This window comes from Capricornis sumatraensis, chromosome 7 (assembly GCF_032405125.1).
Source record: "Capricornis sumatraensis isolate serow.1 chromosome 7, serow.2, whole genome shotgun sequence".
Classification (NCBI taxonomy): Eukaryota; Metazoa; Chordata; class Mammalia; order Artiodactyla; family Bovidae; genus Capricornis; species Capricornis sumatraensis.
In genome coordinates, this window is record NC_091075.1 from 86,213,702 (window position 1) to 86,357,880 (window position 144,179).

The 144,179-nt window shown below is 37.1% G+C and overlaps 3 protein-coding genes across 4 annotated transcripts; all 3 read right to left on the reverse strand.

Annotated features, from left to right (window-relative positions):
- Positions 1–3,371: 3,371 nt before the first annotated feature.
- Positions 3,372–19,637, reverse strand: GNRHR (gonadotropin releasing hormone receptor). Of its 2 annotated transcripts, none has more exons than XM_068975608.1 (3): positions 19,116–19,637; positions 7,188–7,407; positions 3,372–3,616 (listed from the first exon to the last, which is right to left on the reverse strand). In XM_068975608.1, the coding sequence occupies exons 1-3, from the start codon at positions 19,635–19,637 to the stop codon at positions 3,372–3,374; spliced, it is 987 nt and encodes a 328-aa protein (XP_068831709.1). The 2 variants fall into 2 exon arrangements, with proteins under 2 accessions (XP_068831709.1, XP_068831710.1); XM_068975609.1 differs by having other exon boundaries at positions 3,481–3,616; positions 7,188–7,279.
- Positions 19,638–23,232: 3,595 nt separating this feature from the next.
- Positions 23,233–87,222, reverse strand: LOC138082302 (transmembrane protease serine 11C-like). Its single transcript, XM_068975595.1, has 10 exons — positions 87,167–87,222; positions 81,622–81,737; positions 72,212–72,330; positions 54,012–54,079; positions 52,430–52,593; positions 37,251–37,289; positions 33,582–33,753; positions 32,125–32,384; positions 30,948–31,090; positions 23,233–23,394 (listed from the first exon to the last, which is right to left on the reverse strand). Exons 1-10 carry the CDS (start codon positions 87,220–87,222, stop codon positions 23,233–23,235), a joined length of 1,299 nt encoding a protein of 432 aa, XP_068831696.1.
- A 13,315-nt stretch (positions 87,223–100,537) lies between these two features.
- LOC138081833 (transmembrane protease serine 11D-like) lies at positions 100,538–138,258 on the reverse strand. The gene is made up of 11 exons (XM_068974953.1): positions 138,248–138,258; positions 137,695–137,816; positions 135,491–135,609; positions 119,780–119,847; positions 113,799–113,945; positions 113,729–113,739; positions 110,345–110,383; positions 107,179–107,356; positions 104,047–104,310; positions 102,754–102,892; positions 100,538–100,699 (listed from the first exon to the last, which is right to left on the reverse strand). The coding sequence occupies exons 1-11, from the start codon at positions 138,256–138,258 to the stop codon at positions 100,538–100,540; spliced, it is 1,260 nt and encodes a 419-aa protein (XP_068831054.1).
- Positions 138,259–144,179: the final 5,921 nt, after the last annotated feature.

Here is a 144,179-nt window from a genome sequence, read left to right on the forward strand (position 1 = left end):
TATTTTACCCTTTTCTCATTACAAAAGCAATATATGTCTATTTTGGAAATTTGGGATATAGGTATTCACAAGAAAGAAATTTTTTTTTAAATGAGAGATAACTATGTCAACACTTTTTGCATATATTCTGTTGTTCCTATGCATGCACTTTGTATATTGTATAATTTAAAAATTAAACTAATTGTTTTATACCTAATTTTTAAACTTAATAACCAAGAGAACTAAAGATTTAAATCAGTTAATCCTAATTAGAGATTAAATTGAATCTTAATTTTATTTGGTTTCCTATGAACACAAATTATAGCAGTCAGACAAGCTTTAGGAACTGGTTTGACATTGAAACTAGGCCAAAGATAAAACATGAAATTCAGATGTATTTTAACAGATGAAATTTAAATGTATTTTAACACAAATATCTTTGAGACTACCAAATAAGTTCTGAGACCAGAGCACTTAAAATTTTTTTCTAGTTCATTTACACTGATTTATTCTCCTGGAAAGATAATGTTTGTGGTACCTCAACACTTTTTGGTTTGCTTATTTTTAGCTATGATACCTGTTTTTCAAACTGAATTTGAATTTGTGCAATCTTTGTTTAATTCACTGTTGTTTGTTCATGTTATGTATAACTAAATTGAATTGCAAGTAGAAATCCATTGTTTAAACCTGCTTTATGAGAGACTTCACTTTCACTTTTCACTTTCATGCATTGGAGAAGGAACTGGCAACCCACTCCAGTGTTCTTGCCTGGAGAATCCCAGGGACGGGGGGCCCTGGTGGGCTGCCATCTATGGGGTTGCACAGAGTCGGACACGACTGAAGCGACTTAGCAGCAGCAGCAGCAGCAGCATATGCTAAATAGAAAAAAGACAGCCAAGATAGACTCTTAATTATCTGATAGATTTGATTACAGAAGATACAAGGAATCCTCATCTTTTATTATGCCTGAAAATAGAGTAAATGACTATAATATCAAATATTAAATACTCTTTGTTGAGTGATGTACTTTTAAAAGTTACATTTACCTTTTGCACTATTAATTTTGGTTTGCATCTGTATTCATAATTTATATACCACAATATTTTATATAATATAGTTACTTCTGCAAAGTTTTTCATACATTTGGAGCCTTAAGAGAGTTTCCAAGGTTAAAATGGTGAGTGATCAAATTGAAATCCAGTTTCAATATTATTATGTATATATAAACACAGTCCATGGGGTCACAACTATGCACAAACAGATGAATATATTCTGATACATTTTTATTATAATAAACTTCTTTATAAATATACAAGATCAGTTGGCAATTCTTAGTTTTTTTTGTGACATTGCTCCTTTGGCAGCCTGATTTGGCCTATAAACTCCTCTCAGGATAATGTTTGTAAGTACATAAAATAATAGAAATAGGAATCAAAGAAAAGTTGTTCCATTGAAACAGTTTTGTGCATAGAGCACAGGTTAAAAACACCTACATAAAGATTTTGAATAGTCCTTTAGTTAATATATTTACAAAAATGCCCAAGAACATATCTAAATAAAACAGTTCCATGAACAAAGCCAAACTGACATAAGTTTTATAAACACATATCTACTAAAGCCCTTAGGTTGTATCTCATATATTTTTGCTTTTAAATACACACATCAGAATTGTTATAAGTTTAGGAGTAAGAATATGCATGATAAAGAGACAAGGGAGAAGCATGGTTTTGTTGTGACTTATCTTTATATTCCTGTGTCATCTAGCAGAACTATATATTCTTGGTATCAATATACACACCTTTAAAGTTAACTTTGAGTATTTTAGCACTTTACAAATTTTGAGTCCAGCCCAATTCAGTTGTGGAGTTGGGTCATTGATTGGCTAATTAAAGGTATGAGTTTAGTAAAAAGGAAATGTGAATGAAAAAAAAGTAGAAAGAAGGAATTCAATTAATAAAGACAGAATTGGAAAATAATATAGAATGTGGGAAAAAACCCACCACACCCTACAAAACTAAAAGACAGTATGAGGAGAGAAAAATAAGGAAAACAAAGATCTGCCATTAGTTTAATTAGCAATTTACTTTTCACAGTTCCACAAGGCCTGGAATATGTGGAAATTACATTTCATCTTCAATGTGGCACTGCATATCACATGTGAATATAGTAATATTTTACCTATTTAAAAAAATAAATAGTGGTTGAGTTTAAGTTCTTATATAGTTTTATTATTTAGTGGATACTAAAGAACCCTTTCATCCTATTCCCCTTTTCATGGAATGTATGGAAACAGGACTGAATTAAAAGAGGTGTTGTGCCAACGTATTTTGGAAACCACAGCATTTAATGCGAATATCAGTGGATGTTAGTTTCACATTTACAGAGAGTTTTTCTTTTCCTTTTTCTAATACTCTTCTGTCTCTTTTGACTTGTAATAGTGAGACTGAGGTTTTCAGAGTTCATTTTACATATCAAATAATATTTTGCTTATGCATTTGCTTGATCTTTTTTTTTTTAGTGATTTGTGGATTATGGATTTAGAAAGATCAGAAGACAGAAAAAATCCATCATCTTAAAAGAGTGGGTATATTTTTTATAAAACATAATCACTATAGATCTTTTCTTGATTGTATATTAAAACAATGTTGTTATTACTGCACTTAATTACCACAAGCTCCATAGACCACATAGCTGACAGGAATGTTCTATCCCCCAGTCCAAATCTGAACCCCTCTGAAACTCTCTTTTATATGGAGGTACTTCACAACCTGTACCAGGTGAAGAATGGGATGAAGGAGAAGTAAAAGTCATGTCAAATTGAAGGAGTGGATAGTGGGTTGGTTGCTGAATACTCCAAACATCAGAATGCTTTTGAAGCCAAGGGAAAAATTAGATTCATTGCATTTTTTCTTAACCCACAGGAGGAAAAACTGATCATATGGGCAGGGGAAATACTATCTGTGCTTTATGTATTTATTATCTTAGCATAAGATTGTAATTGTTGCTAAGCCCCTTTGCAGAAAAAGATCTGTGTTTCTCAGTGTTAATTTTTGGCATTTGTTTGCCTTAGGCCATGGCTATTTTAAATATTTATATATTATTATACAAGAATAAAGTGACTAAAAAACCCATATAATGTGTTATAGGAATTTAGAAAGCAAAGAGATTAATTCAGAAACATGTGATTAAGTGAAAATATTTCATTATTTTTCCTGAAAAAAATCTTTTCCTTGTAATTGAGTTTCTGTGATTTCCAAAGGAAGAAGCGTAATGTTACCTTAAACTCTGCTTTATTTATATGTAAATATGTCACAATATGCTTTGCGTTTCTCATTCCCAAAAGGGGAAATTCATTACTTTGCCTTTCTTTGACTTTCTATGCAATCTAACAATTATAGAGAGAAATATCCATATATAAGTGGATCAAAGCATGGATTTAAAAAAGCAAAGAGAAAGAAGAAGTGATTTACTGGATCTGACACCCTGTTTACCATGTCAGGATCAAACCAATACCAAATTCCAAGGACATAGTAGGGCGTCCAGCAGACAGTAAATGAAGTGGCAAATGCAACCGTCATCTTTAGGGTCCTCAGCCGAGCTCGTGGTATGTTGTTCTTGGACTGATTCAGTTGTAGTTCTTTTAAACAGAGAAAATAGAAGGTGTTTTTAATGACCAGTTTTATTACAAAGCCAAAATAGAAAAAAAGAAACAGAGAATCGTAATTCAACCTGGTGAATATAATGGGGGCAAATTGCTAATATTTTTAATAATGACAATATGCTTGCAAAGCACGTTTATATCTCAAATTTTCCACTCTGCTACATAATAAATAGAAATATTAAAGATAGTAATGCTCTTAAAATTAATTTTCCATCAAACTAATAAGGATTTGAAATACGAGGTTACTCAAATTCTTCAAATGAAATTTTAAGAGAGTGGACTGAGGTTGAACTGAATTTAATTCACTGCCTTTTGGTTGTCATGCCAACATTGCCACATTTATTTTATAAATTTATAACTTTTCACCTTTCCTGACTAACCAAGCAGGAAGCCCTGTTGCCATCATAGGAGGTGATGTAAGCTTGGTGCAGGCAAAAAAACACATGCACTGGATTGGTGTCAGAATCCTAGTTGGCACTAAGGAGATTTAAGAAATAATACATGATGGACGAGTTGAAGGACATTAGCTCACCTCTTCTTATAGAAACACCAAAATCAGAACTAACTGCTGAACAACTGTCAACAACAACAACAAAAAACCCCACTATAACCTAACAAAAAAGATACTCTACATCATGTATGGATGTGAGAGTTGGACTGTGAGGAAGGCTGAGCACTGAAGAATTGATGCTTTTGAACTGGATATTGGAGAAGACTCTTGAGAGTCCCTTGGACTGCAAGGAGATCCAACCAGTCCATTCTAAAGGAAATCAGTCCTGGGTGTTCATTGGAAGGACTGATGCTGAAACTCCAATACTTTGGCCACCTCATGCAAAGAATTGACTCATTGGAAAAGACTCTGATGCTGGGAGGGATTGGGGGCAGGAGGAGAAGGGGACAACAGAGGATGAGAGGGCTGGATGGTATCACCGATTTGATGGACATGAGTTTGAGTGAACTCTGGGAGTTGGTGATGGACAGGGAGGCCTGGCGTGCTGCGATTCATGGGGTTGCAAAGAGTTGGGCACGACTGAGCGACTGAACTGAACTGAATTGAACATCCAAAGATAAAGAAGGAGACACAATGAGATGGTAGGAAGGGTGCGATAGTGATAAAATCAAATTCCATACACACCAGGTGGGTAACCCACAAACTGTAAGATAATTAGACCACAGAAGTTCTCCCACAGGAGTGAAAGTTCTGAGTCCTACATCAAGCTCCCCAGCCTGGGGATCTGGCAATAGGAGGAGCCCCAAGAGAATCTGTCCTTGAAGACCATCAGGGTTTGATCTTAGGAGTTAAACAAGACTGGAGGAAACAGAAACTCCATTATTAGAGAGCACACAGAAGGTCTTGTGAATACTAGGACCCAAGTTAAAACTAGGGACCTCATAACAGACTGAGTTAGATTTACCTGCTAGTATTGGAGGGTCTCCTATGGAGGCAGGGGGTGGTTGTGGCTCATTGTGAGGACAGGGACACTGACAGTGGTAGTTCTGGGGAGTACTCATTGGTGTAGCTCTCTTGAAGGCTGCCATTTTCACACACTAGCACATGAACTAACTTATGTGATTGGACACGTGAAGGCACATTTATATCTTTGAAAGTTCACAACTTGAAGGTTTGTATATAGAGGATTTACTGTATTTAAAGTGATGAAAGAACCCATAACCAAAAATGCTCTGCTCAGCAAGGCTCTCATTCAGATTTGATGGAAAAATCAAAAGCTTCACAGACAAGCAAAAGCTAGGAGAATTCAGCACCACAAGACCAGTTTTGGAGCAAATGCTAAAAGAAGTTCTCCAGGGGGAGAAGAAAAGGTCACAACTAGAAACAAGAAAATTATGAATGGAAATGCTTACTGGTGAAGGCAAACATACAATAAAAGTAGGAAATCCTCTGTAGACAAATACGAAATCGAAACCATTAACTGTGAGGAGAGCATAAATGCAAGATATTGGAAAGGCATTTGAAATTAAAAGACCTGCAACTTAAAACAGTCTTGTTTATATGTAGGCTGCTATATCAAAACCTCATGGTAACCACAAACCAGAAGTATACAATAGATACACACACACATGAAAAAGGAATCCAAACACAATACCAAAGTGAGTCTTAAAGGAAATCAGTCCTAAATATTCATTGGAAGGACTGATGGTGAAACTGAAGCTCCAGTATTTTGGCCACCTGATGTGAAGAATTGACTCATTGGAAAAAACCCCAATGCTAGGAAAGATTGAAGGCAGGAGGAGAAGGGTTGGATGAGATGGGATGAAGATGAGATAAGATGGTGGGATGGCATCACCAACACGATGGACATGAATTTGAGCAAGCTCCAGGAGTTGGTGATGAACAGGGAAGCCTGGTGTGCTGCAGTCCATGGGGTCCCAAAGAGCCAGACATGACTGAGTAACTGAAATGAACTGAACTGAAAGTGAGTCATCAATCACAAGAGAAGAGAACAAAGTAGGAAGGGAAGGAAGAAACTTACAAAAACAAATCCAAAAAAATGAACAAAATGGCAATAACATTCATGTCTATAATTATCTTAAGTGTAAACAGATTAAACAGTCCAACCAAAAGACGGAGACTGGCTGAGTGGATACCAAAACAAGACCTATATATATGCTGTCTACAAGAGACACACTTCAAATCTAGGGATACATACAGACCACAAAAGAGTCAGATAAGACTTAGTAATCACCACCACAGACTGAACGTGAGGGGATAGAAAAAGGTATTCATTCAAAAAGTAGATAACCAACAAGGGACTATTATATAGCACAGGGAACGCTATTCTGTTATTAGGCTATTCTAAAATAACCTAAATGGGAAAATAATTTAAAAATAAATACATGTATATGTATGACTGAATCATTTTGCTGTACATCAGGACTTAATACCATATTGCTAATCAACTATACTACAATATAAAATTTTAAAAATTCATACATTTGTTTTTGAGAATGCAACAGATTCTTGAAGCAAAAAAGGTACAACCATGTGCGTGAAGTGAAAGATCAAATAGTCAATTGCATGTTCCATAATATTTAGCACACTCAACACACACACCGAAATGTGCATAGTGTGTGGATACAGGAGATTTGAATGTGATACAGAACAGCGTAACTTTAACAAGTCTATTGGCAACTATATTATGAGTTGTACTTTGCTATATTCTAGGCATCAGGTGTTTGATAAAGTGTTATGATGAACCAGCAGGAACAATTTGCCCATGCTTCTACTGGGTAAATGAAGTTATTGTCCTTTTAGCATTAATTTCATGCTGTAAATGTATAATATGGGGAGATATTAAATTACCTCATCTCTAAATTGGGGATAATAAAAGTATTTCCTCATGGAGTGATTTTGAATATTGAAAGAGTTAATTTATGTTAGTTGCTCATAATAATATTGCAATACTGTTATAATACAATACTATTATAGATAAAATAGTATATGGCACAGCAAGTGCCATTCTAATTCTCTGGTAGGAGTATTGCCATTAACAACTGTCCATCCACAATTAATCTAAGAAATACATACTGTGGGGATCCTGATGAAGGACCCTTGTTAGGGTGAAGATGATTTTTGCATTGCACATCACCATGATGAGAAGAGGGATGATGAAGAGGCAGCTGAAGGTGAAAAAGTTATAAAAGGCTTGATGCCACCACTGTGGAAAACTGCAGTGTGTTACACATTGAGAGAAACCTTCAGTCTGTCCAGAGTCATCTGCTAAATGGATCATCCCAAAGATGTATAACTGTAGGAGAAAATTTAAACAATTAAAAAGGCATATTGCTTATTTTCAAACAATATTTGCAAGTTTTCTTGAATGTTTTCTCTTCTGTATTGTACTAATCTTCTAACATGTTGTTGCCCAAAGCAACTGCTAAGCTTCTTGACATTTGGCTTTTGGCTTTTCTACAAAAAGTTGTAAGTGGATCTTTACTTAAAATATGTTTGGGTAATGTGAATGGATCTGTAGGATTTTGAACTTCTTCCAAAATTATTTCAGCCTTGCAGAACAATCACCAACCAAAGATTTAAACCTCCTCTGTATTTCAATTTCAGATGCTATTATGATGAGTAAATTTTTGCAAGTGATTTTATTGTTAAATCTGCAGCACACACACAAAAAAACTGTCTGGCATTTAGAATATGCCCTCAAAATAAATATTTAAATTTTATTTTTGAGACATAAGATCTCATTAAAATGGCCAGAAACATGTACAGACAGTTCATTAAAAAAGGGTGTAACAGTGACCCTTAAGTATATAAAAACATAGTTTCAACCTCACTTATGATAAGAGCAGTGTCAATCAATTAAGGCTACACTGATAATGCCATTTCCCACTATCAAGTCTGGAAAAATTAAAAAAAAAGAAAAAACAGTAATAAACTCTCATGTCAAGGCAATAGGGAAACAGAGACTCTCATACATTGCTAATGGGCACGCAAATTGATATAATCATTAAGGAGAGGAATTTGGCAATAATTAGTATATATTTGTACTTAACTTTGACTCAGGAACCTGACATTCAGGAGTTTTCCATGAAGATACACCCCTACTTCCATTATATGAAAATACATATGCACAAGATTATTCACTGATGCATTGTTTATAAGTGAAAAACATTGAAAATAATCTAAATACTAATTCATAGAACAACAGCTGAATAAACTATGGTGGACCACACAATGGAGTCCGGTACAGTAGTAAAAAAAAGAGGGAGGGAAATTTCTACCTGAAGGTCTGTGTGTGTGTACATGTACATACATTTATTCTAGCTCTGTGTGGAGAGAGGCTAAGAACAATGTCATCTAAGTAGCAGTGAGCATACCTCGCTCTCCAGTACCCAAATCTTATTTTTAGTATCATTCTCTAACAAAAGGAATCAGAGCTCATTGGCGAAGTGCGTAGTCCCAAGGCTGGGGCAATCAAAGCACAATAAGTCATTGGAACACCTGCTGTGCCAAAAAGTCTGGAAATGCCCAGGGAATGATGGAGCATGTGAAAACATTTCAGGCACCAGCTTGAAAGAGGTCCCATTGGCCAAATCTGGGATAGTTTAAGCATGAAAACAAACCAACCCTGAAAGAAAAGACTGAGTTTAAATACAGAAAGAAACCATGACTCCATGCTGATGTAAATGACAAAACCAGAATAACAAATACATGGGAAAAGGAAAAAGCTCTTTACAGAAAGTCAGCTAGTAAATGTAAAAGATACAATGGAAGTAGTGATTACCATTTTGTAATTACTATAATAATAATTGATTCAGGCAAGAATCACCAATGAATGGTAAAAATATGGGTGTAGGCTTGTGGAGACTAGTTTATATATGTCATCTCAAAGTATCTACCTGTAGGATACATTGCATTATAAACAGTAAAATAATAACTTTACAGTAGAGAAATAACCAAATAATTAAGCTAACATTGCCAATAATGGGACAGATTGACAGCATCTGCTTCCTTGTAGAAAGCATTGAGAAGAACTCAGAGTCACCTCTTTCATGTTTTTGTTAAAAATCAAATCAGTCAATCCTAAAGGATATCAATCCTGAGTATTCATTGGAAGGACTGATGCTGAAGCTGAAGTTCCAATACTTGGCCACCTGATGGGAAGAACTGACTCATTAGAAAAGACCCTGATGCTGGGAAAGATAGAAAGTGGAAGAAGAAGGGGATGACAGAGGATGAGATGGTTGAATGGCATCACTGACTCAACGGACATGATTTTGAGCAAGCTCTGGGAGGTAGTGAAGGACAGGGAAGCCTGGTGTGCTGCATTCCATGGGGTCACAAAGAGTCGGACACAACTGAGTGGAACAACAACAATGTAGACAAAGAATATTGCCTTCAATATCAGTAAACAAAGGATGTTGTGGCCATCAAGTTATTAGCCACTGCACTTACCCTCAGGAGTGCTCCCTAAGGAGTGGATTCAGGATGGAGAAAAGTAGAAACATGGCCCTAGATCGTTAAGGTGATGTATCAAAGGAATGATCTCAATAAGCCCAAACTCTTGCATCTTTCTGTACTTAGAAAAGCGCTACATTCATTAACCTGAGATATATGGTTTTTCTTTAACTAGCAATAATCTTCTGATGTTCTGACTACCAGGTTTTTGTTGCAAAGAAGCCTCCTATTAAAAAATCCTGGCTCCTCCGTTGCCTCTTATGAATTGGGAGCAATCTGAGAGACTGTCTTCTAGGCTTAAGTTCTCAAAAGTCTACTGAATAAAACATATTTCTCAACTTTTAGGTCGTAGATTTTTTTTTTTCAGTTGACAAGTGCACAACCTGTATCTATCCCCAAGAAAACATCAGACAAACTCAAATTGAGGGGCATTCTACAAAATAACTTGTCTGCACTCTTCAAAAATGTCAGTGTCATGAAATACAAAGAAAGACCAAGGAACTGTTCTAAAGGAGACTAAAGAGACAATGGGGCTTCCCAGGTGGCTCAGTGGTAAAGGATCTGCCCGTCAATGCAGAAGACACAGGTTTGATCCCTGGGTTGGGAAAATCCCCTGGAATAGGAAATGGCTACCCACTCCAGTATTCTTGCCTGGAAAAATCTGTGGATAAAAGAGCCTGACAGGCTACAGTCCATGGGGTCAGAAAGAGTTGGACACGACTGAACACGCAAGCAAAGAGACAAGGCGACAACCTCTCGCATAATCTTGAATTTTCTTTCATTAAAGGGATTATTATTGAGACAGCTGAGATATGAATAGGGCATATAGATTAAATGGTAGTACTGTTCAGTTCAGCCACTCAGTTGTGTCCAACTCTTTGCAACCCCGTGGACTGCAGCACGCCAGGCTTCCCTGTCCATCACCAACTCCTGGAGCTTGATCAAATTCATGTCCATTGAGTTGGTAATGCCATCCAACCATCTCATCCTCTGTTGTCCCCTTCTCCTCCTGCCTTCAGTCTTTTCCAGCATCAGGGTCTTTTCCAAGGAATCAGTTCTTTGCATCAGATGGCCAAAGTATTGGAGCTTCAGCTTCAGCATCATTCCTTCCAATGAATATTCAGGACTGATTTCCTTTAGGATTGACTGGTTTGATCTCCTTACAGTCCAAGGGACCCTCAAGAGTCTTCTCCAACACCACAATTCAAAAGCATCAATTCTTTGGCACTCAGTAGTACTGTGTTAATGTTGATTTCCAGATTTTGATACTTTATACTGCACTTAATGTGCTAGAAAAAATACTGAGGTATTGAGAGAGACATCATGTCTGAACTTTTAAACAATCCATAAAAACATACATACAAGAGAGAGAATAAACAAATAAGCAAATGTAGCAAAATGTTAATATTTGGGGAATCTGAGGGAAAAGTATCCTAGAAATCTTTGTGTGATTCTTGCAACCTTCCCCCAAGTGTGAAATTATATTAAAAAAAGAACTGAGTCAACAATTAAGGAAACAATGCAAGTGGTTTTCACAAACAAGTTCTAGTTGACATTTATTCATTCTTTCCCAATTTGTCAAGCACATTTCTTACCTCATAATTTCCAAAATTTTCTACTGAAAAACTTCATTTTACCACAAAATATCATTAAAATGAAGAGTTAAGAGTGCCCAAGAGCTTTAAAACTGATAAGTTAATTCAAACAAAAATGTTGCAGGTTTTTTTTTCTAAGTTTTAAGCAAATGAGGGACAGTATTCATTTAGTTGTTCACTGAATTAGTAAACTTAAATTCCATTTAGTTAATTTAATATGTTCAGAATTTCTTTCCTTTTGGGGGTGGCAGAGTGGAAATAGTATACCTTAAAAAATACTGTTTTTCCTCTTTGCTCGTAGAGTAAAAAATTTTTAATAAATATAAAATATAATAAACAAAATAAATACAGATATAATAAGATCTAAGTACGTATAACATAAAATACAAGCCTATTTCTTTTATTTGTAATTAAAGTGCTGATTTTCAGTTTTTGATCTTTTCAGCTTCAAGGACAAACAATAATTTTTAAGTTAATCCACTAGAGGGCGCCCATTGATAATATTATCGATCTTAAAGTCAAGAAAAGCAAGTTCAGCTAATTGTTTTATGATCCAGATCAATTTTTTCCATGTTACAAAGTGACCGTTTCAGTTTTCCATACTTCTTTGCAAACTGTCCTTATTTAAAGTTAAGTTTTAAATTTGACCCACCAGGTGTTGTGAATTGAAATCTTGGGAAGGTTTTTTCTCATGACCCTGAGAGTCTTCTAATTCTTAAAAACCCTTTTTTCTTTCCATCTCCCTAGTCAGCCTTGGAACCAGATAATCTGAATTTGATTTTCTGCTCTGCATTGGGTCACATTTTCACTTTAATAGTTTATATTCTTAAGTTATAATGATGAATCTTTCAATGAAAAGGACTTTATAGTACTATGATTTGAATTTGGTTTTCATCTTTATGTAATGAATGCTTGTTTTTAAAGCAACTCCTTGGTCATAAAACTATACTAGGTACACTCTCATGAGAGATGAACTAAATATATCATGCTATCAAGGAATTAAATATTTCTTAGGGGAGATACAGCATGTATGTGACAACTATAATACTCAATAGACTGTGACAAGTTCCAAAGGAGAGTTACAGTGTTATGAAAATTCAGAATTTTACTCATCCACAAACTAATTTGTTTTAGGCTTCATTCAGTTTATTTTCAACTCCAAGACCATGTTCATTTGAATGATTAATATAGGGATATACTTTACTTCCAGTGATTCTTTTATACTTGGATGATATTTTAAAAATTTCTTCATTTCTCCTCTCTCATGCCTGGCCCCAGTTCTCATCAGTGTTTACTTTATTTTGCCCTAAACAACAGCAGTTTGTTCTCCATCTTTGCAGTCACTTGCAGATGCTATTCCTCTTAGCATATAATTTTTAACCTTCGCCTTACCCCATACTAGTAACACCATGACTTAATCTTTCCAAAGGTGATTATCTTTAGATGCTATGCTTTAGGTTTGTCTTGGGATTCCCTGGTGGCTAAGACAGTAAAGAATCTGTCTGCAAAGTAGGAAACCCGGGTTCGATCCCTGGGTTGGGAAGATGCCCTAGAGAAGAAAATGGCTTCCCACTCCAGTATTCTTGCCTGGAGAATTCCATGGACAGAGGAACCTGGTGGGCTAGGGAGATAAAAAGAACTCTAGAGACTGTCATGACAATTAACAAGCAAATACTTGCAAAGCACCTAGAGTAATGCCTGGCCCACAGTTAGCACTATATAAATCCTAGCCATTCTTAAAATTTTGTCTGAGGCACACAACTTATAAATACATATTGCATATGTTTACATATTTATAAATGTATGCCATATTTTTCCTGATATCACTTAACTATTTATTCTCACCTTAAGATTTTCCTGCCTTTTCCTTCTCTAGCCTCTTACAGGAAAAAAGGGACAGTATTGTGCACTGTGATATAATGATACTCATGCATGCTCAGTCGCTCAGTCGTGCCCAACTGTTTGTGACCACGTGGACTATAGCCCACCAGGCTCTTCTGTTCATGTAATTTTCCAAGTGGATTGGAAATCCTGGTGGTTAGGATTCTGGGCTTTCACTGTTGAGGCCCGAGTTCAGTCCTGCTAGGGGAACTGAGATCCTGCTAGTTGGGCAGCATGACCAGAGACAAACAAAAAAAACAAAAAGCAACATAGAAGCATTTAACACAATTCCTGGCACATATTTATGTACTGAATAACTATTATCTATGAAAATCATCATCACCATTATTGTTATTTCTGCTACTAGTATGCTATTACTATCTTTCAGTAACATTTTTGACATATTGTACACAGTAATGAGTATTTATTGAATTTAAGCTGCTTGTGGGGCTTCCCAGGTGACGCTAGTGGTAAAGAACCCTCCTGCCAATGCAGGAGACATAAGAGATGCTGCTTCAATCCCTGGATCGGGAAGATCCCCTGGAGGAGGGCATGGCAACCCAATCCAGTATTCTGGCCTGGGAATTCCATGGACAGAGGAGCCTGGCAGGCTACAGTCCATAGGATTCCAAAGAGTCAGACACGACTGAAGTGGCAGCATGGACAGAGGATGCACAAGCTGCTTGTCAAGTTCAGAAGAGCCTGCTAGCATTGTAAATTTCTGTTTGTAACAGGCAAGCCTCCACATTTATTTAGACCACACATCTTCACACCAAAGAATAAAGTAATACTCATATACAACAGACACTCCAAATCTTTGGGTTCCACATCTGCAGATTCAACTGCAGATGGAAAAATATTCAGAAAAAAATTTTTTAGAAAGTTCCAAAGAGCAAGACTTGAACTTGGAAAGCTCCAGCAACTGTCTATATATTACATTGTATTTACAATTATTTACATAGCATTTACATTGTATTAGGTGTTATAAGTAATCTATAGATTTAAACTATATAAGAGAGTGTACATAGGTTACAGGGAAATACTATACTGTATTTTATAGAAGAGACTTGAGCATCTGGGAAATTTCTTATCTGAGGCCACCATGGTGGGGAAGGAGGATGTCTAGGAACCAGTCCCCTGGGGATATCGAGGGTGACTGCATTTTTTCTACAGACCTGGGTTACCTACAGAATTAAAAAGCTGTCAACATATAATTCTCCCTAGCAGCATAGAGAAACTAGTGATGTGAACTCTATCTGCAAATAATCTGCTGCTCTGGAATTCTTGTGGTCTTAGATGACAGTCATCAGAAACCTTGCATTTTCTAATTGGATATGGACACACCAAATTCAGGAAATGTTTTCTCCTTAACATGCACCTGCTAGCCTAACCACAGTCAGTCTTAAGTCAGATATCCTTTCAAGTCCTGTTGGCTGTTTTGCCTTGCCTTCCTCTCCCTTCCTCTTTTTCTTCCTTTCTTATCCTACTTTTAGGAACAATACCTCCAAGACTTGAATCATTATGCTCTGGCATATAAAGCTTTTAGAGTGAATAAGACAGCTTAGTGACTAGGGAGGACATTGGCCCAATTTACTTATCAGTCAGAATAAATGTCATAATTTTTTGAAGCAATCTTTACATAAGCAATTTTGTTTGCTGTTTCTTAAATAATTATTTTATTTTCATACTCATATTTCCCTAATACTTTTTTCTCCTGACTTCAAAAATCCTATTATGAAGGAAGTAATTAAGGTAGGAAAAGGGGAAGGAATGAATAGTAATGCATTTTTAAGACTTTATACTTAAAGTCTTATATATGATTGTGTATATCTTACTCTTTATAGCACTTTTTACAATGACCCTTTTAAACTTGGTTAAGTAATTTACTGAGATAGCTGGAAAAAGACAGCACTGAGATTTGAAACCAGCTTTGTTTAAATGCCACTGCCTTTCAGACTTGCAGGGATATCTGAGGTCTTCAGAGACCAGGACTGGAGCCAGTGAATGGTCAAACAGAGGACTGGGATTCCCTTATCCCTATTTGACCAGAGCAACTCCACTTATATCTGTTTCATTTATTGAAGCTCCACACAGAATTTCATTTTAAATAAAATTCAATTACAAGCAAAAGTATAAAATTTTGGTCACAGTACCCTGAAAGTTCTGGAAATATATCCCCAAACCATGACAGAACGCTGAGGTGATCAGCAAGGTGGAAAAGCAAGGTGGTCAGTTTGAAAGTTGGTCATTCTGAACTCTAGCAAAATGTCATAAATTCTCAGGTTCCTGGGAACATGACAACTAGCTTGTTAGTTTTTTTTTTTCTTTTTCCAACCTAGCATGAATTAATCAAGTGATAGAATATCCATATATATATATACCAAAGGATAAATACAATCCTAAAGGGAATCAATCCTGAATATTCATTAGAAGGACTGATGCTGAAGCTGAAGCTCCAATACTTTGGCCACCTGATGTGAAGAGCTGACTCATTAGAAAAGACCTTGATGCTGGGAAAGATTGAGGGCAGGAGGAGAAGGGGACGGCAGAGGATGAGATGGTTGGATGGCATCACTCACTGACTCAATGGACATGAGTTTGAGCAAACTCTGGGAGATGGTGAAGGACAGGGAAGTCTGGTGTGCTGCAGTTCATGAGGTCGCAAAGAGTGGAACATGACTGAGCAACTGAACAATAACAAACAAAGGATGAAAATTAAAAGTCATCCTTTCAAACTCCTTTTAAATTAGCCACAACAGGATGTGCTTTTGTCAATGGGCTTTGTGGAGCGTGGTGAAGCATGAGCTGTACTCACTGTCACACAGCCTGGAAATCAAAGGCCTTTCCTATCTCTTGTCTTCCCCATCACGCACACATAACATTAGTCACAGGGTTGAAGCCTCTTTTATCCAGAGAGAAAGAGCAGAGAGCTATAATAAAAAGATAAACTGGACTTAACAAAAAGACAGGAGTTCAACAGGCACTGGGCAAACAATCCTTTTAAGTGAATACTTTTCAAACTGTGGGTTGTACCCATCAGTTGGTTGTAATCAATAATAAAAAATGAAATGGAACAGAATAGAATATTTATTTTATGAAAACTATAGGTCTATGAGAGATAGATTAAGTCTTTATGTAGTATGTATTTCTTTCTTTCCATTACTGTCAAGAAGGTTTGAAGGACATTGATTTCAAAGGTTCTATTTGAATGGTCTTTTTTATGTGAAATGGGGATAATAGCATAGCTTGTACATACCTCACAGAGTCCGTATAAATACCACATAAGATTATGAATGTGAGGTTTTTCAGGAAACATCAGCAAAGTGCTTCATCAATTTAAAGTGCTGCTGAAAGCAAGACTGAGTCATTTGTTTTACAGAATGAAATACTGTCAATACTACCATATGCTGTGACCCATATGTAAATTTTCTTATGTACATCATTTTAATAATGTACAACATGATGGCCACAGTTAACACTGATGTATGATGTTTAGAAAAGTTGTTAGAGTAAATCCTAAGAGAGCTCATCACAAGGAAAGAAAACTTTTTTCTTTTCTTTTCATTGTGTCAATATGAGATGATGTAAGAAGTTAGCTGAAACTGTTGTGTTAATCATTTCACATTATATGTAAATCAAGCTATCATGCTGTACACATTAAACCTACATGGTGATGTACACAGACTGTTTCTCAGAAAAATGAAAATGAAGAAAAACAAAAAAATCATTTAATCCTTGAGTAAGACTCATGAAAATTATGTCTTCCACATTGTTCTCAGAATTTTCCCCAGCTATCTTCTGTTATATACATCCATTCCACCTCCATTTATTGATTGATCTATCCAAACTTTGTTTTCATTTTAGTAAAAGGTGAAAGGTTTATTTGATCTGAAGAGGAACCAGGGTATCCAAACATTTAAAATTTATATTTTGTTGTTGTGAATATGAATTAAGTTGAACACAACAGTTTTCACTGTTGTAGCAGCACATATCATAATGGCAAAGACAAACAAGTACACAATTACAGTGTTTTCTGACGAACAGTGTGCATGAGGTCAAAGGAAAGGCAGCAACCATGAAATCTAATTTCCTGCTACTGGTCAATCTGTCCCTTCAGCCAAACAAATCTCCTTTGAAAATTAACCACTTTACAACTTTTGCTGGAAAATACATTTGATCCTTGGCTTATTTTTTCCATTCAAATACATTCATCTTTAAAAACTCACTTTAGGGCTTCCCTTGTGGTTCAGCTGGTGAAGAATCCGCCTACAGTGTGGGAAACCTGGGTTCGATCCCTGGGTTGGGAAGATCCCCTGGAGGAGGGCATGGCAACCCACTTCAGTATTCTTGCCTGGAGAATCCCCATGGACAGAGGAGCCTGGCAGGCTACAGTCCACGGGGTCACAATGAGTCAGACACGACTGAGCAACTAAGCACAAGACCTATTATATAAGCATTAATAAAATTGTTAGAGACCTTTTTTTAAAAAAAACTCAGTTTATCCTACTTTTACCCTTCCTTCACCATTTTAATAATTCGTCTCTCTCTCTCTTCTTACACTGGTAATAGGCTTGAAAACTTTTTTGTACATAGTTGTATTCATTTTGTATAAGTTTTATTTCTATAACTGAATGACATTTTTTTGTCTCTTTGTTTCATCAGTACCTGGTTCAGTGTTAGGAACCAAACTTGTGTTTATCTTCTCTAAGAAAATTGAACAATACACAAATACACCTCACTCATAGTTCAAAGAAATAAAATGAAAAATTTCAGAGCATAAACCTTTGCTAAGTAACCTCATTTATGTGACATGTTTGCTAAATTAATTCTTATATATGCAGTCACTGTGAGAATAATTTTAATATACTTTTCTCCAGGGAAATCAAAGCATTTTGGTTTTTTTCTGCCATAAAACACACACTGATATACAAAAAATGTTAAGTGAGGAATTGGTGGGAGAATATAGTTATCTAACTTTCTAGTGTCCTGAACTATTTAGTGCATCCTGTGTGGCAGCTTTTGTTTGTTTGCTTGTTTTTTGTTTGTTTTTATGCCAGCTGGCTAGTTTAGAATCTCTAGATAAATGTCTATTTGTAGTGACAAGTTTTTGGAGGATCATGGTAAACTCCGGAGAAGGCAATGGCTCCCCACTCCAGTACTCTTGCCTGGAAAATCCTATGGACGGAGGAGCCTGACTTCCTGACACATTCCTGTACCCTGGATTCTTCACAGGGTACATTCACACACATAGAGACAATTTGGTCATCTTTGCCATTTTCAAGAATTCATTGTCTTCTTCAGAGATTTGACAGTTGAAGAGGCAGATTCTGAAGATCCATCAACCAGAGTGCCTTTGATAAAGACAGTCTGGAGGGCTATCTGCTTTCTGAAGGAGAGGGCCTTGCCTGCACCAATAGTCACAGAGTTTTGCTAACAGCCTGTTACAGTCTCATCTAACTCCAGATAAAGCTCAAGTCAACCTCAGGGAAATGTTCAAATATCCAAACGTCTACGATGCCCCACATTTCCTTTTATTCAATCCCACCCAGCTGCAAACTGCAGAACATACTAATTAAGGATAGTTCTTTCTATGCTGCAATGACAGAAACTCACGAAGTTCCAAATAAAACAAGGTATGCATACTTTCTACCTATGCAAATTTTATTGTTCCTAAAGATTCTCCCAATTTACCATGTCAACCAGAGTAAAAGAAAATGTAGATGGAAGAATCAAATGAGTATGAGTTCAAATTTGAGAATAGCTTCATTTTGAGGGAGCATTTACTGTGTACCAGAGAGTATGATAGAAAACTTAACAAATTATTTGTTTAATCATTACAAAGGTGCATCAGGTAGACATTACCTCCATTTTATCAATGCAAGACCTGAAACCCAGAGCGGTTAAGACATTTGCCAAAGGTAACAGCAGAGTCAGGATTAAATTCCACCCTCTGACTTCCAGAGCCCAAGCTCTCAGAGATAATACAATACTACTTTTGACAAGACCTTCTTCATTCAGATTTAGATAGGAAATCTGTAATCTCCATAAAAAGTTTGCAATATTGGTTTACCTGTGGTCCAGCAAAGATGCTACTGAGGAGCCAGGCCAAGCCAATCATGAACCGTCCGAGCTTGCTGTTGCTTTTCACTGCTAGAGGCCTGGTAATGGCCAGGGAGCGGTCGAGGCTGATCACCACCATCATGAAGGCGGGGGCGTACATGGAGAAAAGCTTCAGATAGCTGAGGACTTTACAAAGGAGCTCTCCAGCATACCATTGAACAGTTATGTTCCACATTCCATCCAGCGGCATAACAATCAGAGTCTCCAGCAGGTTGGCTAAAGTCAAGTGTTTTAAAAGCACCTTCATTTTTGAGAGTTTTTTCCTCTTCTCTTTCCTTTGAGTCCAATTCTGAAGTTTCAACAAGAAAGAAGTGTTGAAAATTGTGGAGAGTAGAAAAAGGAAGAAAGTAACTGTCACTCGGATCTTTCCAGATAGGGTCAGGGTGGGGAGGCTGTCCGGTGCTAGTAGGATGCTGCTGTTGATCGCTGAACAGTGGTTTTCATTCTGTTCAGGAGAGTCACCGTTTCCCATCCTTTATGGCTGATACAGCTTCAAGACTCGTGTTTCTGGCACTTCTGATGTTTTATTGTAATTGCACTTGGAGTCCTGTTTTATTTCAGCTTTCTTTGGCTGGTAACATCACAGGTTTATATTTATGTCAAATTTTGTCCCTGAGATACTTTGTATTTAAAGTGAAAGATCAAGGTGAACTTGTTTTGTGGGCTTGTAATCCAACAGGATGCTAAAGCGAAGCAGACAAACACTTTCTGAGGGCCAAATGTAACTGTAGTATCTCAGCAGATGGCCTGGTTTTCACAACATTTTTCCTAAGTGAATAAGGACGTTTGAAACTTAATTTTGTATTTAAAATTCTCTTAGGATATTATTCAAGTAACTTTAGTGAAGACGTTTTCTAAAAAAAGAATGTTAAGTGTTCTGTTCAATACATGCAAAATGAAAAAGAAGAAAATACTAAAAAAGAACTTGATCCAGTTAAGATTTGTAATTTAAAGAATCACAAATTTGTAATTTCTCAAAAAATTTGTTTTCTTTTCAATCACACAATGCTGAGCATCCAAACACTAGATAAATATATTTATTCAGAACTGTTCTCTATGAAACATCAAACTAATACCTTAACAGTTAGAATTAATTTGATCTAATACTGAGATGCATTCAAATTTATGCAATCAGTCTTAATGTTTAGATAAAATCATTAACTTCATGAACAATTTTTTTGTTATTGCTTTGATTTTATAATTGCCTAATTATTGTACTTGCTGTTTTTGCACGTTATTTCATAGGGTAGCTTGGTATTAGAGAGAATACTGTATAAATGCTTTAACCACATCTATGCATGTTTATATATAATATACATCCGTTTATATTGTAGTTGGATCATTTCACATTAGGGCCACTTAGAAACTTTGTCTGTGTTGTTGCTGTATCTTACATATTGAGTGTTTGATGATGTTTCCTACTACTGGTATGACTTAGATTGGAATTTATTAAATCACCAGATTGATTTGTCTTATCAGCTAGTTTGCTTCTGTAGCAGCCAAAGAAAGAATAATGTTAAAAGTAAGAGTGGTTATTTTAATTTACATGGCCCATTCTTGTAGTTTCATTTGTTTGTTTGTTGTCTTACATTCATTTATTAAAGAAATAATTACTAAATACCTGCTATATATACTCTCTTGGCAGGTGAATGAAACATGAATATAGAATCATCTGTGGTTCCTTGGTGTCTTAGTGGTAAAGAATCCACCTGCCATTGCAGGAGACATTGGTTCAATCCCTGGATTGGGAAGATCCCCTGGAGAAGGAACTGATAACCCACTCCAGTATTCTAGCCTGGGAAATCCTGTGGACAGAGGATCCTTGTGGGCTATAGTCCATGGGGTCACAAGACAGTCAGACATGACTTAGAGACTAACCAACAACAACGACATAGCATCACCGAGGCCCTGAAGGAGTCATTTGGTACTATATAAGGATAGATAAGAGTACTGGACTTACCTTACGTACCTCTTCAGTGTCTTCTGTGCTAGCTCCTGGGTTTTGAGCAGCTTAGACCAGTTGCTTACCTGGGTTCCCTTTTGGTTGTCACCACATGCTCAGAAATACTGGCTTCCTCCCTACTTCTAGACCTGGATGAAATATTATACCATAGGACATGGAATATACTTCCTAAGTGCCTTTCTGAAGGGTCTGGAAATATTTTCTAATGGATTGTTTTGGTTCTGAAATAGACAGCTTTAGAAAAATTAGTGGTGGAAATAGATGAGTTAGAAATCAAGAGGAGTGTGTTTTTTTTAGAAAAATGTAACACATGCATTTTTAAACAAAAATATATCATAAATATACAGTTCACTTTACTTATTTGCTCTAATAAGTCAATATGACAATAATTTGTGGTAGTTATATTCTATAAAGTTGCCATGAACTCTGAATTAGTGAATACTGAACCATTGATTCTAGTGAAAACACACTGTTAGGTTTCTGCAAGCCAAAAATATCACTTGCATCACACAGGTTCATTTGTCAACGTCCTTATAAAAACAAGCCAAAAGTCATCAGTGTTGAACACCAGCTGTTCCCACAAGCCTATACGAATAATTGACCCTTGGCCTAGAACTTCTAATATTTGGGATGCTAGTTAGAATGAAAGACTCAATCTATCATTTAGCTTCGACTTGAGTTGACGAAATGGACGAAACATGGGTTTGTCCAGCACTATAGCCATCAACCCGGAGAAGGCAATGGCACCCCACTCCAGTACTTTTGCCATCAACCAGAGGTGGCAACTGACCATCTGAAGTTTGGCTTAGCTGAACTGAGATGTGCTTTGAGTGTAAAATGCACAATGGATTCTGAAGATGGGATAAGAAAAAGAGAATTTAAACTATTTCGTTAAGATCTTTTAGACAATGTTTGTGTTGTCAGTGTAAATACCTTTTGAAGTTATAACATTTTGCCGATTAAATTAATTTTGACTTGTTTAAAAAAAAATCAGCCCTCATCTCATGAATCCACAACTTTCACCATCGTGCAGCTTTTCTATGGTTTCGTCATATACTATGGGTTTCAGCTTAGCACTCTCTGAAGCAGCCTTATGTACAGATCAGCAAATTTCCTCTTACCTTTTCTGGATGTACAAGGTTTTTGATTCATTAACATTGAACTCATGGACACAACACTATAGCTTATGCCTGACAAGGCCCATCTAACATGTACATTTTCTCCATAAGGCATGTAACAGCCTTCTTGTGCTCAGGAACACTGGACAGGACTTCAGCACTACTTTGGTGGGGTGTAGAAATGTCAATTTTTACACATTTATGTCTCAAGATACAACAGAATATTTTAAGACCAATCAAATAATAAACCTACTGTGTTAAATCATGTAAAAATTTTACGGCAAATATTTCATTTTAGAGTGCTATGCTAGGTAGATACTTAGTAACAACTATATCATATAACAGTATCTTAGGGACATCAGAATTTGTCAAGGGACCTATTGACTTGGGATAGTTTATGGGATTATCATTCTATTGTGTGTCACTCAAGGTAAGGAAGCAATCAATAGGGGATTAGCACTAGTACAAAAACTAGAAAGAAAACAAGTAGACAAATTTTCCTGAAAAAATTTTTATAGGCAGTATTATTGCGGCTCAGTAGCTTACAACCCATCGATATCTGGATCTGGAGAAGTCCATGTGATTCAGGAGGAGATTGTTTATATGCAATAGAAGGGAGTTTATAAATAACATCTAATCTGTGACTTCCCAAGGGACCTGGATCTACAAATCAACAGAGAACATCTCCTTAGTAAACTGCAATCCATATTTACTCAAATAATTCCTTTCAGTCTAGAGAGGGGTGAAAGGAGATTTCTTTTTTTTTTTTTTGAAAGGAGATTTCTATGTCCTACTCCATTGCTATCAGTAAATATTTGTCAAAATCTAATACACAAAAACTTTTCATAATTCTAAAATTATACAAATATGTTTAAATTTGAAACATTAAATGTGCATAAAGAGAGGTGATACTAAGTTAAATATGCTTTGAAATTACAAACATGTTTAACAAGGGTATAATTTTTGAACTTTAATGTACTTCTGCACTAGAGACCAGTTTTGGACATGATCCAATCTCTATAGTGTGTCACGCGAGTGTAGACTCCAGGCTTGTTTGGAAGGGCACACTCATCTCCCCAGCTTACAATACCAGCAAGGAACCAAGTGCCTTTATAATCTGCACCAACCAGAGGTCCACCAGAATCACCCTAGAGAGAAAAGGATATATATGATGACTATTTATAATTTAAGTATGACTATTGCTTATTTTTTTCTCCTGTAGTAAAGACAGGAGAAACAGAAGGAAAAAAGCTAAATATTTCAATATTAAAATGATTCTAGTCAAGAACACTTTTTAGTTTTATAATCATTTATTTAAATCAAAGACATCAATATATGTCTTTGGATACAACAATATAATAATAAGAAATACGTTTGAAAAATCTTAACTCAATTATTACCCAAAAGAGATAGTTAAGATATTGTTGCTTATACCATCATCAGTATGCTGAGTAATTCTCTGGTTATCTCCCCAAATGCTCTCATTTTCACACAGATGTTGAAAAAGAAGTAATTTATATTTACTCACTACCAGCACTGGGCTATTGCTCTTCCAATCTTGGGAAAATACTTGGATCGGCTCCACCTTTGAGATGCTATTACCAGCATTATACTTGCAGTTTTTTCACTTTATTCCTTTTCAGCCTATATCTGCTCTTCAACTTCTTGAGAAAGCTAATTTTTGACTCCTCCCTTTTCTCCTAGTGTATTAACTTACCTCCTGAGGCTGCTGCTTCTGCTAAGTCGCTTCAGTCGTGTCCGACTCTGTGCGACCCCATAGATGACAGCCCACCAGGCTCCCCTGCCCCTGGGATTCTCCAGGCAAGAACACTGGAGTGGGTTGCCATTTCCTTCTCCAATGCATGAAAGTGAAAAGTGAAAGGGAAGTCGCTCAGTCATGTCTGACTCTTCGCGACCCCATGGATTGCAGCCTACCAGGCTCCTCCGTCCATGGGATATTCCAGGCAAGAGTACTGGAGTGGGGTGCCATTGCCTTCTCCAACTTACCTCCTACTTTCTATCCTTCTTTATGTGACTATAGTGCATGATTTATCCATACGATCACTCTGCCAACAAGATTCTTAGCTTTTTACCCTCCACCCACTATAATCTGGGCCAAACATACACTGTGAAAGAAAATCTTGTCACAAATTTACATCCTTAAACCAACATCCCCTCCCCTGTAGTAAGGGGTCCCTAGACATATTTCATTCTCATTGTTAAGAAGAGCCAGTAAAAACTCTTCTCATTTCATAATTTTAAAAAATTATTTTTCAGTTGTATAAAATACACATAAAATTACCATTTTAACCATTTTAAGTATGCAATTCAATGGCATTAAGTACATTCATATTGTGTGATCATCATCACCTCCCATCTCCAGAACCTTTCCATCTTGGACAACTGAAACTCTACACCCAGCATTGAATGATTACTCCTCATTGTCCCCTTTCTCCAGGTCCTGGCAGTCACCGTTCCACTTTCTGTCTCTATGAATCTTACTATTTCAAGTGCCTTGCATGAATGGAGTTGTATAGCATTTGTACTTCTGCGACTAGCTTATTTCAGTTAGCATAATGTCTTAAGTTTCATCCATGTTGTAGAGTGTCTCAGAAGTTTCGTCTTTTTAAGGCTGAATAATATGTAATGTTATGCATATATTACATTTTGTTTATCAATTTTTCCATCAATGGAAAGTTGTGTTGCTTCAGTCTTTTGGCTCTTGTGAATAATGCTGCTATGAATATGGATGTACAAATATCTGTGTTCCTGCTTTTAATTCTTTTGGGTGAATACTGGGAAATGGAAATGCTGGAATGTATGGTTAATATATTTTTATTTGTTTTTGAAAAATTATTACCATGCTGCTTTCCATATAGGGTCACCATTTTACGTTCCCACCAGCAACATATAAGGTTCATTTCAGAATTTTTAAAAATTTGATTTTCTCACTTGGAACCTAGTATCTTACTTAGTTTCAAATTGATGGAATAAGTAGAAAGCAACAGATAGCAATCTCTCTGTTTCCTGTCCTTGTCCCTTTTGATTTCCCAGCTCACCTACATCAGCCCACATCTGTGTTTACTCTCCTTTTCAGGCAAATGGATGTATTTGTTTCTTTTCAGGGTTAATCCCCTCATCTGTTCTTTGAATCAAAACTTTGTTCTATCAGTAATTGTTTTGTGTATTTTTTTCCAATATGTCTTCATTCCCTTCACTGTCTTTTCTCTGTAGGCATATATACTTTTTTGTCTGCCTGTTTTGGTTTGTCTACCTGAAAAAAATCACAATATTTCTGGATATTAAAAGCTCTTTTATTGTCCTAATTATCTTCTTTTCATAAAAAGGACTTGACGTAGTAATAGTGTTAATGGGTCAGTCATGTCTGACTCTTTGCAACCTCATAGACTGTAGTCTACTAGGCTCTGCTCTCCATGGGATTTCCCAGGCAAAAATACTGGAGTGGGTTGCCATTTCCTTCTCCAGGGGATCTTCCTGATCTGGGATTGAACCCAGGTCTCCTGCACTGCAAGCAGATTCTTTACCATCTGAGCCACTGGGAAGCCCAAACTTAATGTAGTAGTCTATACTGAAGTTTCCAGTTTCTCATTCTTTTCTTCACTTCTTTTTTTTTTAAATTGAATTATAATTAACATATAATATCATGTTATTTTCAGGTGTATAACATAGTGATTTGATCTTTTATATTGAATACATTATGAACTGATCACCATGATAAGTCCAGGTACCACTGTCACCATGCAAAGTTGTTACAGTGTTATTGACATATTTCTATGTTCTACTTCATTATTTATTTTATAGTTGGAATTTTGTACCCCTTAATTCTCTTCACGTATTTCATCTGTTCCCCCACTCCTTCCCCTCTGATAGCCACTAGATTCTTTTCTGTTCCTATAAGTCTGTTTCATTTTGTTTTTCAGATTTCACATATAAGTGAAATCATATAGTCACTGTTACTCTGTCTTGCTTGTTTCACTCAGCACAATACCCTTCAGGTCCATCCATGTTGCTGCAAATGGCAAGATTTCATTCTTTTGTATGGTTGAATCATATTCCATTGTGTCTGTGTGTATGTGTGTGTGTGTGTGTGTGTGTGTGTGTATGTATATATATACCACATCTTCTTTATACATTCACCTATCAATGGACAGTTAGGAAGCTTCCATATAATAAACTAGTTATATTTTTATTTTTTTGAGGAACTTCCAACTGTTATCCATAACAGCTGCACCAATTCACATTCCCATCAACAGTGTACAAGGATTCCCTTTTCTTTGCAATCACCAACACTTGTATCTTCTTTTTCATAATTTCCATTTTAACAGGTATGAGGTGATATCTCATTGTAGTTTTGATTTGCATATCTCTGATAATTAATGACATTGAACATCTTTTCATGTGGCAAGAATAGTATGCAATGCGGGAAAGGCACCCTCTTTAATAAATGGTGCTTGGGCTTTCTTGTGGCTCAACTGGTAAAGAATCTGCCTGCAATGTGGATTCTAAATTTGATTCCTTAGTTGGGAAGATCCTTGAGTTGGGAAGATCCCCTAGAGAAGGGAAAGGCTACCCACTCTACTATTCTGGCCTGGAATTTCACAAAGAGTTGGACATGACTGAGTGACTTTCACTTTCACTTTCAGAAAAACTGGACAGTTATGTGCAAAAGAATGAAACTGAACCATTGTCGTATATCACATACAAAAATACACTCAAAGTGAATTAAAGATTTAAATATAAGACCCGAAATCATAAAACTCCTAGAGGAAAATGTAAGCAGTAATCACTTTTACAGTGGTTTTAGCAATAGCTTTTTGGATGTCTTCTCAGGCAAGAGCAACAAAAGAATAAATAAATGAGACTATATTAAACTAATACTCTTTTGCTCAACTTACTTAATCTTTTACTCAATTGGTAGAAAAATTCAAAACGGGTTTTCTACCAATGCAGTTTTCCAACTTTACCAATATACAATTGTTGAATTTGACAGACACTTTCCAGCAGTTAACTTGACTTGATGTTATGTATTATTATTAACCATCCCCCTCTTTTTTTTCCGATCCCTGGATTCTGGTGAGATCAATTTCTTAGGCTTTTCAGTTTTTCTGATCATTCTTATCTCTTACTGTTAGTCCTTTAAAAGCATGATACCTGAGTTCAGTTACTTAGCTGCTTCTTATTTTATATACTGAGTTATTGATCCATGCTCATGAATATAACTACTGTCCAGATGACAATGACTTTTAGGTATGTATCTGTAGCCAGAACTCTTTTCTAACCTCAAGATTCTTATTTACAATGATATATTAAACATATATATCTGGATATTCCATAGGCACCTCATATTTTACAAATCCCAAATGGAACTTTTACCATCCTGAACCTGCCTCTTTATCATGCGCACCATCTCTCCAATAGCGCTCAGCTTTCTTTATAGTGCAACCATACATGACTACTGGAAAAACCGTAGCTTTAACTAGACGGACATATGTTGGCAAAATAATGTCTCTGCTTCTTAATATGCTGTATAGGTTGGTCAGAATTTTTCTTCCAAGGAGCAAGCGTCTTTTAATTTCATGGCTGCAGTTGCCATCTGCAGTGATTTTGGAGCCCCGCAAAATAAAGACTGTCACTGTTTCCATTGTTTCCCCATCTATTTGCCATGAAGTGATGGGACCAGATGCCATGATCTTCGTTTTCTGAATGTTGAGCTTTAAACCAACTTTTTTACTCGCCTCTTTCACTTTCATCAAGAGGCTTTTCAGTTCCTTTTCACTTTCTGCCTTAAGGGTGGTGTCATCTGCGTATCTGAGCTTATTGATATTTCTCCCAGCAATCCTGATTCCAGCTTGTGCTTCCTCCATCCCAGCATTTCTCATGATGTCCTCTGCATAGAAGTTAAATAAGCAGGATGACAATATAAAGCCTTGACGTACTCCTTTTCCTATTTGGAACCAGTGTGTTGTTCCATATCCAGTTTAACTGTTGCTTCCTGACCTGCATAGAGGTTTCTCAAGAGTCAGGTCAGGTGGTCTGGTACTCCTATCCCTTGAAGAATTTTCCACAGTTTGTTGTGATCCACACAGTCAAAGGCTTTGGCATAGTCAATAAAGCAGAAGCAGATGTTTTTATGGAACTCTCTTGCTTTTTTGTTGATCCAGTGGATGTTGGCAATTTGATCTCTGGTTCCTCTGCCTTTTCTAAAACCAGCTTGAACATCTGGACGTTCACAGTTCACATATTGCTGAAGCCTGGCTTGGAGAATTTATAGCATTACTTTGCTAGCATGTGGGATGACTGCACTTTTGTGGTAGTTTGAGCATTCTTTGGTATTGCCTTTCTTTGGGATTGGAATGAAAACTGACCTGTTCCAGTCCTGTGGCCACTGATGAGTTTTCCAAATTTGCTGGCATATTGAGTGCAGCACTTTCACAGCATCATCTTTTAGGATTTGAAATAGCTCAATGGGAATTCCATCCCCTCCACTGGCTTTGTTCATAGTGATGCCTCCTAAGAACCGCTTGACTTCACATTCCAGGATGTCTGGCTCTAGGTGAGTGATCACACCATCATGATTATCTGGGCCATGAAGATACTTTTTGTATAGTTCTTCTGTGTTTTCTTGCCATCTCTTCTTAATATCTTCTGCTTCTGTTAGGTCCATACCATTTCTGTCTTTTATTGAGCCCATCTTTGCATGAAATGTTCCCTTGGTATCTCTAATTTTCTTGAAGAGATCTCTAGTCTTTCCCACTCTATTGTTTTCCTCTATTTCTTTGCATTGATCATTAAGAAAGGCTTTCTTATCTCTCCTTCTATTCTTTGGAACTCTGCATTCAAATGGGTATATATTTCCTTTTCTCCATTGCCTTTCAGTTCTCTTATTTTCACAGCTATTTGTAAGGCCTCCTCAGACAACCATTTTGCCTTTTTGCATTTCTTTTTTGGTGGATGGTCTTGATCCCTGTTTTCTGTACAATGTTATGAACCTTCATCCATAGTTCTTCAGGCACTCTGGCTATCCGATGTAATCCCTTGAATCTATTTGTCACTTCCACTGTGTGGAAGTGTAATTATCAAGGATTTGATTTAGGTCATACCTGAATAGTCTAGTGGTTTTCCCTACTTTCTTCCACTTAAGCCTGAATTTGGCAATAAGGAGTTCATGATCTGAGCCACAGTCAGCTCCCAGTCTTGTTTTTGCTGACTGTATAGAGCTTCTCCATCTTTGGCTGCAAAGAATATAATCAATCTGATACTGGTATTGACCATCTGGCAATGTCCATGTGTAGAGTCTTCTCTTGTGTTGCTGGAAGAGGGTGTTTGCTACGACCAATGTATTCTCTTAGCAAAACTCTATTAGCCTTTGCCCTACTTCATTCTGTACTCTAAGGCCAAATTGCCTGTTACTCCACGTGTTTCTTGACTTCCTACTTTTGCATTCCAGTCCCCTATAATGAAAAGGACATCTTTTTTGGATGTTAGTTCTAAAAGGTCTTGTAGGCAAACCATTACAAGAATGCAAACTACTTCAGTATTCTTGCTTTGAGAACCCCATGAACAGGGGATCATATATAAAAGCAAGTAAGGCAAATAGATTGCCTTGTGTTTGGAGATTAAGATGGGTGTGGGGGAATCAAAAGATGATGAAATCATTGATGGTGCTGTCAATATAGTGGCTGAAATAATAAAACATGGATTCTAGGGTACACAAACTTAGAAGAGAGTCATGGGGTAGAGGGTGATAGACTGGGATAAAGTGAGTGAAACAGAATTTAATTTTGTAATGACTTTGAAGAGTAAGTTTAATGGGACAGTTGGGAAAATGGGAATAAGTAATAAGAAATGATAATTATGTATTACAAGTTCTTGTTTGCATGTCATCTAGCTCCTAGAGTGAAAGAATAATAAGTGAATTGAATGAATAGGATAAGAATCCTTCTGGATTTATCACTGATTCTGCCTGCCTCGATAACTACAATAGTATTTTTGTCGGTTCTAGGACTATTGCTTATAAACAGCATCAGAAGTATTTAAAGTATATTAAGCATATGGAAAGGAAACTTGGTGGAGCATTCAAATTAGAGGCTGTGGAGTCTATTTCCCTAACTTAATCTCAGTTTTATCATTTAATACCTGTGTTAGTTTAGACATTACTTGATCTATTTGTCCCAGTCTCTTCATTTGAGAAGTAGGGTTTATAATAGTATAAGCATACATCACAAGATTGGCATAACCCAACTAAATTATTTTAAAGAGCTTAAAACAGTAGCTAGCTCATGAAGATGCTACATAAATGTTAAATGAATCAAATATTTAAGGTGTTGGAGCCACCCTAAATCAAAAAAGCTCCACAATCCTTAGTCCTGTTGTCAGACCCAGTTGTGTTTCCCAGTGAAAGAGGACCAGTTGAACTAAAGTTACCAATATTCAGTTGCATCTCGTCATTGCTTATTTGAAATTGATTCTCATCCCCTTTCAGTAAGGGTGATTTAGCCCTTTAATACTTTAATGAGACCTAGCATTATATATATGAAATGTAATTTTAATCAGCTACTTTGGCTATAATATGTACTTCAGTCTTTAAAGATTATCAGTCTTTTGAGACCATTGAACAGATTAACTGGAAATTAAAAATCATACAAAAAAATCCATTTGAAAATAGAATAAGCAGATTTACCTGGCAGGCATCGACACTTCCTTCCAGAAACCCAGCGCACAACATCCCAGGTGTGATTGCACCATCATATACCACTTTCCTGTTGCAGGTCTTGTTATCTATAATCTTCACTAATCCCTTTTGGAGTATATTAGGACTTGTTCCTAGGGAAAAAATTATATAACTTTTTCTAAAGTCAATATTAATCTCCCTTGCTAGGTTATTAGTATCTAACTTTGTGTACAATTTCAAAATCAATGTAAAACATATGTTTTATTTAAACTTGTATTTGTGTGCTTTCTTATTGACAAGGAAATAATGTTATGAACACACCCAGCTACTGTTAAAAATAACCATATTTAGAAATACTAAGTGCGTCCATCCATGTTGATGGAATTTTTTTACTTTTGAATTGTTTTGGAGGTTTATGTTTATTACACATATACTTTAGAAAACAAAATGAAAAACTCATACTCCAGAAATATACATTTTATGATTATTTTTAGATTTTCTGTTGTTACTATAATCCTATCTTGGAATTTGGGGTTTATATTTTCTGCTTTTAAATGCATTTATGAATACAAACACAACATGCTTACATTATTAGGGTCATGTAAATGCACATGTTTAAATGGTCTTTGCTCAAGTATTGCTTTGTCACAGGTCATTCATTTTACCCCATCAAAAATGTCCAATCTTCTGTGGTGCTTACTTTTTCTATGGTACTTACCTACAGAAAATGTGCTGTGTAATCCTATTTATTATATCTCATGATTATTGTCTGTCTTCCTTTGCCAAGAATGTGAGCTTTGTAAGGCCAGGAAATATTGGCCTATTTTAGTTACTAATATATCTAAATGACCTAGGACAGTACTTGGAATAAAGGTTGTGATCAAAGTAAATGTTTATTGAATGAGTAAATCAATAAATGAAATGAAGGTGAATGAATTGCTTATTCAAGTAATAAGCAATTCATTCAAATATTACATTTCTATAAAAACTGCCATTGTTAAGGGAAGTGAAGTCACATTAAAAAATGCTACGAAATTGTAGTTTCTATATGAATGTCATTGAAGTTGGTTTTCATCTCCTTTAAAATGACCTAGAGAGAATACTTCTCAGGTTTAGCTGTGATTCTGAGTATCTTTCTAAATTCCTAAAACCCAAACCATATAATGATAGAAGTTTAGGAACTCACCATCAGACTTTAATGTTCCCCATCCAGTGACCACCACATCAGAATTGGATGGGAATGCGTAAGAAGTTTCTGGAAGACATGCTCTTCGGATATTGCTTGTATACAGTACTGGTGAAGACAGACGCACTACAGCGATGTCATTGTCGTGTGAGGGGTAGTGGTAGTTTTCATGAATTATAATATCCTTGACACTTCGCTGTATTTGTGGATCACTTAAAAGGAGCCCAAAACTAACATTCCATTGTTTGGGATCCCTGGCCCTAAAGAAAATAGATTTATTTATTAAAAGTCCTATATATTAGAATTGTAGGAATTAATATCTTATACTTGCAAAAAGAAATAGATAAATTTTGAATTCCATAGTGCATATAAGTACACAAAAGCAAAGCTGTATGTAAGAAAAAAGCTAAAATAATTATAGCATGAATAAATTTTGAATAAGTCAATAAGCTCTATTTTAAAAGGTAACTCATAGAAACTACATTTTATTATTATTATTATTTGTACAGAAAAGACTCAGGAGGATTTAGAAAGATAAATATAACAACACAAGATAAATAAGATTTTATAAATAGTGTGCAAGGATATGAGACAGAGTAAACCTATGGAAATTAAGGATATAGTCAAAATTCTCTTTTATAATCATTAAAAACTATAAATAGAAAGATATTTCTGATTTTTACTATTACTTGTTAATCAGGGTTGTATTCAACACATTAAGCACTGAAAAGTACTGTTGCGGGAACACTTTAAAACTCTCAAGTTTGAGAGGAATTTTTGTTTGTATATAAAACCAGTAAGTGTTATATAAAGTCAACAGAAATTGGTGAAACGAACCATCAAACAAAAGGGTAAAAAACTTTTAGGTATAAAAAAGCAAACTTTTGGTATAATAATATATCCTTTAAAGAAAAAATCATTTCAAAGAGAGAGATATATATATGGAAGGTTGCAGGAGGGACTAAAATACTTATAATTAAGTAAATTAGACCTAATGTAACAGATGAGAAAGAAACAGATCTGCATTCAATTTGGGCTTTACAGTTTCCTTGTGAAATTGAGTTAAGTAGATTCATCTTAGTGACTTTCAATTGAGAGCTATTTTGTCTTCCAAGAGACATTTGCTAATGTCTGGAGAGGTTTTTGGTTGTCAGTCTTGAGGGGATGCTATTGACATTTGATGCTATTGACAGGGATGCTCCTAAACATTCTATAAGGCACGGGATAGCTCCCCACAACAAAGAATTATTTGGTCCAAAATGTGCCATTGTTGATAACATCGCTCAGTCTGAATATATCTTTTTTTAAAAAAACATAATTAATTGAGTAATTTTGAGCTATACCTCACAATACTGGACAGTTGGAAGCATAGTTATACGGCTGTATTCTTGAAAGATACCTATCAGACTTTTAGGTACTTGAGTGAATTTGAGAAATTTATGTGGTCCAGAGCTTACTTTATGAAACAGTGAGCAGCAGTGACAAGCCAGCTGTTACTAATCAGAGTGGCTCCACATCGGTGGACACTTTTCAGTTGAAGACTAGCTTGCCAGGGCCATTCTCCTTCCTCAGCATCCATGCCCCCCGCTATCTTGTTGCCAGAGTGAGTAATTCTGCGATGTCCACAACCTGCTCCAAAATGGAGTCATTAGCACATAACGATATTGATACCATGTATGCATGCATTCTTAAACAATCTACCTTTCTATAAATGTCACTATTAACTTTTAATTGAGAAAAAACACAGTCTTGAAGACGTTAATACTAATTTACTGATGTCTTGAGATTTCCTGAAAATTTATTCAAAATAGATGGACATCTTTCTCCCCCATCCTCATCCCCTTTGTGTGTGTGTGTCCTTGCTATGACCTCCTGAAAGAGGTAGGTGGAATTAAATGCTTAAATTTGGAATAATTGTAAAACAAATTACGAAGTTGCATGGGAAAATGTGTGATTTTAGAATTTGTGAACAGTTGTTTAAAGCAATGATTGCTAGGAAGCATTTTTAAGAAAATGTGAATGAATGTGAATGTGAATGAATTACTGATGAGAGACAGAGTAGACAGAAATGTATTTTACTTGGATAAAAGGAATAATATATGAAAAGAACTAACCCTTTCCCCAAAGTTACATACTTTTCAGTATCAAGACTGTGCTTTAGTGTCAATTCAGATCCAGAGAAACTGCTAGACTCTTTAAAGCAAATCTGCAGTAATAGTATAACTTCACTATTATCCTGCCCATTTGACCCACTCTCTGATTCTCTTATCTTGCCTTACTCCATCTAAAGCACTGAGCTTGTCCCTTAACAATTTATGGTACCTTTTGCTAGAGATTCTCAGTCTCCTTAGTAAATATTTCTAGAGTGTAAGAACCATATCTTTAAAAATTATATATATATATATATATATATAGAACCTAATGGAGAAAACTCATCACATAAAAGAAGCTCAAACAAGTTCACAAATGTTTGTAGAAATAAAGTCTATATAATGTAATTCATGAGACATCTTAAGATAAAAATACTTGACTACAAAACTTTTATGTATAAGGTTCGTTCATAAGAATTTGGAGAGTAAATAAAACTTGCCAAAATCAATGCAGTGGTCATAGATTAAAGTAGTGGTTTCAATTGATGTCAGTTTAACATGCCACCTCCCATCCCCAGAAGTAATTTGGCAATATCTGGAAACATTTTTGGTTGTTATAACTGGAAGGAGGGCAGTGTTTGGCTACTGTTATCTAGTGGGTAGAGGCCAGGAATGCTGCTAAAAATCCTGTAATGCATGGAACTGTCCTTGAAACAAAAGATTTTCTAGCCCAAAATGTTAGTAGTTAAGATTGAAAAACTCTGAATTAGATAAAGGTATTTGTATCAAGAGTGGGAATATTTAAATTTATTGGAAAGGTTAGATGGTCAACTGCTTCATAGAGATGTTATGCATTATATGTGACAAGATGTATCTTGAGATATTCTTTCCTGAGTGTGGAAAGGATTAGAAACACAGAAGAGGGACATAGACTTTTAAAAGGCTAGCCTGTTGAAATCTTCACTAGCCTGTTGAAATCTTTAAGCTTATATATTGCTTCTGATTCTAGATTGTTCTCTTTGATGAGACGCAAACTTCAGGTTGTTAAGGCATGTTCTTTGCAAGCATCACTGAGTTGAAGCAGGGCCTTTGTGGTTGTTATTTTTGAATGAGAGAACCCTCATATTGACTCACTGAGTATGACTCCTTTTTCTTTCCCTCTTTCTTTCCACTCCCTTACCATGGACGCTACTGAGGATAAAGCAAATAATGCAGAACCTAAAACTATAAGGGTTCCTCTGGATCCTCCCTTCTGTTTGAACAACTCCTAAAGGAAGTTGGCTTATACTCAACTTCTTTCAGAGGAATGTAAAAACAAAGATGATCTCTGGGCTAGTAGAACCTCCCCTCAGTGACTCTACTTCCCTGTTTCTGCTCTTACTCAGAATTTTAATCTAATTTACATCCATGCACCAATTTTCATTCCAAGATTTTACTTATTCATGATAATTACTTCTGTTAAGCTTTTGGATGCCACCTCTGCAGTATTACCTTGCTATTATATTTGCAAAATCTTACCTGGCACCTTAGAGCTTTTGTTCTGTCAAAAGAAGTCTTATGGCAAATTTCAAGGATTTAAGGAATACAATAAAGGCTCTCTGGGTGATAGTTTCAGAAACATCAAATAATCTACCAAGCTCTAACAGCCTATCATCACTTTTTACTACACTTTCTTTTTATTGAAGTATAGTTGATTTGCAATGCTGTGTTAATTTTTGCTATACAGCACAGTGACTCAGTTTTGTATATATATATACATATATATATATGTATATATATATTCTTTATCCATTATGGTTGATCACATGATATTGAATATAGTTCCCTGTGCTATACAGTAGGACACTGTTTATCTTATTACTGCACTTTAATATGTCACTTTATGTCACATGCCACTCTATTCTCTTTTCAACCCTGTTTGATTTTTCTTGCTTCTCCCTTCTCCCCTTTTATTTAAAGTAGAGTTAAAATCTCAGATAAACCAAGTCAAATTCGGATATTGATATAGATGGTTGTTTAATGTTCTAGTCTGGGGGTATGCACAAACTGGCTGATCTCTTTCTTGTCACTGCTTTTATTCCTATGTGGATTACTTCTCTCTACCAACCTGACAGATTCCTAATTTTTGATTTTGGTCGTATCACTACTGAAGTTTTTTTATAGGAATAATTTAGCTTAAAATGTCTTATTAGTTGCTAAATGATAGTTTCATCAAAATATATCACAGAGGAAAGCAATCTAATACAGATTTGTGTTAAATATTACCCAGGTTGCTCAGGAATAACCACGCTGTGACTGAAGGATAGCCACTGGGGTTGGTGTCACCTCGCTCTGGAGGGCAAGTCCTCTAATCCAGCTGCTCCAGTCAACCTCAGGTAAGAAGAGTGCTTCTCCCTGACAGTGTGCTCCAGGTTCTAGTAACCCTGGGGATCACATTTCTTAAAGCGTCTAGCAGAAGAGTAGAAGCAGAAGGCTTTGGCCAGCAAGGAGCTGCTTGTATGTAAGGCAGCTGACTTCTCAGCACACTAATGGACTTGGCTTCTAGGATCAGAATTCCACAGAGAGCTCTTAGGCCTGAAGTTTTCATTGGCAGAATAGAAAATGCAAATAGCTGACATCTTTTGAGTGCTCACTAGGAGCGTGTACTCTTTTTAAGTACTTACTTGTACCTCCATTTATCATCACAGTACCTTGGAACTGAAGGTATGAGAAGTTAAGTAACCCGTGTAAATTCATCCAGTTCGTAAATGGCAGACCTGGGGCTCAAAACTAATGTGTAGCTACATTTAGATTCTGAGTTTTTAATTATCACTGCTTAGATCCCTTCTGCCATTATGGCATGAGATAATGTGTTCCTCATTTTAAATCCATGGTATCAGTCAATGTAAGACCATCTACAATCACCTTCACACAATTTTTAAAAGAAGGTTTTCCATTGCCCCTTTGTGCATACCACATTAACTCTCAAGTGAAACCTCTTTTTTTTTTTCCCATCTAGGAAATTTTTTACTAGAAAATAACTATTAATGAACTTACATGTATGGAGAAAATTTTCTGCTATTGGCATTGCAATATCTAAATGTCAAGGGAGAAGAAAATGGACATAGTTAGATTTATGAACACATTTTAAAATTTTAATATTAACTTTTGTTTTGGAGAACACATTCTATAGGCATAATAATTTTAGTCAGTCTTGACTATGTAATTTCTTTCCTTGTTTTTAATTTTAATTTTTACTTTATTTTACTTTACAATACTGTGTTGGTTTTGCCATACATTGACATGAATCCGCCATGGGTGTACCTGAGTTCCCAATCCTGAACCCCCCTCCCACCTCCCACCCCATATCATCTCTCTGGATCATCCCCGTGCACCAGCCCCAAGCATCCTGTATCCTGTATCAAACATAGACTGGCAATTTGTTTCTTACATGATAGTATACATGTTTCAATGCCATTCTCCCAAATCATTCCACCCTCTCCCTCTCCTTCACAGTCCAAATGTCCATTCTATACATCTGTGTTTCTTTTGCTGTCTTGCATACAGGGTTATCATTACCATCTTTCTAAATTCCATATATATGTGTCAGTATACTGAATTGGTGTTTTTCTTTCTGGCTTACTTCACTCTGTATAATCGGCTCCAGTTTCATCCACCTCATTAGAACTGATTCAAATGTATTCTTTTAATGGCTGAGTAATACTCCATTGTGTATATGTACCACAGCTTTCTTATCCATTCATCTGCTGATAGACATCTAGGTTGTTTCCATGTCCTGGCTATTATAAACAGTGCTGCAATGAACATTGGGGTACATGTGTCTCTTTCAATTCTGGTTTCCTCAGTGTGTATGCCCAGTAGTGGGATTGCTGGGTCATAAGGCAGTTCTATTTGTAGTTTTTTAAGGAATCTCCACACTGTTCTCCATAATGGCTGTACTAGTTTACATTCCCAGCAACAGTGTAAGAGTGTTCCCTTTTCTCCACACCCTTTCCAGCATTTATTGCTTGTAGACTTTTGGATCACAGCCATTCTGACTGGTGTGAAATCATACCTCATTGTGGTCTTGATTTGCATTTCTCTGATAATAAGTGATGTTGAGCATCTTTTCATGTGTTTGTTAGCCATCCTGTATGTCTTCTTTGGAGAAATGTCTATTTAGTTCTTTGGCCCATTTTTTGATTGGGTCGTTTATTTTTCTGGACTTGAGCTGCATGAGTTGCTTGTATATTTTTGAGATTAGTTGTTTGTCAGTTGCTTCATTTGCTGACTATGTAATTTCTATGTTCATACGTTAGCATAGAGAGTAACAAAATTTTAGTATTTATTATTGTGTTTCTAAAAAGACTCTCAAGTTCCCCATTACAAGTTATTTGAGAAAGAAGTCTGGGTCCTCAAAAATACTAAAATATATGAAAAATGGTGATCTTTAACCACATCTTGAATACAAATCACTAAATACTAAATGCATTTAACCCCTTTTTTTGGGTGCCACTTTAAATGCTCTTGGCCCAATTATCTTGGCCACAGTATGGTTACCAGTTCCATGCAGATTTGGATCTGCTCATCTCAGGAGTAACAAATGACTTTCTCAAGTCAGTAGCTAGGACTTTTCAGTTTCTGCTAGAAGGAAACCACTGGACATTCCCAGATGGACAATGGGAGATAGGGGCAGTAACTCTGTTAGAGCCAGAATAGGATGAGAGCTGATGCAAAAATGTTTCCCCCGTTAGTCATAGGGGAAATAAAATTCAAAACGTCCAGTGAGATGAAGCCAGGGTTGCTGCTAGTAATGGTCAACTTCCCCTCCCCATTTTACTCTTTCTATCCTTTATTCTTTCTCAAATTGATTACTGCATGCAAGTCTCTGTCTCAGGCTCTGCTTTTTGAGAAAGCAGGCTATGACATTAAAATAACTATATAACAGAAAAAATAATGCTTGTAACCAGGAAAGAGCATTATGTTGTTACATTTAATGAATTTTTTGGTGTTACATGCATTTTGCCATATTTTGCTCATTTAGAAATCAATACATTTTGTATAGTAAGTTTCCATTATTCAGAACATTCAGTTAAGTGTGCCATTCCACTTCTCATTCATTTTGGATAAAAATATATTTTGATAATAATTTCCTACTCATTCCTCGATATCTAGGGAATATTCTAGAGTAAGATTTAATCCAGATAATTTTGCTATGCCTCTCCAATTCCTGCAGAATTGCAAACCTGTTTAATTCATGTGCAAACTGTGAGAGGAGAGGGTGAGTAAATGAATTACAATTATGTCCCAAGTTTCAGATGCAGAGAACTGTAAACCTATGAGGCATTTCTTCTTAGGAGTTGCTCTTCAAAAAAAAAATCACCAGGTGTTCTATGAGTTAAATAGTATACAAGCCAATGTAGGTTCATTTTTTATTGTGCTCTTGATTTCTGTAAACCCAGAGGGAGTATCCAGTTATATATGCCAATGACAATTGCACTCATATTAGGTTGCACAACGAATCAGGGAGACAAAAGAATTCTTTACCAGAAAGTCAACCTGCCTGAACAAAAAGGCAGGAGCAGTTCAGCAGTTAGATGGACTATGAGTAAGTATGAGCCACACCTACTTAAACAGATGGCATATTTCCATCTAATCCTTTATGACTGCTTTCCAGAAACTAATTTTTACTCAACATTATACTTGTGCAGTTTGATTTTGAGCTTTATGTGACTGGTAAAATATATCAAACTGTATTAATATTTTGGGAAATAATTAAACTCCCATAATTCAATTAGAAAAATGTTAATTCCTATATCTTAAGAATTAATTGTTTAGAAATCCTAATTTATTGGCAGACTTTCTTCTTTCTTTGAGGTTTTCTTTATTGATGCATGATTTTCTAAAAAGAAGAAATGTCTTTAAATTAGAACTTACTTGTAAGAGCTGTATTATTTTAGAGCTTAAAATAACAAGTATATTTTAGGTAGGTGGAAGACAGGACGATGAATGGGGAAATGACTGAAGTCATCATTGTTTTTGACTGAGTCACTGCTATGGCTGTTTGTGTTTCTATCCTAACCCTGTGAGCCCCTGGCTCACACTTGAGGGCTGGGACTCCTCTGGATTTACCTCTGAATCAGGGAGTCAGTGCTGTAACCTAAGATAATCTGTTTACAATGTACCACATAAAGGAAGTGACAAAAAACAATGGCATTGCCCTTGCGAAGGAGGAGATTCCACCAAAGAATAATATGAAAAAGCAGTTTTAAAAAGCAGCTCAGCTAATTTTAGCATTGGTCTTCTCCAATGGGCCAGGAATCAAAGGAGAGACATGGACCCTGTCTTTAATGAACTTGGAGCTCTGTGGAAGAGATATACAATTAAATAGATAACATTATGTGATAAGTACTATGTTAGATGTAGGCATAGAAAATTGGATATACCTAGCATAGAGGGATGATGAGGACAATGGGAACAGTTGACAACAACTATTCTTTTGGGGAAGAGTCAAATTATTAATTTTACTGGAGCAAAATAGGCATAATTCACTTACTACTGAAGATTAGATTAGGATCTCCTGGAGAAGGGAATGGCAACCCACTCCAGTATTCTTGCCTGGAGAATTCCATGGACAGAGGAGCCCGGTGAGCTACAGTCCACAAATCACAAAGAGTCGGACATGACTGAGCAACTAACACTTACTTTTTCACTTTCATAAATGCTCTCTAAATGGACTTGTGGATCTGTAGTGTTGCAAATCCATGACTATTATTTCATATTTGGTGTCTTTTTGAGGTTAGGAAGTAAGAAATGCAACTTTGGATACACTGGTAAGAATGAGGACTCTAAAAGTCTGCTATCCAGTGAATATTTTATTTCTTAAGAAAGAAGTCTGAAGCATAATAATAATGAAAACTGAGCTATATGGTTCCAATAAGGAAGAATTTTACAGTAGCAGTGGATACATTTATAATATAAATTTTACATAGACCATGGGATTTAACTCCACTGAGGTGAATTTATTGGGCTTTCCTGGTGGCTCAGATGGTAAAGAATCCGCCTGCAATGCAGGAGACCTGGGTTGGGGAGATCCCCTGGAGGAGGACATGGCAACCCGTCATTCTTGCCTGGGGGAGAATCCCCATGGACAGAGGAGCCTGTGGGCTGCCGTCCATGGGATTGCAAAGAGTCGTACATGACTGAGCGACTAAGCAGGAATGCAGGTAGTTATTACTTTACATGAATCCAATGTTAAATTAATTGATCAACCCTACTTTTCAGATAGTTTTCCTAGGGTTACAGCAGTAAAGCTATAGAGGAGATCAGCTGAATTATCTTACAAAGTTTGTTTTATGAACTATTTTAAAATATTCATGTAATAAATTTCTGAAAACCTTTAAACATGCAGGGACTTACTGAGCAAGATACTGCTACAAATAAAATTGTTTTCTGACACAGAAATGATCATCTCCTTCAGGTAAGTTTATTCACAATATATTCACCAAAAAAGCTACTTTGGAGCATTAATATGACTGATCTACATTGAAAGGCAAGGGAACAGAGCATGGACCTGGATTGTGGTTGAACAAAATCTGAATCCCCCATTTACTCACTGCAGGTTTTGAATAGTCACTTGGCTGCATATTTAGCCTCAATAAATCCTTTTCTTTATGTTTCTAATAGACTGAAAATTATCTCTGTGGTTTGATATTATATATCATTTGTAATACTATCAAAGTGATGTAGATTAATTATTCACAGTACAGATCTTTGATATGTTTGCCATTCTGACTCTGAAGATAAAATTTTAAAATATTTTATTTATATTTAAATAATTATTTATAAATCAATTAAATAACCAGATGTATACACAGGTGATAGCTTGAAAGGTAGGACTATTCACTGAAGGAAATGTGAAAGATAGGAAGCATCTATTTTTATTTGGATATTACAAATGCTTCTCCAATGACTTTGTTGGTTTTGTTTTGGAAGCAGTATAAAAGATTGCTGTAATGAAGAGAGGACAGTACATGTACTGAGAAGTATCTTTAGACAATTATGTTGATGTAGGACTCAGTGGATAATGTTGGACAGGAAGTTAATATTTAAGATTAGCATTTTCAGTTTGGAGAGTTTCTAGACTGGCTCTCCCACATACCTAGACACTTTGTGGAGTTTGCATTTTGATGCTACAGCTCTCATGTTGCATCCCACAGAGAATGACTTTGTGGATTTCTTTCATTTCATGCCCATTTATTTCTATAAGACTCATCTTGAGATGTAGCTTCTCCATGAAGCTTTCCTTCTTGTCTCCCTCTTCTCAAATAATTCCTTAGCTTCCTATTGCCTTGCCAATTTGGATATAGTAGTTTTTGATTCAAAATAACCATCACCTGGTAATATTCACTTGTTCATTCTGAACAAACAAAATTTTTTCTCTGAAACTTATTTCAAGTTTCTTGAAATAAGAATATATCTTTCCCAAAGTAAGGGATTGGGGGCAGGAGGAAAAGGGGATGACAGAGGATGAGATGGCTGGATGGCATCACTGACTCAATGGATGTGAGTCTGAGTGAACTCCAGAAGTTGGTGATGGACAGGGAGGCCTGGCGTGCTGCGATTCATGGGGTCGCAAAGAGTCGAACACGACTGAGCGACTGAACTGAACTGAACTGAACTGAATCACAGTACACTGATAACTCTATGTCTTTCTTTTCAATTTCATATCAAACCACAAACATTTGAATGTTTCGACATAATTTCCATGTCATGGAGTTTGAAAAGCTGCACAATATCCCATTTGATATACCATCATATACTTAACCATTATCCTAATGTTGACAAATATATATAAATAAATATTGGTCATTAAAAAAAAAGAATATATCTTTCCCAAAGTAAAAATTCTTCTGGGAACTGTATATATTTAAAAAAACACAGAGAAATAATATTCAGGCAGTGATTAATAGATTCAATTACAACTATGACAGAATTTATAGACTTATTTTATGCATTACTTATGAGTAAATCCATGACAATTACATGGTTGTTGAAGCTGAACAAGTGAGCTGTCATTATAGACAAACCACAACTATTTTTTTCTTACTCAGAACATGTAGGACTCGTGTGTTTCTTTGGAAAAAATGCAGAGAGTATAGAGATACTTTATTTTAAAAGAATAAAAAATTGGTTTGGGAGAAATTTCTGAAATTTTCAAGTTTCTTTGTGGCCTGAATTGACAGACTTGAGAAAGATTTTTCTTTTTTAAAAAAGAGCTTTTAATATTTTTAATGCCTTATTTTATCCCTTATTGATTTTATCTCACATTATGAGCTTTAATAAAGGCTCTTCAATGCATATTTTATCAGAAACAGAAATCAATTGAAGGGGAAGAAAACATTAAAACTAGCATTTAGTATATGGTACTTTTAGCTATTTAATGCAGGAATTAAAGAATCATATGCAACTTATCAGTAATAAAAAAGAAAAAATCAAACTGGCTTTGCACATAATTTTAGTACCTTCACAATCTTATATAAAGTGTTTATGAATGTCAAAAGGTTTCAGGCTTCTGGAACGGAAGATAAAATATTATTATGTTGTAGTAGGAGTAATCCATTATGCTTGTATGAAAAGATGTCCAAATTTTTCAAAGAAATTAAAAAAATGTCTTTTTTATCAAGACTTTTTATGAATGTCTTTTTATAAAAGACTTCTTATTCATAAGACTTTTTATGTCTTTTTATGAATCAAAACTCATACTATGACTCATTTAAATAATATTTGTTATGCAGCAACTTAGAGATCTAGGAACATGAGAGATAGGAGCCAAATTCATCAGTGCAATTAAAAAACGATCATTTTGTTATAATAGTGCATTCAGGTGCAGATGCAATAAACACCACTTATGTACTCTGGTGCCCAATTTCTACCAAAGGTAATATCTTGCAAAGATGTTGTAAAGGTTAACATCTTCAAAACTATACTACAATATCATAGCCAGGATATTGACATTGATGGTGCTAAATTACAGAACATTTCTATCACCACAAAAATTTATCACATGGCTCTTTTATAGCCACACCTGTTTTCTCCCACTCTATTCCCTTCTTGCTGCTGCTGCTGCTAAGGCGCTTCAGTCGTGTTCGACTCTGTGCAACCCCATAGACGGCAGCCAAGTTCCTGGCAAACACTAATTTGTTTCCCTTTCTGTAATTTTGTCACTTCAAGAGTGTCTTGCTGCTGCTGCTGCTGCGTCGCTTCAGTCGTGTCCGACTCTGTGCGACCCCATAGATGGCAGCCCACCAGGCTCCTCCGTCCCCGGGTTCTCCAGGCAAGAACACTGGAACGGGTTGCCATTTCCTTCTCCACAAGAATGTCATATATTCATATAAATAGACACATACACGATGTAACTTTTTGGACTGGCTTCTTTAAGTATTCAATTTCTTTATTTTTGTTGAGAAGTATTCCATGTCATGATGTACCTGAGTTTATTTAACCATCACTTGTTGAAGGATACCTAGGTTGTTTCAGCTTTTGGCTATTAGGAATAAAGCTCCTATAAACATTCATGCATAAATTTTTGTTTGAACACAACTCACTATTTGTCTGAGATAATGACAAGGAATGCCACTGCTGGGTTATATGGTAGTTGCATGCTTGCTTTTTTTGAGAAATTACCAAAGAGTTTTCCAGAGTGAATGTACCATTGTACATTCCCACAGGCATTGTATGAGTGATTCAGTTTCTCCTCATTCTTGCTAGAATTTGTTAGCCATCTCATAAGTGTGTAGCAATATCTCATTGCAGTTTTAAGTTGTATTTCCTTAATTGCTAATGATATTGAGCATCTGTTCATGTGCTTATTTGCTATCTAGATATTCCTTTTGGTCAAATGTATCTTCACTTTTTTTCTCCATTTTCTGAATGGATTTTTTGTTTTCTCACTGAGTCTTAATAGTTCTTTTTATATTTTAGACTCTAGTCATTTGATGTGTATTTGCAAATATTTTTTCCAAGTGTGTAGTTTGTCTTTTCCTCCTCTTAACACGTTATATTCGGAGAAGGCAATGGCACCCCACTCCAGTACTCTTGCCTGGAAAATCCCATGGACAGAGGAGCCTGGTAGGCTGCAGTCCACGGGGTTGCTAAGAGTCGGACACAACTGAGCGACTTCACTTTCACTTTTCACTTTTATGCATTGGAGAAGGAAATGCCAACCCACTCCAGTGTTCTTGCCTGGAGAATCCCAGGGACAGGGGAGCCTGGTGGGCTGCCGTCTATGGGGTCGCACAGAGTCGGACACAACTGAAGTGACTTAGCAGCAGCAGCAGCAACAGATTATATTACACAGAGAAAAATTTGAACATTGATGATGTCCAATTCATTATTTTTTCTTTTTATGAAACATGCTTTTGGTGTCAAGTCTAAAGAACTCTACCTAGCCCTAGATGCCGAAGGTTTCCTCCCATATTTTTTCCTAAAAAATATGATCCTGTATATCAATTTGGAGACAATTGCTATCTAATTGAGTCTTTCAATATGTAAAGATGATTTCTCCTGTACCCTTGGAAGTTTTGGGACTGCTGGCCTCTTCAGTTCCAATTTCAGGATATATAAAACAAACCTGTGAGTCTCACCATGTTGTTGGGCCCTGAGGTCACTAGCCAGTCTGGGCTCTTCTTATATCTGTTTTATTTGTAACACTTAGGGGTCTAAACTGTATTTAGTGAGAGAAACATGGAAAAGTGTATCCAGTCCATCTTCTTAGAAGGTAACATTATGTATCCCTTATTGAATATTTATAAACCTTTTTTTCTCCTACCTTTTCATCTGTTCTCAATGAAGTTATCATCTCACTGATAACTCAGAGTTAAAACTTGGATGTTGTATTCCATTCCTTTCACTGTTGTGTCTCATATCCAGTCTTGCTGCTGCTGCTGCTAAGTCGCTTCAGTCGTGTCCGACTCTGTGAGACCCCATAGACGGGAGCCCAACAGGCTCCCCTGTCCCTGGGATTCTCCAGGCCAGAACAATGGAGTGGGTTGCCATTTCCTTCTCCAATGCATGAAAGTAAAAAATGAAAGTGAAGTTGCTCAGTCATGTCCAGCTCTTAGCGACCCCATGGACTGCAGCCTAGCAGGCTCCTCCATCCATGGATTTTCCAGGCAAGAGTACTGGAGTGGGGTGCCATTGCCTTCTGCATATCCTGTCTTAAGTTATGCCAATTCTATAAATATAATCTCTTTGACATGTTTATTATTTCTAATATTATTTTCACTATTATATTTCAGGTTTTTAATTCTTCACACTTGGACAGTTGTAGTTCTTTCCTAACTGATCTCTTTGCTTAAACTCTCCCCACTAGTTCATCTTACACAATATTATCAGATAAAAATTTTAGAAAACAGAGCTTTGATTACATGTCTTTCATGATTTAATGGATTTTAATGGACCCTTTACAACTACCAAAGCACAAACTCTTTAACCTAAAACTAATCACTTTTAATATATATTATATTATAAAATACTCAAGCTGAGCATGTGGAATTCTGTGGCTTCAAAGTCTTAAGTTCCTGGGAAATGAAAGGCAGCCAGGACAGACTTGAAAAGAGACAGGAGAGTTGCTCTAGCTATATGCACAGTTGGACTCTTAGGAGTATGTAAGACAAGTGGGATTTCCAAAAGCCCATAACAAGTCTGAGCTTATTTGGGCTTGATGGTAGCTTACAGTGCTCTCTGGCAGTCTGTATTAGTCAGAGTTCTCTAGAGAAACATATATATTATGAGGAATTGGCTCATAGGCAATTATGGAGGCTGAGAAATCCCACAATATGCCATTTGCTAGCTGGAGACCAAGAGAGTGCTGTCATTCTAGTCAAAGGCCTGAGAAATGCACTTCCAGTGAGTGTGAGGGCAGGAGAAAACCAATGCTTCAGTTCATCAGCCATGCAAAGAGAGAGAATTCACTCTTCCTTTATCCTTTTGGTCTGTTTAGGCCCTCACTGGATTGGATTATGCTCACCCATATTGGAGAGGGCAATGAGTCAGTCCACCAATTCAAATGCTCAGTCCATCAATTCAAATACTGATGTCTTCTGAAAACATCCTCACAGAATCCAGGAATAATGTTTAAACAGATATCTGGGCATGTGGAATGGCACAGTCAGGTTGGCACAAAATTTACCATCATATAACCTCAGATGAATAACGCCAGACTTTAGTCAGGACAGTAGTGTCTGGTTTGCAGGTGTTGAAAGCCATGGGTACAAGGATTGTGTGCTCAGTTGTGCCTGACTCTTTGTGACCCCATGGACAATAGCTTGCCAGGTCGCTCTGTCCATGAAACTTTCCAGGCAAGAATATTGGAGTGGGTTGCCATTTCCTTGTCCAGGGGTTCTGTACAATAGAGATCTGTACAGAATAGAGAAGCGGATTGGGAATTCAGTCACAAGAAGTATCAAGGGAAAGATACGATGCAGAAAGCATAGGGCAGAAATTCAGGATTCATCTCAGGTATACTGGATCTAAATTGGCAAGATGAATTTAGAACTTCACTAAAAAAATATGTGGAGTCTGGTTAGCTATTAGGATGCCTCTTTTGATGTAGAGTGTCAGTCATTCTAGTTAATCTAACAGGTAGTTCAGGCAAGTAATTGAATTGGCTCACTAGAGGCAGTGTTTTAGCATTAATCATTTAAACTTAGTGTTAACTATCAAAAATAATTATTGTAAATTATGTTTTTTCCTTTTTAGAGATTAGAAAATAAGGATGATTCATTTGGAAGATCATTCTTAGTTCATGGATAATTTTGTGTCAGGGTCTCTTGTGGGCCCTATTGATAGTGTCTTTTAATGAAATGACTATTAACAAGTTTTAAATTCTTTTAAATATCTGGACAATGTCTAATAGCTGTATCATTCAACAACATATATTTCAAACTTGCATTTGAAAAGTAACTTAAATATTACTTGAAACAAATTCCTGGCTTTATTGAAAGACATTTTGAATTGCCAACAGCAATAGTGCTCCATATCTCTTGGTAAACATGAAAACATATTCTCTGCAATAAAGTCAACAATCAGGAAACAAGGGTATCTGAGAAGTCAAAAGCTATATCAAAAGATATATCAAAAATATCAGCTCACTAAAGCTTATATAACTAAATAAGGAAGCTCAACACACCTTAATTGAAAGGCTATTTCATTTTTCCAATTTTAATATAGAAATTACTATAAAACATTTTAAGATATTCTTAAATTTTAAAATTTAACATTTTAAGATGAATTTGAAGAAGGTAGGAGGAAGAACAGAGAAAATAAAAGTGACAGCAAGAATTGAAGTATGAAAATGAACAAATATGAGAGCTCAAAACTCCTATATTGGGGTTTATTTGGTGAAGGCATTAATATCTCTTCATTCCCTAAATGCTTTGAGGGCACTACAATATCTACTCTAAATTAATGGATGTCCATAGTTACGTCAAAGAGGAGGTGGTAGGTTTGAGAAAGATTTTTGTAAAAATATAATTTTAAAGAGAATTTTCTGTTGTGTTAAAAAGATGAAATATAAACTATTCAGGATCCCAGGGATGGGGGAGCCTGGTGGGCTGCCGTCTATGGGGTCTCACAGAGTCGGACACGACTGAAGCAACTTAGCAGCAGCAGCAGCAGGAAATTTGCCTATTTAGAAAGACTTATTTCAAGGAATTGTCTATGGTCAAGGTCTTATACTACTGAGACTATTTTAAGAGATACTTTGCAGATAAAACATGTTTGTGGAGCTAAAGATTGCTTCTTGGTTGAGAAAGGACACCGTGGAAGGCAACATACTTTGAAAAAATGTCTTCTAGAGTTTATCTAAGAATTATTGGATAAAGTTGCTTAAAATGTGTTACAAATGAACCTATGCAGCATCTCAGGATCAAGCCACATGAAAAAGGTGTGTTCTATTAACATGATTTATATCTCAGCATTAGCCAGTTACTCACAAATGAGTGCAAGACCAGAGTTTATTCTTCTTGTAAAACCCTTAATAGTGGGTCAGGATGGCCATCCTTGTGTATGAATTTCTATTAGTTCTACATAATTTGAGTTTTCACTTTAACCAACTGTGATTTAGCATAAGTATTTAAAATATTTTTCATGCTTAATCAGTAGATGGTTAAGTGTAGCAGTATGTACAAGGCATTTTTCTGCAGGAAATAATAATTACTTTTTAAAACAAGTTACAGTCATATCCTTAAGTATGCCCATTAACGTCATGAACATTCAACTTTATAAGGCATTTTATTAAAAACCTCACTTCAGCCTATGAGGCTATTTTTTTTTGTTTTTACAAAAAATGATTTTGATTTTTCCTTCCAGAGCTTCCAGGAGAGAAACACAATATGGTCATCCTTGCAGTTGTGTAGTTGGTACATCTAGCATTACGTTTTCTTCTTAGCTCTTGGCTTAATAGTTTACGGCAGGGATAGTCAAGTGCATCATATCGTGAGCTCGACTTGTTGGGTGATATATCACTTGCAATGCTTTACCTGTTTTTTCTTTCTTTGCATTAAAATTTAAATTACATGAACATAAGTATCATATGTAGGTTCTGTTTTGATTCTTAAGCTGTGAAACAACAAGATCATGTAAACATGACCTTATAATTTACAAAGGACATTATAAAAGAAAAATTGTGTTAACTAATTATAACTATTGAGGTTATCATCTTTATTTTTAAAATAATGTAATATTGTTTAAGCATAAAGCATAAGTGAATATAAATTTAGGGGTTTGGGAATGCATAAAATCTGTTACCACTGAAGCCACCTGAGAGTTTTTTCAGAAAACTCTTCTATCATGGGCGGGGGAAAACTATATGTTTTTTCTAGGTTTTACACACATTGGTCAATTTGAAAACCCTCTGATCTAATAAGTTTATAATTCATGGAGAAAATGTTGATCTCTCACTGAAGAATAAACCATAAATACTGACTGTTAATACCTAGGACAGTAGTTTCAAGTGTCATTTTCTTGGAATTCATGAGTAAGTGGGAAATTAAATTACATATTATGTTCATACTTCTTAGTAATTAAGGCATTCTTTACGTCTTAAATCTGGGGATAAAATGTTTGCTAGAACATATATGTGCCAAACTTGCCATCAGTCTTTCTCAATTGGGATTTTGGAAGGGGATTAAGCTCAAAAATCCCAGGTGGCTTTTGTTTTGATGAAGCTTTTATGCACCTAAAATATCATCCAGATGATTCAGAGTTTCTGCATATCATTATTCTACATGCGCTCTTCTAAGCATAATAATATAGAAACACTGGATATTGTATTCAGCAATTCATTGTAGCTTAGAGCACTGGTCAATGATGTCTTTTTCCTCTGTGTTAGCAGCTTGTATGAAAATGAAATCCACAACCTTGACATACTTAGCAAGTGCTAGGCAACCCAACTAACCAGGCAGGAATAAGGTCAGGTTATTCAGTAAGATGCTATGACAGCAACCTTGGCTACCTAAATAAGCTTTCGTAAATCCCTAAGCCAGAGATCCATTTATGTGGTGACCAGTGAATATTCATAATCTCTTTAAGTAAGAACTGTCTTGAATGTGAGCTTTGTGTTAAGTCACTTCACTGTGATTTTGGAGGCCTAGCCCGGTTGGCTTCTGAGTTTGATCTTGCACCTGTGAACGCCCAGTCAGTTTCATGAGACATCTAGCTTCTGATAAGAGGTGATGGGAGGAGAGAGAGGGGGTTTCTAGGCAACAGGTGGAGGCTAAGACCGTACCAAAGCACTGTATGTACTTAAGTGTATTGCACTTACCAGTCACTACTCTTCAGAAACTTGTAGGATGCACTGTAATAGATAAAACTACAGAGAAAAGACATAAACCTAGAAAATACCTTCAGAAAGTTCATTTTCCTGGGATCCTATGTAATGTTCTTAAAGTCTGGAGGAATACCAGGAATATAATGCTATTTCTTAACTACATGAGCTCATGTTTTTAGCAGATGAGTTTCCAAAAATATGTCCTTGGTGGTGAATTCTCTATAAATTGGAGAACTGCTTTATTTCTCTGTGATTTTGTTTTGAGGTCATCAGAGGTTGGGTAAGCTATGTGAGAAGGACGGCTCTACAACAGAGCATCTAATATAACCTGAAGAGAGTCACATTTCAACAACATGATGGCTTTTTATCCAGGAGAAGCATATTCAGGTTTTGCTTTTTGATTCTTTTGCTATTCCAGACAAATGAACACTTGGAGTAGATTTTTTTCCACAAACATTTAGTCCTTTCTGTAGGCTGGGGATACTTTTTTTCCCTTGATCATATTTGTTGTAGCAGAGAACTGATAGCCTAGCTTAGATTTGCCAGGCATTGGCTGTACTTTCAGCAAGACCAGAGAAACACTGATTATCCTGGGAATGGAGAATGTGTGTCCCTGTCTTTTAGAAGCTGTCTTCCACAATATTGTCACATGACCAAGAACAAGAATTAGACTATATATAAGAGTGAAAGAAATGAAGTCCACTAAAGTCTTATCAAGAAATAAATTTGCTGTTAAGGAGATTTAAACTCGATTTCTGGAATTTGGGAGTCTAGATTCTTGAGACATCCAAAAGAACTTAGGGAGAAATCATGACCCACAGAAACAAGCCATAAGAGTTCTAGTTTAAGATTGCCTTGTTTTGCAGAGAAAACTTGGAAACCAGTGTTACTCTCCTTGGGTACTATTAGATACTCTGTCATAGAGCCTTTCTCCTCACATAGCTTATCCAACCTTTGATGATTTCAAAAACAAAACCACAGAGAAATAAAGTAGCTCTCCAGTTTATAGAAAAGTCACCACCAAGAATATATTTTTGGAAATTCATCTGCTAAAAACATGAGCTCACATAGTAAAGAAATAGCACTATTTGGCACCCTGATATTTGGGTTCACACAAAGAAAACTTGGGACTCATATTTGGGACCATGATAATTTGGGACCATGATAGCTTTTTTTAAAAAAAAATCTATAATTAAGTAAAGTTTGATTTCAAGAACAAAGGAATGATATTATATTAAAAATTGATTAACACAGACCTTAATTACTTTAACAGTGGTTAAAAGTAATTACCATTATCTATTAAATGATAATTAAAGAGAGCAGTATTGTTTTCAATTGCACAACAAAGCACCACACTCAAATTAAAAGATGAAAATTACTCTGCCCCATACATAAAAAGACTTACCTGAAAATCTAAATGAAGAAGAATCTATACATAATGACCCAGTTTTTCCCTTTAGCTTCTGACGTAAAATGGTTTCAATCTTATCTCGAAATTTTGCAGAAGTATTTGTATAATAAGATTTAAACTTAAGCACGATGTGTATTATCACCTTTCCTTTGGCTCGACTGCAAAACAGAAAAAAAAACCCAAAGAAATTGTACTTTATTGCGGAGTCTCTATCATTTTTAGTGGAGTCATTCTATCCTTTGGTTAGCAGAGTTCCTGGCAGTTTTCCAATTCCTTTAAAGGGAGTGAAAATGGCCCTTTGTTGGCATAGTGAACAGTAAAGAGAAAGTGATTCAGACTCATGGAAACTGACTTTGTATTCTAGATCTACCATTTGCCAGTTCATTGACTATAGCAAGGAGTACTGTACTCCATACTGTTCATCTCTATAATGTGTGCATGCTCCGTCGTTCAGTTGTGTCCGACTCTTTGTGACCCTATGGACTGTAGCCTGCCTGGCTCCTCTGTCCATGGAGATAGAGGATTATTCTTGCCTTTTCCAGGCAAGAATACTGGAGTGGGTTGCTGTTTCCTTCTCCATCTCTATAATGGGGATGATAATGCCATTTACTGGGTTATTGTAAACACGACATAAGATAATGTATATGGAGGTGTTTTGAAAAATCTCAGAATGTTATGGGACAATTATTTACTAACATAAATGTATCTATGTTTCATAAATGCACTATGGACCTTGTAAGAAGAGCCAGTAGCAAATAATGAAATGAAATGTAACAGGTAAAGATGAGAGAATCATTTATAGTTTTTTTTTTCTTTATTGGTGGAGGCACAATTGCAAGACTGGGTCAAGTTCTCTTACTGTGAATATGTGAAAAGTTTACTTTTCTTTGGGCAAAGCCAATCACAAACATAGATGGCCTAAGGTCTCTTTCTCACCCCAGCCTTTAAAAACCCTATGGTGCTTTGTTTCAGGGAAGGTAAAACAGTTCTGGCTTCTCTTCTCTGTTGCAAAAGACTTGAACATTGTCTTCCTTGTCTGTTCAGTTTTGTCTGGTGTAATTTGTACTTTGACAGCCCTGTGATGGGAACAATGTTAGCATGTTTATTGGAGGAATAACAGCAGATCTGCGTGGATATCAAGTGTTATATGAGGATGAGGGTATGAGATGAAGTCAGAGAGACGCCAGGTCATATCAGGTAAGATGATATATATTTTTGAGATATTAGCTACTCCTGTGTCAGATATTCTGTACCTGGTTCTCTTATCTTATCCGTTCTTTCTTATATTGAAATAATCATCTCATTTTAAATTTGCTTTTTGGCTTTGTGCCTTTAAATGAAAAACAAATCCATTTAACCCTTACCTGATACTCTCCATGAGCTGGAACTCTTGGTTCTGGTTTAATAATTTTCCAGCAGACCTTGAATATATTTTTTACATTTGAAACTGCTAGTGGTTTTGAAGCCCTAGATTTAAACTTTTGATTATATACTATACAAAGACATTCTGTTAAAAATAAGATATGACGGCAAAGGAAAATTTTATTTTTTGTGCATTTCAGGCTGCTTTACATACCTTATTTGGACAACATGGGATGTGACATACTGTCTTCTCAGTCTGGATCCATGAAATGTCTCATTTATCTGTTAAAAGTAATATGAATAATGACTTATTTTTTAATTTTAATTGTAGAGAACTTCAAATATATGTAAAAGTATAGAAAGAAAAATGAACCTGACATACCCATCAGTCAGCTTCACCAAATATCAATAAATGACCAAATCAGTTTAATGTTACTACTACCCATATCCTAGGAATTAAATAATTACTTAATATCATCAAATACATAGTGTTCAAATTTCTCTGGATCTCATTTTAAAAAGAGATGCAATGTGTGTTAAACATGTATTTTTTAAATTACCTTTATACTGGGTCAACTAATTCACAAATATTCTTAAATCAATAAATTGTGTGACAAAGTGAGGCAAAAATATTTGCTTCCTTCCTAACAATATGAAAGGAAAGAATATTTTTCTCTCATTTTGGAGAATTAAATTCAAAGGTTCACCTGATAGAGCTTATTTTCCATGTTCAGACTTTTGGTGAACATCAATGCCACTAAACAGAAGTGTCCCCAGAAGGAGGAAATGTTTCTAATTTATTTTTGTACTATGGAAGCTCTTTCTTCACATCTTGACTGCAAACCATTTTTCCTGATCTTTCAGTTATGTGCTACTGGTAGGTTCAAAGCAGTATACATGGAAATCTCTCAGAGAAATTTTATGTAAGAGTCATTTCCTCAGCTGTTCTGGATTTAACCTAATGGATAATTTATAACAACAGGATCTTCACAGAGTACAAGACAAAATTTGCACTGTCCATAGCTTTTATGTTGGCAAAGATAGTGCTTCAAAAACAGTCACTTATTATTGGAATTGCAGAGATTTAATATATCTTTTTTCTCTGGCTCCAAAGCAATTGAAAGTATTCATTTATTCAATAATATCTACTGAAATAAAAGTACTAATTAATTAGATAGATCCATACTTTCTAGGAGATTCAATGAAAGAGAGAGATAATAAGCATACAAAGAAATAAATATATAAATATGATAACTTGAGATAGTGTTAGGTGATATTGAAAATGAAAAATAACATAATGGAGTGATTCAGGGGATACTGTTTGAATGATAAAATAAGATCCTTTTTAAGACATTTGATTGAGACCTGAAAGATGCAAAGTTGATAATCAAGGGGAGAAGAATATTCTAAATGGAGTGAACAGCAGGTGATATAATCCCAGATAAAAATGAGATTAGTATTTGAGGGAGAGAAGTAAAGTTGTTGTGACTCAAGTAAAGTGAGTAAGGGAGAGTGTCTAAGTTGAGGTTGCCCTGGTAAATAGCAATGCCATTACAGAGAGCCTATTTGGATAAGTTTGGATTTGGTAATAAATTTGGATGTTATTCCTAAATATAATGAATGGAAGAATCCTGACAACATGGTAACTAAACTGTCCTGTATTTTTCTTCAGTTCTCTATTCCAATCTGCCACTCCTGGGGGGCAGGTGGGATTGAGTTTTATAGAAGTCCTACAAACAGGAAGGTGATGAGAAACTGTTTCCCATGGGTCAGGGAAGAACCTAGAGAATAATCTGAGTCCTGTGCAAGGACAGAATCATAACAGGACCTGGGAAGCTCCTGGCTGACAGAGGCTTGTGAATATTCAGGGATAAGTTTGACACTGGACCATGAGACTGTGTTTCCATGGACCAACAGAGGTCATGAAGGAACTGCAAAGGGGGCTGGAGCTTTTTTGCTCCTGATACTGGGAGAGTACTGGGTAGAAAGTGGGAAGCTGGAAGACTTCCTCCTGGGTCCTTGGTGAGGCAGGAGGCCTGCTGCCTCAACTTCAGCCTACAGGATTTAAGAACATTCACCTTCTATCTTGTAGGATTGTCTCCAATAACAAGGCAGTGGGCGGAATACACCAACAAGGGAAAATGATAACACAAATAAGGAAACCCTGAAGCCAGAGAAAGGAAATAACAGATTAGGTCTCATGAAAACAGAACTTCTGGAGGAAACAGCAATGACAAAAACAACAATGACAAAAAAAGCACTCATGCCAACATTCAGGTAGGCTAAAAAAAGACGATATAGTGTTAAGAAGCACACTTTTCAATATTTAGTGAGTCAATTTAAAAAGATGTGTCATTCTTGAGATACAAATTCGTGGCTTAAAAGGCCAAAAATAATATATACTCTAAATAGTAAAATTTAAAAAGAAGAAAACAAAGAGAAACAAAACACTTAGATCATGATTCCAAAAGTGGTTATGAATAATAGAATCTTGAAGAGAGAAAAAATTATAGTAATATAAGTAGTAGGACAAAGAGGTTCTGAATTAAAGAAAGATAAAAATCTGCATATTCAAAGAGATAGACTGAGTTTCAGGCAGATTTGATATATCAGAGCAATAATTTCAAATTTTAGACACAAAGAAACACTTCTACCAACTTCAATATTGAAGTTATATTGTTGGCCAAAATCTTGGCTTCTCTTCTCACTGAAGCTGAATAAAAAAATATGGAGACAGGGTTTGTAGGAAATAGAAAAGTGGCTTTAATTGTCAGCTGGCTGAGAGGGGAATACAGTAAGCTCATGCCTCAACAACTGTGCTCCCCTCCATAAGGAGTCTAGGGGCTTATATCAGTTGAAGGCTCACAGTCAGGAGTCAATGATGAGCAACAAAGGTGTTAGGATCTTGTCAAAAAGAGTCATAGGCTGGTGTCAGTAACCCAGTAATTGAGTCTGGTAGTTCAGTGGCTCTGTGGCCTACTTTCTGATATGTAACTGTAAGAGGATGGGTGCTGCTGCTAAGTCGCTTCAGTGCTCTGTGTGACCCCATAGATGGCAGCCCACCAGGCTCCCTCATTGCTAGGATTCTCCAGGCAAGAACACTGGAGTGGGTTACCATTTTCTTCTCCAATGCATGAAAGTGAAAAGTGAAAGTAAAGTCACCCAGTCGTGTCCGACTCTTAATGATCCCATGGACGGCAGCCCACCAGGCTCCTCCATCCATGGGATTTTCCAGGCGAGAGTACTGGAGTGGACTGCCATTGCCTTCTCCAAGAGGATGGGTGTTGTAAGGGTAAACAGCAGATACAGGCTGTATTTAGCAGAGTCAAAGGAAAATAGGTGTGAATATAGCTCCTGCAAAGTTAGGAGGCAGAAAAGCAAACTTAGTTACAGACGTGCAAAATTAGGAGAAGTTAAAGTAAAATAAATAAATAAGTAAACAAACTAGGAATGTTCAGACCTGCTCAATGTTCTCTTTATTTTCTTTGATCTCAGGAAAAGGAAGGAAAACAGCTCATTCCTCTTTTCTTCCTTGTCATTGCGACAGTTAAAATATATTAATAGAAGAAATAGAATCAATTTCATTTGTAACATTTGAAGATGGAAGCTGGTGGAATAATAGCCTCATACCTGAGAGAAAAAACTGACAATTCAACAATCCTATTCCCAATCAGGACATAATCTCTCTTTAGAGTAAAAGAAAGATACCTATGGATACTTGAAAATTCAGTAGCATAGCACTCACATATCTCAATAGAGAAAAATATATGACTAAGGTTTCTAGGAAAGCAAAATCTAAGCTAGAATTGGAGTCTTTATAGAGGGGGAGATGAAGAGGAGAGGGAACAAATCAAGCAATGAAACCTGAGGGGTGTGTGTGAAATACAATGAATGTAAAATTGAAATGCTTGTAGCAGAGACAGTGTACTGTAAGAAACAGGCTAACAATACTTCAGCAGTTGCAGTGCTATCTCGGCAAACCTGCTTATTAGGAATAGGAAAGGAGGAGAGAAGAGGAGAGGAAACAATGCTTCAAAGCCCTATCAGTGGGGAATAGGAATGTGAAGAGAGAAGAAACGTGAAAGTATGTCGAAGGCCTCCTATTCTTGGATTAGGGTTTAGGTAAGGAAAATAATGTCTTGATAGGGCTAATAATTTTTTTTAATAACAGACAAATATTCATCTAACTGAGTTTTAGGAAAGATAACTTAACTATTAATTAAGTACATTGAAATTTTCAAGAAGAAAAACAGAATGAAAAACAATGAAAATCAGCAAGAATAAGGAAAAGAAACTAAAAAAGTACATTATTTACTTAAAGCCAACTGAAGAAATGAAATCAGGTATACTACCTGCTACAATTAATGAGAATAGATAAAGCTTTGTTATTAAAGAATCTATCAAATTGCATTCAAAATTAAAGCCTAATTATCTATTATTTTAAAAGAATCATACTTGTAAATAAAGGGATAAAAGACTGTTGAAAAGAAGCTATGAGAAAGAGATGGTATACAATTAATGTGGCACTCAATATAGAATCCAAAAATAGATCCCAGGTTATATAGGGACTTAGGATACAACAAGGATGGCATTTTATTTTATTTATTTTTCAAATTAACATTAAAATTTTATTTAGAAAAATGTAGTTTAAATTAGGGAAGATCTAGGTTTATTTCATGTTTGTACCTGTGTACTCACTGTTTAAGGACCACAGGTTTGAGTTCTAAAACACAGAGATTCTTATATAGTTTATTTTGTATGATTTCCATTAGAGAAAAAATGTGATGTATATTTATGATTTTATATACTACCTTATCAAATATGTTCCCAGTACAAGGGAACTTCCATTTGACCATTTACTGAAATATATGTAAATACTGATGGATCTTAAACAGACCTATTGTGGTGATCATTTCACAATATGTATATACATGGAATCATGTTATGCACCTGGAACCAACAAAATGTTGAAAGTGTTAAATGTCAGTTACATCTAAAAAAAAAGAAAGAACTGAGACCTTTAAAATATTTTGCATGTCCAATTTGGAAAAATTTTCCAACACACTGGATTCTGATTCCATAATACCAAGACTAATTTATCCTCCTCTGCCCCATACTTCCAGTGTTGATGTTCATGATGCATTCATCATCATTTTAGGGCCCTGACCCTCATCCTCATATAACAGTGTTAATTTTCCTATGAGATGCATAAGTTCTAGAAGCTATCTGTTCAGTAAAGAGTTAACTCACTAGGCGTAGGAACTTTATACATTCATTCCAAAGGAAAAGAGAGACCCGTGAGCGACTTCTGAGAGATAACATTTGAACCTTGGATTATCTTGCCTGAGAAGTGTCTTGTAAACCTGAGGCTTTGGGAGAAGGCAATGGCAACCCACTCTAGTACTCTTGCCTGGAAACTCTCATGGACGGAGGAGCCTGGTAGGCTGCAGTCCATGGGGTCGCTAAGGGTTGGACACGACTAAGCAGCTTCATTTTCACTTTTCACTTTCATGCATTGGAGAAGGAAATGGCAACCCACTCCAGTGTTCTTGTCTGGAGAATCCCAGGGATGGCGGAGCCTGTTGGGCTGCCATCTATGGGGTTGCACAGAGTCGGACATGACTGGAGCGACTTAGCTGTAGCAGCAGCAGCAGTCTTCAAGTTAACAAACAAAAGGGATGCTTGCTTTTGTTTGCCTGGGGCTCTGGTCAGGGTATATCAGTTTCACCTCTGGAGGGGTACAGATTAAACAGTTAAGGTCAGTCATGTGGCCACTCCATGCTTATGTGGTTGGTGACTGTCTCCCAGTAATTACACTGGATGCCCTAAGACTTGGATGAGATTCACTGCAGGTGTTGGCAATATTTCATACTTCAAGCATTTTGTGAACGGGGCTCGTAATTATATGTAGCTTATGAGTTGTTATGATGACTATGCTTAGAACAGTGACAGACACTTTTCTAAAAAAAAAAAAAGCTGTATAAGGGCTTGTTAAAATCACTGCAGATGGTGATTGCAGCCATGAAATTAAAAGACGCTTACTCCTTGAAGGGAAAGTTATGACCAACCTAGATAATATATTCAAAAGCAGAGACATTACTTTGCCAACTAAGGTCCGTCTAGTCAAGGCTATGGTTTTTCCAGTGGTCATGTATGGATGTGAGAGTTGGACTGTGAAGAAAGCTGAGCGCCGAAGAATTGATGCTTTTGAAATGTGGTGTTGGAGAAGACTCCTGAGAGTCCCTTGGACTGCAAGGAGATCCAACCAGTCCATCCTGAAGGAGATCAGCCCTGGGATTTCTTTGGAAGGAATGATGCTGAAGCTGAAACTCCAGTACTTTGGCCACCTCATGTGAAGAGTTGACTCATTGGAAAAGACTCTGATGCTGGGAGGGATTGGAGGCAGGAGGAGAAGAGGATGACAGAGGATGAGATGGCTGGATGGCATCACTGACTCGATGGACGTGAGTCTGAGTGAACTCCAGGAGTTGGTGATGGACAGGGAGGCCTGGCGTGCTGCAATTCATGGAGTCGCAAAGAGTCAGACATGACTGAGTGACTGAAGGGAACTAAACTGACTGAAATAAAACTAAAGGTTGAGAACTGGAAAGCCAGAGTTTAGAACTTGAAAACACGTATCAAACATCAGATATGGGATGACAAAGTTAAGAGCAAATACCAAAGGGTCAAAAGGCAAAGATGTGGAGCAATAAAGAAATAAACACACAGAGATACATACAAAATGTGAAGCAGAAGGAAATTTGATTTGGTTCAGCACACAGATCCCAGTTGAAACAAAAGTGCTAGAAGACCATCTTGTTGGGTTCTGGAGAATCCTATAGAGAAGTAGGATTAGGTATGTGTGCCTGCTCAGTCCCTTCAGTCATGCCCAACTCTTTATGACCCTATGAACTATAGCCTGCCAGTTTCCTCTGTCAATGGGATTCTCCAGGCAAGAATACTGCAGTGTGTTGCCATGCCCTCCTCCAGGGACTCTTTCGACCCAGGGATAGAACCTGTCTCCTTTATCTTCTGCATTGCAGGTGGGTTCTTTACCACTGAGCCATTGGGGAAACCCAGGATTAGGTATAGAGCCTGGCAAATAAATCTCTCCTGCCTCTTTCTTACACTTAGTTCTGTAGAATTTTTTTTTTTTTTTAATGAAGCAGTGGAAACACTAGTTGTTGTTTTGGTGAAGGAAGAATGTTTTGCTTCTCCTTATGAAAGGGTAGGATTTTATTTATTTATTTTTTTACTTTATTTTACTTTACAATACTGTATTGTTTTTGCCATACATCAACATGAATCTGCCACGGGTGTACATGAGTTCCCAATCCTGAACCCCCCTCCCACCTCCCTCCACATACCATCTCTCTGGGTCATCCCAGTGCACCAGCCCCAAGCATCCTGTATCCTGCATCGAACCTAGACTGGTGATTCGTTTCTTACATGATGTTATACATGTTTCAATGCCATTCTCCCAAATCATCCCACCCTCCCCCTCTCCCACAGAGTCCAAAAGTCTGTTCTATACATCTGTGTCTCTTTTGCTATCTTGCATACAGAGTTAGCATTTTAAATCACAGGGATAGGTTGAATTATTTAATAAATACTGCCAACTCAACTGGCTCTCTATACTTGGGAAAAAATACATTTGGGCTCCTACATTGTACTAATTCGTGAAATGGCAACCCACTCCAGTATTCTTGTCTGGAGAATACCATGGACAGAGGAGCCTGGTGGGCTACAGTCCATGGGGTCGCAAAGTGTCAGACACGACTGAAGTGACTGAGAATCACCTTGTACTAAATTATTTCTGTGTGGATAAAGACTTAAAAATAGGGGGGAAAAACTCCCAAGGAAATTGGATACACCTCTTTTCATGGGCTGTGAAGTCCATTTGAATCAAGACCAAAAATTCAAAAAATTAAAATAAAGTCAACATAAGACCACATAAATAGTCAGATGGCAAAAAGTACATTTGGGAAGATATTTGCATGTGAATAGTAAAGAAAGTTTTAACATCTATAATTTACAGAGATATTTACAGATTAACAAGGATAAGCAAATGACACAATAGAAAAACTGGGCAAAGAAAGTAACAGGAAATTCACACATGAGCAAGCCCAAATGGTCAGTATGTAGAGAAAAAAATTCTCAACCTCATTACTAGTTAGAGAAAATGCAAATTAAATTAACAGTAGCATATACTTATCAAATTAGCACAAAGTTAAAACTGTGTACCTGTTGCTGGGGGGCAGGGGGTGGTAGAGGAAGAGTACTCAAATACACAACTAGTGGAAGTGTGAATTCTTTCAACTGTTTGGAAAACAATCTGGCAATGTTTCTTAAAATTAAAAATTCTCATCTGATTAAGAAATTTCAATCTAGAAACCTATCAAATCTATATAAGGATGTATATACAAGGACATTTTTGCAATGTTGGTCATATTAGTCAAAACCTGGAAACAAAGTACATAACTAGAAATACAGGAAAAATTGAATATATTGTGCTACATCCATACTGAGGAATATTATCCAGTCATAGGAAAGAATAGGTTAAACCTTTACATTGCCTTGGAGAGTATCTGTGAGATACTGCTGAGAAAAGCAAACAAATTTCAGAAGATTGTGTATAATATAAACCCTCTTCAGTAAAATACTGATAAATACTCCTACGGATTGTCTTTTCTATGTAGGCTAATTAATCAAGGAGGAGAATAAGAAAGGATATATACCATTTTGTCAATATGAATTACTTAGAGGTAGAGTTTGGGGATGTATGTTAGAGGGAGAGGAAGGAGTGGGAAAAAATAGGGAAAAAAGCAAAAGGAAGATTGAATTAAAAAAAATCCATTTATGTGTTTTACCCTATCCTTCCACTTGCGTAAGTTTTCATTTTAAGTTTATTTTTTATGTTTACATCTTTATATAAATATGAATGAACTTGAACATCTTTGGAGGTTTTAAAGCTGGTAAGTGATGTGATTTGATTTTCATTTTTAAAGGATCCCTTTAGCTCCTGTGTGAACGATAGATTTTAGGGAGATTAGGTGAAAGCAAAGAAGCCAGTTAGGAGGCAAGTGTAGGGGTTTAGGCAAGAAAGATAATAGGAGCTGCATTTAAGGAGAAAAATAGATAAAGTTATATTTTGGTGATGGAGTCAATAGAATGTACTAATTTGTTGATTGAGAAAAGTGTTTCTTTGTTAAGTGTTTAGGTTGAGCAGGTGGGTTGATTTTGGTGTTATTTACCGAGAAGTGTAGGCAGGAGGAGAAACAGGTCTTGGGGTAAAGATCTAGAGTTCCCTTTTTGGAGTCATCAATGTTGTTGGTTTTAAAGTTTGGATGAGGAAGTTAGAGGGAGTACAGATAGAGAAGAAAGGAGAAGATGAAAGGAAGAGGTAAGAAAGAGAAGGGAGGAGGTGGGGATTCTCTGGAAAATGCAGAGGGGATCACCTATATTTAGAGATCCTCAGATGATAGTGTGCATGCATGGTGAGTTACTTCAGTTATGTCCAGTCTTTTGCCACCCTATGGACTGTAGCCCACCAGGCTCCTCTGTCCATGAGATTCTCCAGGCAAGAATACTGGAATGAGTTGCCATGCCCTCCTCCAGGGGATCTTCCCAACCCAGGGATTCAACTCACATCTCTTAGATCTCCTACACTGGCAGGTGGGTTCTTTACCACTAGTGCCACCAGGGAAACCCTACAGATGATAAGGAACCACCCAAGGCAGCTGGGAAAGGCAGATAGTGAAGAAGAAGGAAAAATGAAGGAAGTGTCTTAGACACCAAAAAGAGAAAAGGAAGAAGGAAGAAGATAATAATGGGGCTAAGCTCAAGTAAGAAGTGACCATCAGATTTGGCAACAGTGAGGTCTTTGGTGACCTCTATAAGAATAATTGAATGGGGTAGAGAGAAAGAAATTCTAACTGGACAGGGTTAAAGTGAGATCAGGTGACAAGGAGGTGGAAACAGCACAGAAATCTAATTTTTTCAACAAAATTTTATTGAGAAGGAGAGCAGGAAACTGTTGCTGGAGGAGAACAGAGTCCAGAGCAACCTTTTTAGATGAGAGTGTGTGAGCTAGCTACTGATATCACTGAAGAACAGACCTGAAATACTGTACTGCACTCTGGAAGAGCAGTATCTTGTTTCCTGTAGAAAAGAAAGTGAAAGTCGCTCAGTTGTGTCTGACTCTTTGCTACCCCATGGACTTAATCCATGGAATTCTCCAGGCCAGAATATTGGAGTGGGTAACCTTTCCCTTCTCCAGGGGATCTTCCCAACCTAAGGATGGAACCTAGGTCTCCTGCATTGCTGGTGGATTCTTTACCAAATGAGCCACAAAAGAAAATCCTATGAAAAGAGGAAATGATGCAACTGCTTATATGCTCAGAATAATGTACCTGTTGTTAGCTCTCCTAGGCTGCAGAAATATTTCTGCTGATATACCTGAGCTATTTCATCACTTTTATTCTCTCACTTCTTCCTAACCCCCTTCCCCATGACTTTTTATTCTCCTATTTCCCCAAATATTATTCGAATATGAGGGAAAATTTGGGGCAATTTTACAGGGAGCATACCTGTAGCTGCTAAGTAAAGACACAGTGACAAAATTCATACCACACATTGTGATTTCTATAGATATTCAGAGATGGGAGACAACATTTTGAGTTGGAGTGGTTAGATAATAGCATCCTAGAATTGATAGTAATAAATCCACAGATTCATGGAATTTAAATCTGTAAACCACCTTAATATTAATTGGTCCTGTTCTTCAAATAACTAAACAGAATCTTGCCCAAGCTAACTACTTATGTAATAGAGTGATTATGCCAGAAATGCAAGCAATATTACTTCCTATATTTTCCAGATGGCTAGCTGATTGTCTTAACAATACTGAATTTGAAATAACATCTTTATCATAAAGGATTGTACTGAATTTGTGGTTAATTTGCAAAGGATTGACATAATTAAAATAAAGTTACATGTTTTTTCCCCTTATTTATTCTTTTATATTGTTTAACAAGATTTCATATTTTTATTCATATAGACTGTTTGTAATTTGTGTTAGTTTCATTCATGTATATCATATAGATTTTGTTGCGATTAAGTGGAGTTTAAAAATAATGTTTATATTTTGTTTCTTTTGGTAATTAAGAAAAATATTACTTTTTATATTTTGGTCTGGTAATTGGCCACCTTACAAAACTCTACTGTTGATTCTACTAATTTTTCAACTAAGTCTTTTGAGTATTTTAAGTATACAGAATACTGTCAGTAGGCTTCCCTGGTAGCTTAATGGTAAAGGATCTGCTTGCTAAGGCAGGAGACACAGGTTCAATCCCTAGGTCAGGAAGATCCCCTGGAGAAAGAAATGGTAACCCCTCCAGTATTCTTGCTTAGGAAAACTCATGGATAGAGGAGGCTGGTGGGCTATATTCCGTGGTGTCTCAGAAGAATTGGACACGACTTAGTGTCTTAACAACAACATTATCAGTAAATAATGACCTTTTCCTGCCGGGAGCCAGCATGGGGAATCCTGCCTGTGTGCAAAGGTCATGAGGAAGGGGGACTGACAAACGCAAAGGTGGGATCAGGCCTCAGGGGTCCCCCTGGATTTTCTCGAGCATCTACCCCCAAAACCAGAGTCTGCATGCTTTACTGCGTTATGCTTTCCACCTACTCTTCCGACATTACAGGGGGGCTGTCCCCCACCACCTTCCTCTGAAAGGAGTTAACTTGGAGCTCCAGTTAATAAGTCTCCTGGGTGTAACAAGAGTGTTTCAGTCCAAAAACTCCTCTGATGGCTCTCTAGCCTGCCTGACAAGTTTGTCCGGCCTCTTACAACCACACATAATTGTTCACAGCCTCCCAACCGTGAGAGGCATGAGATGTTTTGAACTTTCCAAATACAGAATCTTTTGAGAAATTAGAAATTATTAGTGGGTTGTTAGAAATATACCAGTAGGGGGTTTCATTGTTGAGCCAATATTTGCTGCTAAGTCTCCATATCCCTTGTCCCTTATATACATTAATTGATATAACTGGCATATGGGAAAAATAAGTAGCAATCTTTGATATTAATCACGTTAGACCTTAGGCTAGTAAATTCTTTTCTTGATTACAGCCCACTGCACCATTGCCCTGTAGGAATGCAACTTTATCTGGCGCCTTTGGAGGCTGGCGCCTGGTTTAAGAAAAATCACCCCTGGAAAAAATAAGTTTTCTGGTTGACTGACCATTATCAGAAAGAAAGGGTCATAAAATGTTAGCATGCCCCCTGGCCAGAAGATGATGTAAAATCACCTAAGACCTTTGTATGCATGCATAAAGAGTGCCTGGTCTCGATAAAGGTCAGGCCTGTTGACCCCGCATGACTTTGTATTATCCATTGATCTGTATGTATAACCTAAAGTATAAGAGCTTTCCTGAAAAATAAAGAGTTGGACCAGTTCCTGGAAAGACTGGTTTCCCCGTGTCGTCTTTTCTCTCGCTCTCCTTTTCAGGCTGAATTCCCGTTTGGAACACAGAGGCTCGCCGTGTCTACTAATTTTGCCTGGGCTTCTTAGACCTGATCGGGGAGGTGCTTTGCGTCTCCACTCCTTCTGCGGCCTCACGTAGACAGTGCAAGTCTCTTGCCTTGAGACTTTATTGGCTTCTTGTGTAAACCAAGGAATACAGCCTCTTTTCCCTATTATTTTCTCCATTACATTATTCTTCCCTAATCTCTCTTTATATCTCTGAATAAATAATCTTATCAGATTGCCGACACCGTCCCCACTTCAAATTACCCTGGATCCACCGGGGCTGGACCCCGGCATTTTCCTTCATTCTTTCCAATGTACATATATTACTTCCTTTCCTTTTTCTAATTGCATTGGAATAGACTTCTAGTAGAATATTTGATTCAGTCCTTTAATTAATTTACAATATATTATTTCCTGTAGAAATAATACCTTAAATTGATTAATTAATTAGTTATTCACTGTGACTTTCTTTCATAATTTTTGATTTCTCTGATCTCAAGGTTATTCCAAGTTTTTGTTGGAAAACTCACTTTCTTGGAGACCAGTATTTTTATCTCCAGGGAGTTATTTGTCAGCAACTGTGATGCTGAGATTTTGCAAATCTCTAGTTTTTATCTTCCAAAAACTCCTCACTCTTTTGGTGGCAACATTTCTGTCATTATAAGACACATTGTTTTTATTTGTTTTCTGTCATTTTAGTGAAATTTGAGGAGAGAGAGGGATAAATTTTCACTATTATTCAGCAATTTTGCTTTGGAAGTTAGGCTAGAAACACTTTGAAGGAATAAGTAATAAAATTTGGTGAATGGTTAGATAATGGAGAAGGAGGGGTCAAAATTGACCTTAAGATATGGTGGCTAGGTGAGTCTGAGAATGGGAATACCATGAATTAAAACCATGGAAAGAGACTAGAATCAAGATCAGAAATGATGCCTACTAATTTTTCCAGTAGTCATGTATGGATGTGAGAGTTGGACTGTGAAGAAAACTGAGCACCAAAGAATTGATGCTTTTGAACTGTGGTGTTGGAGAAGACCCTTGAGAGAACCTTGGACTGCAAGGAGATCCAACGAGTGCATTCTAAAGGAGATCAGTCCATTCTAAAGATCAGTTCTGGGTGTTCTTTGGAAGGAATGATGCTAAAGCTGAAACTCCAGTACTTTGGCCACCTGATGCGAAGAGTTGACTCATTGGAAAAGACTCTGATGCTGGGAGGGATTCGGGGCAGGAGGAAAAGGGGACGACAGAGGATGATATGGCTGGATGGCATCACCGACTCGATAGACATGAGTTTGAGTGAACTCCGGGAGTTGGTGATGGACAGGGAGGCCTGGAGTGCTGCGATTCATGGGGTTGCAAAGAGTCAGACATGACTGAGCGACTGAACTGAACTGAAATGATCCTTTAAAAAATTGCTTCAGAATGAACTCAGACACCCAGGCTTAGAGTATAATATTTGTTTAATAAGGTTTGTATAGCTGGATGATGTAGAACCATCCTTTGAGCGAATAGTAACTTTAGGCTTGGGGTGTTCCAAGAAGCTGTAAGGTGGATTTATGAGAGTTTCCCCAGTAACAGTCATATAATTCCTATTTTTAAGAGGGTCAGACTCTTGGCACACCCTGTAGGAAAAGGGTTGTTAGATATTTGACCTGAAACCAAATGCCAAGTTTCAGAAACTCACTTAGTTTCTCACTAACTTATGTTAGTGGGCATTATCAACCCCTGCCCCGGAAACCATGTCTGCAGACATCCTGCCCTGAGCATCTAGTATTTATTTCTTCTTTCCTTATGTTCCAATTGTATGAAAGAAAGCTAGTCCATCAGTAAGTTTTGTAAGTTTTCTTCATACCATTTGAAATATGAATAATGTCTCTGTAATATTGGTTGCATTTTTTATAAACCTTGGATATTCTTAGTTCCTTCATGTTAGAAACTTAATGCACAATGATTTTCATTTAATGTATCAGATTAGCACTTTTCTCAGTAGCTTATACTGGAGAGTACACAAAACTTTTCTGATAAGTTTTGAGGGGCATGAAACTGAATGAACACTAACCTAATTTTTACTCAACCTGAGACATTTCTAATCTGTATTAGACGGAACAGGAATCCTGAATATTATCCTTCACTTTGTTACCTTTTAAAAATCACATACTTCTAAGTCTGATGAATTCCATAGATGATCTATCATTTGGTAGACTGCAAGAAGAGTCGTAAGCATAAAGGTGTATATGCTTACACCAGGTTTAGGTTAGCTCAGCTGAATATTTGTTATTTGACAAATGCTATAGTTATATAACGACCAAAGATGCTCTCTGCTCTTGGATACTCTGGTAAGTGGTTTGATGTATAAGTTTGGCTGATCTGTTTCTTATGGATCATCTTAGATACCTTACACATACCAGGTATCATTTTGGTCATCTATAATCCACTGCATTTATATGTGAAAACTACATGGGAGTTGCTTAAACATTTTGGAATATATGACTGGTCATATGAAAGATGATGTAATCTGATGTGCACTTAAAATTTTATAATGTTCACATGCTCATTAATTATAGGGCAATACATCATGAAGAAGATGCAGGTATTGCAGTATAACTTTAGGTAAAATAACTTCTTTGTGCCTCAGTTTCTTCCTACAGAAAATGAGAATGCCAGGAGAATTAAATAAGTTAATATGTAAAGTGCTTAGACCAGTACTGACAATTAGTAAAGCTAATTTTTGTTGTTAAGGTACTGCCTCACTCCTAAATTTTGGAATTTATATTGACTATAGTGGGGCATTATATCTGCTGGGGAGCTACAAAAAGTAAGAAATTACAGATATTTCTCAAGTTTCCCACTGGAAAACCATATATTTAAAACATGAAAATGTTCTGTATTAAGGAACATGTATTCTCAGTAGTAAAAAATTAAATACTGTCATTCATAATAAAGCAACATCTCTCTTTATTCCTTTTCTTCTCTTAGAATGAATCATCACAAGAATTACTTAATGGAAATCAGGCTGTGTACATTGTAATTGTGACTAATAGCTAAGTTTGATGAATGTTCAGAATGCCATTTGGTACATTCTATCTCCATTTGGTTATCACTAGTGTTGTACTTATGGATGTTGTGTATATGGTAATACTTATAATACAAAGAACATTGGATTAAATGAAAATAGAGAGAAAGGCATGTAAAAGCAGGCATCCTGACCCATCTAAATGAAAAAAGTATGAGAAATATTTGGTGATTGTCTTAATACAGGTAGTTAGAAACTGGGAATGAGGGCTGCAAAACAAGCCTGAAACAAGATGTCAGGACATCTTAATGTTTGATTAACCAAGATGATATAACAATAGATCAGACTGATTGTTTTGGAATATTCATTTGTGAAGTAAACATAGGTTAATTTATTTGAATATCTTGATTTGAATTTATAGCATAAAAGGTGAATTTCTTAGTATAGGCGTATTTGAAGTTATTTTAAAGTTATACATTAGCTTTGTTATATGCTTATCTATTAATGGTACTCACTTTAGCCCTTATTCTAATTCTAAGGGCTTACAGATTAATAGAACTTCTGCTAAGATTATGACATATTTAACCTTCAGTTCAGTTCAGTCGCTCAGTCGTGTCTGACTCTTTGTGACCCCATGGACCGCAGCATGCCAGGCCTCCCTGTCCATCACCAACTCCCGGAGTTCACTCAAACTCACGTCCATCGAGTCAGTGATGCCATCCAGCCATCTCATCCTCTGTTGTCCCCTTCTCCTCCTGCCCCCAATTCCTTCCAGCATCAGAGTCTTTTCCAATGAGTCAACTCTTCGCATGAGGCGGCCAAAGTACTGGAGTTTCAGCTTTAGCATCATATCCTTCCAAAGAACACTCAGGGCTGATCTCCTTCAGAATGGACTGGTTGGATCTCCTTGCAGTCCAAGGGACTCTCAGGAGTCTTTTCCAACACCACAGTTCAAAAACATCAATTCTTCTGTGCTCAGCTTTCTTCACAGTCCAACTCTCACATCCATACATTATCACAGGAAAAACCATAGCCTTGACTAAACGGACTTTTGTTGGCAAAGTAATGTCTCTGCTTTTGAATATGCTATCTAGGTTGGTCATAACTTTTCTTCCAAGGAGTAAGCATCTTTTATGTCATGCCAAAAACATTCCCATGGTATTGTATCTGTGTTTGCCATCTCATTGTTAGTTGAAGTTGTGGGGAGATGAAATAACTTGTCTTAAGTCATACAGCTAATAAATGGTTAAACTTAGAATTGAACAAGGACTGAATCCAAAGCCTATTTATTAATCAGTGAGTTATATTGATTACTTCCATGTCATTTCCTTCTTTATCATAAAGCTAAATTAAAAGCAGGAATTTTCTTTCATTTTTTAATATACTAACTCTTTGTATAATGGTAAAAGTATACCAAAACTCTTTTTTTTTTTTTTTTGGTTCTTTTTATTTTTATTTTTTATTTTTAAATTTTTATTTTTACTTTATTTTACTTTACAATACTGTATTGGTTTTGCCATACATTGACATGAATCCACCACAGGTGTACATGCGATCCCAAACATGAACCCCCCTCCCACCTCCCTCCCCACAACATCCCTCTGGGTCATCCCCGTGCACCAGCCCCAAGCATGCTGTATCCTGCATCGGACATAGACTGGTGATTCGATTCTTACATGATAGCATACATGTTTCAATGCCATTCTCCCAAATCATCCCACCCTCTCCCTCTCCCTCTGAGTCCAAAAGTCCGCTATACACATCTGTGTCTTTTTTGCTGGCTTGCATACAGGGTCATCATTGCCATCTTTCTAAATTCCATATATATGTGTTAGTATACTGTATTGGTGTTTTTCTTTCTGGCTTACTTCACTCTGTATAATTGGCTCCAGTTTCATCCATCTCAACAGAACTGATTAAAATGTATTCTTTTTAATGGCTGAGTAATACTCCATTGTATATATGTACCATAGATTTCTTATCCATTCATCTGCTGATGGACATCGATTTATTAGAAACTGGGAGGTACTGAAATTCCTTAGAAAAACTACAAGCTTTTGTCAGAGAGAGTTAGGTCTGAAAATGTGTTGTCAAGAATCTGCTCAGGATAATGGGAGATGAATGATGCCACCACTACTCTTGCAGAATTTGGTTTGGTTGATAAATTTATTTGAGTTAAAGTGGCATCTATGATAAAGGAAGCTAATGTTAAAGGGGCAGTCAAGACTCTTCATTGGGTTTAACTTATAACAAAATATTGGAGAAGGAAATGGCAACCCACTCCAATATTCTTGCCTGGAGAATCCCATGGACAGAGGAGCCTGACAGGCTACAGTCTATGGGGTCGCAAGAGTCAGACACGACTGAGCAACTAAGCACAGCACAGCACACATAACAAAACGTACTCTTAAATAGACATTAATGTTTACATACACTGAGGTTTAACAAGAAGATCTTTATTTGGGGTTGTATGTTCTTTTCTACACTGACCATTTCTCTTCCTTGAATAACTGTTTAAATTAGAAGCAGAAACAACATGTCCTTTATCAGGTATCTTGGATATGGAATAAGTTTCATTCATTTAATTTTTAATACATTAAAAACCTTCTTTGAGTGTCTATCACAAAGTAGGTGTTAGGTGTTCTCAAAATATGTCTCTTACATTTTTCCTCCCATGCATGTTTTCTAACTGATTTTCTGAAAGGGCTGATTATCTTCATCTAGAAATGAGGTAGTGGCAAGAAATAATATAAAATTATAAATCATCTTCAACTTGGAAGGTGACTGCTAGGATTCAGGCATTTAAAGGAGGATAGCATTTAAAAAAAAAAAAAAAACAATGCTAAGAAAAGAATTTCAACTTACCAAAGATACTATCTTATTATTTAAGTCCATATATTCTTGTGAATATGGTTTTGCAAACTTGCTGTCATAGTCAATATTATTGACTTTAAAGCTGATATGATGGTAGAAATATGTCTTTCCTGAGAAGAAGAAAAAAGAAAAAACAGTTTTCATTTTGCTCATTGTATAACTGCTTTCATTCCTAAGAAAAATCTTGTGAAATATAATACTCCTATGAAATTTCAGGTAACTTGACATTTAAATAGTATTAGTTCCTAGTGATTGTTGAAGTAACTTTGCATATTAAATTATAACCTTGTCAAAGAACGTAAGTCATATTTTAGCATTCTAATAAAATTCTTCATATGAGTGACTGCAGTTAATTATTTTAAAAGATCTTTCTTAAACACTCACTAATAGTAAAAAAGAAAACAGCAAAGTAAAATGAGATATCATTTTTCTTGAATTGTATTGGCAAATGTGACAAAAATAATAATACTCAAACTGGAGTGCACTTAGATAAAATGATTTTAAGCTAAAAATAGTATTGAATAATAAGAGACAAAGAAGATCATAACATAATAATATATGTAATGATAAAAGGGGTCAATTCATTAAGAAGACAAAAAAATTTTAAATACATATGTACCCAACATCAGAGCATCTAAATACATTAAGTAAATACTGATAGATCTGAAGGGAGAAATAGACAATGATATAATAATAGTGTGTGTGTGTGTGTATGTGTGTGTGTGTGTGTGTGTGTGTATTTAGTCATTTCAGTTGCATCCAACTGTTTGCGACCCTGTGGACTAGAGCCCCCAGGTTCCTCTGTTCATGGGATTCTCCAGGCAAGAATATAGGAGTGGGTTGCCATGCCCTTCTCCAGGGAATCTTCATGACCCAGGGATCAAACCCTCTTCTTCCTCCTGCATTGCAGTAGGATTTTTTGCCCACTGAGCCATTGGGGAAGCCCCAAAGTTACCAGAATCAAGAAAACAACAAAATCAGAGCAGAAATAATGTGAAGCAAAGATCAAGGTTTCTTGAAACTTTAAACAAAATTTCAACAAAATTTAGCTAGACTGAGAAAAAGAGAGAAGAGTCAAAACCAGAATTAAGGAGAAAACTTTGCAACTGATACTACAGAAATACAAAGGATCATGAGACTACTATGAACAATTATGCACCAAAAAGTTGATTAACCTAGAAGAGATAGATACATTTTTAGAAACATACAACCTGCCAAGACTGAATCATGAAGAAACAGAAAATCTAAATGGACCAACAATGAGTTAGGAGTTTGAACCAATAATCAGAAACCTCCCCAAAGAGAAAAACCCAGGGCGAGATTGTTTCTCCAATGAATTCTACCAAACATTTAAGGAATTAATGTCAATCCTTCTCAAAATCATCTAAAAAATAGAAGAGAAAAGGACATTTCTAAATTCATTTTTTTGTTGTTTAGTTGCTAAGTCATGTCTGACTCTGCAGCCCCATGGATTGTAGCCTGCCAGGCTCCTCTGTTTTGCTATCTCCCAAGTAGGAATACTGGAGTGGGCTGTCATTTCCTTCTCCAGGAGATATTTCGACCCAGGAATTGAGCTGAACTCTTCTGCATTGGCAGGTGAATTCTTTACCACTGAGCCACCAGGGAAGCTCAAACTCACTTTACAAGGCCAGTATTACCCTAATAGCAAAACCAGATTAGGACACTGCAATAAAATCCCTAAGGAATATGGTGCAAAAATCCTCAACAAAATGATAGCAGACTGAATTTAACTATTAATACGTGTTAAAAGGATCATACATCATAATTGAGATGTATCCCTGGAATTGAAGGATAGTTCAATATACACAAATCAATAAATTTGATATGCCATATTAATAGAATGACAGGTAAAAATCACTGATCATTCTCAATTGAGGCAGAAAAAGCATTTGACAAAATATAACCTTTCACATTATAAAAACCTAAGGGAGCAAGCCTCAACATAATGAAGATGATACATGACAAATCCATGGTCAGCATGATAATCAAGGATGTAAGGTTGAAAGGTCAGGAACAAGATAAGGGTACCCATTCTCACTACTCCTATTTGACATAGTTCTAGAAATCCTAGCCAGAGCAATCAGGCAAGAGAAAGAAATAAAAGGCATCCAAATTAGAAAGGTAGAAGGAAAATTGTGATTTGCACATGGATGATCTTATATACAGAAAGTCCTATAAACTCTGCCAAAAAACTGTTAGAACTAATTGAGTCAGTAAAGTTGTTGGATACAAAATCAGTTGTGTTTCTATACACTAACAATGAAACATCTGAAATAATGTATAAGCATATTGTGATAATCATTTTATATAATATATAAGTGTATAGTAGTAACCATTTTGCAATATATAAGTATATCAAATCAACTTGTTATATACCTTCAACTGACATTAATGTCATATGTCAATTATATTTAAGTAAAGCTGGCAAAAGAAAGTTTCAAAGGAACATAGTATTTTTGTCATTATATATTTTTATTCATAAATACTGTATGACTTCTTAATTTTCCATTAGGATATCAGGGTTGAAAATCTAGGCCATTAAGATAGTATTAGGCTTTATTAATGTGTTGAACTACTAAGAGAATTTTAAACACTAGAAAGGAAAGCCATTCCCTAGGTCTGTTATCCTGTTAGAGCTCTGAGTCCTGAATTAGAAGATAAAGTGGTAAATTGAGTGCCACTGTTGGCATTCAAAGGAACTATCAGACTATTATATTAAAAGATTAGCTTCTGTCCTTCAAATGTAACCTAGACCTTAAGCAAGAAAAATTATGGATTATGATCTAAGTATTATTTTGATTGGTTTTTCCTTCCTAGAAGAGTCACATTTTTCAAAGGTTCCAGGTCACATTCTGGGCTAGGGTAAAGAGCTTCGGGGAGGACTATTATCCTGACCAGTTTTTCTCTCTGTGTCTTTACTTATTTTTGTTTGATTTCCAAGTGGTTTTTAAAACTGAGATATAATTGACATACAACATTATATTAGTTTCATGTGTGGTGGTGGTAGTTTAGTCGCTAAGTCATGTCCGACTCGTGACCCCATAGACTATAGCCCACCAGGATCCTCTGTCCATGGGATTTTCCAGGCAAGAATACTGGAGTGGGTTGCCATTTCCTTCTCCAGGGAATCTTCCCAACTCAGGGCTTGAACCCAGCTCTCCTACACTGCAGGCAGATTCTTTACCAACTGAGCTACCAGAGTTTCATGTGTACAACATAATGATTCAATATATGTACATATTGAAAAATGATCACCATAATGTCTAGTTAACATCCTTCCAAGTGATTTTTATGCATATTAAAGCTTGAAAAGCAGGGTTTAGATAAGTGGCCCTAAGCCCGCATTTTCAATTAAGATCACATGTGGACTTTGAAGAACTATCATTCTTTGTGTCTTCTCCCACAGATCTGTTTATTGGACTCGGTGGGAGCATGAATGTTGTTTTAATTAAGAGCTCTAGATGATTCTGAGGCCAGGGTTAAGTATCTGGGCTCCCGAGCATATTTATGAGGGTTGGATTCAGCCTTTGGTCCTAGGGTAGATAACAGGGTCTGTTCTCCATGGGTTTGGTAGAGGCAGAGTGGTGCAGCCCACATTAGTCATTGTGTAGCAAAATTTGGGACATTTGTGGGAAGGGAGGGTCCTCAAAGACAGAGAAGAAGCTCAAAGTTTGTTCTTCATATAGGAGTCATCTTTCCTGAATCTCTCCTGAGACAGGGAAGTGTAGACATTCCTGAATTTCCAGGCCCTTCTGCCTGTGGCCATGGTGGTAGCAGGTAAGGGTCTGTACTGAAGTTTTTAAAGGCATATTCTAAAGTGCTGCTGTGATTTCTCCGCATTATTTCACTTGAGGAAGAAACCTCGAGGAGGAAGCGGAAGAGGAAGACATAGCAGGTTCTCAGGTAAATGTCCTGTTAGGGGCTATGTCCTCCTTACTTCTTGAAATGCCATGGTTTTGCAAATGAAAAATTTTACTTTTGTACCTCTGGTGTTCCTGCCTAACAAGTTTTTTCAACTTTTTTTCTTCTTTCCTGTGATAGTCAAGGTTAAGTCTTTATACTACGTCTTTCCTATATCCCAAATTCTTCTTTTCTTTCTCTGTTCAGATTTCTGATGGGCCTTTAGCAAATTAATGACTTGCAACTACAGAAAATTTTCCCTTTGTGCTAGATCACTTGGGAAGTTAGTGATAGCTAAAATTCCTATGTGGGATGAAGTGGGGGCCTGGGATTATCAGTGAAGGGAAATGTAGTGTTTAGTTCCTACATGGATGCTCCATCAGTTCTCTGTAGACTAAGATTAAGAAAATGCACTTCTAGAGAGGATGGCATTAATGATCCAGAATAACATAGACTTTTCTAAAAAAGAAGAGTAATTATGAGACACAGCCTCTCTAGAATATGGGAGTTCTTTGTGGCTTGACATTTGAATAAGACTGATGTTTTTTATGACTAGATTTAGATTATGATTTGCTTATTTTTCTGCCAATAAATATCACAACAGTTATATGTCCTTCAGCAAATATTAGGCACCTGATATCAGTTTGTCCCATTACAGCTGTTGTTATTCATTTGGTCCATGTGCCAGATTTTTCCCCTACTGTTGTATCTTTCCAAAACTACTGAGAAGTAATAAAAAAAAAATGCTGTTAAGGAAATAGATTTATGTTGAATTTTCTACTTGTTCTGTGATAAATAGAACTCTTTCTGTGGTAAGGACCATACATGTATTGTGGGCTTATAATTTAACTGATAACAGCATTTGTGTACTTGTCCTTGAATTTTCCACCCCTAGCTCTTTCTCACACATGGTGACTTATTTGCTCAAAACTGGATTCTGGTGGCCACCAATTGCTCCCATTTTTGGCTGCTATCATCTTAAAAAATGAATCACCTGAAATACTACCAACTTGGTCCTTGGTTTCTGTTCTCAATGTTTAGGACTTGTTAAAAGTAGTTCTCTAGACTAGGATCTAGAGAGTCAAAGAAATACTTTTTTCCAAAGCCTACTAGTTAACTTTAAACGTAGCCCTGAAAAGAAAGTCTAGGAAAAGTATCTCATATATTTACTAATATCATTTTGTTCCTTGCTAAGGAGCAAAAACAAAAACAAAGAAAATAAATTTCAATTCAAGAAGGAATGATTTTTGCCTTGACTCTGTTTTCCCTTTCTTTTCCTGTTCCTTGAAAGTGAGATTGCTATTTTTGGATTAACAGTTTCCATTTACAGTTGGCACGGGAATACTTGAAATTTCCTGAATTACCAGTAGTGAGAAAACCATCCAGATAGATTAACATTCTCCATGCATATTCCGAAACTTCCCTGGAAGTCTCATCTGCTCATTTCCTTATCAATTACTCACAGCCTAGCCTAGATAGAATTTTAAATTCCCAAGGAAGACACTATGCGCTACTTCTTGATATTCTGCCTTCTCTTTTCCTATAGCAATATAGTTCGTGATTTTTAACTGAGGAGATTCTATCCAGAAATAAAAATCTATACTTTTCTGCCCCTGTTTATTCCATCTGGGAGTGATGGAGTGCACTTAGGTTCTGACAAATGGAATGAAAGGGAAAATGGTATGTGCAGCTCCTGAGATGTTTTCTTATTGATAGAAAGCATGCTCATCTCCTTCCTACTCTGCCTTCTGTCTGGCTGGAATGAGAACTTAATGGTCAGAACTGACACCATCACTTTGAACATTAAGATCTGGACAATGGTAGCATAGCAAGATTGAAGGAGACTGGGTCCCTGAAATCTTGAAGTGACAAACTGAACCTGAGTCACTGACCTCTAAACTTATTTGTACCTTATTTGTACCTCTGAATCTTATAGTATATCTGTCTCCTTCCAGATCAATAGTTCTGACTTTGGCCGAACATTAGAACCATCTGGGGAGCTTTTAAAAGTTAGAATTTCCATTCCACACAGCATTTTTGAGTGGAGCTTTTGTATTAGTACTCTTTTAAAAAGCTTTCCAGGTGATTCTAAAGTGCAGTCAGGGCTAAAATTTATTACTCTAGATCAGGGATGAGCAAACTACGAAATTTAGCCTGCTGCTGAGTTTTGTATGGCCTATGAGCTACGACTCATAGACTATTTTCTTGGGCTCCAAAATCACTGTGGATGGTGACTGCAGCCATGAAATTAAAAGGCACTTGCTCCTTGGAAGAGAAGCAAAATGGCAAATCTAGACAGTGTATTAAAAAGCAGAGATATTACTTTGCCTACGAAAGTCCCTATAGTCAAAGATATGGTTTTTACAGTAGTTATGTACAGATGTGAGAGCTGGACAGTAAAAAGGCTGAGTGCTGAAGAACTGATGCTTTTGAACCATGGTGCTGGAGAAGACTCTTGAGAGTCCCTTGGACAGCAAGAAGATCAAAGCAGTCAATCAGAAAGGAAATCAACCCTGAATATTCATTGGAAGGACTGATGCTGAAGCTGAAGCTCTAATACTTTGGCCACCTGATTCTATGAGCTGACTCATTAGAAAAGATATTGATGCTGGGAAGGATTGAAGGCAGGTGGAGAAGGGGACAACAGAGGATGAGATGGTTGGATGGCATGGCATTCATACTAATTTCTCCCATGAGTAGTTTCTTCTGGGCCCACTGAAATTATCTGAATTTAATTGTTTTAGAATAAACTGCAAGTGGTGATTATGTATATAATATGCATATCATATGCATATAATGTATAAAATATGTGTATTATATATATATATTGGGCTACCCCTGATGGCTCAGATGGTAAAGAATCTGCCTGCAGTGCAGGAGACCTGGGCTCAATCCCTGGATCAGGAAAATCCCCTGGAGCAGGAAATGGCTAACCATGGCAATATTCTTGCCTGGAGAATTCCATGGACAGAGTAGCCTGGTGGGCTACAATCCATGGGGTCACAAAAAGTCAGACATGACCGAGCAACTAACACTTTCATTTTCATATATACATTATATACAACATGATGCATATATTTGTACTATATACACATGTATATAGACTGATATTTCAAACAAGAATATTGCATAGGAAAAATTTGATTTAATTCGTTAGTATTAAAAAGTCTTACAGTCACTATAAATACAAAACAGGATCTTGATTCAGAAAGTAAGATATCCAGGTCCATTTAATAATCAAAATTTGAACTTAATTTAAAGTTGAGATAGTTTAATTCTCAACCTCTTTACCCACTAAGTCTGGCTATTCCTCCCTTTCCACTTAATTTACAGGATTTGGACCCCTGTAGGTGCCTACTTGAATGGTTGAGAATTTGGCATCTAGCTCTTGTGCTCTAGGAACTTAGTTTGTATTTAAAATTAACTTCTTTCTAGTTTTTTTTTTTCCTGAACTTTGACATTCATTTTTCTATTCATTACTGGTGATGTTTCAACTATAGTTCCTTTACACGAACAAATGTGATAATTCCAGCTTGACTTTACTTATTCCTTAGCATTTAAGTAGCTGGAGATACTTCCCATTCTTTAACTGAAGATCTAATTACCCCTCCAGGTGGCCTCTTGAAAAGGACCGAAGGTGATGGGGCTTTTTTCTAGGGTGGTCTATATCTGCTTCACAGGAAACATTTTATGCATTATTTGTCTCAAAGACTAGTTGTTCAAACGGCCCAAGGGTACTGTCTTCTCTTCACTCTGCTAAACAAGCACCACGTCTCTTGCCTTTTAGAATGTCCTCATGTGAGTCAGAGTCCAGTCCACTCTCTTCTTGGATCTGCAAGTGTTCTTAGGGTTGCACTGGTCTCTTTCAAAGTCCTTCTCTCAGCTTGATGTAAAGGGAAATACATCACGTATTCTTCACGTATCAGGGTGGTTGTAGTTGTATGGGAAATTACAATGCACCTATCTCTAAAGATAACCTATTCAAATATCCTTTCCTATCTCCAGTTTCTGGCACTTTTACACACTTGATGAAAGGCAACTTCTGTCTTGAGTGAGCACCTCTTACTCAAAAGTTTATGGGCATATACTATGACTATGACTCTTGTTCTGGCTGTGGTAGCAGCTGGCATTATAACCTACCTAATGATAGTGTTCACACAATTGTGTCTGTCTCTGGAAGATGAAACAGATGGTAGTAAAACACATAGTTACTGAGGAGATGGCCTCTTTATTCCATTACACACAACTCAATTTCTCTTTATCCAAGTTCTTGTCCTCTTATAAACTGAAATGAGTGTTTATTTAGCCAGAAAGCCTCTTTCTAAATGTATTAAAAAAAATACTACTATGATTTACAGCAGTTGTTCCCATCCTGTAAGCCATGAATTATACAGGGTAGGGGTAAGTTGGTAGTAGAGATGATTCTGGGGAAAAAAAAAATGTATATATACCAGGCATTTTTTCTATACTTAATAAAAAATAATTCTTATACATATATATATGTCATTTTCAAACATATATAGATGTAATTAAGCAGGTTAACTAAAAGCATTACTAAATTTATATTGTTTATGCCTTTTTTAATTCAAGAAATATTTATTCTCTTGAGGGAATGTAGGAAAAAAATTTTCCCTATAAAAAGTCCTCATTCTTAAAAAGGTTAGGAAAGAGGGGGTTAAAGACAGTAACAAGAATAGAACAAAAAACTTGGCACAAAAAGCTATTTTTAAGAAAAACAACCTGGAAGTAAAGCATTAGTAACTGAGCTGTGTCCTACTCTTTGTGACCCCATGGATTGTAGCCCTCCAGGCTCCTCTGTCCATGGGATTCTCCAGGCAAGAATACTGGAGTGACTTGCCATGCCCTCCTCCAGGGGATCTTCCTAACCCAGGGATCAAACTTGTGTCTCCTGCTTTGCACGCAGATTCTTTACCATCTGAGCCACAAGGAAAGCTCCCAGGATGACTCCACATTTTTTTCTATAGTATGCAAAATATAGAAAAATATTGTTCTGACCTTTGAAATTTTATTCCTCAATAATAGGGAAAATTCTACTTTTTAGTAAGAATTTTATGAGAAGAAAACTTAGTATAGAGAAAAAATTACAGGCCTTGGGATAAGAAAGCTTAGAATCCCATGTTATAGACTTATGTTTATTTGTTAACTCACTGAATTTCTCTTCAGAAAGTTCTATGTTCAGCAAAGGTAGGGACTATGACTACTTGATTCAATAATACATTGAATTGAGAACATCAATCTTTACCCAGAAACCACCACATCAAATGTTTGGATGCAAAATGCCCTAAGCCAAAGTTTTCTAAAGAACAATCTCATTAAATGTTATTAACCACAAGAAATTCTCTTTGTCTAGTAATCTTATCGGACTGCTTTCCTTCCCTCATTCTCAAAATTCCTAATTTTCCCAACAATGGAACCAATAATTCTGTATGATCAGAAAGTCAGACATATTGAGTACTCACCATAAGTGACAAAACAAACAATGAGTCCGATGACTAGTATGGCGATGACCATCGTTAAGATACCCAGGGTAATTTTTCCACACCTTGTGATTTTCATTTTTGTGTTTGAATCCATTCTTTTGAGTAGTAAGGATAAGGAAGCAAGTGTTAATATGAGCAAAATATAAGATACTTTCAGAAATAAACATGGACTTTGATGTAAAATATAAAAGTGCACTGTTTTTCATTAATTATGGACTCAGTGGACTGCTGAGTTTGTGTGTGTGTGTGTGTGTGTGTGTGTGAAGTCCCTCAGTTGTGTCCGACTCTTTGCGATCCCATGGATTGTAGTCTGCCAGGCTCCACTGTCCATGGGATTCTCCAGGCAAGAATACTGGAGTGGGTTGCCATTTCCTTCTCCAGGGGATCTTCCCAACCTAAGGATTGAACCCGGGTCTCCTGCATTGCAGGCAGATGCTTTATTCTGAGCCACCAGGGAAGCTGAGCTTGGGGAGCAATATGTAAAACTAGTGAATTAATATTGACCTGCTTATTTTTCAGCACATATGAATAATGTATTACTAAAATCAAACTTACTTCATTCAGCAAATATTTATAAATAGCCTACTAAGCATAGTTGTAGGAATAAAAATCTCTTTCCTTATGAAGATTACATTTTACTAAAGGGATATAGACAACAATTTGAGTATGTTTAATAAATAGAATGCATACTGGTAAAAAAAGGTAATAAGTACTGTAGGAAAAGTAGAGCTACATCAGGAATGTGAATGCGGGGGAAAGTGGTAAGAGTAATTCTTATTGGTACCAGCGTCCAGGTCGTATAAGGACTGTGGGTCATTGTAATAAATTTTTTTTTCCCTTTGAGTTAAGTGTGAACTTTGGAAGTCTTTGAATGGAAGACTATGATGATTTGGCCTAATTTCTTAATGAGATCCCTCTGACTGCTTTGTGGAAAGTAAATTATATATGACAAGGGTGGAAGCAGAGTGACAAGATAAGAAATGATAATAATTGGGGCACAATATGATGTTGACTTGGACCAGAGTGCTGGAGGTGGAGAAAATGAAAAGGATTTGAGTTGGATATATTCTGAATACAGAGTTGATAGAAGTTCCCGATGAACTGGTGGAGTGGATGGAAAAGACATGTGAAAGATTGTTTCCAGTTCTTTAGCTTGAGGGCTTGAGGGAGGGAGTTGTCTACATCTGAGATGGGAAGGCTATTTGAGAAGGTTTTTGAGATGATTATTATTTCAGTTTTATGTTTTAGATGTTCACTAGTCATCCAAGTGAAGATGCAGGTGGGATATAGAGGTCTGGGCTGGTGATATATATTTGGCACTCCTCAACATAGAGATTAGGCTCTGGGACCAGATGGCATTTTCAAAGGAGCTAGTGTAACTACAGAAAAATATCAAGAGATGATCACTGGGACACTCCCATTTTAAGAGATCAGGGAGAAGAGGAAGACCAAGCAAAGGAGACTGAGAGGAAGCCACCAATGCCAGTAGGAGGAAAACCAAGAAAATTGATGTCCTGGGAGCCAAAAGAAGTGTATCAAGGATTGCGTAGGGGATCAACTGTGTCAGATGATTGCCAATGGCTCATAAAATTGATGAGTGCTGAAAATTCATCATTGGTTTACCATTATGAGGTTATTGGTGACCTTGATGCAAGAAATTTTAGGAATAGAAGGGGTATGATAGTAGCTAGAGATGGTTTGAGAGAGAATGGAAGTAGAGGAACTAGAGACAACAAGCACTGACCACACTTTCAAAGATTTTGCTGAAAAAGGGGGTAAAGATATGGGAATATACACATGGTGAAGCAAACAGGATCAAGAAAAGCCTTATTTTGTTACGGAAAATTTAAATATATACATACAAGTATAGAAAATACTTTAATAAAACTCAGTTTATCAATTGCATATATTTAAAAACATTTTGTAACTTTTCATCTATTTTTCTGAAGTATTAGTAGTTACAGAAAACAGTAATTATAGAAAAGAACTGCATCATGACATTAACAATGGAAAAGTAATTTAACATTTTTTCTATCTAAAAAATAAGGGCATTTAAAAATGATCATCATTTCTAATAAAATTAATAATAATTGTAAAATATACTCTGATATCAAGTTCATATTCCTCAAGATATATTTTATATTTTTTGTTGTTGTTGAACAAAAATCAGATCAAAACCCTCACATTGCATTTGTTTATTATTTTGCTTATGTCTTGTTTAATCTAGAATACCTTTCATATCCTGCTTTCCTTTTTAAATTTTTTGTGACATTGACTTATTGAAGGTACTGGGTCAGTTGTGCTGTAGAATGTTCTACCTAAGAAATTAAAGCACTTCATATTTATATTGATAATATACATTTTAATTTATATTATATATTTCATATTTTATATATACCCACATGTATCATATTCCAGGTATGCTTGTATGTGTGAAAGACATTGCTAATATATGTCATTGAAATATATACATTAAAATGACCATACTAAATTTTCATTACTTTAAAAGCATTCATATTAATTTGATTTTTAATTTGTAAATAGAGTCAAGTATCTATTAGAAATTTATTTTTTAGTTAGTTAACAGTCATTCTCTGAAAGGTAATATTCCTTGGAGAAATATTTACTAGATCCCTGGAATAGATAAATGTCCAAATTTTAAGTTTTTTAGATATTTTCTTTTACTTAAAAAGAAAGCTCATTTTGACTATTTAAATATTGTTTGTCAAAATTATGTTTGTATCCTGCACATAAAATTAATATCTCAATATTTCTAAAGAAATATGATAGTCATGAACTCTTTTGGTCCATAATAAAATAAAAAAACCATAAGGATACCTGACTATGTAAAAGTTTAGAAGAAAACACTTTTCAGTTGGACCAATTCACTTACTGAGTTTAGAAGAGTATATGACACAGTTTTTGGAAAAGGAAAAGACTAAAGGACATGGTAAAACCTTGATAACTTAAATTCCTGTAGATGAGTATGTTATCCTAAAGCATTCTCTTCCATACCGAAAGGTATATGTCTATATGTTTTCCTTAATACAGGTTACCATGGAATAAGCCTCAATGAAAATGTGATAAATGGAGTGTGAAATTTGATGTGGCAAATGCTTAGAATATATTTTCTATTTATCTCATCTGTGTTCTTAAAACTATATTGAACTATATAAAGACACTGCTTTGTGAATCAAAAAATTTGAATATTGCCAGTTTTATAATAATTCAACCTATAGATACATGTACATTTCATTAATTTTTTTCTCCTTCTTTTTCTATAAGTTGACAAAAAAGTGATTCTTGTAAACAAGAACTTGTTTACTAGGAAGATTGTTTGGCTTCAAACTTCTCTTCAATGTAAAGTTCCTAGAATGAGAGATACATGGTCTTTTGGAGTTGGCAGGGAATTTGCAAATCATCCATTGCTGTTTCATTATTAAAAATGTGGAAATTGAAGGACAATATTTTCTTTTAGAACCTTCTGAATCTAGGGAAGACAAGCATTCTAGGTAGGTAGAAATTTCTTCTTTGATTATTAGCAGTATATTTAATGATAAGGTTAGAGTTTGGATTAAGATTCTTTCCTGATCTCCAGAAAGAAAATTAAATTATATAGGACTCTCCAACTTGGAACTCTCACTAATCTTCCAGCCAAAATCTGAGATCACTGTAGTGATCAAGACTTAACTATCTTGATTCACAAATGTAAAATTATGGTTAGTTAATAAAAATTTAAAGGCAAATGAACTTTATTTCTGTTATTATCTGAGTTTTCAAAGATGAAGATGGGTTTTATTGACTTGGAAAGTAGTCTTCTGTTTGAATGTTTTGTTTGTATGTGTGTGTGTGTGGGTATTCCTCAATTCAAAAGACAAATTAAACCTTGTCACCATTCAGATTCTTTAAAGTATTCTCTAGAAACAATGTGAGACACATTAAAGTCCACTTTCTTAAAGTGTTATTATATGAAGTGTCTGTTGCAAAATAGACTACCAACAGAAATTGGGTCTTAGGTGGGAGTTGGCATGAGGAATAGAAAAATATTTTGATTTCAACAACATGCTTATTTCTCCTGAGTTTTATTTATTCACCAAGTGTATCTTGAATCTTCATTGGAAAAGACCTTGATGATGGGAAAGATTGAGGGCAGGAGAAGGGGTGACAGAAGATGAGATGGTTGGATGGCATCACTGACTCAATGGACATGAGATTGAGCAAACTCCAAGAGATAGTGAAAGACAGGGATGCCTGGTATGCTGCATTCCATGGGATTGCAAAGAGTTGGACATGACTTAGCAACTCAACAACAACAACAATTTTTAAGCCACTCAGGTGTAATAATGGTATTGAAGGTGATTTACCAATTTCAGAAAATGCGACTTAACTGGTGAGTTTTACTTAAAAATTGTTTCCTTGAAGGGATGAAATCAGGGTGTGTCTGTACATTATTTCTCATATATTGTTAATGGAGCATAAGGAACTGAGCAAGTTAACATGAACATAAAATATATTACTTAGAGCCAAGACCAAACATTTTTACTAGACTTTTTGTCAATTAAATCATAGGGATTAACAGTCACAATTTAATGGAAAAGATTTCGGGAGTTCTCTTATAGTTACATTAAATATTAATGTGAATGCATAAAGTGACCAATTATTAATTAAGTTACATTCTGACCTCTATTAAACTGTTCACCTAGAATCTAGATGTTGTCAAGATATGAAAACCAGAAAACTTGTTTAAAAATCTGGATCAGGCCTAATGGACTTGTTAAGGCATGCATTTTGAAGTAACAGAAAAGACTATAATATGTGTGAGAACATTTATCTTTGTGTGCTAATCAAAACTTATCTGTCCATCTGTGTGTGCCATGGAACCAGTCAGCACATTTTTTTGACTTTTGGGCCAATTGCTATTTAAGCATATAGTGTTGCTAATCAAAAAAAATAAATAAATAAAACAAAATCTCCTTCTGTTCTTGTTTCTATCTAAAATATTAAATCATACCAGTAAAAATGTATAGCAATGAAGCACTTTATATTTCAGTGATCAAAAATTAAGACTTAAACTTTTATCTATCACTTCCTATAGGTAAAATAGCATATTATAAATAGGAACATTAATGTCTCTGTATCAACACACACCATTAAATAAATAAATATATATATATTTATAAACTATCCTGTGATCTTTCAGTTTTCAAGGTGAAGTTATCTTAAAAAGTAAAATGTCCCAATTTTGCTTCAGCAGTTTATACATACACTTCTCATGACTGTTTTAACTGTGATGAAAAAATTTCTCACAAAAAGAAGCAAAACAGACTCTGATAATTAGAGTTTATCAATCTTAAGCATTCTTGTTTTTCTTTGATTTGGAATATACTTTGTTCTTATTTTCATAAAAAGTTCATTTTTGAGACTTTAAAATACAAATGAAGCTACTTTAATGAATTTGGTCCCTTTAGAAAGTTTCTCTGAGAAGCGAGGGCAAGCCCCCCTGCTGCCCAGCCCCCAAGCCCACCTGTTCTGCCATGGTGTCCATGCCTGCTCTCTCTGTGGAGGTTGTTCTTTCGCCATCTTCTCCTTGAGTGCTGTGCAGTTCAGTCATTCTCCACCTATTTAGCTTATGAGATTCTGTGGCTACTATGTGTTTTATGATAATGGTGTAATGATAATACTTAGTGCTCATACAACTTTGCATCGTCAAAGCACTTTCTGAGTATTTCCTAATTGTACATTAGTAAAACATGAGCTATTCCATAAATCATAAATACTCAACACAAGTAGAGGCAAAATTTAAAACTCTCAGTCATTGTGATTGAGGAAGCAATAAGGTCACCTGGTTTGAGAAGGATAGTCTTTACCCAGTTCGGTATTTGTGAGTCTGAAGAGAGCAGCTGCCCTTATTCCCTTCAGTGGTCCCCAACCTTTCTGGCACCAGGGACTGGTTTTGTGGAAGACAATTTTTCAACAGATGTGAGGGGGTGATGATTTTGGGATGATTCAAGGGCATTATATTTATTGTGCACTTTATTTCTATTATTATTACATTAGCCCCACCTCATATCATCAGGTGTAGATACTGGAGGTTGGGGAACCCTGCACCTAGATTGCATCAATTTCTTGATTGCTTTTGGGTGGAAGACCAATGGCTCTCCAAGTTCTAACATTCCACTAGAATCTTAATGTTCTACAACTCATAACTCTTGTATCCTCAGACTCATATCACCCTCTCATGACTTCCTCCCTGACATTTTTACTGCTAACCTAACATTCAGTTCAGTTCAGTTGCTCAGTCATGTCCGACTCTTTGCGACCCCATGAATCGCAGCACGCCAGGCCTCCCTGTCCATCACCAACTCCCGGAGTTCACTCAGACTCGCGTCCATCGAGTCCGTGATGCCATCCAGCCATCTCATCCTCTGTCGTCCCCCTCTCCTCCTGACCCCAATCCCTCCCAGCATCAAAGTCTTTTCCAATGAGTCAACTCTTTGCATGAGGTGGCCAAAGTACTGGAGTTTTAGCTTCAGCATCATTCCTTCCAAAGAAATCCCAGGGCTGATCTCCTTCAGAATGGACTGGTTGGATCTCCTTGCAGTCCAAGGGACTCTCAAGAGTCTTCTCCAACAACACAGTTCAAAAACATCAATTCTTTAGCGCTCAGCTTTCTTCACAGTCCAACTTTCATATCCATACATGACCACTGGAAAAACCATAGACTTGACTAGATGGACCTTTGTTGGCAAAGTAATATCTCTGCTTTTCAATATGCTATCTAGGCTGGTCAGAACTTTCCTTCCAAGGAGTAAGCATCTTTTAATTTCATGGCTGCAGTCACCATCTGCAGTGATTTTGGAGCCCCCCAAAAATAAAGTCTGACACTGTTTCCACTGTTTCCCCATCTATTTCCCATGAAGTGATGGGACCAGATGCCATGATCTTAGTTTTCTGAATGGTGAGCTTTAAGCCAACTTTTTCACTCTCTTTCACTTTCATCAAGAGGCTTTTTAGTTCCTCTTCACTTTTGCCATAAGGGTGGTGTCATCTGCATATCTAAAAGTCCATTAATTCTACACTTAAGAGGATCATTTCTTTATGTAAGCACAATCTCATTTATGAATTACACTTAATATGTAGTTTAGGATCCATCTACATTATGCTTGTTACTGCATGCTGCTGCTGCTGCTAAGTCTCTTCAGTCATGTCCGACTCTGTGCGACCCAGTGGACTGCAGCCTACCATGCTCCTCCGTCCATGGGATTTTCCAGGCAAGAGTACTGGAGTGGGTTGCCATTGCCTTCCTCTGTAACAGAGGCATGATGCCCAGCTGGTCTCCCTCCCGTCAGCTCGGCCACTCAGCTGTCGCCCAGTGGGCAGGCAGATGCCGAGACTCTGACTGTGATGCTGCAGGAGCAGCTGGACGCCATCAACGAAGAGATCCGGTTGATCGAAGAAGAGAAGGAGAACACGGAGCAGCGGGCCCAGGAGACAGAGCCGGGAGGGCAGGGGGAGCTTAGGCAGCCTCCGTCGTGTTAAATCAGTGAGCTCCCTCAACCTGCATCCCGCCTCCTCAGGTGCCGGCTCCTACCCGCCCCTGCCCAAGCCCAGAAGGAACCTAACATTAGCATTCATTAAAGAGTTTTTCATTAAAGAAGTTTTTGGACTTCTCTGAAGTCCAAAAGATGGTGATTATTTTTTAAATTAAAAGTGTATATGGAATAACCAGTAAGTTTTCAGATTTTTAGATATCATTCTGGTTCTTAGCAGCCAATTTAGATAATGTTGTGGAGACTAGATAGGAAACATTCTAATGTTTAGCCACTTGGAAGAAAAAGAATTTGCCAGAGGCCCAGGGACCAGCAGGAAGGGAGAATCCAGTTACGGTGGGAGCAAAGGCTTCCTTGGATGACAGTCTTTGTTAAAGAAACTCAAACTTATAGGATCAAGTGGAAATATTGTTCCACATAGACCCTAACATTGTCCGTGGGGTTGCAAAATAGTCAGACATCACTTGGCCACTAAACAACAAGAATGGAGAGTTGTGAGCTCCTGTTCTAGTCTATATGTTCTCCCTGACAGGCTGGCAGCAGGGTAGATTTACAGAATTCTCCTCATCTGGAGGAGATATTGCTGGGTGCGCACAGTTCTCGCAAGGTGACAGGGCTCACACTCTAGATTAGGAGTGCTGGCATAGCCTTTTTGCACCCGGCCCCCTCCCGCCATCTTGGATCCCAGCATTGTGCGCAGATTCTGCACACGTGCCAAGGGTCGGCTTGGTGGTTCTGTGCTGGGAATGCTAATCCAGCGTGTTAATGCAAGGCCTCTCTGTGGGGCCTCTATTAGCAAATGAAACTAGACTAAGCACAAAGGAAGGGCGACCTGACCACCTAGATTCCATCTTATTTTTCCTGTGGGCGTTGACGGCAGTGCCATAGGTAAGTGTTACCCTAAATTTAAAGGCGTTTCATTTTGCAGTTGATGTTTCCTTAGTCAGGTTTGGGGAAAAAAATGGTCACTGTCAATTTATAATAACAATGCCATGGCAGTCCACTCGAGTATTCTTGCCTGGAGAATCCCATGGACAGAGGAGCCTAGCGGGCTACAGTCCATGGGGTCACAAAGAGTCAGACATAATTGTGCGACTAACGACAACGACTACTGCTAGTGCTTGCTGAGTCTTCTATAGAGAAAAGCTTTAGAGAAAGGATTATAAAAAGCTTCAGCGTTTTAGAGGAAAAAATATTTTCTTTTCTGGTAAGTGCTATAAACCAAATGGAGATTTCCTTTTTAAACCAGAATAATATAATTATACAGACTTTAACATCTGTGGGGTAATTTTAAAGGTTTGGTGTTTTTTTTTAAATTAGTCTAAGTGGGTGATAAACACATATCTTATGAGCCAATGTTGACGAGTTCATGAAATTGCTCTTACTGTCAAAACTAGAGAGAAAGTGATACATTTATGGTTGAAAAGAAACAGGGCTGCATCCTAAGCCTGTTCAGGACAAAAAAACGTTGGTGAAATTTCCTTATAAGGATGGATAAATCATCATGAAAGGATCAAAATGCAGGTTCCGCCCCGCCCCTCCCTGGTGGCCCGTAATGAGTATGAGAGGTACTGAATTAGGACAGCATTAGAACTGAAAGGAAGCAAACATTGCAGAAAAAAAGTATGGTAGTTTAAAAGTTACAGTAAAACACTACTTCTGGCCGACTCACTCGAAACCCAGTTTACCAATACCTTTTGTCCCTGGTGGCTCAGAGAGTAAAGCGTCTGCCTGCAATGCAGACGATTGCAGTTCAATCCCTGAGTAGGAAAGATGCCCTGGAGAAGGAAATGGCAACCCACTCCGGTACTCTTGCCTGGAAAATCCCATGGACAGAGAAGACTGGCAGGCTACAGTCCACGTAGTCGCAAAAAGTCGACATGACTGAGCAACCTCACTCTGTACTTTCAGATTCCCTGTTTCATTGTACTAACACTTATGGGAGCTTTAGTTTTCTTTTCTTGCATGGAAGGAGTTTTGTTGGAGGCAGTGGCTAGATGGAGTTCAGGGGATGTGTCAAGTCCCTGGGACTGTCTATACTTAAAGGAGTCAAGGCCAAAAACAGAACATTTTTATTATAATGAGAAGTTTGTTTAGATGTTAAGGCAGAGGCAATTAGTAAAAGTAGAATAAAATGTTCAAGAAGCCTTCTACTTACAAACAAAACAATCTTTTATTAAACCATTTTTACTTTTTTTACAAGTACAATTATTTAACCTGAAGCATTGAATATGATTTAACTCGAATCATTTGATCCGGCCTCTTGTTACAAAATGGGGTTTTATGTATCTTTTTATTTTACCCTCAATAACTTACAGTTTAGGAAAACTGCTAATTGTGGAAGAAATAGAGTCAGATATTTGAATAGTACTATGCACATTAGAGTGCTTCCCTGATAGCTCAGCTGCTGAAGAATCCACCTTCAATGCAGGAGATCCCAGTTCCATTCCTGGGTTGGAAAGATCTCCTGGAGAAGGGATAGGCTACCCATTCCAGTATTCTTGGGCATCTCTGGTGGCTCAGCTTGTAAAGAATCTGCCTTCAATGCTGGAGACCTGGGTTCAATCCCTGGGTTGGGAAGATCCCCTGGAGTGGGAAATGACAACCTGCTCCAGTATTATTGCCTGGAAAATTCCATGGGCAGAGGAGCCTGGAAAGCTACAGTCCATGGGGTAGTGAAGAGTCAGACACGACTGAATGACTAAGCACAGCAGTACATGCACATTAGAAATGTTTACGTATAATAACAGTGTTAACATTGACAGGCAATCCTGCTAAATCTTTAAAATTCAAATAAAAACAAGTTTTAAAAGATTAGTGTGTATCATGAGCAGAAGTAAAATGCTCTTTTCTGTTGTCTATCATGATATATACTTTAAAAAATTTTCATATATTTTCTTCAAACATTCTTTCTTGGATGATCTGTGAATTATAGATTACTTTCCCTCACTGTGGGTGGAATGCCCAAAGATATTCTGTATCAGTGATGTGAAAAGCAATATATATAGGAAAGCAAATAAAACATAGGAAAGCAAATAAAAAATATATATGCAACTTAATGGCTTACTATAAAGCATATACCCACAAATCTTTGCTAACAAACCAGGTTTTCCCTTCATGACTACAATTCTACCCAGCAACTCTAAAGGTAAATATTGTCTTGTATCTTTTGGTAATTAATTACTTTCTTTAAAAAATACCTTTAAATTGGTAAGAGTGAATTCCTAAAAATATATCATTTTAAACAAATAATACAGTATATATTCTTTAGTGCCTGGCTTCTTTCATTCAGTTGAGTTTAGTCGCTCAATCGTGTCTGACTCCTTGTGACCCCATGAACCACAGCACACCAGGCCTCCCTGTCCATCACCAACTCCCAGAGTCCACCCAAACCCATGTCCATCCAACCATCTCATCCTTTGTCATCCCCTTCTCCTCCTGACTTCAATCAACCCAGCATCAGGGTCTTTTCAAATGAGCCAAAGTATTGGAGTTTCAGCTTCAACATTAGTCCTTCCAATAAACACCCAGGGCTGATCTCCTTTAGGATGGACTGGTTGGATCCCCTTAAAGTCCAGGGGACTCTCAAGAGTCTTCTTCAACACCACAGTTCAAAAGCATCAATTCTTCGGTGCTCAGCTTTCTTTATAGTCCAACTCTCACATCCATAAATGACTACTGGAAAAACCATAGCTTTGACTAGATGGACCTTTGCTGGCAAAGTAATGTCTCTGCTTTTTAATATGCTGTCTAGGTTAGTCTGGAGAAGGCAATGGCACCCCACTCCAGTACTCTTTCCTGGCAAATTCCATGGATGGAGGAGCCTGGTAGGCTGCAGTCCATGGGGTCGCTGAGTCAGACATGACTGAGCGACTTCACTTTCACTTTTCACTTTCATGCATTGGAGAAGGAAATGGCAACCCACTCCAGTGTTCTTGCCTGGAGAATCCCAAGGACGGGGCAGCCTGGTGGGAGGCCATCTGTGGGGTCGCACAGAGTCGGATACAACTGAAGTGACTTAGCAGCAGCAGCAGCAGCAGCAGCTAGGTTGGTCATAACTTTCCTTCCAAGGAGTAAGCGTCTTTTAATTTTATGGCTGCAGTCACCATCTGCAGTGATTTTGGAGTCCCGAAAAATAATGTCAGCCACTGTTTCCAATGTTTCCCCTATCTGCCATGAAGTGATGGGACCGGATGCCATGATCTTCGTTTTCTGAATGTTGAGGTTTAAGCCAACTTTTTCACTCTCCTCTTTCACTTTCATCAGAAGCTCTTTATTTCTTCTTCACTTTCTGCCATAAAGGTGGTGTCATCTGCATATCTGAGGTTATTGATATTTCTCCCAGCAATCTTGATTCCAGCTTGTGCTTCCTCCAGCCCAGCATTTCTCATGATGTACTCTGCATATAAGTTAAATAAGCAGGGTGACAATATACAGCCTTGACATACTCCTTTTCCTATTGGGAACCAGTCTGTTGTTCCATGTCCAGTTCTAACTGTTGCTTCCTGACCGCATACAGGTTTCTCAAGAGGCAGGTCAGGTGGTCTGGTATGCCCATCTCTTTCAGAATTGTCCACAGTTTATTGTGATCCACACAGTCAAAGGCTTTGGCATAGTCAATAAAGCAGAAATTGTTGTTTTTCTGGAACTCTCTTGGTTTTTTGTTGATCCAGCAGATGTTGACAATTTGATTTCTGGTTCCTCTGCCTTTTCTAAAACCAGCTTGAACATCTGGAAGTTCACGGTTAATGTATTGCTAAAGCCTACCTTGGAGAATTTTGAGCATTACTTTACTAGCATGTGAGATGAGTGCAATTGTGTGGTAGTTTGAGCATTCTTTGGCATTGTCTTTCTTTGGTATTGGGATGAAAACTGACTTTTTCCAGTCCTGTGGCCACTGCTGAGCTTTCCATATTTGCTGGCATATTAAGGTTCAGCAATGTTATTAGGTGTGACTCTAGGCTGTTCATTTTTATTGTTGCATTGTATTCCATTGTATGAAAAATAAGATTTATTTGTCCATTTTACTGTTGATGGACATTTGGTTGTTTCCACTGTTTGGCTGTGAAGAATAATACTGCTTTGAATATTCCTGCACATGTGTAACCATTTCTTGAGTGTTCACTTTGGAATAAACTTGCTGTGTTGTAGGATATGCATATGATATTCTTTGTTTGAGAATGTCATTTTTTTTTTTTCATGTTAAGGAAATTTACACTCTCCCATCCTAACCAATGAGCCCCTGGCAGCTCACTTGTAAGGAATCCACCCACAATGCAGGAGAGGTGGGTTTGATCCCTTTATTGGAAAGATCCTCTGGAGAAGGAAATGGCAACCTACTCTGGTATTCTTGCCTGGGAAATCTCATGGACAGAGGAGCCTGGTAGACACAGTTCATGGGGCCACAAATGAGTCAGAATATGACTTAGTGGCTAAACAACAACATCCTTACCAATGCTTGATATCGTCAGACTGTCCAATTTTATCCATTGGTACATGTGTGGCTGTGATACATTACAGTGGCTTTATTTTACATTTCTTTATTTATATTAAGGTTAAACCCCTCATCTTGCATTATCATCCACTTAAACTTCTTTTTTTCTCATTTGCCTTTTCAGTCTTTTTCCATTTTTCTTTTGAATTATCTTTTTCCTTTTGATCTGTACTCATTCCCTATGCATTCTAGATATATGGTATATGTTATGTATGTTGCAAATATCTTCTCACTCTGTCATTTTGACTTTTTTTATTCCTTAATAATGTATTTTGGATAGAAAGTTCTTAATTTTAAGAATATCAAATTTAACTTCTTTCATTTAAATCCCTTTCTGTTGTGATGCTAAAATCATTCCATCTTCTTTAGCCATCAAAATATTTCTTGATCGTCAAGATATTTCCTTCCATATTCCCCATTTTCCAAAAGCTATATTTCCCACTCCCTCTTCTAGTCATCCAACATGATTTTTGTTCCCCACTTCTCTGAAATTGTAAATGCCATCAAATAGATATTTCAGGTCTCAATCTCTCCCCAGAACTACAGGTAGGTATTTACATTTACAGTTGTTTCCCTGACCTTATTACTTGTATGTTTAAAATGTAACAGATTCAGAAAGAAATTGTCAGTTCTTCACCCCTGAGCCAAACTTATGCCTCTCAAGTTTCATCTCAGTGGTTCAGACTCCTAATTTGAGTCAACCTCAATTTTTTCCTTTTCATCAGCCTCTAAATCTAGTCGATCAAAAACTCTTGTTGTTTCTCCCCACAGATATTTTCTGAATGGCATTATTTGTCACCATCTTCACTGTTAGCTCTTTAACCCAAGTCAGTCCCATCTTTTCCTTCGATTACTGCATTAGTCTTCTGACTGTCTCCCTTCTTGTCTTGTCCTCTTTACCTTTCTCTACAGAGTAGCCAGTGTAACCAAATGAGGTTCATTTGCCTGATGATAGCAAGTCAAATGCTGAGACCACGGAGTGTTGCAACAGAGAAAGTGTTTATTTGTTGTTGAACCCAAGTTCCTGTGCCTGATGCACAATGGAACTAAACAAACTGAAGCATTGGAATTTGGGGCAGAGAAAGGCTAATTGCAGGGGCCATGCAAAGAGTATGGGAGGCTCATGCTCAAAACACTTCAACTCCCCAGTAGTCTTCAGGGACGAATCTTTAAAGGCAAACTTAAGGGGAGGGCTGCAGGATGCATGACTTTCTTCTGATTGGTTGGTAATGAGGTTATAGGGTGGTGGTCCAGGAATCCTAATCAGCAACCTCTGGTTCCAACCAATCTGAGGTCTACATGCTTGTGCTCAGCCTGAAGTTACCATCTTTCACCTGGGTCAGGGCCTTACTTCCTGTCAAAGAACTCAAAAAAAAGTATCAGATTGTTATGTATATAATTTAAAGAGGAACTAATGCAGTTTAAATGTGCTTTATGGAACTCAGGGAAAGTCTTTGAACAAGAAACAAAGGGGACAAGGAAGTGCTTTTGTTCCCAGAAGGACCCCACAGGGTCTTGCTCAATATCAATCTCTTCTTTTCTTTGAATCACCACTTTCCTTAATAGGTATGGGGCAAGAAAGGAAAAATAGTTTTGGATAGAGAGGTTAATCATAAATTTGGCAGAGGAACTCAGCTTCAGGGGGACTTTGTTTCATATTCATGAGATGGCCAAGTGAGGAGATGGGAGAACAAAATATCAAATTGGACTTCCCAAAGGGAGGGACTTGGGGTAAGCAAACAGGGTGGTCTGAAGTGTGGGGATGCTGGAGATTACGAGTGAAATGACATAAAACAAGACACACACAAAAGACAGACACACACTCCGGCCGGAGGAACAGAACTGGGCAAAAAACTAATTGCCATATTATAAAAGCCCCCTAGGCAGAATTCCAGACTGCATGAATAAGCCTTTTCAGCACAGCGCAGGTGCATACATGTTATCATATAGCAAAGGGGAGTGAAATCCCTGTCTACTGCAGAGTCTGCCCAAAGCCCTCATCTCCTTCTTATCTCAAGAAGGGAATACTCCCTCGTTTGCAAGGGACCATTAAACTCAAGGCTGTGTCCAGACTCTTTGGCAGAATGCCTCGTTTGCAAGGACGCTCAGCCCGAGCAGAGAGACCCATTTGCAGGCACATCTCTGCTACCCTGTTAACCCTTCATGGGGAGAGTGGGGAAAGATGATTGGAAATAAGAAAAAGATAAGGTAATTGTGTTTCTGCACAGACATAACTAAGCGACAGACTTCATCTTAGAACTCATGGTCATAAAAAGGTGGTGTTGGCATGTTCTGAGGGTGGAGCACCTGGCCCTCTGACATCAAAATTTCACTAAGTGGTCACTGAGGCATTCCAGGTTGGAGGGTCTGCCGTCTCCACCAGTCTTAAGCAACTGGAGCTTGAACTGGACACAACTTGGGAAAACATTATATTGTTTAGATTACATGCCACTTGGAGGACATACAAGTTTTGTAGTAGCAATTAAAGGGAATTGGATCAGTGAAGGTAAGTTCCAGGTTTAATGGATCCAACTGATGATTAACCTCAGTTTCACCAGTGTAGACTTCAGAAAATAGAAAAATTTTAAAGACCCACTCCAGTATTCTTGCCTAGAGAATCCCAGGGACAGGGGAGCCTGGTGGGCTGCTGTCTATGGGGTCGCACAGAGTTGGACACGACTGAAGCGACTCAGCAGAGCAAAGACTTTTTTGATGTGGACCATTTAAAAGTCTTTATTGGAGGGTGGGATGATTTGGGAGGATGGCATTGAAACATGTATACTATCATGTAAGAATCGAATCGCCAGTCTATGTCTGACGCAGGATACAGCATGCTTGGGGCTGGTGCACGATGATGACCCAGAGAGATGGTATGTGGAGGGAGGTGGGAGGGGGGTTCATGTTTGGGAACGCATGTACACCCGTGGTGGATTCATGTCAAAGTATGGCAAAACCAATTTAGTATTGTAAAGTAAAATAAAGTAAAAAAAAAAATTAAAAATAAAAAAATAAAAGTCTTTATTGAATTTGTTTTAATGTTGCTTTTGTTTTATATTTTCTGGCCTCAAGGCATTTAGCCCCTTGACCAGGGATCAAACCCATGCCCCCCTCATTGAAAGGTGAAGTCTTAACCACTGAACTGCCAGGTAAGTCTAGAAAGTAAAAAATAATAGTCATCATCATCATCATCTAATTTCCCTTCAGAATTTTGCCTTTACATTTATTTCTTCAACCTCCCCTAACACCAGTCTTTTATTAGTTTCGCTCCAGTAATGCTGACTTCTTGTGTGTTAGTCGCTTAGTCATGTCTGATTCTTTTTTTTTTTTTTTTTCATGTCTGACTCTTTACGATCCTATGGACTGTAACTGGCAAGGCTTCTCTGTCCCTGGGATTTTCCAGGCAAGAATACTGAAGTGGGTTGTCAAACTTCCTCCAGGGGATCTTCCCAACCTAGGGATCAAACCCATGTCTCAGGTCTCCTGCATTGGCAGGTGGGTTCTTTACCACTAGTGCCACCTGGGAAACCCCTTAGTGTTCCTCAAACCCAGAAACTTGTAATCGGCTCAGGACTTTTGCATCTTCTTCTGCTTACCTTACTCTTTCCTTGAAGTTGACTCAGCTGGCCAACAATTTTCCTGGCAAATTGGAAGTGCTCAAAATCTATTGGTAAGCAAATAGATGAGTAAAAAAATGAATGACTCATTAGATGGATGAATTTTGCAAGGCAAAAATCATTTATTAGTACTGTATCAACAGATTTTTATTGCATGAGTAATTCCAGTCTAACTTGTGTGATTGGAGGTGCGAAAGTGCCTGAGCTTTGTTTGCTTTTTAAATTAATTTCTTATTTAGTGCAGTTCTCTTTTTCACCAGAATGGCTTTCTACTTAATTTGAATTCTGATCAGTTTGATTTCTTTGCCCTGGATAATTTGTTTTGTTCCTGGTTTAAAGTTTTTGCTTCATCGCGAGAGAATTCGGAGATGAAGTGATATGTGAGAGGCAGATTTATTCAAATGTCTCCTCATAAAGATATGAATATTTGCTAAATATTTTAAAGAAATAATCAAATCTGCTAAAGAAGTACTTTCCTTTATAGGTTTCAATAAATAGAAACTAGTATGTTTATGATTATGTGAAGGCACACACGCAAACATGAAAACACACCAACACTCTTGCACAAACACATTCCCTTGAGACTTACTCTAAATGACCAGTTTAATATTGTCCTCATTGGGAGCAGCCAGGAAGTGTCAAGCTAGATGCTTGCTTAGTTACAGAGCTTGATTATAAGGCAGTCGAAAGTGCCAAGACTGTAGAGTCTAATTGTCAGTTCTCTTGTTGGAGAACCAATTAAATAAATTGTTTTAGATTGTCCTTCATAAACCATAACTTTCAATAAATACTTAGGCAGAGAAGTGATTTTAAAATAGTTTATTTGGAATAATGTGTACCAGTACTTATTTGTACATTTCACTGAGAGTCAGTTAAATTTTCAGCTTTTATAAAGTAAATGATTTCAGTAGAGGTCTTTTCACAATTTTACATGAGTAAATACAAGACATTTTCATCATAATGCATGTAGTTGTTCTGACATCCAGGTGTCATGAATTAGCTTTTAAAAGGTGGAAGCTCTGACACATAGATGATCATGCTAGAATCCCATAAAAATTCAGTGACACTCATAATTTATATTACATAAATTGCTGTGCCATTAAATGTTAATACATTTTATGCATGTTCTTTGGATGTGCATCTATTAAAAGAGGGAGGGAAGGAGATGGGGAGAGAGAGGCAAGGATGGAGGGGGGGAGGAGAAAGAAGGAGGAAAAAGGAGAGAGAGCAAAGTTTCTTCACTAAAATAATTGTATTGAAATAAAGCTATTTACCCTTTTTAATTTTACTTTTTTGCAAAGTAAAAATTTTTTCCCTTATTTTTTTCCCTCATGACTTTCAATTCATTACTGGAGTTTAGCTACAAAGGATCCCTAAACTTTCAAAAATAAATGCCACTGGTGATCTTTAGATCTTAAAGTTACTCATATTTAGTCGTTAAAAAGCAATGTGTATGTACACAGTTGTAAGTTACCTGAGAATGTTGTGTAGGTATATTTACTCAGTTCCTCTATGGAGGAGACAAATTCTCTCATTCACATAGATGAAGTATTTTAAATAATAGTTATGAAAATTATAATTCTTTGGTTCTCTGATGAGGAGTGAATATTCTAGTTTGGATTGTTAAGTGCCTGAAATTCATTGGTTAGTTCTCTTGGGAGCATGTTCCTACAGGATAATTAAGATTGCTATATGACTCTACAGTGACTTCATACATAACATTTAGGACTCACACCTCATATAAAATATTAAGTAACCAGAAATTTTAAAAACTAGTATTTTTATTGCCTCATGGTGTTCTGTCCTGAATGTTATCTACAAGTTTTTCCTTTGCAAGTTTCTATACTTTTTGCCCCTTTCTCAGCTTCGATGAGACTTCCTTAGAGAAAACTCCTCTGACCCTGGAGACTTGTGCAGTTGCCTCTAGTTTCCACTCTCTGGGTACTTGCTTTTCTCACTAGTAGTACTTAGGTTATCACAAGTATAGCATAATTGTTACCTCTGTAACTAGTTTACTATGTTTCCCCTGGCACATAGCCCCAGTACTATGCAACATTCATGTAATTTTCCTGAGAAAATATAAACCCATAGTAACAGAGAAAGATTAAATAGTGTGAAACATACTTATGTAACAATGTTAAAATAGGACGCTTAGTTTCTTTTGCAGCTGGAAAGTTTTAGAAATTTAGACAGGCATGTCTGCATTCAGACGCTTGAACCGAGATGTATTTATTGCACTAGATCCCAGTTTGTTGGGTTATCCAGTGACGGTAGGCTGTCACTCGAGTGTACACTCCTGGCTTATCTGGCAGGCCACACTGATACCCCCAGCTTACTATCCCCACGATGAACCAGTGTTGCCGTGAGTCTTCTTGTACTAGAGGGCCACCAGAGTCACCCTGAAGGAAATAGAGTGATAGATTATTTAAACTTGAAGACAAAAAATAAATAAATAAACTTTAAGACAATCCAAAAGTATGAAGAAGTTTATTTCTATGAAAATAGAAATCACATACGTAATGACAGAAAAGTTAGTCTTACATTTCCTGTTGAAATACTATATACTAAGTCATGCAAAAATTAAAAAAATCCTCCAAGTACACACGTTGTTCCTTCAGCAAGTGTGAGAAGATGAGAAGCACATCTCCTAGACTTCACCAGCCTGCTACCCCCACCAGGCTCCCCTCCTTCAGGGGGTTACCCCTGACTTCCACCTTTCCTCCCCAGTGTCACCCCTTCTAGCTTTGGGCTAGGTTATTTTTTACTGCCAGTGCTCCCACACCCCGTGCATATCTCCTTCATCGCTACTTCATTATTTTATACAAGCACATTTGCATGCCTTTTGAATTTACTCCCACTGAGTCAGCTCCCCTCGTTGTAGCAGTTGCACATCTCTGCAACCCTCACTGCATTTATGATATTGTTCAGTGTGTAGTTTTCAGGCTATACTGTAAGGTTCATCAGGGAAGAGAGGCATACATGTTTTGGACACTGCTATACCCTAAGCTTCTAGCCTAAAGGAGATGCTAAGAAAATATTTATTGAATGAATATGTTTTTAGAAATCTCCTTTATCTTCCTATTCATAGCATAATGCATAGTGTTTCATGTATAGTATTGATATATCAAAAATATCCTTTTGGTGAATAATAGAAAAGAAATTTATATGGCAATGGGTAAAGCATTCCTTATGAAATGTTTAAGAGCCACTTATAATATTGATAATAAATCAATCAACTAAATATTTTTACATGTAATAGTCCATATGGAGAGAAAAATTTGTATATCTTCCATGTTGCATCATGGGTTAAGTCTGAGGTTCTTGAATTGGTCTAGGTTTTAATCCTCTACTTAATGACTATATGATTTCCAGTAAGCCACATAACAGCCCTCTGTATTTCAGCTTCTTCCTCTGTAAATAATAATTTTATGTGTTTAATAGAGTTTAACACACCTAGCACTCTGAGTACATCCTGCTAAATAGTCAGTACTAATAAAAGTCAGCTATTATCACCAAGTATGCTTCTAGCATAGTTTGGTATTCATTTGACTGCTCTTAGTAGTTAGTTCTTCCATGAGTGCTTAATCACTGGTGTATATGGGGAGAAGGGTTTAGTGTCTGAATCACCAGCTTGCATGACACTCCCTGTGTGGAGCCGATTGGCTCCCGGCTCCTTTAGATAATGCATATGTGCTCCAGTTTGCCAGTTCTCAGCACTTTCCCTTCACTGTGTTTTCCTGCTATTTCTTCTATAGTAAGAGATTTCTCTACAAAACATGTTACCAAGAGAGGGCGAGCAAATATTAAACTAAGAGGGACTTAGTTTAATAGATGCAATGTTTCTGATATTTGGCCAGCTCTACCGCCTCACTGAACAGACAGTTAGGCCTGTGTTCTCTCTTCTAGACCATACACCTGCTGAGCTCAAGTAATGTTATATAAGTACAAAGTCTGGCACATAGAAATTAAGTGATGCAATTAAAAAAAATGAATGAATGAACAAAAACAAATAAGATCTCATAAATTCTTATGTAAAGTGCTATTTTGAGACAGAAACTCTAGGCATTATAGTATTTTAGCTGAAAATCAGCGAGGCCCAGAGTGGAAAATGCAGGAAAATTTCATATAAGAATCTGTAAAATCTAGACATTTAGGGTAAAATTATGTTGTATCTCAGATGGTAAAGAATCTGCCTTCAATGCAGGAGACCTGGGTTCGATCCCTGGGTCAGGAAGATCCCCGAGAGAATGGAATGGCAATCCACTCCAGCATTCTTGCCTGGAGAATCCCATGAACAAAAGGAGCCTGGCAGGCTACAGTCCATGGGGTCACAAAGAGTTGCACACAACTGAGCAACTAACACTACTACTACTATTATGTCTATCATGGTAAGACATGCTAGTAAGTGCTTATAAACTTGAACATGACATGGATAAGGCTGTCTTGAACCTACCTGGCATGCATCCACTCCACCTTCAGGTACTCCAGCACATAGCATTCCAGACAGGACAGCTCCATTATAACCAGCTGGTGCATTACATAAATAATTACTTATTATATTGACCCGTGCTTGTTCTAGATTTGTAACTGTGCTGCCTGTTAAGTATAAAGGGAAAAATAAAATGGACTTCAGGGTAGATGAATTAATGAAGCTATGGTGAATATAGGAAAGAATATTTGTGCTCCAAATATATCTCTTATTCAGCAAAGAAGGCTACTGAAGATGTCCTAGGAGTCTTTTTCTTAGCAACGATTTCTGCATTAGAGACGGATAACCCCTTTACATACATCAGTATCTTTGTTTTGTTTGTTTTACTTTAGCTTTGTGATATAGTGCCCCTTAGACCATAAGGGAAAAGCATCTGCTTCCTTAAAATAGATTAGTAGACTCTGAAATATCCACTGAATGATTCTGAATTAGAAATTTACATGTTGAAGTAACCTTTAATCTAGTAACAAAAGAGTAACCTATCTGGTTTCAAGGCTAAAGAATGAATTTATTGCATATTGATGTTTCTTCACAATGGCATTGCCATTTTTTCTTATTGGCACAAATTTTATCTATTATACCAAATTACTTTGGGCCATGAAAATACAATGAACTTTTTTTTAGGACAGTGAGGCTTTTGTTTTATTCCTTGGAGAGATGGTCTACAACATGGGTAGAAATACACACATATTGTTAATTCTACGCTTCCACTCCCTAGCTGATAACTCTTGTTTTCCCTTTGGTCATATTTGCTCTTTCATGTTATCCTTATTTTTTATCTGATTTTATTCACTTCAAAAACAAGTGTGAAAAACACTTGTGTATACACAGAATTTCTTGCTGTAAAGGCAGAATTTTATTTCATTTCAGAATAACTTAAATGGCTGGTAATACCGTAAAGGTTGTTAAAACCCTTAGAGGATACCTATCCAAATTCTATCTTAAATTTTTAACATTTTCTCTTTAGGGGAGACACTTGAGTCTTTGTAGAGTCTCTGGATCATTGAAGAACTCATATTTTTTCATCACTTCCTTTCACATTTCCCTATTACTATATTTGAGAATTCCCTATAGCTTCTAGGGACAGCACTTTCCTTTGCTGAGGGAACTCTTGTTAGAGCTTAGGATGATCAAACTGTAGGATGATTCTCTCTGTAGAACCTGCCTTTAAGGTGTCCCTTGATTAGAAAAAAAGTGCATAGTGGCAAGTACCAGGAGATATTGCTGTTGTCTTTGTGTTTATTTTTCCTGAGAGACTTACCGCTATAACTCTGAGATCCCCATCCTGTTACATAAGCAGTGGAACCAGGAGAAATGGCCTGGTTGGCCTCTGGGAGACACACTGTATGAATATATCGGTTAAAGGTGACTTCTTTATCAAGTTGTACAAGTGCAATATCGTTTTCATGAGTTTCAGGATTATAATTGTCATGGATTAAAATACTCCTTACTGCTACTCTCTGTTGAGGAGATGTTGTGGAAGTACCAAAGGTGGCAATCCATTGACGAGGATCAGAGTAGCTAAAAAATATGAAAACATGCTATTTGAATAGAGAACTTGTGAGAATTTCAAATGTTTGGATTTTGCGTTTGTCATCCAGCCCTGCCCCCCGGCCCCCCAATCTAGGAGCTGTTTGATCGACATTTCTTTGGGATCTATTTCTGTAACTCTTTACTGGTACAATGATCATTGGTCTAAAGAAACATGGAAATGCTTTAGCAAACATATTGTGGGGTGATGAACATCCTGGTGTTCTGTTCCAATGAGGATATCCTGGTACTTTGATGAACACTAGTGTAGCAAAACTGTTCTTTTATTCCTCCCTTTTCTACATCCTTCCATTTAAGCAACTAAGAAGTCTGAAACACCGTTCACTTTAGTTTTAACTGATTCCTTCTGTTATTTTTTCCTTTCCTTTAGGCAGAAGCCCCATTTAAATAGTAGTGATGAATGAGCTCCTTGTCTTATCAGTGGATAAATGATTTTTCTGTACTAAATATGTTGCTTGTTGAAGATTTTGGTGCATATATTTGTGTGTATGAATACAGAGAGAGACAGAGCACTAATATATACAAAATGTAAGGCATTATCTTTATGATCTAGGAATAGGGGCTTTTAGCCAAACTCCCAAAATACAAACTGAACAGTTAAGAAGAATGAATTTCGTGAAATTAATATTAAGTGTGCTGTACATAGAGCGCAAACTAATGGTTACTAAGGGAAGAAAGAGGGGGAGGCACAAGATAGGGCAGGGGATTAAGAACTATAAACTGTTATGGATAAAATAAATAAACTATAAGGATATATAGTATACCACAGGGATTGTAGCCAATATTTTATAATGAATGGAGTATAACCTTTAAAAACTGTGAATTACTGTGTTGTGCACCTATAACATATAATATTGTATATCATCTATACTTCAACAAAACATCTGTAACATTAAAAAAGCAAATCAATTAAAAGATATATAAAACTAAAAACAAAATTAACTGCACCATAGATATATTTATCAGATGAATGAAAAGCCATGAGAAAATTCTTGCAATGTTTAACATCTAAAATTTTTATCGAATAAACAGAAGTCTATAAACCAACAATAAATGGAAAGAGAACCATGATAAAATGAACAAAAATATTAATAGGCATTTATGGGAGGAGAAGGCCAAATAGCCAGTAGACATGAAAAATACTCAAACTCACTAGTAAGTGGAGAAGTGAAAATTATAACAGTAATGAGCATCTAATCTATATTCATAAGAATGGAAAAAATTGAAAAAATAATATTGTGTTGGTGAGAAAGAAGTTCAAACTCTTTTGCATTAAATGTGAGGATACAAAATTCTGGAAAGCACTGCAGTGTATTTAGCACTGGGTGCGTGTGTCAGAGAAATTCTTGAAGGTTTATTTGTAGTTGTTCAGTCTCTCAGTCATGTCTGACTCTGCGACTCCATGAACTGCAGCATGCCAGGCTTCCTTGCCCTTTGCCATCTCTTGGAGTTTGCTTAAACTCATGTCCATTGAGTTGGTGATGCCATCCAACCATCTCATCCTCTGTCGTCTCCCTCTCCTTCTGCATTCAGTCTTTCCCAGCATCAGAGTCTTTTCCAGTGAGTCGGCCTTCTGCATCAGGTGGCCAAAGTATTGGGGAGCTTCAGCTTCAGCATCAGTCCTTCCAGTGAAAATTCAGGGTTGATTTCCTTTAGGATTGACTGGTGTGATCTCTTTGCAGTCCAAGGGACTCTCAAGAGTCTTTTCCAACACCACAGATCGAAAGCATCAATTCTTTGGCACTCAGTCTTCTTCATGGTCCAACTCTCACATCCATACATGACTACTGGAAAAACCATAACCTTGACTATATGGACCTTTGTTGGCAAAATGATGTCTTTGCTTTTTAATATGCTGTCTAGGTTTGTCATAGCTTTCCTTCCAAGGAGCAAGTATCTTTTAATTTCATTGCTGCAGTCACCATCTGCAGTGATGTGATGAAGGTTTATAGAGAGGCACATATGCAGGCATGAGAAAAAGTTGTATGTGCTGCAGTCTGTGGCTGTGGGAAGTTGGCACAGCTTAGCTGGATGAAGGGATATGGTGCATTCAGTTGTGGACCAGATTAAAATTGCCAGGGTTGAGCAAAAACATTAAGGAACAATATGAGACTTATACACAGTTTTACTTGTATAAATTAAAGAAGCACACACACAAACTAAAGGTTTTACAGGTAATTGCATATTTAAAGACACATGTCAAGTATTTGGGTGAGGCCTATGGGGGCAGGGAAGGCACTAGAATTGAAATTCAGGTATGACAGGAGAAAAATAAAATGAGAGAAAAGTCTTATACAGACTGATGAAAATAAGGTTCTGTGAATTGGAAGCTGATAATTTCAACATGCTCCTAATGTTGAATAAAAACAAAATGTAACCAAATAACTTGAGAGTTTTGTGGAGTTTTGATAGTAGAGTTATATGAACAATAGAAATTATATATATTGTCCAGGAGATACTTTTGTGAGGTATAGCAATTTGCAGAAGAGTGTGTGCTAGTTAGAAATTCTAAAGAAAAAATATTTGACAACAAACAAATATATGGATTTTTTTTTTTACACTAAACTTCTTTTACTCAGGTCATTTTAGTGAAGACGCTAAAAGGCACTCTTCTTCTCTGTCTGCCTCTCTCCCACCCTTCTATTCCTTTTTTTCAGCAAGGTTTGGAACCAGTTGAATTTATGAACCTTACCTGTGTTGCACATTGGCAGTGTTATTCTGGGAAAGTTACTTAATATCTCTAGTACTATGTGATTGATCGATACCCTCTAACACAGACGTAAGTATTCGCTGAAACAACTAGGGCATGCTAAGATGGATAGGGAACTGCAGTCTTACCTTCTGAAGCAGTGAGCTGCTGACAGGATCCACGTATTACTGATCAAGGCTCCTCCGCAGCGGTGAGAACTGCTCCACTGTAGACTGACTTGCCATGGCCAGTCTCCTTCCTCAGCTTTATTGCCTCCCATGATTCTCTCCTCAGACAATGTTATCAGGTCTGAGCGGACCCCACATTCTAATGGGAAAGGGAAGTAATGTTCTAGGAAGATCATGACGCTTACATCTGGGAGATGCTCTAAGAGTTTCACCATAATTTATGACTCTTATGTCTTTTATGTATTCTTTCTCAGGACATGCTAGGCTTTCCAAAAGCATGATCAATATGTTATACTTTTAGAATACTTATCTGACTGTTACCTATAGACTTCATTTTAGAGAACATTTCTGAACTTGATTGTCATGGAGGCTTCAAATTGTGGGGCAGATTCAGAGTTCTTTGGAATTTGTCATGAGTGGGGGTTAAGGTAGTTCAGTGCTAGAGGAACTAGCTGAGGCCACAGGTTCCCTGGGGAATATCCATCTTCTCAATAGCCTTGCTATTCAAAGTGTGGTCTGTGGACCTGCAACATGAGTGTCTCCAAAAAGCTTGATAGAAATGTTGGCTCTGTGTGGAAACAATCTAAGTGATTATCAGTAGATGTGTGGATTAAGAAATAGTGTGGTATATATGCACATAGAAACATGCACACACGTTGGAATGTTTTTCAGCCTTAAAAGGGAAGGAAATCCTGTCACTTGCGACAACATGGATGAAACTGTAGGGTATTGTCCTAAGGAAATAAGCCAGACAAAGGCAAACAGTTCATGGTATCACTTCTATGTGGAAATTAAAAAAGAAAGCAAACACCTAGAAACAGTAGAAAGTGGTTGCCAGGGTGTAGGGGAAATAGGAAGAGTTTGGTTAAAGGATGATATAAGCTGATAAGGTCTGGGAATCAAATGTATAACATTATGACTATGTCTGACAGCACTGTATTATATAATTGAAATTTGCTAGAGAGTAGAACTTAAATGTTCTTGCCAAAAAAAGGGAGGGAGGTAATAAATACATGAAGCAATGAATGTGTTAATTAGCTAGATGAAGGAACTCTTTTCATAATATATACATACATCAAATCATGACATTGTACACTTTAAATATATTACAATTTTATTTGTCAGCTGTACCACAATAAAGATGAACAACAACAAAAAGAAATGTTGACTCTCAGACCCATATTAAGGAACAAATCAAAAATTGCATTTTTCCTCCAACTTTACTAAGGAATTGACAAATAAAATTGTATGTATTTAAAGTGTACAATGTGATGATATGATATACAAATACACTGCAAAATGATTACCGAGTTCAAGATAATTAACACATCTCACACCTCACACATGTATGCATGGGCATGTCACTTAGTTTTGTCCAACTCTGAGACCCTATGGACTGTAGCCCGCCAGACTCCTCTGTCCACGGGATTCTCCAGGCAAGAATACTGGTGTAGGTTGTCATTTCCTCCTCCAGGGGAACTTCCTGACCCAGGGATTGAAGCCAGGTCTCCTGTATCTTTGCACTGGCAGGTGGATTCTTTACCACTGAGTCACTTGGGAAGCCCACAATACCTCACACAGTGAACTCATTTTTGTGTGTATGTTTGGTGAGAATACTTATGACCTATTCTCAGCAGCTTTCAAATGTATAATACCGTGTTACTAACTAGAGTCACCAAGCCATACATTAGGTTCCCAGAACTTCCTAGCAGCTGTATTTAACAAGTGATTCATGTGCATAGTGATGTTAGAGGGAAACTGCTCTTATCATGAAGACTGTAGTGGTAATGCAGTTCATCACGGACGACCCAGTCCACATCCATAACTGATTCTATCTTACCAAATGGGCCCTAGAAAAGGAATTACTTAAGGTCCACAGAATATTCTTGAGGGTGATTGAGAGTTTTTAAGTATCTAGATTAGGTTTATTTAAACATCTTAAGAAAGCCCATGATACTCCAGTGGCCAAAGCTGAAATGCGCTGGAGTGGGCTTGATCACTCAACTCCTACTTTCATGGTTTATTTGCTCTTGGTTAGTATGTTACTAAGAAATTAGAGGTAAATCACCATGAAAAATTTCTGTTGCTGAACCAGCTCTAAGGTAAGTGATATGACTTCAATAGGATGCCATCCAAAGGCATTTATTTTCCAACAGATCTCCCAGATAGAGGAGGAATAGACTTCTATTAAGAATATAAATGGCATATAGGTTCCTTTGCTGCATACTCCAAGGAAATTCTCTAGTAAATTATTTTGTCCATGGGATTCTGCAGGCAAGAATACTGGAGTGGGTTGCCATTCCCTTCTCCAGGAGATCTTCTCGACCCAGAGATCGAACCTGGGTTTCCCAGTTGCAAGTGGATTCTTTACCATCCAAGCCACCAGGGAAGCCCCTAGTAAATAATTTAAGCACATTCTAATAAAAAAGAAGCATTAATTATTAAAATAAATATATATGAAGTTGAAAAATACCCATAGAGGAAGTATTAACTTATAATATCACTTAAGTATCTGAGATAGGCCAGCTATCAAGATATATTAAACAAATTTCTAACTACATGTTATCAGCCTAAGGAGCAAACTGCTCTTTTCAAGGGGTTTATATGTCTGCTGTCTAGCCTGAGAGTATATATAATGACATTGAAAAACCCTGATTTTTCTGTTATGTTATAGACATAAAACTCATAATGTTTTTGTAATTTTTTTATTATACTTTATGATTAACTTAAATCTATCACAAAGCAAACTATTCTGGTAGTTAGGAAAAGCTATATAAATGGTGCAGCCAAACGTAATTTGCAAGTCTGCTAAAACGCTACCATAGAATCAGGGCTGGAGAAACTTGCCAAAGCTGCCAAGAAAACTTTAATGAGACCAAACTTGATACACAGTGGGTGAAATGGCACTAATACTTCTTTCTCCTTCTGAAAATAGGAGAAAACCTAAATATCACTTCATAGCCCAATGAAGTTTGCAGTGTCTAATTTCAACAACAACCTACGTGAGTAAACTAAGATTACTGATACCATCTCAATACATACTTCCTTGGTAAAGAGTACAAATCACTTGAACATTTACCCTTGTTATTTTGGTAAACCACATTTACAAAGTAATTTAAAATCTTACCTCGAGTGAACAATTGTACTGTATCCTGGCCAGTTAATGCTAGGGTTAAAAAAGAGGGAGAGTCAGTTCAATACAAAAAAGACTGTATATCATTTCACATTCATCTCTTAAAGTGTAGTCCTCAGACAACCATAATCAGAATCATTTGTAGGACTGCTAAATTTAGATTCCTAGGCTCCACCCCAGACCTGCTGAGACAATCTGAGTCACAGGCTCCAAAAAACTGCCTTTATTATCTTGCCCCAATTTGTCATTAATCACACTAAAGTTTGTGCATTAACTTCTCATCAAACAGTTAAAAGATATTTAAAAGATATTTCTGTTCTCAAGTCACTCAGTTTACTTGGGAAAACAGAAACATAGTCATTGAGATACAAAGAAATAAACTCTCTAAGAAAAATTAATTTTTCACACACATATATATATATATATATATATAACTATATCTGTATTCCTAGACTGATATTATTTGTAGTACTCCAGGTATAACAAAATATAGGGGGTTTGCTCTCACATAATTTATAGAAAGAAATTAAGGAATCATTCAAATAAATTTAAATGCAAAGTAGAGAGGAGAAAGGAGAGCGTTACTAATGCTGTCTGATTCACAGATGTTATCATGGTGAAAATAATATTTGAATTGTATTTTGAATACCTAAAAGCAATTTTTCAGGCAGCCAAGAGGTGAAAGGCATTCCAGGTGAAAGGTATAGTGGCACAAATGCATGAAGATATAAGATGTTTGTGGAGCAATGAAGTCAGTAGAGAAAATACAAATGTTGCATGTAGGAAAGTGATGGGGGAGCACAGAAAGAAACTATGTTGGTACCAGACACTGAAGGCCTGTCTATTCCAGTTCGATTTCTGCTTACAGAGCTGTTTCCTCTGAATGTCCTAAAGCCATCTCAAACTCATTGTCTCCAAATTTTAGCCCCAATTTACTACTTCCCTGGTGGCTCAGATGATAAAGAATCTGCCTGCACTGCAGGAGACTTAGGTTTGATCCCTGGATTGGAAAGATCCCCTGGAGAAGAGAATGACAACCCACTCTGATATCCTTGTCTGAAAAATCCCATGGACAGAGGATCCCAGTGGGCTACGGTCCATGAGGTCTCAAAGAGTTCAACACAACTGAGCCACTAACACACACACAAACACATACACACTTAATAAATGACATCACTTCCACCAATAGCTGGAAATCTGAAATGGTCTCTAACTCCTTTCTTATTATTTCCCACATCGTATTGGCTTCCGAATTTTGTACCTTCTAGCATCTAACTATCCTTTGAATTAGCCCCATCTTTCCCATCCCTTTAGCTACTACTTGAGTACATGCTTTCCTCATTCGACACCTATACTTTTTTTTTTTTTTTGACGCCTTTACTTTTAACAATAGCCTTCATCCCTGGACAATTATCTATATTTTCTGAGTGGGGACAATAGAAGGATCTATAGTATGTGGTTGTTGTGGGCATTAGACAAACTTGAATAAACATCAGCAAGTCAGGCAGGACACAACCACCCACAGAGCTGGAGCAGTGTCTTGGAGGTCCTTGATGTGCTAAGCATCAACTCTGCAGTTTCAGGGTCTGGATCTTGGGTAGGGATAGGAGAATTTGGAGGGGTTAGAGAGGCAACTTTGTGGGCCTGGTGTAGTGGTTATTTGCCAACAGATAGGAAAGAATTTCATTGTTTTAATCGCTGGTAAAATTTTAACAAGTGTATGCTGATTAACTACTAGTCCAATGTGGGAGTCACCAGAACCCTTTAATCTGGAGCTTATTATGAGTTGAATCATGGTTTCTTAAGATAGTAGTACATGACAAAGTTGGAGGAGTGTTTATACATGAATTGAGTAATTTCTTTTTTAAAAGTTATGTGACAAATATTAATAGAGTACTTATTATGTACTAGATACTGAGTAAGAGAAGTAAGGAGGATTAACAAGGCAGACTGGTTCTTGCCTTCAGAAAACTTAGAGTAGCATGAAGACAATACAAACTCATGGAAATAAGTTTGTAGTTTCGGCTATGATAAATGCTGTGAAGGAAAATGAAGATGTCTGTGACAGAGGTAAACAATTTAGTAGTGGAAGTCAGAAAAGGCTTACATTAGAAAGAAATGATCCAGATGATACTTGACAGATGCAAGGGAGTGATCTGCTGCTGCTAAGTCACTTCAGTCGTGTTCGACTCTGTGTGACCCCATAGACGGCAGCCCACCAGGCTCCCCCGTCCCTGGGATTCTCCAGGCAAGAACACTGGAGTGGGTTGCCATTTCCTTCTCCAATGCATGAAAGTGAAAAGTGAAAGGGAAGTCGCTCAGTCGTGTCCGACTCTTCACGACCCCATGGACTGCAGCCCACCAGGCTCCTCTGTCCATGGGATTTCCAAGCAAGACAACTGGAGTGGGGTGCCACCGCCTTCTCCGAAGGGAGTGATCTAGCAAGTGTTTTAAGAAACTGGACCGGTGTATGCAAAGGCTTGGGGCAGGAAGGAGAGAATCTGTAGATGGAGAAGTTAAAGGTGTGGCCAGATTGTGGTAAATGAGGAAGAGAATAGCATAATAAATGGCTGCAGGGGTAAGCATGAATGAGATCATACAGTGCTTTAGATGAGATCACCATATCATTTATTGTCCAAATCAGAGCATGTAAAGGGTAATATTAATAATGGTTCTTAGACAATTGACATGGTCCCCATTACCGTCCTGAGTAAACCAGGAAATATGGTATTCTGCTTACAGGTGGTGTTTTTGTTTCATTTTGTGGGAATACATGGGAGACTTTTAAACAAGATTGTATTTATATTTTAAAATATTTCCTTGATCAATATGTGGACAATACATTGGAAGGGCTATGAAAGTAAAGACGGAGTGTAGCTTGGAGGCTAGTGTAATTGTTTAAGTAAGAAATGATGTTGGCTTGGACCACAGTGATCGCAATAGGGATGGAAAACAATGGAACTAGAATTCCGTTCCAGGCAGAAGCAGTGTGGATTTTCAGAGAGGAGATAGAGACATTGTTAAATCTAATTTCCTTCTTTATTCTACAAGTATTTACCAGACCCCTTCCAATTACATACTTTTTTCTCAAGTGAGGTGGATCCTAAATTAAACTGTTCTCTGACCATGAACAGCTATTTACCATCCTTATAACATACCTACAAATTGAACATCTGACAGCAATGTCCCTCATAAAGAATATTGAGAGGGGGAAAAACAATAAAGAAATTTTAGCAAATAAAAGTTATGATATGAATATGATTCTTTAAAATATCAGAATATTTTATATTAAAGAACTTTATGTTACATTTAACCTCATAGTAAGTTGTTTTCACAAAATTTAATTTAGGAAAAAAGAGTCCCTCATTAAATAAAAACATGAAATAGAACTTGTAGAGGGATACACTGAAATGAAATGGTATATAAAAAATTATACTTGCATATTAACTGAGTTGGATTCATTGTCACGTCTTCAGAGTTATTTGGCATTTGGTGTAAAATAGACTCGATTCTGCTTTTCATTGATGCTTCATTGTTTCTTCTGGTGAATTTAAATTTCATGATAATATCTGCTATCACATCATTGCCGCTTTGCCTGAATACCCATAAAAATATTTTTAAGTGTACAATTATGATAATTTTCTGTTCTTCTTACATCTTCTTCTTGATTAAGCATTTAAAAAATTGCTTAAGAAATTTAACATTCGGACAGATTCACACACAGTGTTTGTATACGTAATGATATATCACAATGGTATCCTACAAACACTTGATTTCAGTGCATAGGACACTGTACCCACCATTCAGGATAGCTTGTTTTTGAAGTCAGAATGCCAGTTCTGACCAACCTAGATAACATATTCAAAAGCAGAGACATTACTTTACCAACAAAAGTCTGTCTAGTCAAGTCAGAATGCACACCAACTCTACCATTTACTGTTGGACTTTAGGTGGGTTTTTTTTTTTCTTCTTAACCTGTGTCTGTTTCCTCACATTAAAATGTGTTTTCAAGAAGGTTATATGAGTTAATATGTGTAAAACTTTGGGAGGAGTACATAGCATAGTAGGAGTCCAGAAACAGACTCATAGACATGTATGACAATATATTATAGAAGTAGTATTACAAATAGGAAGGAAAATAAAGAGATTTTCATGCAAGAAATCTCTGCTTATACCACACACAAACAAAGCATTTGAATGTGAACAGCATAAATTTAAAACTTATAAGCAGGTATGAGAGAATGTCTTTATATATAGGAGAAGGAAGGGATTCTTATATAAGACATTTTGCAATTGATATTCTACAACAAAAGATTCCATAAACAAACTGTAAAGATAAGCTATAGACAGGGAGAATATATTCGGAACTCAAAATAAGAAATGTTTGGTGCCTCCTATAAACACAAAGTGAAAGTGAAAGAAAGTGAAGTCGCTCAGTCGTGTCTGACTCTTTGCGACCCCATGGACTGTAGCCCACCAGGCTCTTCAGTCCATGGGATTTCTCCAGGCAAGAATACTGGAGTGGGTTGCCATTTCCTTCTCCAAGGGATCTTCCCAACCCAGGGATCGAACCCAGGTCTCGTGCATTGCAGGCAGACGCTTTAACCTCTGAGCCACCAGGGAAGCCCCCTATAAACACAGAATGCCTACAAATTAATAAGGAAAAGACAACAATAGAAAAACAGTTCAAAGAAGAGGGACCTTTGTTGAAAGAGAAACATGTAAATAGATAGGATTCTGTTTATACATCATTTATTTGATATTAATAACAACTCTGTCTAAGAGTCATATCCCTTCTTCTTGTAAACTGTAACAAGCTGTTTTTTCAGAAGTCATCATCTGATTTTTTGGCCTTATTGTACCTCAGATTTTCTGATAACACAGTATTTTTTAAATTAAATTAATATTTAAGTATATCTGGTTTACAATGTTGTGCCAATCTCTGCTGTACAGCAAAGTGACTCAGTTATATAAATACATTTGTTTTTTCATATTCTTTGTCATTATAGTTTATCACAGGACATTCAGTATAGTTCCCTGTAACACAGTGTATTTTAAAAAAGAAGAGGAAGGAGAAAAAAAGTGGTGTATGTTTATAAGGTTTACTGAACTTTCCAATATCGAGTTTGCTCCTACAATTCTTATTTCTGGGCTAGATTTTACTACTCTAAACACGGCTGGATGAGCACAAGCTGGAATCAAGATTGTGGGGAGAAATATCAATAATCTCAGATATGCAGGTGACACCACCCTTATGGCAGAAAGTGAAGAACAACTAAAGAGCCTCTTGATGAAAGTGAAAGAGGAGAGTGAAAAAGTTGGCTTAAAGCTCAACATTCAAAAAACTAAGATAATGGCATCTGGTCCCATCACTTCATGGCAAACAGATGGGGAAAGAGTGGAAACAGTGTCAGACTTTATTTCTGGGGGCTCCAAAATCACTGCAGATGGTGATTGAAGCCATGAAATTAAAAGATGCTTACTCCTTGGAAGGAAAGTTATGATCAACCTAGACAGCATATTAAAAAGCAGAGACATTACTTTGCCAACAAAGTTCCGTTTAGTCAAGGCTATGGTTTTTCCAGTAGTCATGTATGGATGTGAGAGCTGGACTGTAAAGAAAGCTGAGTGCAGAAGAATTGATGCTTTTGAACTGTGATGTTGGAGAAGACTCTTGAGAGTCCCTTGGACTGCAAGTAGATCCAACCAGTCTATCCTAAAGGAGATCAGTCCTGGCTGTTCATTGGAAGGACTGACGCTGAAGCTGAAACTCCAATATTTTGGCCACCTGATGTGAAGAGCTGAACCATTGGAAAAGACCCTGATGCTGGGAAAGATTGAAGACAGAAGGAGAAGGGGACAACAGAGGATGAGATGGTTGGATGGTATCACCGACTCAATGGACATGAGTTTGTGTAATCTCTGGGAGTTGATGATCGACAAGGATGCCTGGTGTGCTGCAGTTCATGGGGTTGCAAAGAGTTGTACATGACTGAGCGACTGAACTGAACTGAACTGATGGTGTTCTTTACTCACCAGTCCCTCTAGACTGCTTTCAGTTTTTCACTCTTTTTAACCTCAAAAACTTCATATATAAGCTATTCTTTCTGCCTGAAATACACATAAACACACTCACATCACTTTTTCTTCTTCCTCTTCTGTTTTAAAATATACTGTGTTACACATGTACATATATGCACGTATGTTATACATACAGACATAATATATGTTTGTATATTGTAAGGGTAAGGAGTGGAAGTTAGAAGAACTTTAAGCAAATACTATGTTTAGCTTTATGATTTCAAAAAAATCTTACTGGCTGCTATGTAAAATGTGGAATGGAGCAAGACTAGAGGAGAGGAGATTCATTAGGAGGTGGTGCAAGTCCAGAAGAGAGATAACTGAGGACAGTGTGACAGTGTGTTTGAAGTTACGGATCTTAAACATTTTAAGAAACAGAACTGTGAAAGTTAGATGATTGTATGTATGGGTTGAGGGAGAGACAGGAGTTAAAGATAACTCCCATATTTCTTTCTTGAGCAACTAAGTTGAAGGTAACACTGCTGACAGAGGTTCAGTTCAGTACAGTTCAGTCACTCAGTCGTGTCCAACTCTTTGCAGCCCCATGAATCGCAGCACGTCAGGCCTCCCTGTCCATCACCAACTCCCGGAGTTCACTCAGACTCATGTCCATCGAGTCGGTGATACCATCCAACCATCTCATCCTCTGTTGTCCCCTTCTCCTCCTGCCCCCAATCCCTCTCAGCATCAGAATCTTTTCCAGTGAGTCAACTCTTCACATGAGGTGGCCCAAGTATTAGAGTTTCAGCTTCAGCATCATTCCTTCCAAAGAACATCCAGGGCTGATCTCGTTTAGAATAGACTGGTCGGATTTCCTTGCAGTGCAAGGGACTCTCAAGAATCTTCTCCAACATCACAGTTCAAAAGCATCAATTCTTCGGCACTCAGCTTTCTTCACAGTCCAGCTCTCACATCCATACATGACCACAGGAAAAACCATAGCCTTGACTAGATGGAACTTTGTTGGCAAAGTAATGTCTTTGCTTTTGAATATACTATCTAGGTTGGTCATAACTTTCCTTCCAAGGAGTAAGTGTCTTTTAATTTCATGGCTAAAGTCACCATCTGTAGTGATTTTAGAGCCCAAAGGAATAAAGTCTGACACTGTTTCCACTGTTTCCTGATCAATTTGCTATGAAGTGATGGGGCCAGATGCCATGATCTTCATTTTCTGAATGCTGAGCTTTAAGCCAGGCTTTTCACTCTCCTCTTTCACTTTCATCAAGAGGCTTTTTAGTTCCTCTTCACTTTTCTGCCATAAGGGTGGTGTCATCTGCATATCTGAGATTATTGATATTTCTCCCGGCAAACTTGATCCCAGCTTGTGCTTCTTCCAGCTCAGCGTTTCTCATGATGTACTCTGCATACAAGTTAAATAAGTAGGGTGACAATATACAGCCTTGACATATTCTTTTTCCTTTTTGGAACCAGTCTGTTGTTCCATATCCAGTTCTAACTGCTGCTTCCTGACCTGCATATAGGTTTCTCAAGAGGCAGGTCAGGTGGTCTGGTATTCCCATCTCTTTCAGAATTTTCCACAGTTCATTGTGATCCACGCAGTCAAAAGCTTTGGCATAGTCAATAATAGCAATACTAAATATAATATGATATGAACATATTTTATTGGGGACAAAGGATATGTTCAGGTCTGGACATATTAAAGTTGTGTTATCTGCAAGATAGCCATATTATGATATCAAGTAGATGGCTGTATATGTTCACATGTAGAGATGAGAAAAGAGATCTGGCTCCAGAGATACAAATTTGATAATAATTAGCATATAGGATGGAGAAGGCAATGGCAACCCACTCCAGTACTCTTGCCTGGAAAATCTCACGGGCGGAGGAGCCTGGTAGGCTGCAGTCCATTGGGTCATGAAGAGTCAGACACAACTGAGTGATTTCACTTTGACTTTTCACTTTCATGCATTGGAGAAGGAAATAGCAACCCACTTCAATGTTCTTGCCTGGAGAATCCTAGGGACGGGGGAGCTTGGTCGGCTGCCGTCTGTGGAATTGCACAGAGTCAGACACGACTGAAGCGACTTAGCAGCAGCAGCATATAGGGGGCAGTTCAGTGGCTCAGTTGTGTCTGACTCTTTGCAACCCCATAGAGTACAGCATACCAGGCCTCCCTGTCCGTCACCAACTCCTGGAGTTTACTCAAACTCATGTCCATTGAATCGGTAATGCCATCCAGCCATCTCATCCTGTTGTCCTCTTCTCCTCCTGCCTTCAATCTTTCCCAGCATAGCGGGCAGGGAAGCCCCTAAAAGAGTTTCAGTGTGATGAGAGGCTTACTGCACAGTCAGGCATTTGAGGAATGTAAAAAGAAAGAATGAGAGCTAAAAAAGAAAACTGAGATGAAATAACTGAGAAGAAAAGGAAAATCAGTGTAGAGGGTCATGGAAACCAAGGGCTGGCACTATTTCAAAAAACAGTAAAAGCTCAACAGTGCTAAATTCTGTTGAGAGGTTCAAGAAGAGGACTGATACAACTTTTTTTGGAATTTGTGATTCAAATGTCATTGTTGAACTTGGGAAGAACAACTAGTATTTTGTGGTGAGATCAGAAGCCTGACCAGAGCGCCATGCTTGTACTTAACTAGGTGACTTTACCAAGAATAAGAAAAATTAATCTTTTTGTGGTGTTAGTATTTGAGAAAGAATTAGTATAATTTCTCTTTCTTCTGAAGAATTTTTTTACGTTATTTGAAGGACTGAGCAGTGTGAACATTTGAGACATTAGTGATAGGGCCAGTCACTTTTACTTTCACTTCAGTAAGGGTAACTATTTTAGTTGGGAGAGATATGACATCACATCACAAGAATAGGTCTGTATTCCATTCATGTAGGAATGGAAAATAATAAATATTCATGCTGCTACTTCCCCTATTACTGATTCATTGCAGACATGTCTGTATCTGGCCACAGCATCCTTTAAAACATTCCAGGGAGACAAAAACCGAAAAGCTACTTTTGATGTTGGTTTAGCATTCCAATCTTGGATGAATATGCCCAGGATCACAGCATTGCACATCTCCACAAGGCACTGTTTGCACAGACTGCATTGTGAATAGTATCCCCTGAATTTATAAATAGCCTTGTTACTGTACCATCACCCAGCTCTCTTCCTTTTCCCATGAAGAATTGAAGTAACAGTCATTCACATTACTAGATATACAGACCATATGTGATAATTTGACATTGTTTTTTAAGCTGCCCATGATACTATTTTCATGATATTGCAACACATTGTATTAAAGTCTCTTTCATTATCTATGCTATGAACAAAGTCAAATGAAGCAAATTGTATCTAGGCTTATATATATATTGTAGTTCCACTTACCTCAGTTTGACAACATGAGCTTTGACGAACTGATTTTTTAAATCTGACTCTTTGAATGTTCTAGTAATCTGTAGAAAGGGGAAAAAAAAACCTTTCTGTAATTACAGTTCTTTCTCTCCTTCCTCTTTCCAACACTGAAACATGGGCCTATGTTAATGAAGAATATAGACTGGAGTTTTTTTAGTTCAATTTAGTTCAGTTCCACTTCAGAACACCTGGGATCAATTTAGACAGGCTAAAAACCTTCTGAAGCAGTGTCTGTTCTTCATCTATTACACAAAGATAATAATGGACAGGCTGCATCTTCATTAGAAGCCATTCTAAACACAGCAGACATTTTGCTCAATGAGAGCTCATGGTATGTGATCTTGTGGCTGTTCCTGAAGAGGTTGGGGCATGAGCCAACCCAACACTATACAACTTACACTGTGATTCTACAGTTCTGAAATAGGTTAAAACGAGATTAAAATGAGTAGCAATGGAGAGCCTGATGAGAAGGAGGAAGAGAAATAAAGGACAGTCTTTTCCTTATTGTTTCTGATTAATGCCTAAACATCTTAAGTTATTTTTAACATCAGTTGTTATTTCCTGGTCTAACTTTAACCTTCCCCCTGAATCATTGCTCAGTGCCAGCAAGAATGGTTCACTTGAGGTATAAGGTTTAGCTTCACAGAGAACTAGTAATGATTCTGTGACTGGAACAGTTCTACCAAGATGCAAGGCGAGATGTACTAAGCCATCATATCGTGGAGCGGATTCTGTTGGCTAGTACTGTGAGGTTGGATCAAGGTTGAGGTGAACGTGAAGATGTTCAAAGGGGGAAATTAAGTAGCATGCTGAATATTATATAAAGCCAGGATTTGAAGTCAATTCTCGAGACTGTAAAGTTTACATAATCTCTGTCACACCATATTATATCTTATTTTTTCAATATCCATTTCTTTAGGCTGATATTCGACCAACCAGTTGTTAGAAAATATGATAACTTTTTTCTTTCTAGAAGTCTTGAACATTTTTAAGAATTATGAGGCTTTTAGTTTTATCAAAATAATTTCCTTTTTTAAAAATTCAAGAAGTACTAGTAAGTGATAAGAAGAAAGCAAAAAGTCACTCAAAATTCTATGATCTAGAATTATAGGATGCTACCATTTGTTCAGCCATATTCTAGTTAACTTTGTAGAAGGATGGTTGTTTTTTTAAAATTTTTTTATTTTTACTTTATTTTGCTTTACAGTACTGTATTGGTTTTGCCATACATTGACGTGAATCCACCATGGGTATACATGAGTTCCCAATCCTGAACCCCCCTCCCACCTCCCACCCCATATTATCTCTCTGGATCATCCCCGTGCACCAGCCCCAAGCATCCTGTATCCTATATAGAACATAGACTGGCGATTCGTTTCTTACATGATAGTATATATGTTTCAATGCCATTCTCCCAAATCATCCCACCCTCTCCCTCTCCCACAGAGTCCAAAAATCCATTCTATACATCTGTGTCTCTTTTGCTGTCTCACATACAGGGTTATCATTACCATCTTTCTAAATTCCATATATATGTGTTAGTATACTGTATTGGTGTTTTTCTTTCTGGCTTACTTCACCCTGTATAATCGGCCCCAGTTTCATCCACCTCATTAGAACTGATTCAAATGCATTCTTTTTAATGGCTGAGTAATACTCCATTGTGTATATGTGCCACAGCTTTCTTATCCATTCATCTACTGATGGACATCTAGGTTGTTTCCATGTCCTGGCTATTATAAACAGTGCTGCGATGAACATTAGGGTACATGTGTTTCTTTCAGTTCTGGTTTCCTCAGTGTGTATGGCCAGCAGTGGGATTGCTGGGTCATAAGGCAGTTTTATTTGCAATTTTTTAAGGAATCTCCACACTGTTCTCCATAGTGGCTGTACTAGTTTGCATTCCCACCAACAGTGTAGGAGGGTTCCCTTTTCTCCACACCCTCTCCAGCATTTATTGCTTGTGGACTTTTGGATCGCAGCCATTCTGACTGGTGTGAGATGGTACAAGCATCTTATGCAGCTCAATTCCAGAAAAATAAACGACCCAATCAAAAAATGTGCCAAAGAACTAAATAGACGTTTCTCCAAAGAAGACATACAGATGGCTAACAAACACATGAAAAGATGCTCAACATCACTCATTATCAGAGAAATGCAAATCAAAACCACAATGAGGTACCATCTCACACCAGACAGAAGGATGGGTTTTACTGTGTTTGTTTATATGGTATATTGTAGGAGGTAGTTTAGTAAACTGATTTAAGTTTAATATTACTTGACTTTAACAGAAGTAGAAAGAACTGACCTAAAACTGAAGGAATTGCTAAAATTTAAGTAGATGTTTCTAGTAATTATATTTCATGATTTAGTATTGTACCAGCACAGGCTAAACTTGACCAAAGGCTTAAAAATCCACTTTAATTATTACATTTTTGCTATGTGGAAAATATTGAGGTAATTTGGTGAAGATAATAAGCAACATAAAGAAAGTTGATTAATTGGCTGGTATCCATATATGAGGATAAAAGAAGAAGCCTGTGGATAAGATTCTGTATTTCATAGAGAATATGAAAATTTTGTGGACTCTTTCATTAGAACTTATCAAATGCTTGGTAGAAAATCAGTGAGCAAATGCTTGAATAGGAAGACAATGGGCTAGATCGGAAGTGTATACACAGGGGATACGGAGAGAAGTTAGCTTGCTCTGGGAACTTGAATAAATTTTGTAACCTTTCTTCCTCTCATTATCTTCATCTGTAAGAGGAGAACAGTCCAAAGTGTGTTTAAAAAATCGATCTGTGCACAGTTGGCTGCTGCAAGTCCTAGAGGCTATGCATCTACTTTCAGTGAAGTTTATATACAACCTTTTGTCCTTTTCCCCTCCCTTCAAAATTATTGTTTAATGGTCAGATGAGTTTGTTTTCACACATCTCTTATTTTGGAACATGTATTATTGACCCTTTTATTACAATAGGCAAAAATAAAGTACACAATGAAAAAAAGAACTATTTTATGTTTCTCTCCTGGTTGACAATACTATCTTTGAAATATAGAATAGCCTTGGATCCTTAAACCTCAGTAAGATTCATAATTGATAAGAATTGAAGTTAGATATGGATTATTAAGTTAAATTCTTGCAAAGTACAATCATTAACCTGTTAACAGATGAAGTCATATGAAGGATAAAACATTATACATATTATGCCTACAATTGTTACATATTTTTTCGTCTTGAGTGGGAAAAGATCTTGTTAGCTATTCCAAGAAGGTAAATCACTATCTTATTTTTAATACCCTCTTATTTGATGGAGCTTTTGTTTTCTTTTCTCTTTTAATCTTCTAAGAAGTATATTGATTTACTTAAGACATTGCTTTACCTGGCAGTGTGGCTCTAGCCAGGAATAGAAGAGTGTCAGTTCATGTATTACCTAACTAACTGTTCATTTACTTGTTCATTATTGTGCATGCGTATTAATTGAGATCTTAAAGAAAAATCAGAGTTAACTGGTTGAAGAGGAAGGAAACAGCTATGCAGGTAGAGTGAATGGCACATGAAAAACCCTTAGGTGGGAACAAACACTTTGTGTTTAAGAAATGAAAAGGCAAGGCGATTGTAGCATAGAAAGCAAGGAGCCTAGAGTGATAGAAAGACCAGAATGAAAGCCTTGTTAGTGGTGAAGCATTTAGTCTTTATCTTAAATAAAGGGAAGTGTTTTAACAAGAAAGTAATAAAATCAGATTTGCAATTTGAGAAAAATTTCTCTGGCTGCATCTGGATAAACAATTTGAGGTACAAAATAAGCCAGATTAGTTATGGTGCTATTTTGGTACTTCATTGTAGAGGTGATGGCTTGGACAGATATGGTGGTAGTAGATATGGAGGGAAATGAATGGATTTGAGGGAAAGAATAGGGGATAAAACCTATAGCCTGGGTATTTGCAATGATGGAGAACAGTATATCAAAGATGAGTTTTAGGCTTTTGGTTTGGAAAACAATAAATAACATTTTAATTAATGGGGATAGAATTATTGGAAGAAGGCTAGTATGGCATGGGGTGATCATGAGTTTGATTTGGGGACAAAGTATATTTGAGTTGTTTTTACATGAGCCAAGTAGAGCTATTAGGCAGGCAGTTGGGTGTAAGGGTCTGAAGTAGAGAAGAAAAGTTTGGGCTGGAGACAGAATGAGACATTAGTATGTAGAAGTTGGTAGAAGTTGGTCAGGGTTGAGATCATCTAGAGACAGAAAAGAGTGACAGAACAGGAGGGCATAGGTCAAAGAGTTGGGGGATCTTAACATTTAATGTCAGTGTAGAGGAGGATGAGACTATAAAAGGTACAGAGGAATGAATGGTGAAAGAAGCAGGGTGAGAAAAACTGGTGAATGGGCAGCATGGCATCTTGTGCAAAAATCACATAATCATGGGCTTTTTGAGTTAGAATGTATTATAAAAATCATCTAGTCAAATGATTTTATTTTACTAATGAATGAACTGAGAATCAGGAAAGAGAAGTGAATTATTTGATATAATAGAAAGTTCTGGAGTTATTCCACTGCTCATTAAGTATAACACTACTGACTATGACACAAGAATGATGATGTGACTCATATTAACACTGGTGAATGGTATGATTCTTATATTTGAAATCAGGAGACCTTGGTTTGAATTTTTTTTCTAGCACTTTCTAGTTGAATGGCCTTTGACATGTTTCTTAAGCTCACTATCTTTACTTACCCATCTATAAAAATAATATACCTAATATGAACTGAAGGTTAGATGATATATGTAAAAGTACTTTATAAACTATAAAGCACTATATTAGAGTATTATTCAAAGTGTTTCTACAGAAGTATGAATAAATGAGATTAACTATGGAAATCACATGTCAAAAGAATTTCAAAGGGAATTTTTCTCTGCCAGATGTTCAATTATAAAGCCACAGTAAATAGTTTGGTACTGGTACAGGAAAAGATGAGTCAGTGAAAGAGAGGGGAATACAGAAAAATAAAGGGAGAATTTAGTGTATGATAAAAGTGGTACAACAAATAAATCCATTATGCTGTTTAATATACTGCTTTGGTACCACCACCTAGTTATTTTTTGGGGAAAAAGCTGGATTTCTATCTTATTACAAATAGATTACAGATGGATTGATAATTTTGGCTTCATAAAAAATTAAATCTATTTGGCATTAAAAAATCTTAGATTATAAATGGGGTTGAAAGTCAAATCACAAGTTAGAGAAATATATGCAGATGAAAAATGGGCAAATTCTGATATTCTAACAAGGAAATAAATTTTTTCCAGATTTACATGAAAACACAAATGCTCCAGTAAGAAAGTGGGCAAGGTCATGACCAGGAAATTCACAAATGTAATTATAAAAATGACCTATTAATATATGGAGACAGATTAAATCTTATTAGTAATCAAAGAGATGCAAATCAAAATAATATGAGACATTACTTCTTATCTGTTTGATTAGCAGCAAGGAATAAGATTTACAATGTATAGTGTTAATGCTGTGAGAAAATAAACATACCTACTACAGTCCCAGAAAACTAAACAATCTAATCACATCGACCACAGTCTTCTCTAACTCAATGAAACTATGAGCCATGCTGTGCAGGGCCACCCAAGACAGATGGGTCATGGTGGAGAGATCTGACAAAATGTGGTTCACTGGAGAAAGGAATGGCAAACCACTTCAGTATTCTTGCCTTGAGAACCCCATGAACAGTATGAAAAGGCAAAAAGATAGGACACTGAAAGATGAACTCTCCAGGTCAGTAGGTGCCCAATATGCTACTGGAGATCAGTGGAGAAATAAACCAGAAAGAATGAAGAGGCAGATCCAAAGCAAAAACAACAGCCAGCTGTGGATGTGACTGGTGATGGAAGCAAGGTCTGAGGCTGTAAAGAGCAATATTTCATAGGAACCTGGAATGGTTGGGTCCATGAATCAAGGCAAACTGGAAGTCATCAAACAGGAGATGGCAAGAGTCAATGTCAACATTTTAGGAATCAGCGAACTAAAATGGACTGGAATGGGTGAATTTAACTCAGATGACCATTACATCTACTACTGTGGGCAAGAATCCCTTAGAAGAAGTGGAGTAGCCATCATAGTCAACAAAAGAGTTTGAAATGCAGTACTTGGATGCAATCTCATGACAGAATGATCTCTGTTCATTTCCAAGGCAAACCATTCAATATCACGGTAATCCAAGCCTGTGCCCCGACCAGTAATGCTGAAGAAGCTGAAGATGAATGGTTCTATGAAGATCTACAAGACCTTCTAGAACTAACACCCCAAAAAGATATTCTTTTCATTATAGGGGACTGGAATGCAAAAGTATGAAGTCCAGAAACATCTGGAGTAACAGGCAAATTTGGCCTTGGAGTACAGAACGAAGCAGGACAAAGGCTCATAGAGTTTTGCCAAGAGAATGCACTGGTCATAGCAAACACCCTCTTCCAACAACACAAGAGAAGACTCTACATATGGACATCACTAGATGGTCAACATAGAAATCAGGTTGATTATATCATTTGCAGCCAAAGATGGAGAAGCTTTAACAGAGAGCAAAAACAAGACTGGGAGCTGACTGTGGCTCAGATCATGAACTCCTTATTGCCAAATTCAGACTTAAATTGAAGAAAGCAGGGAAAACCACTAGATGTGTCAGATATGACCTAAATCAAATCCCTTACAACTATACAGTGGAAGTGAGAAATAGAATTAAGGGACTAGATCTGATAGATAGAGTGCCTGATGAACTATGGACGGAGGTTTGTGACCCTGTACAGGAGACTGATCAAGACCATCCCCAAGAAAAAAAATGCAAAAAAGCAAAATGGCTGGCTGAGAAAGCCTTACAAATAGCTGTGAAAAGAAGAGAAGCCAAAAGCAAAGGAGAAAAGGAAAGATATACCCATTTGAATGCAGAGTTCCAAAGAACAGAAAGGAGAGATAAGAAAGCCTTCTTCAGTGATTGGTGCAAAGAAATAGAGTAAAACAATAGAATGGGAAAGACTAGAGATCTCTTCAAGAAAATTAGAGATAACAAGGGAATATTTCATGTAAAGATGGGCTCAATAAAGGACAGAAATGGTATGGACCAAACAGAAGCAGAAGATATTAAGAAGGCAAGAATACACAGAAGAACTGTACAGAAAAGATCTCATGACCCAGATAATCACGATGGTGTGTCACTCACCTAGAACCAGACATCCTGGAATGTGAAGTCAAGTGGGCCTTAGGAAGTATCACTATGAACAAAACTAGTGGAGGTGATGGCATTCAAAGCTATTTCAAATCCTGGAAGATGATGCTGTGAAAGTGCTGCACTCAACATGCCAGCAAATTTGGAAAACTCAGCAGTGGCCATAGGACTGGAAAAGGTCAGTTTTTATTCCAGTCTCAAAGAAATGCAATGCCAAAGAATGTTCAAACTACCGCAAAATTGCACTCATCTCACACACTAGTAAAGTAATGCTCAAAATTCTCCAAGCCAGGCTTCAACAGTATGTGAACCGTGGACTTCCTGATGTTCAAGCTGCTTTTAGAAAAGGCAGAAGAACCAGAGATCAAATTGCCAACATTCAATGGATCATCGAAAAAGCAAGAGAGTTCCAGAAAAATATATATTTCTTCTTTATTGACTATGCCAAAGCCTTTGACTATGTGGATCACAACAAACTGCAGAAAATTCTGAAAGAAATGGGAATACCAGACAACCTGACCTGCCTCTTGAGAAATCTGTATGCAGGTCAGGAAGCAACAGTTAGAACTGGTCATGGAACAACAGACTGGTTCCAAAGAGGAAAAGGAGTACGTCAAGGCTGTATATTGTCACCCTGCTTATTTAACTTCTATGCAGAGTATATCATGAGAAATGCTGGACTGGAGGAACCACAAGCTGGAATCAAGTTTGCTGGGAGAAATATCAATAACCTCAGATAAGCAGATGACACCACCCTTATGGCAGAAAGCAAAGAACAACTAAAGAGCCTCTTGATGAAAGTGAAAGAGGAAAGTGAAAAATTTGGCTTAAAGCTTGACATTCAGAAAACTAAGGTCATGGCATCTGTCCCATCACTTCATGGCAGACAGATGGGTAAACAGTGGCTGACTTTATGTTTGCAGGCTCCAAAATCAATGTAGATGGTGACTTTAGCCATGAAATTAAAAGACGCTTACTCCTTGGAAGAAAAGTTATGACCAACCTAGACAGGATATTAAAAAGCAGAGAGATTACTTTGCCAACAAATGTCCAACTACTCAAAGCTGTGGTTTTCCAGTAGTCATCTATGGGATGTGAGAGTTAGACTATAAAGAAAGCTGAGTGTCGAAGAATTGATGCTTTTGAACTGTGGTGTTGGAGAAGCCTCTTGAGAGTCCGAACTGCAAGGGGATCCAACCAGTCCATCCTAAAGGAAATCAGTCATGAATATTCATTGGAAGGACTGATGTTGAAGCTGAAACTCTAATATTCTGGTCACCTGATGCAAAGAACTGACTCATTTGGAAAAGACCCTGAGGCTGGGAAAGGTTGAAGGCATGTGAGAAGGGGGCAACAGACGATGAGATGGTTGGATGGCATCACTGACTCAATGAGTTTGAGTAAACTACTGGAGTTGGTGATGGATAAGGAGGTCTGGTGTGCTGCAGTCATGGGATCACAAAGAGTCATAGACGACTGAACGACTGAACTGAAGTCAACTGAACTGAGTGCATACTGGGACCGGTAAGAATGTAGGGTGGGGCACTTGAGTGCAATCTAGAAATTAAAATAATTCTTAAAAATGCTTAGACCACTATATTGATCTAAACAAATTGGATGCACAAAAACATGGAGAGATCAGACAAATAGAAGAATTTTAGTTCAGTTCAGTTCAGTCGCTCAGTCGTGTCCGACTCTTTGTGACCTCGTGAATCGCAGCACGCCAGGCCTCCCTGTCCATCACCAACTGCCGGAGTTCACTCAAACTCACGTCCATCAAGTCGGTGATGCCATTCAGCCATCTCATCCTCTGTCGTCCCCTTCTCCCCCTGTCCCAAATCCCTCCCAGCATCAGAGTCTTTTCCAATGAGTCAACTCTTTACATGAGGTGGCCAAAGTACTGGAGTTTCAGCTTCAGCATCATTCCTTCCAAAGAAATCCGAGGGCTGATCTCCTTCAGAATGGACTGGTTGGATCTCCTTGCAGTCCAAGGGACACTCAAGAGTCTTCTCCAACACCACAGTTCAAAAGCATCAATTCTTTAGCGCTCAGCCTTCTTCGCAATCCAACTCTCACATCCATACATGACTACTGGAAAAACTATAGCCTTGACTAGATGGACCTTTGTCGGCAAAGTAATGTCTCTGCTTTTGAATATACTATCTAGGTTGGTCATAACTTTTCTTCCAAGGAGTAAGTGTCTTTTAATTTCATGGCTGCAGTCACCATCTGCAGTAATTCTGGAACCCAAAAAATAAAGTCTGACACTGTTTCCACTGTTTCCCCATCTATTTCCCATGAAGTGATGGGACTGGATGCCATGATCTTTGTTTTCTGAATGTTGAGCTTTAAGCCAACTTTTTCACTCTCCTCTTTCACTTTCATCAAGAAGCTTTTTAGTTCCTTTTCACTTTCTACCATAAGGGTGGTGTCATCTGCTTATCTGAGATTATTGATATTTCTCCTGGCAATCTTGACTCCAGCTTATATTTCTTCCAGTCCAGTGTTTCTCATGATGTCCTCTGCATATAAGTTAAATAAGCAGGGTGACAATATACAGCCTTGACATACTCCTTTTCCTATTTGGAACCAGTCTGTTGTTCCATGTTCAGTTCTAACTTCAAATATACTTTAAATTTCAAAGCATGACTTTTCACTCCACTTTTTAGGTGTGGCCTGTACATAGTGTCTTTCTTTCAAAGAGTATAATATGAAAAAGGGAGGAACTTTAGTGTATTAATAGAAATCTGACAAACACTACTTAAGCCAGGTGATCAATGTCAATAGTGATAAATCATGTTGATACTATATACCCCCATTTCATACAATGTAAAGAAAATGAAATTTTTCCTCTATAGTCTTCCTTCCTAAATCCCCATGCCCCCGTCTATCCATAAGCAAAAACATCAGAAACCCCCTAGTTGTGGGACATTTCTATAAAATACCTGACTAGTATGCTTCAAACTGTCAAGATTATCACCAGAAGTAAAATCTGACGAACTTTCAGAGCCTAAAAAAGACATAACAATTATGTAATTTGCTATCCTGGATGGGATCAGGAAACAGAAAAGAACATTAAGTAAAAGAAGAAATCTGAATAAAATATGAAATTTGTTTAATAACAATGTATTAACATTAGAGTTAATACATTAAAAGCAAAAGGATTCCAGAAAAACATCTATGTCTGTTTTATTGATTATGCAACAGCCTTTGACTGTGTGGATCCCAACAAACAGTGAAAAATTCTTCAAGAGATGAGATAACCAGACCTCCTGACCTGCCTCTTGAGAAATCTGTATGCAGGTCAGGAAGCAACAGTTAGAACTGCACATGGAACAACAGCCTGGTTCAAAATCAGGAAAGGAGTATGTCAAGGCTGTATATTGTCATCCTGCTTATTTAACTGATATGCAGAGTACACCATGCAAAATCCAGGCTGGATGAAGCACAAGATTGTTTGGAAAAATATCAATAACCTCAGGTACGCAGATGACACTACCCTTATGGCAGAAAGTGAAGAATAACTAAAGAGCCTCTTGATGAAAGTGAAAGAGGAGAGTGAAAAAGTTGGCTTAAAGCTCAACATTCAGAAAACTAAAATCATGGCATCCAGTCTCATCACTTCATGGCAAATAGATGGGGGAACAATGGAAACAGTGAAAGGCTTTATTTTTGGGGGCTCCAAAATCACTGCAGATGGTGAATTCAGCCATGAAATTAAAAGACACTTGCTCCTTGGAAGAAAAGCTATGACCAACCTATTAAAAAGCAGAGACATTACTTTGCCAACAAAGGTCTCTCTAGTCAAAGCTATGGTTTTTCCAGTAGTCATGTATGAATGTGAGAGTTGAACTAAAAAGAAAGCTGAGCGCTGAAGAATTGATGCTGTGAACTGTGTTGGAGAAGACTCTTGAGAGTCCCTTGGACTGCAAGGACAACCAGTCCATTCTAAAGGAAATCAGTCCTGAATATTCATTGGAAGGACTGATGCTGAAGCTGAAACTTCAATACTTTGGCCACCTGATGCAAAGAACTGACTCATTGGAAAAGACCCTGATTCTGGAAAGCATTGAAGGCAGGAGGAGAAGGGAATGACAGAGGATGAGATGGTTGGACGGTATCAGCGACTAGATGGACATGAGTTTGAGTAGGCTCTGGGAGTTGGTGATGGACAGGGATGCCGGGCGAGCTGCAGTCCCTGGGGTCTCAGAGTTGGACATGACTGAGTGACTAAACTGAACTGATTAACATTTGATCATTAATTGCAATAAATGTACTATTGTAAGGTGCTAAATAGCATCTTTGACTCAAGGGACATGAATTTGAGCAAACTCTGGGAGATGAAGGACAGGGAGACCTAGCATACTGCAGTCCTTGGAGTCACAAAGAGTAGGACATGACTTAGCAACTGAACAGCAGAGTGTTAACACAGAGGAAACTGGGTGTGATGTGTATGAGAATTCTATATTATCTTTGAAAATTTTCTATAAATCTAAAATGCTTCTGAAATAAAATACTTGTTAAAACTGAAGAAATATTTGAAAATCTTTAGAGAGAAATAAATGCATAAACCTATATTCTGATAATTCTAGTCCTGGGAATATGTCCCAATAATATAATCATTCAGGTGTGCAAGTATGTATCAACAAGAATGGTCATCAGAATATTGAATATAATAGTGAAAAACTGGAAACAGTTTAAACATCTGTCAACAAAAGAGTGGTTAAATGAAGTATTGTATCTTTTTGCACTATAATAATGTTTAGTTATTTAAAGTGGTAGATTTCTTCATTGATATTTAAATACTTCTATCTCATATTCAAAAGCAGAGACATTACTTTGCTGACTAAGGTCCGTCTAGTCAAGGCTATGGTTTTTCCTGTGGTCATGTATGGATGTGAGAGTTGGACTGTGAAGAAGGCTGAGCGCTAAAGAATTGATGCTTTTGAACTGTGGTGTTGGAGAAGACTCTTGAGAGTCCCTTGGACTGCAAGGAGATCCAACCAGTCCATTCTGAAGGAGATCAGCCCTCGGATTTCTTTGGAAGGAATGATGCTGAAGCTGAAACTCCAGTACTTTGGCCACCTCATGTGAAGAGTTGACTCATTGGAAGAGTCTGATGCTGGGAGCGATTGGGGGCAGGAGGAGAAGGGGACGACAGAGGATGAGATGGCTGGATGGCATCACTGACTCTATGGACGCGATTCTGAGTGAACTCCAGGAGTTGGTGATGGACAGGGAGGCCTGGCGTGCTGCGATTCATGGGGTCACAGAGAGTTGGACATGACTGAGTGACTGAACTGACTGAACTGATGACACATTTTTGAGAAAAAAATAGGAAAAAGCAAGCATATATAGTCTTATTCCATTGGCAGCAAATTATATGTGTTTGTGCATGTATGATTATGAAGTTTACATGAAAGATACTTGGAACATCAAAATATTAATCTTGGATATATTAGTATTGAGATTTTGTGCATGTTTCTTTTTTTAATATTTCTTGAATGCCCTGAATTTTATACATTTGTGTTTTTTATCTTTACACCAAAAGACATTACTAAAATTTTCATTTTGATAACAAAATTTATATATGTTATGATTTGCTTTATAGACCATTTTTGAGAATAAATTAAAAATAACAAGTTAGATTGTACAATTTTTTTGGCATTGGAGAGTGTATTTTAAAGACTTACTGAATATCTTCTAAAGGTGCTGGTAGTACTTTTCAAAGAAACTTATTTAGTTTATGTTTTCACATTGCTGAAGGTGTTATATGTTGTGCTTTATGCCTTATGCCATTTCTCTCCAAATTAGTGTTTTGCAATTTTACATGTGCTCTATGAAGGATGAACTCACCTAACATATCTAGTCTCTCTAACAGAAACAGAATGACCTCTTTAGGGCTGAGGACATCTCTGGCATCTTGTTCTAATGACTGGTAGCCAGGTTCTAATTCCCTAGAATGAAGCTGGGATTTTCAAAATACACACTTTCAATTTATTCCCTTTTATTAAACTAGGTACACAGCTGAAACATTACAAGATGTCTTTGTGTGGGTGTGAGGGCTTCATTATGAATAATGGTCCTCAGACTGGCCTCCTGAGATGTTTATCTCTAACAGCTTCTTCAAGAAATTTAAGAATGGGCATTGGTTTGAAGCCTAAACAATGGGCTCTCATGACTCAAATGATATGACTAAGTATTGTTAATGATTTTTTAACAACAGGTTGGGAAGTGATAGTAGGAAGTTGGGGTCCAGTTCAGTTAAGTCACTCAGTCATGTATGACTCTTTGCAAGCCTATGAACTGCAGCACGCCAGGCCTCCCTGTCTATCACCAACTCCTGAAGTCCACCCAAACTCATGTCTATTGTGTTGGTGATGCCATCCAATCATCTCATCCTCTGTCATCCCCTTCCCCTCCTGCCCCTAATCCCTCCCAGAATCAAAGTCTTTTCAAATGAGTCAGCTCTCCGCATCAGGTGGCCAAAATATTGGAGTTTCAGCTTCAACATCAGTCCCTCCAATGAACACCCAGGACTGATCTCCTTTAGGATAGACTTGTTAGATCTCCTTGCAGTCCAAGGGACTCTCATGAGTCTTCCCCAACACCACAGTTCAAAAGCATCAATTCTGTGCTCAGCTTTCTTTATAGTACAACTCTCACATCCATACATGACCACTGGAAAAACCATAGCCTTGACTAGACAGACCTTTGTTGGCAAAGTAATGTCTCTGCTTTTTAATATCCTGTTTAGGTTGGTCATAACTTTCCTTCCAGGGAGCTAGCGTCTTTTAATTTCATGGCTGCAATCACCTACTGCAGTGATTTTGGAGCCCAGAAAAATAAAACAGCCACTGTTTCCACTGTTTCCCCTTCTATTTGCCATGAAGTGAAGTTGGGGAGGTAAGCCTAAAATGCATTTCTGTATTTTCTGAAATATGCCCTAATCCAAGTTTTCAACCCCTTGGTTTTCTTCTGGACCAGGGTAATGAGCTTCTAACTAGTCTTACTGTGTGTGGACTCTTCTCTTTATAATCTAATTTTTACATTCTGAATGTGAATCTATCAGATCCTGTTTGCATCATTCTGCCTGTAGCTCAAGACTTTTTGTCTACAAAATAAAACCCAAATTTGTTATTAGCTAAGGACATTCTCTTCTCTGTCTTGGCTCATGTTTTAGCTGTGGTATGCTTTACTCATTCTAAAAGTCAGCCTGAAAATCATCTTTTATAAGAAACCATCTCTCATCTCCATGATAGGATATAACTTATCCTCTTAGCACAAACTTACATCCAATATCTGATATCTACTCCACTTTCTGTATGTCCACTGCATTTGGCAGGATTAATGTTTACTGTTTATTGAAGGAACAGGAGGCTCCCACTTCTGACATAACCCACTGATGTTCCCCAATATTAGCCCTACCTCTGCCTCCTGGCCTAGATTCTGTTCCCAAATTATTCTGGTTCAGTTGTTTATTCTGATCTCATTAAACACTTAAACAATATACCTAACTTCCCTTGCTCTAATTTTATGCTCACGGAGCACTTTTCTCATAACTTGGCTCCCAGTATAATTTGTCTCTAGGGGTAAAGGTTGTCAGACAAGCAGATGACTCAATCCCCCATCCATCATAGGCCTCGTTATAGCTTAACTCAGTGATTCCAAAGTGAGGTCCCTGGACAGTTAGCATCAGCATAACCTGGGAACTTGCTGAAATGAAAGTTCTAACTACTGAATCAGAAATTCTGACATTGGGGCCCAGAGATCTGTTTTTTAATAAGCCTTCCAGGTGATTTTGTTACATGCCGAAGTTTTAGATCCATTGGATTAATTTATATTCTTAAGAGTTTCAGAAAAGGTAATGTAAGTGAGCTGAGATTGGTCAGCGCTGACTCTGCAGGGCTGAAGACCAAACCCTGGTCTATGATAATAAACTAGGGGTCTGCTTGTGAGATTTCTTGGCAGGCAGCCTTGGGGCCTCTTCATTTGAGAAACCAGACTTGCTTTGTTTATTTTCTATGTTGATCATTGAAGCAAAGTATGATTTGTCCAAACTATGTTGATATGTATTTTAACACATACTACCTGTGTGTTTAGCTGCATAAGAAAAAAGGAAAGAAGGCAAAATGAAAATGATTAAAAAAACAAACTCAAGTATAGAGAAATGCTCAAATTTCACAAACAATAGACTTCCAATTTTTGAAGCCATAATCATAAAAAATATACTTACTCATGACCTAAAGCTCTTCACTTATGATGTAAGAAAATGTGAATAAGAACCAATGTACAAGCAAATTGACTTGGAAGAAGTATGATGAAACACGTCCTTCACCATTCAGGGAAGGAAAATATGCATCTAGCAGTTGTAAATATATCACAAAATATTAGGTTTATTATCATATTTGTTTTATGATAAAATAAAGAACAAAGACAAATATTAACTTACCATAGATTCAATATTTCCACTCAAAGTCCTATATTTCTCTGTAGCTGGTGAACTTAACTCATCACTATATTGAACACCCAGGATTTGAATGCTGCTTTGGTAAAAGGAAGATTTTTGATCTGTAAAACAAGGAAAAGGCAGAATCAGTCTCACATTACTGAGTACTTTAATTTTTATTTCAGGATTATTTAGGCTATGTTATACAATTTTAAAAAATTTAATTCCTTTAAAAGGAAAAGATTCTAAACTTAGTAAAAATGTAACTATAATAAAATTATTTTCTCTTTCAGTCTTTAAAAAGATCGGCAAAGCTGAAACATTAAAAATGCCTGAAAATCAGAGCAGCATTATTTGAGAAATTAAATTGTTCAGCAGTATCATAATTTTCACTCCTACTATATTTTAGGGATATTTGTGATTGCAGATATATTCACTCAAGAATTATTGATGTCTATAACATGCTATTATTCATTTATTATTAAGGAATAATCCAAAATGATTCTGAATAATTTTAAAAATTATTTCAAATGCCATTCTTTTTAGAGGAATTAATGACCTGTCAGTTTTCTGGACTAAGCTAGTCCAGAAAATAACTATTCTGACAAGACAGCTAATCTGGTTGTTCATTGTAAACTCTTTCTATCAAAAATGGTCTTACAAAGGATGTTAAATTTTATGAAGGAAATGAAAATTCCTAACACACTTGTACATATCTTAGAAACATTATGAACATGGACATAACCTAATCTGTCTCAGGAAAAAAATCCCTGTTTCCATATGATCATGCATATACATAATTTTTACAGAGAAATATCTCAATCAGGGAAAGCATTTGAGATCCCAGGGATAGGGTAGTATGGTCCTTTGTGGCGGAAGGACAAGTCTTTCTAGGGCCATGAATGGTCACCGAATACACTTTGAAGAGGGCTTAGGCTCCTGTCTTTGTGTTTAAGTGTGATAATAGTATTGTTAGGAGGGAAAATTCATTAAATCTGAAACTTGATGTTGGTTTTTCCTACTTCTGTAATTCACCTTGCACATAATAGTCTCTAGGTGATTTGATAGCAAAATATAGTCCAAAGTAAAATTTAGCTACAATTTTATAATTCAGTTGACTGAAAAGATTATTACTAATTACTGGAATAAATTTATTCTCACTTAATCTCTACCCTTAAACGTACCCATATACCTTCATTCTCTTCTTATCCCAGCCCCAATTATTTAAATAATGCAATGGGATTATAGCTTAAATTAAAAAAAAAAAACAGATCATAGCATATATTATCTAGTGAAATTTGACACATTTTATCTACATTAAAACCTCTGAAAGAATATTCACTGGGATATTAAGTTGTGTGTAAGCTTCTTTTTAAGCTCTTTCTACTTCTTTGTGTGTGTGTGTGTGTGCCTTACATCTGATTTTATTTTTTTCATATAAATTTATTTATTTTAATTGGAGGTTAATTACTTTACAATATTGTATTGGTTTTTCCATACATCAACATGAATCTGCCACAGGTATACACATGTTCCCATCCTGAACCCCCTCCCTCCTCCCTCCCCGTACCATCCCTCTGGGTCGTCTCAGTGCACCAGCCCCAAGCATCCAGTATCATGCATCGAACCTGGACTGGTGATTCATTTCATATATGATATTATACATGTTACAATGCCATTCTCCCAAATCATCCCACCCATCCTCTCGCTCTCGCACAGAGTCCAAAATACTATTCTATACATCTGTGTCCCTTTTCTGCTCCTAAGATTGTTTTCAGGACACAGATCATGAATTAATGAATATTTAGGTACATACAACTTTTTAGATTTTGAAACTTAAGGTGCTTTGCAATATTTTAAATAAAGAAGGAAATTATAGGATTAATGAAAAACAAAACAAGTGAACTCTAGCATCAGATAAATATTGTCTTTTTCGTTGGCTAGAATAATCCTTGCCTGGGTAATAATGTTGTTTGGTATACTAAAAAAGACCAAAACTAAATAAATAAATAAAATAGAAGAGAAAAAAATACTGAATTATAGAAAATATAAACATGAGAATATATTTAGAGGTATATAAATAAAATATATACTTATGTTGTATTAAAAAATAAAAGTGGCAATAAAAGAGAGAAGGCCAAACTTTGAATCTGAAAGTATATTCAGTTAATTCATCTGAGAAGTGTTATTTATCTTTTGGTACTTACCAAAAGCTAAAAAGTAGACAAGTAGACCTATGATCACTGCCAGGATCACCACCACTGCGACAACGACAAAAAATACTATGTACGGATTCAGGGATCTTGAGGCTGATGTCACTCGTGCTGGCCTTAGAACAAGGGGAAAAGATCAAAGCTCATATATTTCATTCAGAGAAGCCATCATTTCAGCACTTCTGAAGTCTCTTAGGTTGCACATGGCTCTATTGTAGAAAATTGATTGGTTCTTTTTTTTTTTATTATTTGGAAGATAATTGCTTTACAATATCATGTTGGTTTTCACCATACAAATAGCAATATGACTCTGAAATGAAATCAAACTGAACAACACTCTCTTTAATGGTATTTCTTACCATTTTTTAAGCACTAAAATGTTGACATTTAGGTAGTTTGATAGAAGAATAAGGAAATATGATTTATGGTTTGCAACTGCTTTTCCTTCTTCTGATAGTTAATAAGTTTCTCAAGAATAACAACTCTTTTCTGTTTTACTACAACTTCTAAAACCCTTGTTGGACACTACTGTAGTAAGCTCCCTTACCTGGGCACCATCCCCAGGGATGTGCTGAAGAGAGATCAATTTTGGTGGGGAGAAGGGCATAGGAAGTCAGAATAGTAGCATTTCTCACAGTAATAGCCTCTATATTATTAAAATGAGGATATGGCTAGAAGCTGAGAGCTGAGATCCAGGAGAGTAACAAGCACTTATAATTAATTAGAACTGTACTAGCAGCAGTGGATTTGTGTGATTTTGTTCACTCATGAATTTATCAATAGCAGTGTAAGCCGACAGATTTGTACTAACACAGTATCTCATTTCTAGATTGTAGTAGCTGATTTCTTGGATTATATTAGGCATATAATCCAAACACTTCATCACTGTCTCCTTTCCCACCACAAACACTCACACTGGGACGGTCACCAGAAGTACTGTGTATAAATTCCTCTTTTATCCCTGTTTGCTTGAAGATCATATTGTCATTTATTTGAGATTTTCTTCATCTGAAAAATGCGACTAATACTTGCTTCTTAAAGCTGTTTTGAAAATCAATGAGGTTATGTTATGTAGGCTATGTAAAGTGTATAAAGTAGATATTTCTACTAAATATGTTATCTACTAGGCTGTGAGAACTTTGAAGATAAAGTTGGTATTCATGCATATGTTTCTAACACTTTGTAGGCTACTTAGTATATATAGGTGGTGCATGCTAAGTCATTTCAGTCTTGTCTGACTTTTTGCTCCTCTGTCCATGGCATTCTCCAGGCAAGGATACTGGAATGGGTTGCCATGCTCTCCTCCAGGAGATCTTCCTGACCCAGGGAGCGACCAGGAAGCAAACCCACATCTTTTATGTCTACGTGCTTTGGTAGGCAGGTTCTTTATTACTAGGATCACCTAGGATTTATGATATTTATAAATATTTGTTGTATATGTTAACTCCTGTGTTTCAGTTTTAAAAGCCTTAACAGAACTGAAAAGCAGTTACATTTTGCCATAACACAGTCAGACTTCCATTACTTTCTTTTTGTTTTGATAACATTCTGATGTATATGGGAAGGGGATGATCTGAGAGTCAGTGACTCTGAGTGTAGGTTTCACAGCAGGGTTGCCTGGTATTTGGGCTTTACGCAACTCACACTGATGAAGGGGCATCTCCTGGTGTTTTACTTTGTATCACCTGTCCATTGAAGGCCCTGGATATGGGACCAGTATCATTTCAGAGGAATTCCCTTGTAGCTCAGCTGGTAAAGAATCTGCCTGCAATGCAGGAGACCCTGGTTTGATTTCTGGGTTGGGAAGTTCCTCTGGAGAAGGGATAGGCTACCCATTCCAGTATTCCTGGGCTTCCCTGGTGGCTCAGATGGTAAAGAATCCACCCAGAATGTGAGAGACCTGGGTTCAACCCCTGGGTTGGGAAATTCCCCTGACAGAGGGCGTGGCAACCCACTCGAGTATTCTTGCATGGAGAATCCCGGTGGACAGAGGAGCCCGGCAGGCTGCAGTCCATGGGGTTGAAAAAAGTCGAACATGACTGAATGGCTAAGCACATCATTTCAGAAGATTATTGGAGGTAGGCATAGACTTGCTGACTTTTTTGTTGAATAAACACATTAAACATAAAAAATGACCAGCTCAAATATATTGTTTAATAAAATGGCATTTAAATTCATGAAAATAGGAATAACATAATCTCAGAATAACAAAAGAGATGAATAATTTAGCCTTAGCTTAATGATGTATTTTTACTCCATTGCTCTTATTAATTTTGCTATGCTAGTGAAAACTGACTTTCACTGAGTCCAGAGTCCAACATTTGGGAATAACTAACTGTATGCTGGGAAAGATAGAAGGCGGGAGGAGAATGGGACGACAGAGGATGAGATGGTTGGATAGCATCACCGACTCAATGGACACGAGTTTGAGTAAACTCTGGGAGTTGGTGATGGACAGAGAGGCCTGGAGTGCTGCAGTCTGTGGGGTCACAAAGAGTCAGACACAACTGAACAGCTGAACTGAACTGAACTGAACTGAACTGAACTGTAGTCATTTTCTAAGTAGGATAAAATTGGTACCTTGATATTTGCTAACTTTTTAAGCCTCAGTTTACTCTTCTGTTTCTTTGAAGTCTTGCTGTGGCTGGTGACACGTGGTCACAGTTGCACACTGTTTGACATTTGCAAGTTGTGAATGTCAGTGGGTGCTTGGCAGGGTAGAGCCAAAAGAAGAGCTGGAAACAAGCCATCCCAAAGTATCACCTCAACTACCAGGAACCAGCTGTATTTCCAGAGATGAGTAGAAGTGTCAAGATTTATTAGTGTAGAGTGAGAAATTACTAAGAACTAGGCTTAAGTTGAAAGCTGAAACAACAACAACAACAAAAACAACCAAAACAAACCCCCAAAGCAAAGGCTAGAGTCAGCATATGCTTTAGCTTGGATGAGCCTCTCATGGGAATGGTTTTCGAGGCAACTTTGCTTCAGTTCATGGAAAACATCTTAAATCTCAGTGGCTGAAAAACACCATGAGACATATGACTCAATAAACAAAGGGTGTGGACCTCAAATTAGCTTAATCTCATAAGCTGTATTTAATTACATAACAATGTTGTTCCACTTTGTAGAAACAACTTAAGAAGTATCTGTTCTCTTGTTGGTATCTGCTCTCTTGTTACAGGTTCAACTTGTCATTGAGCCTTTGTATGTGGCTGATTATAAAGCTTATGACAACACACACTAAATTGTGTTCAGTGTTTGCTTTGCAAATTCTTAGGGAAAATAAGTTTGCTAACACTGTCTGAATTTTGACTCACAAGCAGTGGAAATCTGCAAGTAAATACTTTGCTTTTAAAGCAGTATCTTAATCAGTGAAGTTTTTGGTGCTTGTGTTTAAGCAGCAAAACAAATATATAGCTGTGACATGTTTAACCAGCTTCCGCCTCCTTCTTTCTCTCATTGACTTGGAAAATTACAAGAAAAACATATTTATGAAAAACATATTCTATGCTCTTATGAGAACCTAAGTGGCAGACTTTATACATGTTTATTGCCAATCTGCATAATAGTCTTATAAGGTGGATATTATGACCACTGTTTGGAAGACAGGAAAACTGAGGCTCAGAGAAACATAAATAACTCATAATTTCTCAGGAGTGACAGAAACTGGACATAGAAAGGGCGGTTAGAATGTAAGAACATGGACTTCCTCTGACATACACTTCCTCCCTCACACTACAAGAGACAGAAAAGCTTTGGAACTCTCATCTCTCCTGATATCACTTGGAGGAAGCAAAGAGAATCAACAGCTATTGAGTTTTTGCTGCTACTGCTAAGTCACTTCAGTCGTGTCCGACTCTGTGCGACCCCATAGATGGCAGCCCACCAGGCTTCCCGTCCCTGGGATTCTTCAGGCAAGAACACTGGAGTAGGTTGCCATTTCCTTCTCCAATGCATGAAAGTGAAAAGTGAAAGGGAAGTCGCTCAGTCATATCTGACCCTCAGCGACCCCATGGACTGAATCTACCAGGCTCCTCCATCCATGGGATTTTCCAGGCAAGAGTACTGGAATGGGGTGCCATTGCCTTAGTTTTTATTAAATTGAGCACTAGGATTTTGTTCTTACACATAGTATATGTGTAATAAGATAATTGTTGGTTTAATTTGAGAGTACATCTTAGATTAATATATCAGATTTATGTAAGAGTACTAGTTAATTTTGTCCATCAACACATAGTTAGAACCAATAAATGGTTGTTGATTAATAGAGTCACTTGGCAATGGCTTTCCATTATTTGTAAGAATAGAGGAAAACAGGGAAGGGTAATTACAAATTCAGATATACATAGTCTGTCTGTAGAGGACTTTTAGACAGTTTTGTGTCTCTTTGAATAAGATTTAAGGTATGATATAAAGGTTTGGTCCATGATTGTTTTTTCCTGATATATATTCTTCCTCGCTGATCCCATCCTACACCCTGGTTTCAGGTAGCATTTAATAAGGTAATATTTTCTGAGATAGATCTTCCCCCTCAGATCTCAGTCTCTGAGCTCCACACCATTATTTCCAGCTGTGTGTTGGACATCTTATGGTGGTTTTACAGCCTCCTTAAGTATAACAGTTGGGCTTCCTTGGTGCCTCAGAGGTTAAAAGCGTGTGCCTGCAAGGTGGGAGACCCAGGTTCAATCCCTGGGTCGGGAAGACCCCCTGGAGAAGGAAATGGCAACCCACTCCAGTATTCTTGCCTGGAGAATCCCATGGATGGAGGAGCCTGGTAGATTACAGTCCACGGGGTCGCAAAGAGTCGGACACGACTGAGCGACTTCACTTTCACTTCACTAAGTATAACATTTAAGTTCAAAACTGAACTTGCTGTCTTTTTCTCCAGGTTTTTTCTCCTCCCTTCTATTTCTAATATTGGGAATGTCCCTACCGTCTATTTAGTACCATAAATTAAAGACCTAAGATTTAGTTGTACCTGCTCCTTCTTGATAATTTTCCACTTTTGAGAGGTCATTGAATGGTGTTTATCCTACTGCCTAAATCTTTCTGTTCATTCTCTCTCTCTATTCTGGATGTTATCATCTTGTATTATGTGAAATGCCTGTTAACCAGTCCCCTTTCTTCCATTGCCTAATTAAGAGACATTTGGTGCATGCCTGCAATGGTCTAGGCAGAATGTAATTGCTGGAAATACAATGAAAAGAAACAATCATAGCAGTCCTAATAGTGAGAGGAGAGAAATGAACAAGATAAGTAGGTAAAATAAAGGAAAAATAAAAGCAAAGAGATGAGAAAGGAAATAATATGGGATGCTGAAAATTTAAATAGAGTGACCAGGCAAGGCCTTGCTGAGGAGTTGACATTTGAGTAAAGATCAGAAGGAGGTGAATGAGCAAGCCATAAAGATATCAGGGGGAGAATTATCTAGGTGGAAGAACAGCAGTTTCAAGGCTGTGAGCCAGGAACTCACAGGGTAAATTTGAGGACCATTAAGAGAGGCAACTGAACTGAGTGGAGTGAAACAGGGGTGGGGGACATTGACATTGAAAGAAAATAATGTCAGAAAGATAAGGAGCAGGGAGGCAGTGGTTGGGGGAAAATCATTTAGGGTTTTGCACTTAAGGACTTTGATGTTTATTCTGTGTGAGACAGGATCTTTGAGGATTTTGAGCAAAGGTGTGACATCAGATCTATTTCTTTAATAGGTGCCCACTCTGGGTACTTCATGGGGAGTAGTGGGCCTGCGATGGAGAGGGAGACCTCTTGCATGCATGCTAAGATGCTTCAATTGTGTCTGACTCTTTGTGACCCTATGGACTGTAGCCTGTCAGGCTTCTCTGTCTATGGGATTCCCCAGGCAAGAATACTGGAGTGGGTTGCCATTTCCTCCTCCAGGAAGACCTCTTAAGAGGTCACTAAATAACTAAAGTGAGAGACAATGGTAGTTTAGAAAAGGGTGGTAGAAGTGGGGATGATGAAAAGTGGTAAGAATCTATATATATTTTGAATTTAGGCCTTAGAGGATTTGCTGATGATTCACTTACGAGATGTGGGAAAAGGAGGAATCCAGGCTGAATTCAGGATTTTGCCTCTTTCCAATCAACCCTTTAAAATCCTTCAAGTGCTTTAAAAAATGTAAATCTTAGGGTCCGATATCCTCCCTTCCAATAATACCTCATTTTAAATTTATCCACAGCTCATCAAAAATCCTCAAATGGCATTCAAACCGTCTATGGCATTTAAGGCCAACCTCTGCAACTTTATCTTCTGTCACATCCTCACCTGCCCAACTGACCTCATCCAGATCAAATGTCACAGTCACTTCTGCATGTGATGTCTTTTGCCTGGAGAATGTCATATCTGTATAGTTCTCATTTTATCCTAAAATAATTCAAACATCTCATAATGCTCAATGAATTTCTGTACTACAGTCCTTATCCCTTCATGTGCCTGCATCCTCATCTAGGCTGTAACTC

What these genes read in the sequence shown, in the direction of transcription:
- GNRHR (XM_068975608.1), bottom strand. Translation starts at nt 19,637, where the DNA reads ATGGGAAACGGTGACTCTCCTGAACAGAATGAAAACCACTGTTCAGCG. An exon ending in GCATCTTTGCTGGACCACAG is followed by an intron (nt 7,408 to 19,115) that starts GTAAACCAATAT and finishes TTTCTCCTACAG; the next exon opens with TTATACATCTTTGGGATGAT. An exon ending in CCTTCATCAGGATCCCCACA is followed by an intron (nt 3,617 to 7,187) that starts GTATGTATTTCT and finishes TCTGTTTAAAAG; the next exon opens with AACTACAACTGAATCAGTCC.
- LOC138082302 (XM_068975595.1), bottom strand. Translation starts at nt 87,222, where the DNA reads ATGGCGAAAGAACAACCTCCACAGAGAGAGCAGGCATGGACACCATGG. An exon ending in TCCCATGTTGTCCAAATAAG is followed by an intron (nt 52,594 to 54,011) that starts GTATGTAAAGCA and finishes TCTGTTTTGCAG; the next exon opens with TCGAGCCAAAGGAAAGGTGA. An exon ending in GCTGCTCACTGTTTCATAAA is followed by an intron (nt 32,385 to 33,581) that starts GTAAGCTCTGGA and finishes TATTTTCTTTAG; the next exon opens with GGCCAGGGATCCCAAACAAT.
- LOC138081833 (XM_068974953.1), bottom strand. An exon ending in GTGGAAATATTGAATCTATG is followed by an intron (nt 119,848 to 135,490) that starts GTAAGTTAATAT and finishes CCCTTTCTACAG; the next exon opens with ATTACTAGAACATTCAAAGA. An exon ending in TCTCAGAGTTATAGCGGTAA is followed by an intron (nt 102,893 to 104,046) that starts GTCTCTCAGGAA and finishes CTTAACAGGCAG; the next exon opens with CACAGTTACAAATCTAGAAC.